This window comes from Caloenas nicobarica, chromosome 25, assembly GCF_036013445.1.
Source record: "Caloenas nicobarica isolate bCalNic1 chromosome 25, bCalNic1.hap1, whole genome shotgun sequence".
In the NCBI taxonomy this organism is placed as follows: Eukaryota; Metazoa; Chordata; class Aves; order Columbiformes; family Columbidae; genus Caloenas; species Caloenas nicobarica.
Genome location: NC_088269.1, coordinates 2,012,246 through 2,124,770, shown reverse-complemented (window position 1 = coordinate 2,124,770; position 112,525 = coordinate 2,012,246). Strand labels below are relative to the sequence as shown.

At 47.5% G+C, this 112,525-nt stretch overlaps 2 protein-coding genes across 11 annotated transcripts; both read right to left on the bottom strand.

Annotated features, from left to right (window-relative positions):
- Window positions 1-5,583: 5,583 nt before the first annotated feature.
- On the bottom strand, window positions 5,584-18,086 carry NFU1 (NFU1 iron-sulfur cluster scaffold). Its single transcript, XM_065651839.1, has 8 exons — window positions 17,956-18,086; window positions 15,956-16,062; window positions 13,396-13,531; window positions 10,593-10,659; window positions 9,714-9,828; window positions 8,854-8,917; window positions 6,548-6,722; window positions 5,584-5,814 (listed from the first exon to the last, which is right to left on the bottom strand). The coding sequence occupies exons 1-8, from the start codon at window positions 18,000-18,002 to the stop codon at window positions 5,770-5,772; spliced, it is 756 nt and encodes a 251-aa protein (XP_065507911.1). The 5' UTR covers window positions 18,003-18,086; the 3' UTR covers window positions 5,584-5,769.
- Window positions 18,087-20,006: 1,920 nt separating this feature from the next.
- Window positions 20,007-106,462, bottom strand: AAK1 (AP2 associated kinase 1). 10 transcript variants are annotated; one of them, XM_065651862.1, is made up of 22 exons: window positions 106,172-106,462; window positions 105,744-106,072; window positions 80,325-80,443; window positions 78,244-78,352; window positions 75,355-75,497; window positions 68,977-69,098; window positions 67,495-67,576; window positions 65,514-65,646; window positions 64,212-64,315; window positions 63,174-63,253; window positions 61,588-61,742; window positions 61,201-61,472; window positions 60,163-60,360; window positions 56,325-56,554; window positions 55,045-55,202; window positions 54,552-54,668; window positions 52,732-52,827; window positions 42,452-42,553; window positions 40,693-40,794; window positions 39,838-39,948; window positions 36,481-36,585; window positions 20,007-26,818 (listed from the first exon to the last, which is right to left on the bottom strand). In XM_065651862.1, the coding sequence occupies exons 2-22, from the start codon at window positions 105,904-105,906 to the stop codon at window positions 25,671-25,673; spliced, it is 3,849 nt and encodes a 1,282-aa protein (XP_065507934.1). In that variant the 5' UTR covers window positions 105,907-106,072; window positions 106,172-106,462; the 3' UTR covers window positions 20,007-25,670. The 10 variants fall into 10 exon arrangements, with proteins under 10 accessions (XP_065507934.1, XP_065507924.1, XP_065507926.1 ...); XM_065651855.1 differs by lacking the exons at window positions 36,481-36,585; window positions 39,838-39,948; window positions 40,693-40,794; window positions 42,452-42,553 and adding an exon at window positions 47,929-48,004 and having other exon boundaries at window positions 26,726-26,818; window positions 106,172-106,457; XM_065651859.1 differs by lacking the exons at window positions 20,007-26,818; window positions 36,481-36,585; window positions 39,838-39,948; window positions 40,693-40,794; window positions 42,452-42,553 and adding exons at window positions 32,895-33,137; window positions 47,929-48,004 and having other exon boundaries at window positions 106,172-106,457.
- Window positions 106,463-112,525: the final 6,063 nt, after the last annotated feature.

The following is a 112,525-nucleotide window of genomic DNA, read 5'->3' as shown; positions in this document are numbered from 1 at the left end:
ACAGAGTGTCAGGGGTTGGAAGGGAGCTCGAAAGCTCATCCAGCCCAATCCCCCGCCGGAGCAGGAACACCCAGATGAGGTTACACAGGAAGGTGTCCAGGCGGGTTGGAATGTCTGCAGAGAAGGAGACTCCAAAACCTCCCTGGGCAGCCTGGGCCAGGCTCTGGCTCCCTCACCATGAAGAAGTTTCTTCTCATATTTAAGTGCAACCTCCCGTGTTCCGGTTTGTACCCATTGCCCCTTGTCCTGTCACTGGTTGTCACCCAGAAGAGCCTGGCTCCATCCTCCTGACACTCCCCCTTTCCATATTGATCCCCATGAATGAGTCACCCCTCAGTCTCCTCTTCTCCAGCTCAGAGCCCCAGCTCCTCAGCCTTTCCTCACACGGGAGATGCTCCACTCCCTCCAGCATCTTTGTGGCTGCGCTGGACTCTCTCCAGCAGTTCCCTGTCCTGCTGGAACTGAGGGGACTTGAACGGAGGAGATTTCCACCAGCAGGCAGCATTCGGGAGGTCTGAGTTACGGATCCCAAACACCAAAGGGCTTTTCCAGACTCAGGCACCGTCAGCCTCCTGTACCCACCAGAGCCATGAAATCCCCCTCCCCAATCTTCTCATTTTTTACCTCAATGCCTCCATATCAGCACCTATTCAGAAGAAAGATAAAGAAACCAGTAAGATGAACCTGCAAAGCAAACAGGGATGGGCATGACTGACAAAGGAGTGACATGCTTGTTCAAACAGCCCGACAGCTCAGTGTCTGCATGGAACTGCCACCATCAAATACTGCTCAAAAAACTTTTCAAAAGCCTAAGGGTACAAAAAGATAGCAATCTCTTGAGAAAAGTGCTGTTCACTTAACTTTATAAGTCAATACGGAAAGACTTCCTTAAAAAGCCCAGAAAACAACCAACAATACCAAGACAGGGGTAGACTTTGGTTCTAGAAGAACCTTGGCTGAACACAACCTGAAGCAGGAAACATTAAAAGTTTGCAGCCAGCACACCTGGCTGCCTCTGTGCTGCTGTTCACAGCGAGGACATCTCAGGGGCACCCCAGGGGCACCCCAGTGACAGCCCAGGGACAGCCCAGGGCAGCTGGTTGCAGTCCCCAAGACCAGCTTGTGAAGAGCAGCAACCTGGAACCAACCTGCTCAGTGCTTGGGTTCCCCTTTCTCAGCCATGAAGGGAGGAGAGGGCTGACTTCAAATTCTGGTTTTTTTCTGACTTCCACATCTTTAATTACGAAGCTGAATGCCTTGTGGCAGTGGAAGCTGATTTCTCAGATGAGAAGGGAACTGCTAACACATCAAAGGTGATCACCAGAACAATACACAGTATACACTGCCACAGAAATATTCCTCTCATCAGCTTTGGCCACTGTTCAAACTCTGTTACTGATCTACTAGACACACCGGGTTCACCTGCAGGTTTATTTCCATACTGTGGGTTTCTTTGCTGCCCTGTAGTAGCTCCCAGTTTATGACTTCTTAGCCACTTGTGCAATTTCTTAAGGTATTCATTGAATTATTTTGGTTGGAAAAGCCACTCAAGATCATGGAGTCCACCCATAACCCACCCTGGCACTGCCCCCTGTCCCTGAGAACCTCATGTCCGTCTGTCCAACCCCTCCAGGGATGGTGACTCCAGCACTGCCCTGGGCAGCCTGTTCCAACGCCCCACAGCCCTTTGGGGAAGAAATTGTTCCCCAGATCCAACCTCAACCTCCCCTGGCGCAACTTGAGGCCGTTTCCTCTGGTCCTGGCGCTTGTTCCTGGGGAGCAGAGCCCGACCCCCCCTGGCTCCAAGCTCCTTTCAGGCAGTTCAGAGATCAGAAGGTCTCCCCTCAGCTCCTGCTCTCCAGCTGAACCCCCAGCTCCCTCAGCCGCTCCCATCACACTTGTGCTCCAGCCCCTTCCCCAGCTCCGTTCCCTTCTCTCAACTCACTCCAGCACGTCAAGGGCTTTCATGAGGTGATCCCGCCACCCCTCTGGCCGCTGTTTTGTGTTTTGAGGTGATTTTGGTGCCCCTGGTGCCGCCATTTTGAGTCCTGAGGTGATTTTGGTGCCGCCGTTTTGAGCCCTGAGCTGAGGGGCCCAAAACCGAGCCCAGGATTCGAGGTGCGGCTTCACACCTAAAACAATCTAAAGCATTATCTGAAGACAAATTGAAAGGATGTGACCCAGCTTATACCAAGGGATGCCCCAGACCTGAAGGAGCACAGACGGGCTTTAGAAACACTCCCAAAATATATTATTCACATCAGCAGCACAACAAACAGCAAACTTTACGAATTAAAACCTATACCAGACTTGATGTTATAAAAATGCAATCCTCAAACTGAGGCTAACACATCCATGCTTATGTACTAAAATTCCTCAGAATTTTACATATACAGAAATTTAGCTCCTTGTGTTTAGTCTTGAAGTGGCCATTTGAGTTTTTTTTCCTCATAAAAGCCAATATTTATCACCTATGGAATTTGTTACTTTGAGGTTTGCTGTACATACCGCACATGGTTTTACTACCATGTACCGTTCATGTGGATGTAGATCTGCAAAATACTGCCAGAGAAATGTGAAAACAGTTTCCCAAACCGCCTATTAGATATGAGCCTTTTAAAATTAACAGAAAGGCGTTGCGCTTGGGAAAAAAACCAAAAAACCAAACACCTATTTTTTTCTCCTCTAAGCTCAACATACTTCACTTGAAATAAAAGTTCTGGCTCGAGCCTTGAATTTTAGGCAGACTGCAAACTTACCTCCTGGAAAAGAGTATGTTTTGTGATCCCCAACATAATGCATTTTGAATATTAACACAGGTAGCATGAGCTGTTTCCTCCTGCTACCGTGCTGAAAGTACCTGCTGTAAAAACGCTGTCGGTGCCAGCTGCGGCCGTGACGGCTTCGCTCTGACCGTTTTCAGCACACTGCCTGACAGACAGACAGACTTCTCCCAGAAGCACAGAATGAGTCATGTCCTGACGAAACACACGTGTCCCCCTGTGAACAGTTTCAAGATGACAGAGTTTAGTCTGCTGTAATCAACATTTCCCCTGCAAGAGTCCTAGAACACCGCTCGGGAAACATGAATGGATTTTGTGTGTTTTCTCTATCTGACATGAGTGAAAACAAAAATGGTTGAATGGCAGACTGTAATTTTGACCTATCTATGGCACAGCAAAAATACCAAAGTACTTATTTAAAAAATAGCAGAATTATTTCAAGCAGTCATTACTATTTTAAATGTAACTATTAACTGCAATTTATAGAATTTCACAGGCAAAAAACCCCTTGTGGATCTGAGCATCATGGTACAGCACAGCTTCCCAGCGCCTGAACCAAAGGGCGCTCTTTAAAAAAAGAACCGTGAGAACATCAGCTCACACACCACACTGCCAGAGGACACTGGCCACCTCACCAACTCCTAAGCAAAATGTTGAACAGTCATCAGTGTATATTCCCGTTTGCTTCATTGCCCACAAACGCGCAAGGATTTTGGGTGAGTGGAGGAGCCAGGATGCCACTCACTCCCAGGGCTTTCCAGGGACCGAGCAGTTCAGACAGCTTGGAAAGTTCACACAGACACTCCGAGTGATTTGGGATGATGATTTTACCACACTGGGCTACCATAATATTAGAGTTTATGGTTATTGTTGTGAATACAGTTAGGTTTTGTTCTCCAATTGGCGCTTAACCCCCTCCCTGCCGCTTTCCCTTATGGAGAGCTGGAGACCCCCCCTGCTTTCAGCTGTAGAAATGCAACCGCTGCCCTAATAATCTTCTTATGCTTCGTAGTGGGACAGGACAGCTAAGGGAGAATGGGATGCGAGCATTACGTGCTTCTCTCTGCACGACGGGGCTTGAGGAACTTGAGGACACACAAGATACAGGCGGGACAGGGAACCTCTTCAGTCTCAAGACCACAAGATGCTTAATGTTCCGCTTCAGGGCACACAGGCTTCATTTGGTCCTATTTGTACAAATCAAAACGCCACTAGAACCAAGACTGGAAATACAATGACAGTGGCAGAACCAGATCCTTACTGTGCCTGGAAGAGATCAGTACTGCTTAACTGAAGAACAAAGACCACATCTTTAAGAGAGACATTTTATTTAAAACATTAAACAGCTACTTTTCTGCCTAAGTTTTGGCTTATAGAGTGCATTGACACATTAGGCCTCAAAAAGCTCTATTTTTGAGAAACCAGAAACACTACTTGCCATTCTATGGTTTGCTGATTCTTCTTGAACATGGCAATAATGTTTGCACAAGTGCTTTTGCATAGTCTGACAAAATTCCCCCTGAGGTAGGCTCATCGATACACTTCTAAGATGCTTCATAACAATGTAAAGAAAATATGGTAATTTCAAATGGATTTCCAAATCTTGAGAGGGTAATTCAAATGACTGTAGGTTATTACTCTCCATGAAAGCCGAAGAAATATTTTGCTAAAATATTTATTTTCAAATTTCTAGCAAGTAATACGAAGTTTAAGGCTACCACATGCTGATCTGCACGCTATATAGAGGATTCTCCACTGACTTAACTGATCCTGTTCAGGGACCTGGTGGAATTGCACTGGCAAGGAGTGAAGGAGGGAACACACCGCAGGCTGTCAAATCCTCGCACACAGGGAACACGAACAGAACCAAAGCCAAATAACGACCACAAACTCAGCTCGACTGTGGCAGCACAAAGAAACAGTATTTCCATCAGCAAAGCCATCTGCTAAAGCCGGCCACCACGAAGAAATTCAATCCCACGCGCTCAAGTAAACAGAAGTACTTGCAAAGCGTGATTTACGTATCTCGGTTTCGGAACAATAAATATTTTTCTTCCCGTCATCTCTAGAACTGGAATGTGTTCTGCTCCGCCAGCCAAGTTCCACGCGCGCTGCGGAAGGAACAGGATGCGGCCCAGGTAAACATGTCTGTTTGCTTTGCTGTCCTACCAGTGTAATTTGTGCCCATGAGCACCGCACGTTCATCCGGATGTTGGGAGCATTATGTTGAGAAATCATCTTTTCCAAGTTTAAGCAGACCGCTAATGAATGGTAGCTGAACAATTTTACTTCTAAGCAAGTTAATTAGTCTCTCTACTTACTAAGGCTGATACGGATCATCTTCTTCTAACAGTCATTTTAAAAGATTTGATTTTTATACAGAAACAACTCACTTTTTTTGTTTCTGTTGCTATTATTTTGCACAGTGGTAGCGAACAAGTAGATCACTTTCCACAAGTGATGGCAATACTACATCCTCTAAGACAAACAGCTGACGTTACAGGTTATTCTTCACACAAAAAACTGACATGAACCAAAAGCTTTTTAACAAGACTTGATAAAGTTAACAATCTGAACCTCCCAGTTGTAAAGGCAGATAGTCCTGCAAGTCCCATGAGGAGGTTTGGGGGTATAAAATTTAATATATTTATTGCACAAAAAACAGTCAGGAAACTTCACTTTTGCGGTCTCTTTTTTTCAGTCTTGAATTTTTTGTATGAGAGAACAATGGAGAGATGCATCACCATTTTAAAGCCCACCATTTCTTTCTTAAGACTTAGCACAAAGCAGAGCAAAAGGATTCATTTTTGAAGGCAGGGCATTTAATAAATTAGTGGACAAACTGCTTAAATTGATGATACATTTTCACAGACATTAAGTGCAACTATTTTTCTGAAAAGAAAGGCAAATTTGATTGTTCCTCAGCACAAAGGTTCTTTACATACACCATGAGGTAAATACTTATTTGGCCGTAGATGATGCCAGCTCAAGTAGAATTTGCTTCTTTCTCCACATCATCATCATCAATAACCTGAAATCAAATCCAGAAGTAACTTCAGTAAACAGTTTGAACTCTCAGCCCCATAGCATTGCATAGAGAATTTACGACATTAATCCCTGCTGCACCCAACCAGAGCAGCAGTTATTCTACAGCGCTGAATGACAGTGATCACATCAAGAAGAAAAACTTGCAATCAAAAACGCCAGGAAGAAGTGTGGCTGAAATAACAGAAACTCATGAAGTTATTACAAAGGCCGACAGAAAAAAATCACTACAGCATATTGGATTTTTCATGAGGAAGCAAAACGATCTGCATTTTAGGGGACAAAAGCTTGTCCTGTATCACACAAAGTCACCAAAGCACAGAGGTAACAATCACTGGCGAACACAGTGTCCAGGTCTGGGCTCCTCAGTGCAAGAGGGACATGGGCACACTGGAGAGTCCCAGGAGCGACCACCTGGCTGGGCCATCGCCAGCCACCTTTGCCACAAAGTCACAGCCGGCGCAGGCTCTGCGTGGCACCCAGCAGGAGCCTTTTCTGCAAAGCCGCTTTCCACCGGGCAGCCCCCAGCATATTGTGGTGCATGGATTTGTACGGGACTTCGCAGAGTTCTGCACCTTTTGCTAAGATACAGCTTCTAACTTGGAAAAATTGCAGCTACGTATCTTGTGCTTTCACTTAAATTGCCAACCCGTCCACGCTGGAAAGGGACAAAGACGCCATTTTCCACGCAAAACAGCTGTTATTGCTCACCAACCCACCTGTTCCACACCTTCTACTTCAGGGATGTAGAACTGGAGCATGTTCTGTATCCCGTTCTTCAGGGTGATGATGGAGCTGGGACAGCTGGTGCACGCCCCCTGCAACTTCAGCTGCACAATCCCATCCTCGAAGCCTTTATAAATAACATCCCCACCATCCTCTTGCACCGTCGGCCTGAGGGAACATGACACTCAATTTAAAGCAAGTATAGCTGAAACACATTCCTTTCTAGGAATCTTTAGTAAAGCTCAATTTAATACACAGACAGAACTGGCAAGAAATAGTAACTAAAGCCCTCTTTCTCTACAACCACTTGGTTCAAATTTCCAACAATTCACACTTTGCTGGACTCTCTCACATTGACAGTTGCTGTTTTTTTCCATAGGACATTAAACAACACAGACTTGTGATGAATGCAACAGCACACAAGGAATCATCGAAATTCTAGGGCAAAAAACAAGAAACGCTGGCTTGTCTTGAGAGCCTCCCCACATGGAATGATGATTGCCTCAGTTATGGGGCAAATATAATAGGTGTGAGTCCTACCGTGTGATGTGTGTACATCTGTTACTTGACCAGGGACACTAGTAACAAGTCCTTAAGTGCTTCCATAAATACGTAGTTCACCATAATTTACACAGGGCAGAAAAAGCTCCAACTGTAGAAAAGCTTAATCCTGGTAAGGGGTGAAGAAAGGAGCATCTGATAAGATCAGACCCCGGCACCATGAGCGTTTCTGCAGCCTGGTCTCTTTTTGCAAGCAACAAATGCCCAGCATTGTAACTGGGTCCCCATAGCAACATTTTTCCAGACCAAGCTAAAACCATCAAGTTACCCTAACAGAAGCTCTTTATACTGATTTCCAAAATAACTCTTTTGAGAACTAGGCTCCTAAGAGAATCTGACACATTTATTAACTACTCCCCATAGCAAACTACCTCCATTCCAGAAAGCCAAAGAACATTACTAAAAATTCAGTTTCTCTCATTTGAAATTAACTTTTTTAACACACTACAGGACATTTCAGATCTACATTCCCTCCATCCCACATCTTCTGACAACTTCTTTGCACATATTTCTGATTGACTAAACAATAAATTCTCTGTACATACCACTGGTTTATATACAGTTTCTGTGAACTATCCTGCTATAAATTGAAGCATGATACATCACTGCTAATATTCTCATCAGTAGCTTCTTGGTCCACTGCAGGGTATAGGGGGGAAGAGGGGAAGAGGGGAAGAGGGGAAGAGGGGAAGAGGGGAAGAGGGGAAGAGGGGAAGAGGGGAAGAGGGGAAGAGGGGAAGAGGGGAAGAGGGGAAGAGGGGAAGAGGGGAAGAGGGGAAGAGGGGAAGAGGGGAAGAGGGGAAGAGGGGAAGAGGGGAAGAGGGGAAGAGGGGAAGAGGGGAAGAGGGGAAGAGGGGAAGAGGGGAAGAGGGGAAGAGGGGAAGAGGAGGGGAAGAGGAGGGGAAGAGGAGGGGAAGAGGAGGGGAAGAGGAGGGGAAGAGGAGGGGAAGAGGAGGGGAAGAGGAGGGGAAGAGGAGGGGAAGAGGGGAAGAGGTTTTTGGTTCCTGCAATTTGTGAGCTGGGGAAGATGTTGCCGTCAGATACTATAGCTTCAGAAACCCAGCAGACGTTTTCCCTGCATCTGAAATGTCAAGTTGCTTATTCCTTTCGGTTCACCTTGGAAGACAATGAACGAGCATAAAAATATCCTTCAGGTAAACAACATGATCCATAAGCCACTCTTGAGACTTTATTAGTTACCACCAGTTTCTAAAGCAGTGTCAAAATACCAACAAAATTGCAGCAGAATGCAAGGACAAAATCCACTGAAGCCCAGACAGTGAGGGAAACCACTAGTGAATTTTCCTTTAGAGTATGATACAAGAGTATAAACTACTTTGGAATACTTGGAAAGGAAGGACAAGTATAATTAAGACAAAGATTAACACAACAGAGGAAAAAAAAGTTACCGTAAAAGCAAAGATTGTGTTGTTTTCACTAAAAATAGCCAGGTTAAACCCAACAGACCTGCTTAAATGCATCATGGAGGGTAAGACTATGAACTGTTCTAAAATCACTCAGCACAAAGGACTCTGTTCAGCAAACCATTTGCTTAAACAGGACAACTAGACAGAAAGTTTGCAATTGGAGGAAACAGCATTCTCAAGTCTGGCACTTCAAACCCCCACAGTCGACACTGAACCACGAATTCACACATATCCAGAGAAAAACGCACTGCTCCCTAAAGAAATCCAAACCCCAGGACTAACTCCATCCAGCAGTAATGCTCCCAGTTTACCTTATCCTTGTATCCAGCAGTTCTTTAATCATTAGCACGACCTCATCATCATCTTCTGATGCAGCTTGGGAAGGGAAAAACGTGCAAATCAGAAACTGGAGAGAATTCCGATAGGATTATTAACACACTGTCTCCATAATGGCAGAAGGGAACAGCATTAAAACGCTGCTGAGATGACTGAAACCAGAAGGCCGAAGTCTTAATTCGGAGTAAGCATCTTTTTCTGCCTTATCCTTATTTACATCCCAGGCTTTCACCAGCAAAAGCCAGCACTGGTACCATGTTCTTCTCAACAGGCAGAGACCTTAACAGACAACAGCCTCTAAAGGAAGCAACGAGTAACGTTCAACAATGATTCATGGGTTAAGGAAGGGTCCTCGGAAGGAATGTTTTAGCAACCTAAAAACATTCAGCAAGAGAAGAATGACGAGCATGTCTGGGTTTAGCAGCTCTGGATGCAGTTTCAAGCTCATTGCTGCTCTCATGGAAGCATTTTTAAACATAACTTTTTCAAAGAAAATAAAGTCTGTATTAATATTGAAATTAAATCCAGACAGAGCAGAGAGGAATTCAATGGTCGTAACCTCCCTTAAAAGGCAAGAAAAATTATTTTAAGTTGGTAAGTTGCCAATGAGAAAATAAAAGGCAAAATACTGCCCTTGAGTTAAATTGTAAGTTATTCTCACTTTCTATTACAGTTTGGAAAAGACTTCTTACTATTTCTCATTCATTTAAGACCATAAACCTACCATTAAGACACAGACATTAAGCCTGGGCATTCTTTTTTGACTTAAGGAGGGAAATAACAAAAACTAAACTCCATGGCAGTCACTGGCCTCTTCCTGAAGAGTCTGATTTACCTGTGTCTGTCTGAGGTGCCTCGTCAGTAACTACAGGTAAGCCAGAGGCAAAGAAATCCATTATAGTTGCATAAATATCTGGTTTCAATAAGTTCCAGTCCAGATCTTCACTCTCCTATGAGAATCAGAAGGAAAAAAAAAAAGAATAAAAACAGAGTATGTGCCTCCTAATAAGAAGTTATGCAGAGATTCTTCTTATGTTCAAAAAATAAAATAGGCTTTCATGTTTGATGCATGGACTTGATTTCATTGTTTTGTCAAGTCCAACTTTGCCAAAAAAGTTCATTAAGCCTCTATTTAGAATAGCCAACAGAAAGTTTTGTTTGCAAGCCAAGCACTATTAAAATATTACCTAAAAAGAGGTGAAAAAGAAGTCTCCTAAACACATTATTTGACACATAGTTTTCCCAAACTTTCAGATCCTCAAGATCGTTTGGTTCCATTTCATTTCGAGCCAAATGCTCGTTCACGGAATTTCCCTGCGCTCTTCCCACAGTAAGAGCAGACAGGTTATCTTATCTCTGCTGCCACGAGCTCCACACCTTGTGCAAGCACAACCACACCTGCAATAAGCTCCATCCCGCTCGCACACTCGTCCATCCGTCCGCCCTTGCGGAACCACCCCAGAACCTGCAGCTTCTCTGTGCTACCTACCCCAGTGCTTACCCACACATTAGGATTATTTTTTCTCCTTTCTATTAAAGGCAATTCCCTTTATGCCGCTTGTGAACGTCACCTCTGGTACTTTCACTACGCGTGTCCAAGAGTCTGACTGGATCTTCCCTATGGGCGCCTACCAGGCAGCTCGATCTCAGCTCATCTTTCGGTATATTTGAAACTCTTCATCTTTCGGTACATTTGAAACTCCATCCTGCTTACCTTGGTGATGGTGATGAAGTCTGGTCCAAAGAAAACACTTTTCACTCCTTCAATTCTGAATAACTGTCTGTCAGGAAAACAAACAAAAAAACCCAAATGCATATAAAACTTTAGGAGTTTGCCTAAAATGTATTTAATCTGTCACTGAAAAAAAGTTATAAACCACATTTCTAGACAAAAATAAGCACTAAAAACAGAACCATGATGAGAAACTCTGAGTTACAGCTTAGTAAGAGCCAGGAGATCCTGCTGTGGACGCAGTAAAACCAAACACACCTTACAGGGCTTCTCCACAGGGTGTGGGGAAGAGTTACTCGCTCTCCAGTTTTTCTTTGGAGGCAAAATTAAATTTTGTATATAACAATGTACTGGATCAGCATCAAAACCAGTAGGTAGCTGTTGTTTCAGGTAGGACTAGTGCAAACACAAGGAATGCTCTTTAGATTAAAGCAAGTTATTTAAAGTAACTGAGCTCAACAAAAACCTGCCTTCGATTCTGTTGCCATTAAATAAAAGGATTAGTGCTGAGCAGGCCCCAAGGCTTTAACACCCCAACTCGCTTTGTGAGCAACCTGCAATATTTTGAGTTATTTGTATGGCACAGGAAAAATTTGAGAATTTGGTAAAGGCTTAAGATTCAGAGTAAACTGCTTGAAATGGCCCCATCCAGCACCCAAGAGCCAGGCAGTAAATCGGCACCCAGCCAAAGGAACTCACCAACTTAGCCGATGGGGAAGAGCTCGCTTTGGACAATATTTCAAGCAGAAAATGCAGAATGAGAATTTAAAGACCAATTTCCACAAATGGTTAAATAAACCCCAAGAAATTAATCTAAAGAATAAATAAATGAAGGTATTCCTGAAGAGTTTAAAAAAAAAAAAAAGGATAAGAAACATTAAAAGCAGGAAACACCTGGAGTTAAACAGCAAGAGGCTGTAAGAGTGTTTTTATAATTGATGGCAAGGAGGGGGAAGAGATATATTCTCTTGAAAGACTGGAAAACATGAAAAATGCAATGAATAAAGGAATTGGAAATTTTACCACAAAGATAGGTGTGATTAAAAATAACAGAAGAGTTTTCATAATACCCATTTGAAAGAATTTCCACATGTGAAACAGCTGTTGGAGTTTTATATCACTAAACCAAACAGGATTTTAAAGTTCCATAAACAATGAAATGATGCAAGTGCACCAAACCACCCCAGATCAATTAAGTAATTCTCCCCTCTCCCTTCCCTTCAGAAAACTTTTAGTACTTTGGAAAACGAACATTCAGTTTTAAAATAAATGAGTATTTCACTTACAAACCCCATAATCTGGGGTTTAATAATATATAGTAGTCATTTTTTTCCCCATTAACCTGCACAATACGCACGATCAAGCTGGTTTGCCACAGTACACATTCCAGCACACACATCTGCTTTGATGAAAATGTCTATTTGCAGACATACGACAACAAAAAGCCACTTTCTGACAGCAAACTGCATTCCGTAACCTCATCCTACAGCTCAGCGTTCTGCTAACACCTTCTGACGTCCTCAAAACCATTTCACGTTGTATTTATTACATGGAACTTCGCATGTAAAGATTCTGTTTGCTGCCAAGCAACTCTGTGAGAGTTGGAAGCGTCAGAGCTGCACATTTGATCACCCAGCAGTTCCTGAAGAGACTGGCACATGAAGCAGCTTCTACCCTGTTTCCTCAAAAATAAGACAGGGTCTTATACAATTTTTGCTCCAAAAGATGCTTACTTTTTTACATGTATAGCTGCCTGGACACTATTTAAATTGACTTTTTTAATGAACTGTAACTAGGGCTTATTTTTAGAGTGGGGCGTATATTTCGAGCATCCTCAAAAATCCTGGAAAATCATGCTGGGGCTTATTTTTGGGGTAGGTCCTATTTTCAGGGAAACATGGTACTTTTGCATATAATTCTTCCGACTGACACCAGATGACTCAAACAGGGATCTCTGGAGGTACCAACTGCAGCATTTCTGGATCTCACCCTCAAATCGAAGCCCTTCCACCCACGTAACAAATTTTCTTTTCAGAGGCTGGTGTGAAAGCAACGACAAACACACAAAACATGCGTTTCCCAATATTCCCAGAGGCTTGTGATGGCGCTCCAAGCCCCTTCTGCACCAAGATGCTATAAATCCATTATCTGCTCAGTGACTCCTACTCCAGTTTATGCATTTTGGTATTGAAAGCTGCAACTCCGGAGGCTCGTTATAAATCCTGAAAGAGTGGGCGAGCGCTGCTTTTCCTTCCACCCAGACATCATAAACCTTTCCTGAAGGAAAAAAATCCATCGGCTTTGAAGTTCAGGTGAGCACCAACATCTGCCCAAGCAAGTAAGCTACTACATTTAAATTGTAGTATTTGGGGACTATTTACTTCCTTATGCCATCTATTTCCCAATTGCGAAAAGTTGCATGAACTCCGAGTAACTACTTGAATTAAAAATGATTTTGCAAGATCAGGGCTAGAGGTCTCACTGGCGACGCAGCAACTGTTCAAGAATGCTGATTTATAACACTGTTCAATCCAGTTGCATAAACTAGATGCATTCTGGTGCAACACAGCCGGGGAGCATACAGACACACAGAAAAACGACTTGGTAACGATCTTCCCAGCTTTAATTTTATGCACAAGTAAAGCAGCATTAAAAACTTAAATGCACCAAACTGCTTCAGAGTATAAGGAGGAGCAGAGTGATCAGAAGATGTGCTTAAAAAAATCAGTTGTAGACACACAGCCCATACTGGTCCCCCAACAAATTACGATGTGTTTAATGATACCTTGCTAACGGTGAGCAAAATGCCGCAGCTGGCGTGGAAAACTCCATAGTCCTCGATTCCAGCACTTGCTTCCCTGGAATAAACTTCAAACTATTTGGATTCGGCGTGTCCTGAGTTTGAATAAACATGCCTCTTACTGGAAAATAAAATTAAATTTAAAAAAGGTAATCAAACCTAATCAGCTTAAATAAAAGTCAAGGATCCTGATTTCTTCGCAAGTTGGATGTGGGGCGATCCCTGTGCAGAACGCTGCTTTGCAAACAGCGCGAGGGGTCCCACGAAGCCCCCAGCTTGACGGACACTGTGTTATCCCAGAGCCACCACGCTAACAGAACCTCGGCTGTGCTGCTTCTGCTCAATAAATACTAATAAATACTAAAAAGCACCGTGCTGCGACAGCACTGGCTGCACGAGGCCAGCACCACCTCACTTGCTGCTGAACGCCCAGAGATCCAAACTTCATTTCTCTTTAATTTTTAATTTTATAACCCTCACACACTCTTCAGTCCCTCTCCCACCACTATCACTTCCTGTTCAGAGCATAATCAGTTTTATTAACCCTCCTGATGATACACATAATTTATGAGATTTGCTTTTTATTTCATTTTTTAGCACTATAGAAAAATGAGCACAACGACAGTTACATTGAACCACACCCTGCTTAGAATACTTTCCACAGAGTAAAAAATTACTGTAAGCTGTCACTTATCCTCCAGAAACTGCATAATTCAAAATAAAATTATTTACAGTTCACTGGTAAAGATCTTTAAGAGATACACTTTCACTGAAGTTCCTTTTGCGGCGTGGGTCTTTCCTTCACCAGAAGAGTGTAAAAAACCCCCGATCTCGACAAAAATTTAAGACTGTACATTTAATAGTGTGTTTTCCTGCAGATACATCCATGCAGCACACGCCTGCTGTCCCACTGAAGCTGAATATCAGTCAGGGACAGTTTCCCATGTTCCAATTCTCTTTCTAGTTCCTCTTCCTTCTAACTCTCCCTGCATGTCAAGTAACACATGATATACAAACATTCAGGAAAGAAAAAATTCATTTTAAAAACAAAAAAATCTCTAGGAACTAATATTTATAAATCATACTTGAGAAACGACCTCACATAACTTCAAAAAATATGCAGAGGGATTTAAAGCAGCAAAAAGAGCTGACATTTTCACCTCCGTAAACTGCCACTTTGCCCGTGACTCCCTCGTATTAGATGACAAATCACGCTATTTATAAATTGCCAAATTGTGACTGTATTTGTCTGTCATGGTAACAACCCATTTGAGTTGAACATACACAATGGCACAGTACGCACACGCTACATTTTTACCTTTTCTCTTTTTAAAAAAAAGCAAAAAAAGAAAAACATGGCAAGAAAATACTTTAACACAAAAAGAATAATCCCAAGAGAGCAAGAAATAGTCAGCTTGTCTTTGGGGGTGGAAGAACGACTCATCTCCCAGACCCGTCTTTTCAAAGCGTCACCTGCAGCTCTGCCGTCCTAAGGGCAGGTTTTTCCATCACTAATCAACCCGGAGAACTCTTTGCACAGCTGTGAGTAATCTGTTTGGAATTTATTATTCAGCACCTGATAGCAGGCTGTAATTACATCAAACACCTATATAATTTCTTTTCACGAGTGCTGCGGATGCCGCTCGTGACTGTTCTGGCACCTGCTTGAGGAAAGGACCAGGTAACACACGAGCCCCTCGCCAGAGCCTGCCTGGGGATCAGAACTGAAACACAAAAAAGGTGCTGAACACAGAGGACTGGGCTTGTCTGAAATCAAAATTAAAAGGGAACTTCTGCCTGAACAGACTCTTTTAAAAAAGATTTCCATTTGTGACTAATTCTGTGCAACAGCACCTGCAGAATTTTTTTTGTCTTAGTTTCTTTCTGCTACAGCCCTGGGGAGCAGCTGCTAAATCCCTCGGACAGGTGCACGAGAACAATGTTTTTCTGTGGTGCAAGTTTCATAGATTTTTTTTTTAAATGTTATTTTTCTTTTCTGAGCACTGCAGCCTAGAAAAAGCCATGGCAGGGACTACAAAATCTTAAACATTGTGTTTGCAGGGTAATACCACGTTGCAGATAATATTAATGGAGAATGCTATTAATGCACTATACACAGCTGCATGTTCAAGAGGAACATGGCAGCTCTAAGAATGAAAGGTTTTTTGCTTTCATCCCTGCTGGGTTCTGTCTGAACCGGCAGTGATTTTATCAGGCAGAGCTCAGCAGCTGAAGCAGGACAGAAGGGAACGCGAGTCCTTCACGAGGGACACATCTACACTAAGAAATGTGGCAAATCCCAAATAGTATTTTGCACCAACAAAGCCCCTTCTAAGTCTCGGCAGCTAAATGACGTAGAAAAAACACGTATAATCATGCCCAGGGAGCCATCCACATCTTCTCCACAAGCTCCAAATGCACTAGTGCTTCATTAAAAACCACCCAGGAAATGTTATCGTGCTCAGAAAGAAAAGTAGATTTTCATTATTACCACAAGACATACAAACTCACAATGCTCATCTTTTCATTTTTAACCAGTATTTACCTGTGTTATGCCATATTGCAGACAGAAGAAATGGTTTCTTTGGTGCAAGTTGGTGCAAAGACCGTTGCGTTGTCAAGTTATGATCTTTTAACATTGTACGACAGAGCCTAGAGAAAGATCATTTTACTCACAACTTGCAAATTACAACTTTGCGCTCCCCCACAGAAAATAATATTCCACATGCTTTTAGCCACCCCAGAATTCAGCAAGACGCTCACCTGTCTTAAACCTCTCGGGTAATGCTGCAAGCTCGCAGGCTAGATTACAAAATATCCCTCATTTCTTCCCCTTTTCAGAGCTCCCTGTCTCTCATTTCATGACAAAATAGACATAAGTCTCCAATTTTAGCCACCTAAAAATTAATCTAGGCTCTTTCACCGTTACTAAAGGCAAGCAAAGCACCTTACTTACCTGTAACAGAATAAAATCACCCTAAGGGAGCCTTTATTTTCCTTTGGACAGCACCTGGAAATCTAGCTTGGACTAAATGCCTAATTTTCAGAAGATTACAGAGAGCTGAGATGGATCCAGCCTCAAGCACCTGAGGCTAAACCAGGGCCAGCATTTCCTCCCCTGCTCGGTGGGTTTAGCTGGTCAAACATCAGGTTCTCATTTGTAATGCAACTGCTGCTCTTACACATCCACATCTTATGAGAAAAAAATACCGGGACAATATTGGGATAAAAGATAAAAACTCTATTAGCTACATGTACCTCACCCTGGTTCACCTCTGTGTATTTCTTCCCTTTGGGGACTAAAAAAATTCAGTATATTCCAGTACAAGTACTGTTCCAGAATGAAACCGGACCAGTTAAAAAGAGGCTCCATACTGGCCACATAATTCGCATTAGCAGTGAAAATAGAGGTGTCCCCTGCTCAGATGGAGTTGAGATGGGGGGAAGAGCAGGGACGGGGAGGAAAAAAAAACAACATTAAGCTAAAACACAAGGCAGAGTGATGGAGTGACAGGCATGGCTTTCAGCGCTGTAAATACTTGTTTGCACCTCTGATTCCAGTAACCGTGCACAGCAAACAGCGTCCAGCTATTTCAGAGCAAACTGAAAAATCAGTGTCACAGACAGCACAGACACATACTACATACAGAGGAGTAATTGTCTCATTTCTCCTGTCCTTATCACATATAGAGGGGGAAAAGCTGGTCAACTAAATCAATGGAGTCTGCAGGGGCTGCTGCTGAGGAGGCTGATCGTCTGGGAGGGTCACAAAGCTGAACAGCAGCACCTGGGGCAGAAACAGCAGAAAAACTCCATCTCCGCGCTGCGAGCGAGGGAGCCACCAGCACAGAAACCTCTCAATCTTGTTATTTATACACTTTTGTCATCTCGGTAACAGGTTCAGAGACCACAAGGGGACCTGTGGGGGAGGTCCCCAAGAGCAAAGCTCTCCTTTCTCCCTTTAGCTTTGGGGAACAGAGATTATAGTCCATTTATAGTCCATTTTACAGCCCACGGAGTGGGGCAGGTTCACCCATCACCACTCGGCCCCTTAAATTTCCCCTTATCGTGCCGTCTTTCCCCACCCGAGGGGGGGATTTCCCCTCGTTGCTGGGCCCCAAGCACAGCAGTGTGGCGGGGCAGCTCACGGCCCCTCACGACACGGTCCCACACACGCGTGGGGGAGTTTCCTCCCCGCCGCCCCCCCCGAGCGCAGGGCGGGGAATTTCCCTCAGGGAACGGTCCCTCAGCAGCCGTGTCGGCGCAATTAACGCTGTTGTAATGGGGCTCGGGCAAGAAACGGCCTCTCGCTGCACGTTAGGAGGAGGAGAAGTAACTTCCCGCTCGCCCGCGCTGCTGAGGCGGGGAAGGAGCGGGGGGGAGAGAGGAGAGGCCGGCACGGCCCGGTCGCTGCGACACGGCCGCTGCCCCGCCCCGGCAAGCCGCGGGGGGAAAGGGGCGAGAGGAGATCCCGCCGGGAAAGAGCCGGGCTCCCTCCTCCGGGCCGGGGCAGCGAGGAGCGGAGCGAGCCCCGCGGTCACCTACCGGCCGCCCAGCCCCGCCGCCGCGCACACCCACCGCGCCGCCGCCATCTTGGCGCTGCCCGCCCCGGCAGGCCGGCGGCCGCGCCCCCTGGCGGCGGCCCTTGCGCAGCGCCAAGATGGCGGCGGCGCCGCCTCCGCTCCCGCCCGCCCAGGGAGCGCGTCACAGAATCGCAGAGTGTCAGGGGTTGGAAGGGACCTCCAAAGCTCATCCAGCCCAATCCCCCCGCCGGAGCAGGAACACCCAGATGAGGTTACACAGGAAGGTGTCCAGGCGGGTTGGAATGTCTGCAGAGAAGGAGACTCCACAACCTCCCTGGGCAGCCTGGGCCAGGCTCTGGCTCCCTCACCATGAAGAAGTTTCTTCTCATATTCAAGTGGAACCTCCTGTGTTCCAGTTTGCACCCATTGCCCCTTGTCTTGTCACTGGTTGTCACCCAGAAGAGCCTGGCTCCATCCTCCTGACACTCCCCCTTTCCATATTGATCCCCATGAATGAGTCACCCCTCAGTCTCCTCTTCTCCAGCTCAGAGCCCCAGCTCCTCAGCCTTTCCTCACACGGGAGATGCTCCACTCCCTGCAGCATCTTCGTGGCTGCGCTGGACTCTCTGCGGCAGTTCCCTGTCCTGCTGGAACTGAGGGGACTTGAACTGAGGAGATTTCCACCAGCAGGCAGCATTCGGGAGGTCTGAGTTACGGATCCCAAACACCAAAGGGCTTTTCCAGACTCAGGCACCGTCAGCCTCCTGTACCCACCAGAGCCATGAAATCCCCCTCCCCAATCTTCTTCCGTATTGATCCCCATTATAAGTCGCCCCTCAGCCTCCTCCAGCTCAAGAGCCCCAGCTCCTCAGCCTTTCCTCCAGCCAGTGTGTTCGCTGAACATATAAATCCAGAAATACTTCACCTCTCTCCAGAAACACTTTACCTCTCCCCCAAAACCAAAGCACCACCCCCAAACGTAACACTTTTTCTTTAAAAGCGGGTCCTTTCTTGAGGCCATCGCAGCACATCCCGGCGTCCCTGTCCCGGCCGCCGGCGTCGCTTCCCCGCCCGCTGTAAGAACCGCGGGCGTTACCACATAGAAACGGCGGGTTTCACCACAGGGCCCACTAAAACACAAAAAAACCTTCACCTCCCCACCCCCAGGTCTCACAAGCCATCGAGAAATGGCAAATTTAGCCCATTCCCGAGTAACCTTCCATCGACGTGGGCTGTAGAATAAGTTGGAGGTAATGGGTTTTAATCACAATGGATTTGAGGTGGAAACTTTTTTTTTTTTCAGACGGCAGGGCTGTTGCACAAGGAACAAGAGGAGGAAGAGTCTCCCTGGGGAGGGAGGAGACACATTTGCCATTTCAGCAAGATGAAATTGCAGCTTGTGCAAAGGCTCCAGTTTGTGTCTGTGCTGTGGCTGCCTCTTCCTCCCTCAGCCTGGTCATAGCCCTGCTGATTTTGGACCAGAAAATCACTTACATTAGGCTGATCATGGCTGCTTTTTCTCTTACGATTAACTAATACGACCTAAAAATCCAACAAAGCTCTTCAAGCAGACTTTCAGCCCTTCATTTCAGTCATTCCTGGCCGCGTCCGCTGTACCTTGGCGCTCACAGAGAGCACGTTTTCCCTGGGCTCTGCCAAAACCTATTCCTGGACACCCCGTGCTCCCCACAGCTGGACACAGCTGGGCACAGCTGGGCAGGGGTCTGCAGTGGGTGGTCACGGACCGTTCGCTCTCGTACGGCGGATCCTCTTTGGTTTGTTCTGCGCTCCCGCTCTGCGGCAGCTCTGACACGAAGGTTTCTCCCCGGTAAATTGGAATATCCACTGCTCAAAGCCTCTGCTTAAAGCCATAATACAAAAATACGACTGCCAGATAAAACAGTAGGGACAGACCGAGTTCAGTATCTCGGCAGGGAGAACTCATTAAAACCCAGAATCTTTGTATCCAGCAAAAATATTTTGCATGGGGAGGGGAGAAGGAATGCACAGCAGAGACAACGTATTGTAATCAGATACAGTTTTAATAAAATGTACATAAGTTTACAACTTGAACTTTTCTTCATAATGATTACCAGCAACACAGATGATCACAGCCGGAGTGCAATATTGACTCCAATCAAATCTGCAAGTCAGAGGTACTTCCAACACCGCTACGGATCACCTTAGTAACAGTGCGGTGCAAATGAAACGCTGCTCTTGGGACACACGTCGCAGATTGCCACAGTTCACGGAGACCACGGATGCTCCAGCTCCAGCCGCCCACCCTGCGCAGGAATCAGGGAGTTTCATTCTCTGCCAGACTCGCCGTGAAGCGATGCTCAACCACTGCATCCCGCATCAGCTGCATCCCGCATCAGCTGCATCTCACACCAGCTGCATGTCGCATCAGCTGCATCCCGCGCCAGCTGCATCCCGCGCCAGCGCCCCGAGCAAGCCCCTGCCCTCCTCACCCCACCAGCAACTGCTGCTCCCTTTGTGGGGATCAGGAACAGGGGATCCAGCATCATCCGTCTAACTTCACAGGGGAGTATTTCTAGGTGCGTGTGACAGTATTCACCCTACCTACAATGGAAACGACAGGCTGTGGCTTATTTTTAGAAACACCAACACAGCTGATCAGGTTTCAGGAATGTGTTTCAGAACCGGAACAAGATTTCACTATCAAGATATTACTGTAAAAATGCTTTGGAGTCTTTCGGTGCACTGAAAGGCCTTGATTTAACACCATGAGGAAACAAACAAAAAAAACCCAAACACCACAAAAATTCAACTCCCCAACACAAGAGTCTTTGGTGGAAGCTGAGTTAAAGTAACCGATTACCACTTTGGAGTGATTAAGAGTTCAGCAATTACGCAGATCTTGCTCAGTCTTGCTTAAGCGCCCCTGAAGACACGCTCCAGGTGCTGTGTGCCATGATTGCTCACGTGGGTTTGTTACGAGCTCACTATCACCTACGTGCTCCGTGCACAGCGTGCGGTACAGATTGAGTGTGCGCTGCCTTCGAGACCCCGGCTGTGAACTCCACACGGCAGGACCAGCCCCAGACTGCGAACTCCACACGGCAGGACCAGCGCCGAGCTGGTGGGAGGGAGAACAGACGCGGGGAAGGTCTCAGCAATCCTGCAGCAGGCGGAAAGCGCCGGTTCCACCGCGGCGGCCGGTCCCGTTCCGTGCGCTGGACAAACGTCACGGCAGCGAGGCACAGAGAGCCAAGCCGACCGCTTTTATTTCTGTGTGCGGAAACCCTGACCGATCACTTGGAAGAGACTTAAGTGCATTCAAGCTGAAGCTGGCAATGGGGAGGAACCAGTCCCTTTCCCAGCACGAATGTAAGATTGTCGCAGGACTGCAGCGAAAACCCTCTGGTGGGGCACGAGGACCGAGGGCAGGTTACAGAATTTACTACAGCTTGAGAAAAAGATGAAACCAGTGGTTCTCTTCAGAAAACCAACTTTGAAAGGTTGCATTGAGGCCATACCGGTCTTATTTCATTGCGATAACCGGTTGCGTGGCAAAGAAAACAATTAGCATGATTCTTCCACATTCACTAAAAACATAAGCTTCAGAGACTATGGAAATGCCATTTCCACTTAAAATTCATCGCGCTGAAGCTGCAGTACTGGCAGTGCAGGATTAGGAGGAATGCGGGCTGGAAATGAGGAGGAGATCGGACTAACTGGCATTGAAATTCCATTTTCTGTCCATAACCACAAGTCCCATTAATTCATAGGTCACATGAAGAAGATACAAACAAGCTGCCTCCACCCCCAAAAAGAGATTTAAAACCATTTAAGCACTGGATGTTGGCTGGCAGGATCATTAGCTTCTGGGGCATGGTTAGCTTGCTCTGTGTGTAAAGTGCTTGAAGAAAATAAAAGCTGCCAAAATACCAGCTGGAAATTCAGCCTGATCTGACCTGAATCAGGGCTGCAAACCAGCCCGCACACCTCGCTGTGCCCGGCGCGGCTTCCCTCCCTCCCTCAGCCAGCGGGACGGGACTGCGAGGGCTGAACGTGCCGGACAACGAGGGCTGGAACCCCGGTACAGAGAGGGCTGGAACCCCGGTAGAGTGAGGGCTGGAACCCCAGTAGAGTGAGGGCTGGAACCCCGGTACAGCGAGGGCTGGAACCCCGGTAGAGTGAGGGCTGGAACCCCGGTACAGAGAGGGCTGGAACCCCGGTAGAGTGAGGGCTGGAACCCCAGTAGAGTGAGGGCTGGAACCCCGGTACAGAGAGGGCTGGAACCCCGGTAGAGTGAGGGCTGGAACCCCGGTAGAGTGAGGGCTGGAACCCCGGTACAGCGAGGGCTGGAACCCCTGGGACAGCGAGGGCTGGAACTACCCAGGACAGCAAGGGCTGGAGCCCCTGACAGTGAGGGCTGAACCCCCCCGGGACAGTGAAGGCTGAAACCCTGGACAGCAAGGGCTGGACCCCCTGGGACAGCAAGGGCTGGACCCCCAGACAGCGAGGGCTGGAGCCCCCAGACAGCGAGGGCTGGAGCCCCCAACAGCGAGGGCTGGACCCTCAGACAGCGAGGGCTGGAGCCCGCAACAGCGAGGGCCGGAACCCCCCAACAGCGAGAGCTGGAGCCCCAGAAAGTGAGGGGTGGAGCCCCCAACAGCGAGGGCTGGAGCCCACAGCTCCACTCTGCCAGGACGGACACGGGCGACAGGAGCCGGTCCGGGTGCGAGGGGGAATGGGCTGATACTTCTCCAGCATCAGCGACGTGAGACATGGACATAGCGCTGAAAGAAGTTTCACAGAATTATCCAAAAGCCATTTTTCAAGTAAAAATTAAGAGAAGGAAGGAGAACCTGAATCCAGTTAGCAAAGGCAATACCTTGAACCTCCATCCTTTTTAACCGCAGTATCTGCTCGCTCCGGTGAAGCATCTTCCCTGCCCCACAGACTCAGGCAAGGCCTGACCTCCCTCCCAGCAGCTTCCTGAGTGAATTTAACAGCTCGAGGCCGAATCAGCCCCCTGGCGGGGACACGGGTCTCGTGCTCAAACAAGTCTGGGCCCTCACACTTGGTCTCCTTGGTACCCCTTGAGTTCACAGTTTGCTATCACAGCCATTCTCGGCATCTCTCACTGACCCAATCCAGCCACAAATGACGTGGGGGGTTATATATTTAAAACAAAACCGACCACCGCCTTTTGGGTATATATTTAAACAGAAAACCCAATGACAACAAAACACAATGAACAACGGCCTCAGCTTTGTTGAAGAAACATCTCAAGGGAAAGCCAGAAATCTCTTTACGACACTTCTGTTTTCAAGAGGTGCTGATGGAGGACAGAAAAACCCCTGAACCACCGGTCTGCACCAAGACGACTCAACTGGGAGCGCAGCAGAGCCGGGCAGAGGGTTCCAGGCTCCACACACACGACCTGACCTGGGCCGGCTGTGCAAACCAACGCGGCCGCTTTGCTGCCACGTACTCGCCCTCCCCAGCCCAGGGCTCTAAGGCTTCAGCCCGAGCTTCTCCCTCGCCCTTCCAGCGACCCTCATGGCCAGCAGAACGCTTGGATCGTCTCCTGTAACTGGAGATACGCTGGAGGAGAAGTGAATCTGGGGACGGGAAAGGAAACACGGAGCAATCGGTAACATAGACGCTTCGCTGGGCAGCTCTTGCTGTCGGGGTTTTTCCATCCGTCTTCCCTCACGCTGCTGCACTTCGAAGCCAGAAGCGCCTCAGCCCCCGACCGTGCAGTGCGCTGCTTTGTTTCAGCAGCCTTCATGTGCACCTTTAATAACCTTGTTGCATTCCTTTAATGCTTATTATTTGGACACCGGACAGAGCTATGTACTGGAGGCGGTGTCAGGTTTTTTCCCCTGTTTTCGGCTGCAGCTCTTCGAGCTGTGACTCCAGCGGGTTCGGAGGAGCCACGGCCGATCCTCCCCTCTCTTGCAGTGCCGATGCTCACAGGGCTTTCTCTGCGAGCGCAAACACGGCACAAAGAGGCTGCGGCTGCTCCTGACCCACTCAACAGCTCCCTGCAAACACCCAAACAACTCAAAGCCACCGGTGGGAGACCCCAAAGGCAAAATGTGTCCTCTACCCGCAGCGCAAGGCTCCAGCTCACGTGATAATGAACAAACTCTCTTGGGAAATGGTCATCACGAGGCTTTTAAGAGACTTGGCTGGATGCTATTGGAGTCAATGGGGACTTTTTTCCATAGATGTCAAGTCGTCGAAAAGAAAACCACCACTAATTTTTCTTGGGAGACATTCTGCAGCACCGACACGTGTCAGGAGGAAGGGTTACTGCACAGCAAAGACTCACCAGCGACTGGGAGCCCAAAGATTCTCTATAACTGGGGATTTTGAAAGCAAATCCACACTTACAAGTAGCCTTTGTGGGCCAAAAATTGCAGATCCAAGACAACTTATGCAAGCAGGCAGTTTGTAAGATAAAGATGGGAGGTTTCACTCTTCTCTCTGTCTTACCTCACTGAAAAGCGAAGGGAGCAACATCTGCTTTATTTCTGCTCAGCGGCCAGCCCTGACCTCCCAGGGGATTGTTCCTCCAAACACTGTTTTGGGATTCACTTTGTCAATAACTGAACAAAACATAAGAAGTTGTCTTTCCCTTTGGGAATACGGTAGAAAGCACGGTATTTTGGAAGTAGAACAAACGTTACCAAAGGAGTGTGAATGGATTTTGTTTAGGCTCATCCTTAATCAACAGGAAAACAAAAGGCAGAATTTACAAATATAGAGTCAAGTTTTCTGCTCATATAAATCAGTCTAACCAGATCGCAGCCAACGCTGAATTACACCAAATGAGGTATGTAGGTCAGGACATCTATCGAGTTGTTTGCATAATAACTTTTTCTATAAGGCATATCTTTAATACTGTAAAAATGCACGGCTCTCTCCTTCACAACACCGTCAGCAAATTTCTGGGTCCTACACTTTGGCATAAACCAGAAAGGGAACACGCATGTAAAACCGAAAGCGTTGCCTGATCATTCGATTTTCTCAACACCAGCAACAGCCGGACAGATGCTGTGCTCGAGTTCATGCACCCCAGAGTTTGCAAGACAAGCAACCGAAGGCACCAGGAGTCCTTTCACCAACCCCTCGGGGCTCCGGCACCCGGGCAGCAGCACCTCCCGGTGTCACAGCCACGGTGACACCGCACACGGTGACACCGCACGCGGCTCCACTCGGCCCAGCGCGGCACAGACCCGGCACGGCCATCGCCCGCTCGGCTCCAGGCGTGTGCAGAACCCACACACGCGGCAGCATCCGAGCAGCAGCAACGTCCAACCTTGCTCCTCCACTAGTCCCCACTGATAGGAAAGAAGTCACAATAACCCTTTAACCTGTGAAATCGCTTCCTTTCCAGAGCACTAGCAAGTCCCGCTTGACTTGCTCTGTAATTAATAAACCTTTTAATTCATCTTATAATGCATTTCCCCAGCCAGGACCAGAAGGTACGGAACATTACTGGTTTGGAAAAGCATCTAAAAAATAAAGACAGTGAGAGGAAGAAGAAGCAACTGAAAAGGATATGAAGGTCCTGAGAGCCAGACGTTCAGACTAACTAACATAACTTAAAATGGTTCAACTATATATCACTGCAAATAGAGTTCTGACCAAAAAATAATAATTATTTTATATATTTATATATTGCTATATCATCCATTTCAACTAAGAGGTTCAAGGTCCTGTGAGAGGTGGTCACACCTCCCAGCTCACAGCAGATTAAGGCTTTTGCTTTCCCGCTTTGGAAGGAAAGGGCGCGGACGCAAAGGGATCCGCACCGGGCAGCTCCGTAGTCCTGGAAGACAGAGGGGCAACAGAGACAGATCCTGCTATCACCTGCCTGTTGGTCTGAGAAACCACTTTGTAAGCAGCTATGGGCTTCACTTCGAGACCCTGCCCATCTTCTGGACCGTAGTGACGGGAATATTTTGACAAGGATTGTGGACGGAAAGGCTTGTTCACCGCGGGGCCCAGCGCGGCCTCCTGGGGCAGCGCCTGCCCGTGGCTCCGCTCGGCGGACACGCCAGCCGGCTCCGGCTGCACGGCCTTGGGAGGGATGTTCTCCAGGGGCTCCACGGCCCTTACGGAAGAGGGATGAAGATTGCCTGGCTGAGGAAACCCGGCAGAGGGGTACGGAGATCTCGCCGAGGCCGAGGAGCCGCGCGTTGCTGAGTCCAGGCTTGGGAACGTCAGGTTAGCTCGGTGTTGGACATCAGCTCCTTGACTTAGGAAAATGGGTGGTGTGAACGTCTCCTTCGGCAGACTGTGGGAAGTCAACTCTTCCGTGCTTTTCTTTTTAGTGAAAGGGGCTCTCAGAAATACATCTGCTTCTTCTGGATGTCTAAGAGCCACGTTGCCCTTGGAGATAAAAGGAGCTTTGGTAAAGACATCCACCTCATCAGGCACTTTTCTCGAGCTTCGGAAAGGAGCCGTGGCAAAAACATCTGGTTCATTAAAAACCTCCCCGGTGTGCGACTGGAAGGCGGGGAACAGCGTCGCCCCTGCTCTGGCCTGCGAGCGGGGATCTTCTCTGGAGGCCTCGTGTCGCTCCCTGGGCGCGGACTCGAGGAACCCTGGGCACAACTTGCAGGTTTCGTCGTCTTCTTCTGAGTCCATCAGTAAAGGCCTGGACCCGCTGCAGCCCAGAATATCTCCCTCATGGTCTGTCCCCTCGCCTTCGCTGCTGTAGAAGGAGCTGTTGCTCGAAGGACCATCTTTCACCAAGTAGTCGGGCTCTGAGTTGTGCTGTGTTTTCACGTCCGGTACCTCAGACTGGCCCTTGTACAAAGCGAGTCCGTCGCCGCCAGAAGGTCCTTTGCAGAGTTCAAGAGCTACAACCGGGAACAGGGCCGGATCCCTCTGCAGACCTGCAAGTGCAAGAGAAGAGCGTTACTCAACAAGCTCCATCTCCGTAGTCATAAATAAGAATGAAAGACATTTATTACATAAAAAAATGTCATGTCAGATTTAAACCACCACGCATGGAAAACGGAAAGGAGAGGGAGGGCGAATGAAAGAAAATAACAATGCCAGGGAAGGTATTTACGGCACACAAAGTGACACATGACTCGACACGGCCTCACAGCTTGGGGACACCACGAGTACCAGTTTTCAGAAAGAGATGGAAGGTGTTTGGCACAGGGATGGGCACAGCCAGCGCTCTCTCGGCACCATTCCACGAGGTTTTCTCTGCCCCCCACCATGACGAGCACCCTCAGAGAGGTTTCCACTCCCTAACGCTGCTGCCTGGAGTGAAGCTCCAGCAAACAGACAATTTTTATCATTTCATTCTGCACTGTTGCTTATTGACTGCCCTGCAAGCAGGTATAAGCTGGTCGTAGCCTCTGTTTCTGTGAGCCATCCCACAGGTACGTGGAATTACACTCGAGCACGTAAAATACCCAGGGATGCCCTATGATGTGCTACAGTAATATCCACATTTTAAGGAATGAAGGTCAGCCTATAGCTTTTAATGAATCCCGGTGAATATGGCAGCATTATTTTAAACGACTGCAAGACAAATTATTTTAAATGATCCATCCCAGGACTTCAAATCAAGTATCTAACAGAGTTCTAACGATCAGGGTTAATGCAACAAGACAGTGCGGGGAGAGCCTTGCTGGTTTGCTCCTCTCCAGTGACAAGAGCCCAGGCTGGGTTGGGTTTGCCTTACAAGTCACACAGACAGAACAGAAGATTTCTTACCTTCTGAGAGCTACTGGCAGGTTAGGAGAATGTCATTGGACTCATGTTAGCAAGAGGACAGGAAAAAGGCAGGTGAAAACTAAGCAGTGTGAATTGCAGGAGGAAGGAGGAGGGAGTTTGGTACCCGCTGAGCGATGGACGAGGAGGCCCTGACCAACAACCTGCTGTCAAAACAGCGTCAGCGCCTCCAAATCCTGCCCGGGCTCATCGGCCACGTCTGCGCACTCACCGGACCATTTCCCCATCAACTCCGGACACGGATGTGCTTAACCCATGTGCTCAGTCGCTTCTCACAATTAAAGACACAGCAGTCGCTCGTTAGGCATCAAAATCGGTATTTATTGGGAAACTATTCACTTAGATACATTACACTGCTAAATAAAGACAGTGTAGATATGTGAACATTTTATAAGTTACTCTACAAAAATAATATCTAGCTTTCCTGAAGCCTGTGCCGTCAGCAATGGTCCAACCTTAGATGCTAATCTGAACGGTACGTCTGCGGTGCTGTTTTCTTCCAGGAGGCTGGTTATATATTTACCACGTATTATTGTGAGGTTTTTGAGAATACAGGCTGAAGCAGAGCAAGACCGGTTCCCAAATCACACAAATGCCCCGGAATTACCCAGTCCTCATTGAAATACAGCGCGCAGGAAAACACAGAGAGGAAAAAGGCATTTATCACGGTGAACAATACACCAAAGCCACCCAACGGCCCCGCTCTTCACGAGAACAGCACAAACAAGTCATTTGATCAGAATTTCCTTTGTACGGCGTGACTTGCGTTAGCAGGCGTCTGCGTAAGGTAAGCGATGACATTTAGGACAGAGTGAGAGACGGGCTGACGGGACCTAAACCCGTTTGCTTAGGACGGGAGCAGCACGTGTCTCTGAACTTGGAGACACCATGCGATAGGCAGACGCTCTGTTTTCGGAAAAATTACTTTTTCCAACACTTTCCTGCTCTCTTTGCAAGTGAGATGCTTCCCAAATGCTGGGAAGCAGCCTTCTCCCTTGCTAAGGCGAGTACAGGAGGTGTGAATTACTCTGGGAGGGAAAAGTGAAGCGATGCGTGGGCAGGAGCTCCTTCTGGCCTTTAGTCTTGAGCTGGTTTCACTCAAAGCTGCCAAACAACACAGCCCTGGCAATTTGAGAACAACAAAACTGGGCACAGAGATATTAAAATGCAGTGGGTTACCTGAGAAATCAGGGATTTACTGCCAAGAGCACTACCTACGCTCCCATGTCGTGTGTTTCTGATGCTGGAGGAAGCCCCGGCTTCCAGAGACCATCCCAGTACTTGACCTCAGGCACCTTTTCTTTCCCATGTTCTCAGGTTCCCTCCCTCAGTTTGTTTCTTTTGGCAGAAATCGGAGCCAGTCCCAAAGGAGCTCCGGCAGCATCACTACAAGGAAGACACCATCACGCCAGCATTTTTGGCTAACATCTGGGTGCATGTCTAACTAGACAGTGGCTTAGACACCCCTCAACAGTTGTTAATCTTTTATATTAAACAAGGTCTGAGCTACACTTGGACACTGCAACGTGCAATCAAACCAAAAAAACCCCAACCCTCTTTGTGTAAAGGTCAGGTTAGAGCTGATGAGACAAGGTTGGTGGGTTCCCAAAAGCAGCCACAGCTCCAGGCTTTGCAGACGAACGCCGCAGAAGCTTTGGGGGGACAGAGAATTGAAGTTGGTCGGCGCTGGGGCCAGTCTGAGAGCAGGGACCAGCCCAAATGAAGCCGTTTCAAGGCACGGCAGTTCTGTGCTGCAGTAAAGGAGAGAAAGGGTGACCCCACAGGCTGGTAACAGCATGAGGGTAAAGGACAAATCATAGAATGTCCTGAGTCGGAAGGGACCCACAAGGCTCATCAAGTCCAACTCGTTTCCCTGCACAGGACAACCCCATGGTTCACACCGTGTGTCTGAGGACGTTGTCCAGTTGTCCAGTCTCTTCTTGGAGCCGTGACACCCCACTGGGGAGCCTGTTCCAGTGTCCAGCACCCTCTGGGTGAAGAACCTTTTCCTCATGTCCAACTGACCCTCCCTGGCACATCTTCCTGCCGTTCCTTGGGGTTCTAGATTCTAAAAGCCTCACGAAACTATGCCGGTGCCTGTTTGTTTGAAGCCCTGTCCCTGCTGTGCTGACCTGGCTCCCAGTCACACCAAGGGCCCCCTGCGCAAGAAGCCTGAAAAGATCCAGGCCGTTTGCTTGAGTAAACACCCACAGCACCCACAGCCTCCCGTGCAAAAAGAGATGCCCCTTTTGCAGAGGCAGCATTTCCAACATCTGCCCCTGCCAAGATGGACACGGTCACCAGCAGCTGCCTCTTCTGTCCCCTCCGGACTCCGCAAATCTGCGTGTTCCTTCACGGCAGAGCATCCCTTACGCTTTCCGTTACTGCTCGGGGTTTAACACCAGCACACTCCTGACAGCTTAAGCCTTACAGCATAAAATCTTTGCAGAAGCTGGAGTTTAGAGGTAAGGTTTCTCTCTACCCCTGTACAACATTGGTGTATTTTTAATTCCAGGGTCAGTCATACATACTAAAGAAACAATTCCTAATTATACTCAGGCTCCCTCTCTGCCGGGAGAGCCTCGGTAACAAAACCACTTATCGCCTGGGACCCCAGGAACACAGCCTGCGTGTATCCAGACAGCAACCTGGACAAAATACCATTTACACCAGAGTTAAAGCACTGACGCATGGAGTTCCCCCATCCTTGTAGGAAAACGAGGCACTGAAGTGGCAAAATACTGAAATAGCTGACAGGAAAACTATAAAAGCTTTCCTCTATCAGAGGGGCTGCGGGGAGGCAGAGCGGTCACCGAGACGACGATCTCCTGTCGGGAGCAGAGCTCAAAATGAGAAAGGGGAGACAGAGGCATCCCTGGAGATAAAAGCTGCTCATCCCCGGAGCCTAAAAATGCTCATTCCCAGAGCACAAAGCTGCTCTTCCACCCAATAATTCCCAATTGCATCAAGCCAAAGCCAGCAAGGTCTCGACACATGGTAACAGGTGGCTAAAAAGCAGCACCATTAGTAGTAGGCAAGATTATTAGTTTGGCACTTAAAAAGGGTCAAAAGACTCCTCATGGCTTTGTTCTTGAAACAGGGGAGTTTTTCCTTGTATTCTGATTCCTCGAAGCAGGATCATTGCACACCACCACAGAACGACCCCGACAGTGTTTCCAGGGAGGTACCAAAGCAGAACCCAAAGGTCAGCGTCACCAGCACCGTGTCACAGCCACCCGCAGAGCGCAACGAAGCGTTTCTGCCCAAAGTCACTGCATGGGGCAGATCTGGGAGCAGAGCCGGGGTTCTTGGGGTGCAGAAGGAACTCAGCATTCTAGTTTTGGCACACTCGTGCAGCTATTTGCCGTGTGCAAAGTGAGACAGGGCGGGTGTTAAACGCGCTCACCCCACACGCCGCGTTCCAGCAGTTCGCGAACAAGACTGACCAACTGGAGACCAACAGCGGCGTTTCGGTTTCCCTTCGTGTGCCCTGCGCACAAGCCAACTGCTCCACGTGCTGCCAGTTTTAAGATGCAGTCTGACCGTCTGAGAAAGAACATTTTGGTGCTTTCCAGGGGTTAAACTCCCGCTGCGGAGGGCAGGAGCACAAGTGTCCTGCCGAGGAACCGCGACAGGGACGTGCGGAGTCTGCACAGCTGCTCTCAGCTACCCAAATACACTACACAGGAACAAAAAATAAATACAAAAAAACCCTTTTTTTTTTTCCCCCCCCAAGCCTACGTTCACTGCTGGAGTGATGCAGTTTTGATGCGCAGCCCAGTACAGATGGGACCGGACTTGGTCTGAACCAAAAGCCTCGTTCATCAAGCTCCCCCCAGGGGACACTCACATCTCCCCCACATCCACATCAGCTTCTCCCCAATCCCGACTGATTCCTGACTGATTTCTAGCTCTTGAGCTAGAAAACGCACCGGCCAACCCAAGCAGAACCTGCTCCGGGCTGACACGCACACGCTGCGGGCCTGATGATGTTTGCTGGAGCCAGAGGCCCAACATGCGCCACGTTTTGTGTTTGTTGGGATGCCCCAAAACTTGCTGAACTCTTTGAATTGCATTTGAAATTTCATTGTAATAACTTTTTTTTTTTTTTTAAATGAAGTGGTTTTGGAAAGTCACAGGAGGCAATACCCTGTGATGTTTCAGCTGACGAACACCATCATCACTCTTTTACAGGAAGCTCCGTCTAACAATAATTTCGCTCTGCGCAGAGGTTCCCTCAAGCTGTCACCTGCTTGCGGCAAAGGGGCTGCTGGAGGATGCAGGAGCTCCCAGAGCCAGCAGCACGTTCTCCCATCTCTCGGCCTTTTCCATCCCACAGAAACCCCACAAAGACCCACGCAGCCAGAACCCCGAAAGCTGCAGCACCTTCTGGTTTCGGGACAGACACTGCCAACACAGTGGATATTGTCAGAAACAACACAAAGTTGCTGATCGCTGAATCGCGGGTGTGACACTTACGCTATTCTAGTGAATTGGCGATTTCCAAAGGCCAAGGCAGATGAAAACCCAAACCCCCTCAGAGCAAGAACCAACATCTAAGTTCCAACTGTTCCTTTGAACATCTCACCCCCCCAAAACCAGAGTTTATTCTTGCAGCCAAACCACAACCTTGACTTGAAAGGACATTGCTGCGTGTACGGGGCTGTGTTTGTAGGATCCCGTCAGGGGATTCACCAAGAACATGAGAAGCCCAGGCCGGCGGGGTAGGGAGGCTCCTCCACCACCCCGACGGAATAAAACGCTCTGCTGGGATTCAGGTTTGTGTTCTCTTAACAACACCTGACCCTACGAACCTTAAAAGGGGGCAGAAACATCTCCCACGGCTCCAGACAAGGCTCCAGCCAGAGCATCACCCTCCCCGTGCCAAACACTCCCAAGCAGACACTGGATCCGAGTTCAGTCTGTCCCTTCACAGCAGCAGCTTTCACACAAACTCCTCGGCTTTTGTGCGGCGACCGACACCAACCTAACGCCTGTACGACAGTCACATTTTTTGGAGAGCTCAACGTTAATCCCAAATATCCGCTCGTTTCACCTCTCTCGCGTTTTCCATTCATTCTGCAAATAAGTGGCAAGTCTTTTCCGATGAAGGAGGTCTAGATGATAGACACCTCTACCTCCATTGTTTTGTATTTCCCACCCAGATTCAAGAATAGCTACTTGAAAAAGCAATAAAATAAACATTCACATCTGCTTATTTAATAGCATTATTAACAACCCAGTGCATTTATAATTTTTTCCAGAACCCTTGAACAAGCGCCATCAGATTTAAAATCTTAAACATTCTTTAAAAGTACTTTAATTCACAGAAATCTTTGTTTCTAATATACAGTAGATGGTTACTTTTTAAAATCCATATCTTTTCATATAATCTCAGTATCTGACTATACAATAACTTTCTATCTATAGCGTCTTCATGTTTTCCAGTCCAGCTTGCCTGTGCTTTAGGAATATAAAACAAAAAAATAATAAAGTTCTATCCACAATTTTACTAAGGTCATTTCCATAGTTCTCATGTAAAGCTTCTCTTGGAAAGTGCAGTATACACATGTAATGATACAACACACTTAAGCAATACTTTTATTATTAAGTGTAGGTTTTAAAAGAAGAGTAATGGAGAGCAGACACAATCCATGGTAGTTCTATTTACAGAATTTGTTAAACTAAGTGTTGGGGTGAGGGAATAGCAGAGAGACTGGGAAGGAGAAGTCACCAACTTGGATTTCTTTCCTTCTTAGAGAGAGGTCGATACATACACAGTTCAGTCGTCCAAACTTTCACACGTGGGGAACTGCACTTTTACTAATACAGCTACATACACATACACAAGGTCAGCAGTAAGCTAGTAATTATTCCACTAGAGAGGAAGAGTCCTTCTGTTCAGAAAGAGCTTTCAAACACAAGATAGAAACTCCGGACTCCATGACCATAAGCCAATGAAAACAAGTTGAGCGGATGCAGCTAGTTGACAAACTAAGCGTGTGAAGGGAAAAAGAAAAGGTCAAACCCATCGAGTTGTAGCAGCACTTATTTCAAACCATCTGAACCAAGTGCATGCGTGCTCCACAGAGATCAAGGAGTGGAATAAAGTCCACGGGAATCTTTGTCTACTGAAACAAACGGTTCCATACTTAACTGCTTTGCACTATATGCAGGTACAAGAGAAAATGGGGAACCCAGAACAGATACCAGCTGCTTGACTAAAACCAGGATTAAAAATAGACAAACAACCGGAGGACAATTTGTTTCATACACAATTTACAGTAGGTTGGGGAATTTTCTTTTTTGTTTTCCACTCAAACACAGTAAGAAGTCACAGAAAATACATCTGCTGCTGCCACAATGCCCTTTTCATCCAAAGAAGGTGAACAAAACGCCAGGCACAGCCATACTCACATGTATTTGGTTCAAAACCTTGTTATATTTCACTTAGGGTCATTTTTGCAGCTTTAACATATCTGGTTTTTTTTCTCTTTTTCTTTTTTGCCCTGCCCAAGGAAGCACAGTTCATTCACAAGCAGGATTGTTAAACCATGAGCTGGGGGCAGTCCAGAAAACTCTCTTCACGTGCAGCATGGCCAGAGGTACCAGGCCAGGCTGCTCCAGAGGAACTCGCTGCTTCCTCCTCCTCTGAAGCACATCCTGGCAATTTAGAAACATCAGCTCTCCTAACCCGGATCCTGCGGGAGAGGGACATCCCTCCCGACGTCCCCTGTCCCTCCTGCCCATCCATCAGAAAACAGAAACAGAAACCAAACCCAAGAACACAAATGCAAAGATTGAAACACAGTTGTTCACGCGCTACTCTAAGGAGAAAGGAGTCTGTTGTAGGCAGGGATCAAACATCAGCTATGATTATCTAATTGATTTAGGGTCAGGCTTTCTGTGGTGCTACGTGTACAGCTCAGCGGGGCGGCTACGGACGGTGCTGCCTTTTGACACGGGCGAGCAAAGACGGTGCAGGAGGAACCACAACGGTGTTACCAGCTTTAGAGAGGACTACCTGGAGAACTGACACAGGATCTTTCCCAGGGCAGGGGAGGCCGGGGAGAGAGGTGGGTGATTGCCTCCTCTGGGCAGATTGGATTTGCTTTTAATTAAGGAAGGAAAAAAAAAAAGCAGCCCAAAAGAACCACAACTGAAGGTAACTCTTCTGGAAATGAAAACGGAGGATTAGGTACGTTACAGAAACTGCGTCTGCTACTGTGTCACTGCTACAGGTCTATGAGCTGATCCACCAGCAGCAAAGACCTGGCTATGTTGGGAAGACTGGACTCAGAGCTTCCACTGTTGTTTCTAGAATGCCCACCTGAAAGTGTGAGAGATAGGAATTCAGTATTGAACAGGACACACACACACGACAGTTTCAGATGTTCAAGAGCAAACAAGCAAGAAAAAAAAGTCACAGCAAAACAGAAAATTTGCTCAAGCTCTTCTCGTTACTTGCATCACGATAGCAACAACATCCCCCTGCGTGCTCTTCCACCCGCTGCCCACCCCAAACCAGCCTCGCTGGACTCGCGTGGGTAAAACATCACCGCAGCCAACAAGACTTACAAACCACTGCTTCTCCCCAGGGTTTACATCCAGGCTGCAGATTCTGTCCTTACTAAAGAGTCTATAAAGCAATTATAAGAACACAACCTATAGAAAGGACTGTTCAAAGTTTTAAACCTTGAAAACCAGTTGCTGGTTTAGGAGCATCTCTGAGTTGCCAGCTGCTTCAAGGACAGCCGGGCTACCACGTGGCTTTCTACGGCTTTTGATACCGAGGGAAAGATGCTCCTCTCTATTCAAGGCAGCCTGTCCTGGGCCAGCTTGGGTAGAAATCTGCTCTGACTTTCAGCAGGAGCAGAGTTTGGAACAGCTGAGAACCGTTTCTATTGAGCGTCAGGCTGCACTGGGTGCAGAGCAGGTGGACAGCACATTCCTGCCCTACACAAAAATGGAAGTTTGGGAAGTCAAAAAAGTTGTACCAAACTAAAAACAAAACAAAAAAACCCCACAAAACAAAAAAAAGGAGAGCATTGGAGTGTTTTTTTAAACCTATGCTAGCAGATCAAAAACTGTAATCAGAACTTTTCAATGGCCTGACTGCAGAGAGACGTGTTTGATGGAGCAGACGGCAGAACGCTGCCTACGGCTGTCCCCAGCAGAGCTCAAACACAGCACTGTTCTTTCTTTTAAGCAAACAGTGCTGCTGCTTAGACTCAACCGTACAGACTGAACCTGTTTGCAAAGATCCCATTAATCTAGGTGCCAGGAAGGCTCTGAAAGGAGAAACTTTCCAGTCTCTGTCCTAAGGACTCTGACTGCTCAAAGCTCTTCAAAAAAGACATTGGTCAGCAGTAGGAAAAAAATTCACTTGCAGCAGGAGTATCAGAGTTACGAAGGACTATCATCATCTCCCGTTCTTGCAGCTCATGCCAGGTTCACTCGAAAGTCCCAGGATCTCCTTCCGTTGGCTCGAGCAGTAAATAAGAAGGGCAGAGAACACAGTTTTCCATCGCACTTCAGCCACAGGTGGTTTTGTGCCCTGCCTGGCAGGCTGGTACAAACTACTTCAGGGGACCTAAACACATTGACACGTCCCTTATCTGTTCGGACATTCCCACAAAGAGAAGCTACAGAAATTTCAAGGCCAATGTAAGACTAAGCTCACTAACTACTACAACGACAGTATCTGACAGTTTAGGACTTGAATTATTGCACATGTGCTGCAGCACCACTGCCCCAGAACTCCTCCTTTTTTCCTTCCCTTCTTTGCCCCCAAATCCTGGCTTACCTTGTGAATTTTTGGATATCAACACTGGAATTGGGTCAAACTCATCTTCTGTCACTTTTTCAGAGCCCTCAGGAGCATCAAAGCCTGATATCAGGTTAGTATCTTCTGCAGCACAAAGGAGAAACAGAGGTAAAGAAGCAAAGACAGCAGAGAAAGCTGGTTAGAATTGCTAAAAAGTGTTAGAATATCTTTACTTTTTCAGAGACAGGGTTTAGAAGCAGGAATTTCATTGGAAAGGTGAAGTTAAGTTGGTCAGTCTTTGGTAAAGAAGGTAAGAAGAGAGCTGATTAAATACAGAAGCGGAGGGGAAAACAAACCAACCAACCAACACAAAAAGCAAGTCCAGTCATGAGAACCAAAATAAAATGTGGCCAATTTGAAGGTTTAACCGTTGGCATAGTTCAAAGCTGTGGTAAAAACCTTGGGCTTAAGCTGCCAGGGTTATTGAAGGGATTCTTTCAGATATTAGTTCTGTTTGAGGGCATAGTCTGGCTCTCCAGTTAACAGCTCTCGTGCACAGGGAGAAATAAAGGGCTGGGGGGAAGAAAAAAAAAAAGAAAAAAAAAGAAGAAATTCTAGTCATCTATGAGAGACAAAACCCCTGAGCTTTCCACCAAGAGAGACTTTTCTAAAGGCCCCAGAGCAGTTCTGGCCCATCATTCCATTGCTCTCAAGTCACATCAAGTGCAGTTCAACACTTGGGAGGCACTTTGAACAATCTGCACAGCAGATGAGACATTTCTCGGCCTTATCAGGCAATCACAGCCCTTTGGGGACTTTCACGCTCCTGCTATGGGTCACAACTTGTTACTTTAGATACCTAAAATACCTTCCTAAATCTGGTTCTCTGTTACTACCTGAAGTATTTCTGAAAGCTTCGGAAGGATGTGTACAAGTCAATGGTTTCCAAGGAACAGGAACATTCCTGTTTGACTCAGATGAAGAATAAAAGCTTTTTACTTAAAGCCAACAAATATGCTAACAGGTTTGGGGTGAGACGATGCAAGAAACCACTTGTGGAAATGCACTGTCCTCTGGAGGATTAGAGCCAGAAAAAAACCCACAGATTTTATAGGAGACCAGCCTGTAAAGTGTCAAAAACCAGAAACACTTCATCTTAACAGAAAGTCTCATCTTGTCACCACTCTGTCTCTGGAGCTATTTATTTGTGGCTCTTCTCAACCTGCTGGTTGTCCCTGTTTGGGCAGAGCTCCTTCAAAAGCGTTTGAGCTCGCCTTCGTGACTACAGAGCACCATCAGGAGAGAAATCCTCCCGTCTCACTCACATGCAGCGTGGTGCTGTGCTCAGCACGTGCAAATTAAGGAATCCTGAAGGCTGAGCAAAAATTCAGAGGCCAGAGAACTGCATGGTAAAGCACAAAGGATGCTGTGGTGTGGCCGGAGCGTTAACCCACCCCCAGACCATGGCCAGAGCGTTAGAGAGACCATGGATGGAGCGCTAACCCACGCTCAGACCATGGACGGAGCACTAACCCACACCCAGACCATGGATGGGGCGCTAACCAGACCATGGCTGGAGTGTTAACCCAGGCCCAGACCATGGCCGGAGTGTTAACCCACACCCAGACCACGGATGGAGCGCTAACCAGACCATGGATGGAGCGCTAACCCACACCCAGACCATGGATGGAGCGCTAACCCACGTCCAAACCACGGCCAGAGCGCTAACCAGACCATGGATGGAGCACTAACCAGACCATGGCCGGAGTGTTAACCCACGCCCAGACCACGGCCGTGTTTTCAAAGCCTCCTGGCCCCACTGACAACCTGCAGCGTTGCAGTTCCTCGGGCCGATTTTACCCCCGGAGCAGCACCTGCCCCATGGCTGCTTTACATCACCAAAGCCAGGACTGGCTAAACAAAGCAAACAAAAGACTGAGACAGATGTGCAGTCAACGACCGCACCCACAGCTGTAAAAGCAGGGTTTGAACACCATAAAAATGAGCTTTGAAAGATTTTAATATTTCGCACCCCTGCCCGTGCTCCTGCTAACAGAAGCTCCACTTTCCTCATCAAACCTGAGCCTTCCTCATTCCAGAGGGAACAGCAGCGCAGACTCTGTTAATTCATTTTCTCATTCAGTCATGCCAGCAATGTTTTGGCTTTGCTGTGTTCCAGACGTGGAGTAATAACTGCTTGACATACATTTCAAGCCATTTACTCAAAATAAAGTGGCACGGAAGTGCATTATAGCAATGAGCAATTAGAACAACTGCTTGTTTAAACCCAAAATCTCTATGAAAAACACAAACTCATTTTGAAGTGCCATCAAGTGTAAAAATTGATTCCAGACTGATTTTACAGCAATTCCTCTAAGGACAGATCATTTTCCGTTGCTATAGGGATACTTCCCAAAAGAGCTACGCAAAACCCATCAGCAAGGGGGACCCGGCAGGACCATTGGTGCTCTGGGCCTCTTTTCAAGGCAATAAATAGCACAGGAGTCCTGGTCTCGCCTCCCACTCGGCTGATGTGGATTCACAACAAGCTTGGCTTCTGCAAGAGTCATCTACTAACATTTGGCGTTGTCCCCAAGGGACACGCGCTGCTCCAGCTTCTCAGGGTCCTCTGCTCTTACTTGTTAGTGGGAAGAGAACAGAACTCTGATCGCTGCACAACATTTCCATGATTCCACTGAGATACTGCAAGGGCTGAGCTGCAGCTCCTACGAATGACCACACTTCTCTTCTGCAGCTGGTTTTTGTGGTATTATGAAACTCCTTCGTTTTTCAATTGGATATTGCACTCAGCCTTTCATTCATATTTCCTGCGACACTGCAGTTTGACTCAAGAATCTCCCCTGATAACCTCTGAAAAGGAAAACATCCTCCAGATCTCAAAGAGCTCAGTCACACACTATGGACGCGAACTCCGACAAACCAAGAAAGAGGCCTTTTGTTTCAGAAACCTGTGACACCAGGGTTGATGATTATCAGGCTCCCTTCCAGAATTAATAATGCAGCATAAAAGCATGTCTTAAATCCCAAGTGCAAAAAGCAAAACCAGAGAGCATCCACTGACAAACCCAAGGAGGGGTTGACACTTTCAGCCTGCCGTATCCCTTCTGCCGTATCCCTGTTTCACTGAAGATGCCACCTGACTTGAAAAGCCTCTTTATAGTCAAGCTGAATACTTTTATCTAGATTTTTCCCTTAGTACTTTAATGTGCATTCCAAGTTTCACCAGCTTGGGAAGAAAACAAAACAACAGCTTGAGGGAAAACAAAGAACACGGGTCAGAGCATCCTTCATGTAAACCGGTACCAGCTTTACTTCACAACAGCTGAAGATCGAGTCCCAGGACTGGGTGGGTATTAGAGCAAAGAGACACTTTACCTTTGTGAGGTTGAGCTGCAAAAGCTACAGGAGCAAACTCATCCAGGAGGTCAGCAGCAGGGTTAGAAAGCAGAGAACAGTCAAGCAGAGAGTCTTCCCCAGTGAGCGAGTCTGAATCCAGGTGAACATCCAGGGCCGCGAGGCAGCATTAAACAGGACACAAACACCGTTAAGCTCATGTTCTCACACCGCTGTTCCCGTCTGCTTAGTGTACAAACAGAGCTTTGATGCAAAGACAGCACAAGAGCTACCGTTTACTGGGGTGGAAAACATTTCAGTGTGGGCAGAGGGGTTTCCAACACCTCTAGCAGTGTGTAACGCGTTCTCTGGGGCCAACCGGCCTCTAAAGCTGAGGATACAACAACGAAATCCCACACAGGTGACAGGTTAAAGCAGAGGCAGTGAAGGGGAGTGTGGGGACAGAAAGAGAGTTGCAGGGACTCTCTGGCAAAACTAAGTGCCCTGGTTATTTCACACGAGACCTCTGAAAAGACGTTGAGTCAGCCTCCTAAAAAAGGTGGCCAGATCAAGGCCTCCACAGTAAAAAAGGGACACGAATTGCTTATGATCACACCCCAATGAACAGACAAAAATCAGTGACTGCTCGATTTCAGAAGCCCTTCATCAGAGCAACATTCTGGCACCTACAGATCTGTACCAGTGGGTGGAAGGAATACTGTACCATCCTTCACAAGGAGACAAGTAACACTGATCTTCAAGGAACCACACAGCACCCGCACAGAGACGAGCCCAGCGGGCAAAGCATCGAGCGCAGAGAGGCTGATGTTCCAGCGGACGGTGCTTTGGGATGGACACAGCCCCCAGCAGCCCCCCCGCAGCCCCCGCCTCACCAACCTGTCCTGGTGGAGGCCACCGACTCGCTCTGGGACACCAGCCGCTGGGGCAGCGGAGCCTCCAGGCCCGGAATGAGACTCTCAACAGCTATGTCAGGTTTTCCTTTCCAGATGTGCAGAACAGCAGAGCAGAGGAGAAGCCAGAGGTTAGTTTGCAAGGCACAGCAGCAGTAGGAACTAAAGCGGCAGTTGTCTGAATACTTTAGAGACCCTTTGACACGCGTCAGCAACAAGAGGCTGAAGTTCGATGCCAATTTAATCACAGTAACACACTCGTGCTTGTTAGGTCAGTGTTTTTACTGTGGGTTTATTTATTTTTATTTGTGCAAGCCCAAATTGAGAGGGCCAGAGAGTGGAATGGGAGGCTAATAACAGGAGGCGAAGCAGCAGGCCTGGGGCTGGGCAAATAACTACGAGCTTCTGTAAGATCCTTTTCCAGCAAAAGGCAAACACCAACCTGTAAGGAGTCCCCTCGCATTACAAGTATCAGACCACGAACATTCCTACTGTGGAACCCTCGGCCTATTCCCAGTTACACTTGTAAAAAGCCAACACTGGAACAAGCTGCCCAGGGCAGTGGTGAAGTCACCATCCCTGGAGAGATTTAAAAGATGTATAGATGGGGTTCTCAGGGACATGGGGCAGTGCTAGAGTTAGGTTATGGTTGGACTTGATGATCTTGAGGGTCTGTTCCAACCAAAATGATTCTATGATTTTTTTTCATGTTGAGTGCCCAGTGCAGACTGCAGACCCTACAGGAAGTGATAAAGCTTTAGAACTTAACATCTTATTGAAAACACCAATCACCAGCATTGCTAATGTTGATGTCCATTCTGTGGATAAAAAAATGTTTACAAAGGCTGGATAGAAAGAGTTGTTTTTATAGAAACCATGAAGAGGTGCGGGAGAGCCCTGTGACTGTCACACCAGCCAGGTATGACGCTTGTCTGCGTCTCTTCCTCAAGGACCAACATCAAGGTAACGACCAAGAAGTTAAAGAACAAGGATTCACTCAAATGCCAGGACCAGAAATGGTAAGAGACATTAATGAATTTTATTTTTGCACAGCAACACGTGTGTCTGCGATTTGCAGAATAAGAGTATTCAGACAACTGCCAAAAATTGCAAAAGGGAGAAAAGGTCTGACTGTGAAGGTGACTCATTTCCTACCTTCCCATTCAAAGCTACAAGGTTATAACCAACTTGCCAGGGGACCTTGGCTGGGACCCAAACCCACAAAAGCAGCTGATGGCAACAAACTGCAGCCTGCAATTATTAGTTTTTAGTACATTTGGCAAGTAGATCAAAATACGATTCTGCAACACTCTGAAACCTTCATACTGCCTGGAGCAGTTGCCTCTGGGCTCATGGCAGACGAGCACGTTTATTGTCAGCACATGTCCCAGGCCAAAGGCCGAGGTGGATGGACAGACAAACCCTTTCGCAGAAACTGAGGGATTTTTTGCACCTTCTCCTTCAGTCAACAATTAACTTTCTTCTACCACGACCAGAAGAACACACCAGGCACAACCATGCTGTGTTAACTGTGCCGAATCAGTAAGCGAATGCAAATACCAAGTGTTTGCTGTTGAGGTGTTAATCTCGCGTGGAAAAGGCAGATCTGTCTCAGCGGAACCTGTAACCTCCTACCAACATCAGCAGCTGTTCTGAGAACCCGCAGGGGAAACACGCAGGGCTCATGCAGGACAAGACATGCCGTGTAAGACTGAGGACAGGAGGGGCTCTGGGTTTACTTTTACCATTCACAGCGTCTGACGTGCTACCGAAGGGGTCAGCGAGAGGCAGGATATCAGGGAGCAGAAGCGCAGTCTCAGGAGATTTGAGTCCCTCAATCAGTTTTTCTGGGGAAAGCGGGAAAAGGAGGAAGGCAGGCAACAGAGAAAAAGGCAAAAACAAAAAATACAAGAAAAGACAACGTTAATCAGGTGCTCAGTTCAGCGGCTCGCAGTTCAGCCTCAGAACACCTGCATGATTTTGTGTGCAAATAACGCTATTTCTTAGAGGTATTAGAGGGCAGCTGTTCACGGTCACCTAAGACATCGGAGAACATCCTCACCCACCAAGTGCTGCTCTCCCTAAGACGCCACCGTAAACCAGCATGCACTTCGTTATTCGTTCACTCCTACCTAAAGCACAAAAGCTTAACATGACCCACTTAAAAATCACATTTTTTTAAAAAAAAGAAAAAAAACTTAAAAAATTAAACTTGCAATTTTTCCCCTCTCACCTTCCTACACTGGGGAGGTCTTTGTACAATGAGAAGAAACAGAAGAGCTGATCAGAAGGCCGAGATGCCAGAGCTAGGTGTACAACACGAGTGATTTGCTCAAGAATGCGATACTTACAGCCCTGAAAAGCTTCAGCAAAACCAGAAAACACCGAGACAACACAGTGCCAGACATCAGAATGTCCCCTCAGGTTAAACAGCTGTCTAGTTACCCATTAATTATTTCAGCTATCAGGTTTCAAATCAGACACATCACTCTCAGCAGCACAACTCCTGTGGTTCCCGTCATCCCTCACACAAAGAAATTTAGATAGCCTGGGCAAAAAGTTCATCTCAATTATTAATCTGATGGATGAGCAATTTCACAATCATATGAATCAGGTTTATCAATGATGACCTTAATTATTTAGCTTTCACAAGAGTTTTTTCACAGAGCAAGAAGATAAAGAACATTTCAGTAGAACAGCACCGATAGAATTTGCTCCACATGGACAAATGCGGCCGTTTCAGCTTGCTGGAACAACTGCATTTATAATCGAACATTAGAAACCTTCACAAAATTTTTACACCTCTATTTTATGTTTTGAGTTCAAAGCTGGTGTTATTATTTATTACCCAAAGAAAACATGCCATAAACTGCACAAAAGCGCAGGCTCTGGAATAACTGCTGTATAAAAGACTTACCGCGCTGAGAGAGGCAAAGAAAAGCTTCAGTTGCACTACTACGTATGTGGTAATATCATCCATCTTTTAAATAATAAAATAGCCTAGCAGCTTTGGAACTACTTAATCAAAGCAGGACAAATTCTGCTCCTCATGAAAAGCTTCACAAGCCAACACACCAAAGCAACCAGGAGGGGAAGGAAACTGAAAAAGCAATCCCAGAGGCAGCTGTTCCAGCATGAAAGGCCCAAAGGAGGCAACGGAACAGAAAAACCTGATGGGAACAGCAGCCTTGAATGGACTTGAAACCTCCCCGCCTCTATGAGGAATTTTAAAGGTCAGATTTGCCAAAGCAAATGCCCCCCGGCTGCAGAGGTGTCACCCTCGGCAACACAAAGAGCTTTTCTTTGGATGAACGGAGCGGCCGGGAGCAGGGACTTGGCACCGGGGAGGTGCCGATGCTGCTGAAAGGGGCTAAGAAAGATGGAACCAATTATGGTGTGATGGGAAAATGTAACAACACGGGAGAGACCTGGGGAGCAGACACCAGGGAACATGCTTAACTTGAAGGGCAGCAGTGAGATAACAGGTACCACCGGAGCACGGCCGACTCCAACTGCTTTAAATCCATTAATCAAGATAGCAAGGCACAGGACACAACAGCTGGAGAAGTTACGGATTGTCTCAGTCAGGCAGTTTCAGATCAGCTTTGGCTCCTGCTTTGAGGTGAAGTACAAACTCTGAAGTGACACGTACGTACATTGTGACCGTATTGTCATTTGGGAGCTTTAGGCCTGAGTCACTCCTTCCAAAGCAACTCTTAGACCAGCCTGCGAGCCAAGGCCCAGCTCTTCAAGGCACTCACACCAACCTGTATCTTCAAACCCATATAAACAGTAATCGTTCCTTTCATGACCCATTTCCAAGTGTTTTGCCCCCTGAAGTCTCCCTCCTTCAGCCTCACCTTTCCAAACACTTTCCTCCTTTTTCATTACTGCAGATTTTCCATTTGACACAGTGGAACTGCCTCTTGGTCAGGTATTAGAATGCTCCCTATTGAGCTCAGCCACACCTTTAAATATGCAGAACTTATACAAATAAACATGGTGATCTTCCCCCTACATGTCTGTTTTCCCTCCTGCCCCCTGGACTTAACTGTTTTTATGCAAAGCTCTGGACTGTCAGTGGTTTTCTGTCATATTTTGTCACTTGTCTCACGAGATCTCCTTTCTTGTTTCCTTCAGTGTCAGTGCTGATCTGCCAACGCTCTTACAGGGCATGATTAAAAGGAACTTTATCCCTTTTAGAGTGAGGCTGAGAGGTTCAAAAACAAGAAGGTGTCAGGATGAATGGGAAAGGAGATCCCAAAAGTAGCAAAAAAAAAAAAAAATCAGATGTTCAAGGCCTCGCAGTTCACTTCCCTGGGTTCTGTTTTGTGTTACATCTTGTACTAGAATGGAGGAAGAAGAGATAAAATAAAGGAACAGGGATTGCTGTAAGTGGTGGGAAATTCCTGTTAAAATAGGAGCAAAGGAAATGTTAGTGAAGGCCCAGCACGATCCACAGCTCCGTATTAGTTCACAGCAACACCTTCCCTGCAAGAGTGTGGTTTGTTCTCATTAGCACAACACATTTATTAAAAACACACGTGTGCTAAAGGAAGGTTTTTCTGAATCCACGTCAGGCATTCGAGTCCAGGAACATGACGAGCCTCTGCAGTCAGAAATCAACCCGGCTCTGCAGCCTCTGTCTCACCATCGCTCCACCACAGCAACTCACCGAGGGTTTTCCTCCTGCACACAGGACTGTTTCCCTCTGCATGAACAAGAGGCAGCTGTGGTTAAACTATCTGCAGATCTAGAAAGAAAAGACAGGCTCTCTCACGGTACTGAAAAGCATTTTGGGTCCTGCTACCAAGGGAGTTCTCTAGCAGAAGTTTAATTTTAATTTCCAAGAGAAAAGCTGCTTCGCCTGCAAGTGAAGCCATGGTTGGGATGGTGAGAAGCCAGAAACACTAAGGAATTTGAGTAAGAAATCCAGCAGTGCAAGAAGAAGAAAAACAGGTAATGAGTCTCGTTTCTGTTACCTGTGCAAACACAACAGTTCCAAGTCACACATCTCCAAAGGGACCATCAACTGCAGAACAGGCTCCACCAAAGCAAAGAGTGTGCAGAACATATCTACTATTTGCAGAGAGTAAAGAGAAGCTGCTAAATTAATGTACACTGTGATCAAGTTACAAAGGACGTACCCATCATTAACAAATTGACAGAAGTGCTTTCTTACCACCTGCAAACCAGGGGATATTTTTCAAGTTTTAGATCCTTCTACTTGACAAGAGGGAGACAGAAGATTGAGTAACATATTGTTTAGAAGCAGAGTGCTAAGCTTATATTTGACTAGTAATTAATAGATGTATTGTAAGAAAGAAACTAATCAATTATAACTAACTTCATACTAACCTTACGATTGGGCAATTATTTCTTTGTATAGATGTATTGTATGTTAAGGATTTCCAAAAATTGTAATCAATATGCAATAATTGTGAGAATATAAGCAACGCGAGAGCGCCCAGTCGTGGGAGCACTTGTGGAGGATGATCCCCAGTGTTCCCCAGCACTGAGAAAATAAAGAATGCTGCTGAACGGTACCATTGATTCTGCTGTTAGGTTTATTTGTTGTATCTTTGTTTCAAGAGGAAGGGTACGGCCTCGGGCACGGGTTTCTCTGAGCACCCTCTCCCGTCTGCTGTCCCCTCAAAGAGCTTCTACTGGAGGAAAACTAAACATTTTGTCCCCACAGCACTAGTTTCCTGCCACTCTCCAGGCTGCGTTTCAGAAGTGGTCACAATGGCAAAGAACATCAGTTACGCAGCAAACAGCAATGGAATGAGAAATAATAGAAACGTGTTGCAGTTTCGGGGCTCGTTGCAACTAATTTTGCACATGTATAGAGCTCAGACTGGTGCGTGACAGAACAGGACACATTCTGTATCAATCACCGTGCAGTTAAATTAGGATTTTGTAGTATCAGAGGTCCTTCTGCCTCAGATTCAATAGACACATCCAGATTATTCATATATGTAGAGATACCAACAAGTGCGAGGATAAACACGGTTAAGAAAATGTGACCCAATACCAACATATAAGATATCTTACAGCTCCTGAAGTGCTCTGGGGAAGGGCTTTTATCAAACTCCACTGGGAAGCGTGTGCTTTCATCGCTAACTGCTCCCACACGGGGCTGCCTCTTGGAGGCACCTCCTCCCCCAGACAGCTACCAAAAACCTGCCCGATGCTTCCCAGCTCAGTTCAGCTTCATTCAGGTTCGGGATTGATCTGACCATCGGTATTTCATTTGCTGTTGAGGTCTCTGCTTTGCCCGCTTTCAGTCCCGACAGGATGGCAGCAAGTTTGCTGTGGCTTCACACCAGCTGGGAAGGATGCAGGCTGAGCACACCAGATTTAGCACATCTGAAGAACGGTGGATTTAAAAAGTGCCCTGTCAACCCTTCCCAGAGCTAAAGCCCAGCCACACACTGCCACCTTTAGACAAACGTTTCACTTTCTTCCTAAGCTCCCAGGTCCTCACAGTAACAAACTACAGGTTGTTTCCTATCAGAGTAAGAGAAACACGTTGCAGAGAAGGGGAAGCAAGAGCCGACAGCTCCTGGCTCTCAGAGCTTCCCCAATGGCAGATGTTGGCAGTGTCAGACTGGAAAACCAAATTGCTTCCTTGGGAACGACAGCAAGAGCCCTTCTCTGATTTGCATCAACACAAGGAGGACATAATGCCACTTAGCACCACAGAATTAACTACAGGTTTCTATCATGGGACAAGAAAGCAAGTTCACACCCCATGCACAGGTTGAGAAGCACAGATTTGGACAACCCGGAGATAACATTTTGACCTTTTCTTCAAATCCCTTCTTTTCCAACACATGCACAAATCTGATTTTTGAGACTTACAATTAGTCAATTTGCACAGACTTTGCATCTGCCACATCACTGCCAGAGACTATAAGTTGGCATGCTGCATTTATACCTGGGGATATACCCATTAAGCGACCAAGTATGCGCAGAAAGCATTTTAACAAGGACTAGAGTTACGAAAAAAAAAAAAAAAAATAAAGAGATGAGGCAAACGGGATTTTAGTTAGAGCAGGCTATTAGAAAAAAGAAATATTCCTGAGAAACTTGCAAGTTAAGAAAGGAACGGAGGGCAAAAATCTGTCATAGCTGGTAACACACGGAGCGATCAAGATGCAACATCTCAAAGCTGACGAAGTCCACCAGCCAGGCACCCCACACAAAGAACGTTACTCACTCGGGTACTGCGGAGGAATAGCAAAAAGACAGAATTCAACAGAGCACACAGCAGAGTTCTTTTCTTCGGATGTCAACTGAGAAAGAAAGACAAGGTTGTAAAAATCCTGCTGGTGAACTGTGCTGCGAGTGGGAGGGCAAATCAGCACAGCAGGAAGATTTCTGCCTATGGATTCATCAAGTGGACAGACTAAAGGAATCCCTGCACATTATTTAGCAAAGGAGGACTTGGATAGTCAAGGGAAGGCACTGGACTTGAATTTTCCTAACAGAGTTTCTGTGAAATTGATTTTTTTCTTATGTAGCACAAACAGAAAGAGAAGGGAAAAAAAAAGTAGCAATTGGCATACTTGAAACACACATATGACATTGTAAACAGAGAGCAGGATGACATTTAACAGTGTCTTAAGAGATCAGAATCAAACAATTGTAGTTGAATTTTCAAAATCTCAACTAATATCCCTTCAGACGAAACTCAAACCCAGACAGAAACAACACTAGATACTATTTCCATTAATTTAGTTGGGACTGCAGTGGTCCATTTGCTTTCTTGCTCCAAATCATCAAAACACCATATTGTACTCTCACAGTTAATAACACAGCAATTATTGCATCAAGTTACTGGACGCGTAATTCCCCTTGTGCATTTTCCCAGCTCAAGATGTAAACTCAAATCGTTAGTACATATCAATAAGTGTTTGTGCATGTCTGCAATTACTTCATCCCAATGTGGCACCTGCCAAGCAGGTGTAAAACCCCAGACTTGGGACTCGTCACAGAGTGAAGCATCAGCGACCCGTTTTGAAGTTTCATAACTCGGTTATTTTTAGGTGTCCAGAATATCCTGTGCAAAATTTAGCCTCCCATGCTCATAGGAGCTAAACTGCTACCAACAGACATTAAGTAGCCACACATAGCAGAAAAATTACCATTCTGATCAAATACTCCATTATGATTAATCAGCAGTGAAGCCTGCAATAAGCTTATTAAGAAAAACTTGGCTTACTTTCCTACACATGCACAAGGATGAATGCATGAATATTTAATTCTCCCTTATTTTAACAGATGTTTTGCTGTATTTCTACGTATCTCTTGCCAGCTCCTCTTACTAGTTGCAATTCCATCAAGAACTGCAGCCATTATGCATTGGAGAAGAAGGACTATACTGAAAACCATTCTACTTCCACTTGATTACTGCCCAAAGCTGATATTTCTGCCTTCTGCAGGGTGCTATGTTTCCTCTTTGTGGCGGATACACTCGAAGTAGCGCTGAAGTAAATGCACACTGGATATAATGAGTCATCTAGAAGTAAAGTTGTGTGATTTTTAATATACTCTCTGCTTCATGTTACTTGGTAAGCTGGATTTGCTGAAATCTTAAGCTGTAAAGTTCTGCTCATATTTACCAAAAGCAACTACAAACTGCACTGAATACTTGCAAGATAAGGCCAGTTTTGCACTTTTCTGAGAAGGAAAGGATTTATTCAGACAAAACAGCACCTACAAGGCCATGGACTATAAACAGTGTCTACAGCTGAACAAAACAAAGGCACACGTGAGATCAGTGAAAAGGATCCAAAGAGAAGCAAGACGACCCCAAAGTGAAATGTTGCTATTGGACTGAATCCTGGTGTGAATGGTCCGTAGAGATATAAAAAACCTGTAGTTTTCTAGGCTCAGGTTGGACCTCTGCGCAGGTACCCAGCTCAAGCCAGCCCTCCTGCTATTCTCTACTCCATTAACATTTTTTTTCCTGAGAATTTTGTCTCCTGACAGTCTGCTCTGCATACGGTTATCAGGCCTCGCCTGAAAGTTTGCCTTTGGAGCTCTAAAGACAGACTCCGGAGCGAACAGTTATCAGGGAGAGAAGAATCCTGAAAGCTTGCACCGCGACAGATACAGGCCTCGCCTGAAAGTTCATCTCTGGAGCTCCAAGATAGAGACTCTGGAGCAAAGATGCCTGAAAGTTTGCTCCGTGAACGGGTCCAGGCTGCTGGAGAGAAGGTCACAGCATTCGGCTTGGCGTATTTCCCCCATGCAGTAAGTAACAGAGTGAACCCGCCACCGAACTCTCAAGTCATACTTCTCTTTGCGAAATCCCAACACTGTTCTGCAGCGAGCAGAACCCTAAACTACTCCCTTGCGACTCTCTTCTCTAGAAGCATTTACTGAGAAGCTTCTTACCCGCAAGAAATGCAAACCAACCTCCTCTAAGATCCTGCGCATCTCCAGCTGCTCCACGCACACCGGACGGTGCCGAACCTCTGCCCAAGCTTTGTCTCTGCTGGACACATTTAATCAACCCCACACAACTCAAGGGTGACCTCGCTAAATGCAGGAGTGAGTCGTGCCTAAAGCCACATGTGTTGGTTGTAGCCTCACGGCAGCACAAACCTTCACCTGACCATATTCTGGCTGCCTGGGGATGCACCCCATGGCCATTTGTCACGTGTTAAACATAATTGATTTGTTTCTCAGGAATCAGTGATAGAAAAGCTCATCTGGCCCCCTGAGCACCCCAAGGACGTCCCTGGCCAACACTCAGCGATGTCACCTGCACCCTCAGGTGCCAGCACAGGGAGGGAGTTTGTGGCTTAAGCGGAAAAAAGCAGCCGAGCTTTGAGCCGGAGCCTCAGCTGCTGCAGGGCAAGCGCAGGGAGCCCACAAAACCGGCTCTGTATGACAAACAGGGGAAATCCCAGATAAAAGCCTCCCTGACACTGAAAGCCTTCCTGAACAACACTGTGCTTGTAACCAACGGGGAAAGGCTGATGCTTTTATGTCTGAATGGGCTATGCACGCTCCTGGTCTATACGAAGACAGAAAACGGTTTCAAAGCCAGGAGATTTGCTATCAAGGCCTTCTCAGAAATAAAAATATTCCAGAAAGCAAACATTTAGTAAGCACTCAAAGAAATTCAGCTGTTTCTGCTCGAAACTAAGGCAGCTTGGAGATGGTGCAGCTGGGGATGCTGATCTATGAAGAGACTGGATCAATCCCAGCTCTGCTGACCAAGAGCCACACCTGAAATCACGTCAGCACATCCCAGCCCTCCCTGCTTGCTGTGGGATGGTCCTGCACCGGTAATGCAGACACAGAACAACAAAGACAACCCTGTTCTGCGTGAGAGACACACAGATTGAAAACTTCAGTCCAAATCCAGGATTTTTACCTTTTCTGTTGAATTTACAAGCACAAACAACCCCTCTGTTTTCAAAGCTAAGGATACATCTGTAGCTCTGGCCCTTGAAAACATCCATGAGCTTCTGGCCTCAAATTTTAAGTTATCAAAAAATAAAATAAAATAAGAGATGTCTTTGCCTGTCGGAAGCCACCAAAGCCAGATCTCCTGTATGCCAGATCTCGCCCCACAGCAGGAGATCCACTGAACCCACCAGGAGCAGGATCAGCCAAAGGAGCTTTAGCACCCGCCCGCAAAGATCCACAACCGACAGGGACAGACTGGGGAGATGAACGACCTGGCACCACAAAACCCGCAGACAACTGCTGCTCTGGTTGTTTGTACCCAAGGGCAGAGTTGAAAGGCAATTTCTCTGCAGTGGTTTCTGCGCTATAGAGAATTTTGGATCTCCCACAGCTCAGGATGCGACTGCTGCTTCTGACGGTCGTGCTGTATCAAAACGCAGTAGGCAAGGAGGAAAACAACCATCTTGGTGTGCAACTGTACGTTCTGAGCGCGCTGGCAGAGAACCAAACAGTCATCAGGGCTGACAGACTTCATGTCAGGACAACCAACACTTCCAGCCATCTGCCTGCTGTGGGTTGTTCTCCCGTTATCGCTGGGCAGGTCGGCTCCTGGCAAGCGCTCACATGGGGGATGCAGCCTGTACCTTCAGCTTCTTTTCCCAAACTACAGCATTTATGAGTAAAATCCCTTTTGAATCAAAACACATTTCTCATGCTCTTTTAAGCATCAACCAGAAGGAAGTAAGTTCCACGCAGTTACGGAAAAAATATGGGTTTTTTTTCCCCCCTGAATTGCTTAACTTTCCATGGAGAGATGCCATCTTTAAAAGCACAACATTCTGAAGGTTGGGTCCTCCACTGTCAAACCACCAGCAATGCAGAGCTGGAGCTGAGGACAAGGATCAGAGCTGAAACAAGCACTTGTCCTCTGGGACCAGCTGACAAAAAGAGAACTGTCACATTCAGAGAGCTTAGAGAAACTCCAATATTAAAAAATTCCCATATTCCAAATCCCACCGATTCGCAAATAAGCTCCTAAGCACTTACATAATCTTGTGCTAAAAAGTGTTGGCTGCTACAGTCAGAAATGTGCACACAGAAAAGACTTCAGTAATATTGCAAAGTAAATGGAAATAGCTACCAACTGCTCGAGAAAATTTTGCCAAATCAGGAAAGGTTACGTGTCCGCTTGTGCTTCACACACACACATTTGCAACAAAGCTTGGAAGCCAAAGAAACGCCGACTGCTACAGGAAAGAAAGACTAACAATAATAAAAACTACAAAGTTGGGGACCAATTTGAAAATGGCTCAGGTCAGAACAGATAATTACTCAGTGACTATTTCTGGCTTTGAATACTGAACCATTAAAGACACCAACACTGCTGGCATTAGAAACAATCCGCTAACCCTGGGGTCTGCCATGAAAACTGAGGGCTCTTGCGCTCGGCACCGCTCCCACCACCACGCAGATCTTCCCCAGCGAAAATGCAACTGCACTGCCCAGGATTTCACCTGTGCCTAGAAACAGAACTGCAAGGCACAGAGTACAAAGCAAATGACAAATCTTCCCCCTCCGCAAACTCAGTTGGAGTTACCTGGTGTGTCGGATAACGGGAGAGGAATGAAAGGGTCAGGCACAGTCAGAAGAGGAGGGCTAGCGTCCAAACTCAGAATGTCTTTCGTTTTTTCAGCTGGTAAGCAGGAAAAGAAAAGGCAGAGTGAAACAGAGAAAAGCAGAAAGCGTTGAGCAAAATCTCAGCACAGGCACAGCTCAGTATTAGAGCCCAAGCTGGGGCCTGACAAGAACAAATGTGCACACTCAAAGAGTTTCTGTAAAAAAAACCAAAAAAAGACGACAAAACCCCAACTATTACCACACAGCTCTCCAACACAATTTAACCCACAGATCTCAAAACATTCCTTGAAAGGGAAGTACTATTTTCTCACTTTACAGCGGCACAAAAGGTGAAAGGCCTTAACAAAGGACACACAAAAGGTTGGCACTTTGTCGCAAAGAAAAGATTCAGCATCGTGCATCAGACAGGCTCCCATCTATGAGGAAAGACAAAAAAAAGGACTACCAGGGCCAGCCCCGTGCCAGCTCTGAGAAAACTTCCAAGACACCTTCTTCTGCCAAAGCGCAGGACAGGAGAGGCAAGAGGCATGTTTTACAGACAAATGCTGAAAGAACCGAACACGCCTCAGCGTCCAGAGAGCCCAGAACACACAGATGCTTCTCAGGCTTTGTAGAAGGTACGTTGCAGCTGAACCTGGAGCTGCTGCTGCTCCACATCACTGCACAAAGGCTGATGGAACATCATCAACTGCTCATGGCACTGAATAGGTGGACAAGCTCAGCAGCAGCTCCCTAGAGCAGTTCAGCGCTTCGGGCTTCAACTCCTGAGTTGTCAGGTGAGAGCCAACAATACCACACTCAGTAATCTGCTCCTCTAAATCTTTTTTAATAAATAGAAATAAGCATAAATGGATTGGCCACTTCTTGCCTCACAAAGGGTTCTGCAATCTCTTCCCAGGACTCCTCTCACCAGCAGCTGGGGCACTTCCACAAGGAAGTGTCACCGTTGCATTTGTCACCAGAACGACAGCCGTACAAGACAGGGGAGCGGATCACTTGCAATAGGGCTCCTGGAAGCAGTTTTCCAACACCACGCTTGGAATACTGTGCTTTCCAACATTACTTTGCTGCATTCAGTGAGAACTGATGCTGAAGAACTAGAAACAAGCAGCAGCACCCAGAGAATTTTTTCAGCATAGCAGGGGCTGCTCGAGGCAAAACCTTGGTACCCAGAGAAGGTCACACACATAGAGGCCTCTGCAGAAAAGCTCCTTAGATCAGGCTCTGGAGCCAGACAGCACAGCCAAGGGCAAAGCTTCTCGCCTTCACCATTTAATGTGTCAGTTAGGAGACTGTGCTCTCCTCTGCAGATTTGCCCTGTTCTCTCCTGTTCTCCTCACTCTGCAGCAGAGACATTCTGCTCCTCTCCTTCTCCATGCAGCCCAAAAACTGCAGGCAAGGAACATCCACTGGCATTCCGACCAGCGTCTCCAAGTCCAATTCACTCACTGAACACTACATATTTTACTTCTAATTATGACCTGCACAGAACTTCAACATGTTAAGAAGCTTTCTTGTGAACTTAAAGGGTTCACTTAGTTTCTTCCCTCACCTATATGCAGCGTCCCCATCTCTGCTGCCCAAAAGTGCCGTCCATGTGCTGTTCCTGCCTTCCCTTCTTTACTGAAGTGCCAGCTCTATCCTACAGCTCTCAGTGCCAAGGGCCAGCTTAATTTACATCAGTTTTACCTTCCTTTTAAAGAGGCTATGACAAAGAGCTGCCCTTTTTCTGCAGTGCTGTGCAGGGCGCTGCCCTGTAGGACATATTCACAAACTCACCTGATCCAGCAGTGAAGGAAGAACCACCAAATGCATCTGCCTGGGTTGCGGATGGAGCCGGCTGGAAACCTGGGATCAAGTTCTCTGTGGAACTGCCCATCTTTTCTGGAGCCTTCCCTGAAACACCAGACACAGATTTAGGGGGAAAACTCCCATTCTGAAGGCTGCTTGCTTAGCTAGATTTTTAGGACACTATTTCAGTACATGACTTAAGCCCCTTCCTGCAAGTCATCACTTGTAGATGAAGCAGAGTTTCAACTGTAGCTTCTACAACCAACTGATCAAGCAGTTAGTACCTCTCCCTTTGAGGATCATGCTCCTTCAATTGCAATCACCCAAAGAGGCCAGGGACAGAAGGGAGACGGGACAGATTTAGCTCTGACAGGCACATAGGATCCTCAAACAACAAGAGCATCTGACCGAAAGCATCATAATTCCACGCCACCTTCCATTTCGAGAGCAGGCTGGTATTAAACCACCTCCATGAACCTACCGTCACCCAGCTTTGCAAAGTCCTTGTTCAGCAGCTCCTCAGCTGTGAGTTTGGAGAAGTTATCATCATCAAACGGATTCCACGTGGAGACATCGGGCGGGTTATAGACATTCTGCTGTGAGGTCCTTGGGGAACCCGAGGGTGTGGTGGAAGCAGATCTGGATGTGATCATCCCAACCAAACAACAGTTGTTAACAACCCATCCGACATCCCCTGGCCAGCACTATGAGCTGGTCCAAGCCACTTCATTAGAATTATCTCCTATTTAAAAACATTCAGCAGAAATTGTACTGACGTGCCCAGAAAGCTGGGACCAGTCAGCCTCATCTACTCATAATCTGGTTGAGCACCCCAGTGTCAGGGATTGAAACAAGCATCACAAGCATAGCGCTATTTGTATATACTTTTGCTTTCTCCGAGAGACTGCAAATAATAAGCCGTAGACATTAACACCTCCTGAATACATTCAACTTTCCATTTAGCTATAGCTTTATTCAGCATGACTGTAGATAAGGGTAGCAGCAAACAATCACTGAAGCTTAAAGAACATTTTTAAAATAACTACCAAGGCCTCATATTTGTTCTGAAACTGTTTGTTTTATTTTCAGGGAATACTGTTTCATTTAATTCTCTTGATTTTTGAAACGATTTTCTGCAATGCCCACATGGAGGCTTCCCGCCTGCAGACACTGTCAGAGCGACCCAGCGTGACGGGTGCGCCCGGGCTGCTGGTGGAACAGCCGAAAGGACAAAGGCTTGGCTTTTGGGGAGTGCAGAAGCTTTCAGGAGCACTTCTGCCCTTCGCGAAGTTTTTCAGGAACTTTCTGCCAAGCCCTAAACTGTGGTTTTGGGGAAGGCAAAGACCCGTTTAGACCTCAGAGTTTGCTGCCTACCTTCAGCACAGCGCTTCACCATGAGATCACAGAATCCCAGAATGTCAGGGATTGGAAGGGACCTCGAAAGCTCATCCAGTCCAATCCCCCCGCCGGAGCAGGAACACCCAGATGAGGTTACACAAGAAGGTGTCCAGGCGGGTTGGAATGTCTGCAGAGAAGGAGACTCCACAACCCCCCTGGGCAGCCTGGTCCAGGCTCTGGCACCCTCGTCGTGAAGTTTCTTCTCAAATTTAAATGGAACCTCCTGTGTTCCAGTTTATAACCTTTACTCCTTGTCTTTTCATTGGTTGTCACCCAGAAGAGCCTGGCTCCATCCTAGATCTCTGCGAGCCTCATCTACTCCCTCCCTCCATCCCCTTTGACACCAAGCGAGCTGCCACCTACTTGGACTTGTTGAGACTGGCTTCAGCAGCAGCTGCCTGCAGGAGCTGCGTGGACTTGCTGGCTGGAACCCCGAAAACCGCACTGTGGGTCACGTCGCTCAGAATCCTCCTGTGTCCAGCACGCTGCGTCTTGGGGGAGGACGGGGGGGTGAGAGAGCCCAGCTTCTGCCCTGGCACGGCTGCCGGGGGAGTGGTTTGAGGTTGTTGCTGTTGTCTCATTTGCGTCTGCATCTAGGAGAGAAAGTACAATGGTTTGTAAGCATTTGCTCGTGACGAGAAAATGGCTATATGCTGGAGGATCTGCCCTTCAAGTCATGAACTGGGGATAGTACAAGGGGGAAACAACAACCAAATGGTGAAATTTGCTGATCTATAGTACTTCAGGATTAGTACAAACGCACAAGCAGAGATCTTCTCCCCTTTCTATAGTGCAGCTCTGGAGACAAACCCTCTGTTAGTGCTTGTCATTAAAGGCTAGCTGGTGTCAAAAACCTGCTCACGGGCAAAGAGGCTGAGATCCAGGGCAGAGGTAAAAAAAGAATCAGATCACAGTGTGCAGAGCCTTGTCGTACAGACACATGGAGTCAGGGTAAGGCGAAGAGCAGCGCTGCTTCCAGCGGATAATGTGCGGTTGGGGTCAAATCCCTAACAGGGCACAGGTCTTCTGCAGAAACCTTGTGCAAGAAGCTTTCTTAGGTTTCTCTCAGGCAAATAAAGTAGAAGTAACATATGTCATTAAAATCTGGAAGAGAAAACCAGGCATGTTTGGTTTAGGTGAAAGCCAAGATAGACCAGCTACACACCCTTTGGAAACTTCAAAAGGTCTCCTCAAATTGATCATATTTTTCCATTACCCTAGTCTTGTGTTAACCTTACAAGCCCATAACTACTTGAAATACTGTTTTGTAGTGATAAACAACAACATTGCTTCTGATTATGGGATTTTTCAAAATCTGTCAGTGAAATATCCCGGTTGTACCTAAAGCAGGAAAACCAGGACGCAAAGAGCAGAAAGCTGCTCACATCACCTTCACCGCCCAGGCACCAGCTCCCTGTTCCCCACCCCAACCAAGGGAGACAGAGAAAAGACTTGGAAAGACCTAGGAGGGTGTGGAATAATTACAGAGAGGGCAAATTATTGAAAATAAATATCAAGGATATACTCATTGAGGATAAAGCCATATCCACATCTTCAGCATATAAGGCAGCCATGCAGAGGGGGAGAAATCTGCTCTCTGTGATTTCACCCCACACTGGCCTGCATCCTTAATTGGTGGTGCCTGAGGAAACTCAATATCAATTAAAAGATACGAGGGGCAGAGTGATATGAAGGTATCATGGCCGGGCCTGTTGTAACAAGGCACAGGTGCTATAACCAGATAGTAGAGCTGCTGTCAGTTTTGAAGGTAAGGTATAGCTGCTGTCAGTTAGAAAGGATAACTGTTCATTTCCATCCAAAATGCTAGTTACTGAGCCAGAAATTTGTCTGATGGATGAACTTTCCTCATTGTAATACCAAATCACACCTCCATCTCAAAGGATACCCACCTCAAGCACGCGTAGCGAGGTTTTCACCTTAAAAATGGAAGCAAGGATTTCTAAACCAATCCATAACAAAGGTACGTATGACTAGAGCTGCTCAGGTTCCACCTAAACCTAGAAAACCGTATAAAATACCCTAATGATAGAGGAAGGGCCGGGAAAGACACCATCACTGAGGAGTCAAGGGAACAGCATAACAGGACTTGTGGGACCAGTCGACAGGCTGAGCCTGGGATCACATAGGCTGAGCTTATCTTCCCCACCCTCAGGAGGACGCTCTTGGGTAAGATTTGTGCACTTAGTTATACCAAGCTTAGACTTGTATTTTGGAATCACATTAACAGCACTATGTACTCATCTTAGAATTTACGTATACATATGGTACCAACACTTATCTCTTCCAACTAACATCTTATTTCAACTAAGGTGTATATTTGCAACTCAAGTGTGTTTTTGCAAGACAGTGTATTTATCAACAGCATCTCAAAGAACCTGCAGCTGTTGCTTTAATAAACCTCATTATTTGTGGATCTGGTCATGAGAATTTCTCATTGATTGCGCCCAGACCTACAGTATATATTGTGCTATTCGTGAATCTGTGCAGCATGAGGGTTCAGTGATCCTGACTGGCCTGCATTATTCATTAATCTAATTGTGCAAATTTCAGGTTAATGCACCCAGACCTACAGTATATATTGTGCTATTCGTGAGTCTGTGCACCAGACTGGCCATTGAGCACGATCAGACTTCTAGTGTTGACCTGAGGTTATTTGACCCAGCCGCCTTGCATGGGGCTTAACTTCTGCTAAATTAATCATCTTAACGCAACAGGGGGCAATGAGAAAAGAGTTATAACCCCAGTGTGGCAAGACAAACGGACGGTTAGCTGGCTTGTTCTCATCTGGCATTTTCAGGCAGGCTCGTTCCCCAAGCCGAGAAGCCGGCTGACCCGACCGCTTCTGATGCACCCACCTCACATCTCGCTATGTAGGTCACTGCAGAACGGTACATGTGGTGCTGAGAAACAAAAGGGCAGTGCTGAAATCTCCACAGAAATGAACGCAGAGCTTATTAAGCTGAAATCTTGCAACGTGAAAAGGTTTTGATGGGTCCTGGCTTGAGTGTCTTCTGCTCAGAGACTCTGCAGAGACCGTATCTCACTACCGTTTTTTAAATGAGCCAGCCACTGCTTTTCCCCGACTGCTGCAGCACAGGAAAAGTGTCCAGATGTGTCCACTCTGATCAGCCTTCTGGGGTGATAAGGCTAATTTTCAAACGAGCTGATTTAATAAAATTAGGACTGGTTTTGTGGCAGCGAATCACAGCAAAGCTTTTTAGAAATACGCTTCAATACCACATTTCAGGCATTTCTCCTTTAAAAGGAACAGGGTAATAATGGGCCTCACCCAAAACCTGTCTGCACGTACTGAAAAATCTCCCACCAGTTTCAATAAACTGACTTGCTCTAGGTCATTTGGCAAAATGAAAACAAGACCAGGAACACAACAGCTCCAAGCTTGTCACCTATGCTAACAACCAGCTTAGTGCTGAAAATCAATATGAAAGTGTTACAACGGGACAGGGGGTGACGGTTTTAAACTAAAGGAGGGGAGATTCAGGCTGGACATGAGGAAGAAATTGTTGCCCTCGAGGGCGGTGAGAGCCTGGCCCAGGGTGCCCAGAGAGGTGGTGGATGAACCATCCCTGGAGACATCCCAGGCCAGGCTGGACGGGGCTCTGAGCAACCTGAGCTGGTGCAGATGTCCCTGCTCATGGCAGGGGGGGCACTGGGGGAGCTGGGAAGGTAGCAAGACGTAGCAAAAGTGAGACCCTTCCAGCCCAAACCATTCTGTGATTCTTTTGACACATGACTGAAGTTTTCCAAACAAGCACCAACATAAAGTAGTTCTGTTGCCTGCTGCCCATCCTGATGTGTTAATTACAAAGAATTTTTAGAAGAGTTTATCACATGTCTCTAAGGCAATGTGACAGGGTAGGGCTAGAGAGAAGCTCCATTAAGCAGCTACTTATACCTTCGCATCTGCTTTCTACTCCTCATGTACTCTTCTTCTTCCTGTGGGCTCAGAGCACAACCCCAGAGTCCGGCATCCCGTTGGAGAGAACAGCCCAAATAATCACACGTGTCTGAGGCAGCCAGGTTAGCGCTGACACTTGCGACGCACCAGGGCCAGCAGGCCCTAGAGCAGCGATTCCTTGGGCTCTGGGGGCCCGCAAAGCCAGCTGCCCTGGCCAGCACCCCAAATCGCGCTGCCCCACTCCTCCCGAAAGCCTCTCACCGCTTGCTCCTGCGGCAGTGCCACCTGGGCCGTGCTCGGCTGGGCCTGGGGCTGCGGCGCTTGTTGCTTTTGCTGAACCGTTGCCGCCTTCTGCTGCATCGCTGCCTGCTGGGCCATCATCTGCTGCTGCTGCTGTTGCTGGTAATAGTTCTGCATCAGCTGCTGCTGTGCTGGCACTCCTTGCTGCATCACTGGGAACTGGGAAACAACCAGTTGTTGAGTCGCTCATTGCGCAGCTGGGAAGTGGGGTAGAACCACCAGCAGAGCTCAAGGCAAGCCCTGGGAACGGTGACAGCCACTGCAGGTGGCAACGCAGCAACAGGCTGCGATGGCCTGGAGACCATCTGCAAAGGAGCCGTGGAAAACAGCCCCCTGGTCTAACGTGAGATCCTCCCATGTTACACCTGTCCGCACGGGGCTCCCATGGCACAGACTGTCCCACGGTCCCAAACTCCCTTCTCCATTTTTATCAACTCTAAACCTTTCCCCAGCAAAGGAAGATTTACTGTCCCTTCGCTTTCACCGTTAAATACGCTGTAGCAGAGATCTGTGCTGCTATAAACACCCCAGTTCAGCACACAAGTCTGTCACCGAGACACATCCCGTCTCACACATCCCATGTTCACAGGCCTCCCTGTCACCGCAGTCACCACAAAACCAGACCCAACTCTTCCCGTTGAGCATGTGCCAGGCTGCTTGTACCACAGCAAGGGCAGATGAGAAACAGCAGCGACCTGCTCATCAGCTGAGCATTGATGTCAAGACTCTGTGACACTCGGAGCTGTAAGTTCTGAACCAGCACTGTTTATTTTATATTTGTAAACGACAAAAGCATCTCGAGGCCTTCCAGATAGGCATCTAAAAATGCCAGCTTTGCACAGCAAAAAAACTTGCTAGAGAACTGGAGATGCATTGGAAAATGCCTAAAAACTGTACCTGTTCCCCCCAAAACTAGGGGGCTTGCCATAAATGCAAAGAAACGGCCTTGTAGGCCTCTGGCACAGCGAGCACGCGACAAATGTGGCTACACACACCTACCTGCTGAGCTTGCATCATCTGCTGCTGCTGGTAATAGGCAGCCTGCTGCTGCTGCTGCAGGAGCTGCTGCTTCAAGAAGAGCTGCTGCTGATGCTGAGGGGTGGCTTGTGGCTGAGTAGAAGGGACCTGGGGCTGCGCCTGCGGGGTCTGCGGCGGAGCTGCCGCCTGCTTGGCTTGCGGCTGCGCTGGACTCTGCTGAGGTGCTGCTTTCTGCTGGGGGACGCTCGCAGGGAGCGCAGGCTGACTGCCGCCCAGGGCCGCAGGCCCTGCAACTGGGAGGAGGAAATAACAGAAATACAAAAATCCGTTAGCTCAGGGTGCACCGCAGCCCTGCGGCGCACAGTGCCCAGCCAGCGGGAGGGCACCGCACAGGGAACGTGGTTTCACCTTGCGGCTGAATGGCTGCTGGAGCCGTGGGTCTCTTGCGAGGCGTCAGCGCTGGCTGGATGGGTAAAATCCCCGGGTTGGGTTGTGTCTGTCCTGCTTTAGGTCTCTGGCGGGGTGCTATGGAAGTTTCTGTCGTAGGGATGGGATCTGTCAGCCTACAAAGTAAGGTAAGGAATAAAAGGAAGAGCAGTAAGAGCAGAGTCTTTGTTAGTCTGAGAGCTGGTGCACGTGACATATATCACAGGTTTAAAAACTCAGCCATACTGTAGCAGTACGTGACTGGTAAAGGTGGAACACTTGTGGGCATCCAGACACACACGCTCCTTCCAGAAAACTGCAAACATAGTAAAACTTCACAGATGCATTCACAACAATTAATCCAACACTATCATTTTGACTTCTTTACCAACTGTGGCATCCTGTCCTGTTGGACAGCTGGAACTTGTCAGAATCACTCCACTCAAATATTTGCTACAAAATATTGTTTAAATCCGCTTAGAGCTCTGGATGAGCAGATGAGGGACATAAATTAGCTTAAGAGCAGCTGGTAGCTTTGGGCAAAGTTGTCCAAATTGCCATCTGCAGATGTATCTCAACTTTAGCACATCTACCCCAGGATCAGGCCACTGGACCTCTTCTGATCTCTGTCCAGCATTTATTGAGCTCCCAAAACACACAGCAGAGCCGAGCAGCCCCACACCACCCTGCCCTTCTGTGCACACACTTGCTTGTTAGATACTGAGTTGTTCTACTGATGTGAGAGTAACTGCACACAATTATAAAAAGAAACCAAACAGACCCTGGGACTGACAGACAGGAGGAGGGCTGGGCTATTTCAGAGCCTGAAGAAAACTGCTGGGTTTGGGCTGCCCACTGCTGTGCTGCTCACTTGGCAGGAAAATAACGTATAAGTTTTGTCCAAATTAATGCACAAATCTCAATAACAGCATCATAAGCAGAGCAAGTAGCAGCAAGAGAGGAGAAAAACCACAGCAGTAGAGTGGTTTCCCCACTAATTGGGTTCTTCAGACACAGACTGCTCAGGCGTTCACGTGTCCCTCCAGAAGAAATTACAGGACTTTTGCAGAAATCACAGCGATTTCATCCAGTAATTACTGGGTCAGGTTATCATCTGCCGAGGGTCAAGCTCGACCGGCAACAGTCCCCAGTGCGATTTCTGGGCAGACTCGTGTTCTTTGGGGCAGTTCCAGGCCTGAGTCTGCTCAGGTGCTGCCGCCGGATGGATGACACAGTAAATTCATCTCAGCGCACCAACTTCCAGTGCTGCTGTCAAGCGATGTCTCCAGCAGCAAACGCCGAGCTGTTGAGTCATGCCGAGCGTCAGCCCAGTCCCCACCTCCTTCCTCCCGCACAAACACGTCCCCTAATATCTGCATTTTCTGCCTTTTGGATCAATGGGGTTTTTATGTTGTTGGAACAGGAGCCTCAGGACCACAGTGTTTGTCTCCAGGTGTAAACATGAGCCCACAAGGAAGCAGCTAAATATACCAAACATCCTTCCTAAAACCAGCAGAAAGACAGACAATAAAAAGAGAAAGGGCTGCACATAATGCAGATGTGGTTACCTGGCCTTTGGTTGACTCTTCTTTGCAGCAGCTTCACTTGCTTTAACCGGGTCTGGGAGTTTTGCAGGGATTGGAGAATTCTGCAGATCCCAAAACACCACAGTTTGGATTTGGAGGGCAGAGAACAGAGTCAGAAATAACTTGCAAAAGCATCCCAATGAAACAGGGAGATTGGGGGATCCCCAAAGCAATTATTCCTCATATGCTGGACATGGGATAAATCCCTCAATGTCAATGGCACGAGGAGAAAGTACTTTGGGAGAGTCTTTAGAAAGGAAAAATAGGGTTCGGCTTTTTGACCTTTTACTACATGTGGAATCTGAACACAGAGTTTCATAGCACAATCTGGGTATTTTTAAGACAATCTTATCAGTACTGCTATAAAAAATACCAAAGCCATGCCTTATTCATAAAGATCACAAATAACCACCTGAACATGGAGGAAAAAAAAAGAAAAAGCTAAACAAACAGGTTTCTTCTTACCTGGAAACAACAAAATAAAGTGTCATGTCACAGATGTCCACAACATCATAAGAAAATACTTGTCAACTGTTTTTCAGTTGAAGTCTACAAAGACATGCTAAGAAGGAGCAGATTGTTGTGTAAGGTCTGATGCAGTTCAAATGCGAGTCGGCCAGTCCCAGCCAGCCACAAAACTGCAACGTTTCAAACCAACTGCAGCACTAATTACATACGCTATGATGAATGTGCCTGGAAATCAAATCTGTTTCACAAGCATGGCCTAATTTTCCATGTTCGCATGCACAAGATCTCTGGGTTGGCCTCACCCTGGTAACTGGGTGAGGAGGTAAATCAGGGACAAATAGAAATAAATAATGCATGAAACAAAACCCTAATTCCTGCCCCCCAAGAAAAAACACAAGCGGTGCTGCTAATTGCAAAAAATAAAACCCAAAAAACTAAAAAAAAAACCCCACACCACCAAAACACAACCCTCCTAATTACAGAACTGGGGAATGCAGAATGCTCAATATTCAGCAACTGCCACCCCCCATGAGCCCCCTCTCCACTCCTCACCTGCACGTTCTGCACTGGACACTCCTTCTTCGCCAGTTTGAACGCAAAGTAGGAGACCTGATAAATATCAGGTCTCTTATCGGGGTCTGGCTCAAGCATATACCCTTGAAAAGACACAGATGCAAATGTCAGAGCAATAGAACAGGCAGATGCACGTGAGCCGTTCGTGGCAGCATTACAAGGAAGAAATTGTTGCCCCTGCAGTTGGTGGGACCCTGGCCCAGGCTGGCCAGAGAGGTGGTGGATGAACCATCCCTGGAGACATCCCAGGCCAGGCTGGACGGGGCTCTGAGCAACCCGAGCTGGTACAGATGTCCCTGCTCATGGCAGGGGGGCACTGGGGGAGCTGGAAAGGTCCCTCCCACCCAAACTATTCTATAATTCTACGTTTGGTACAAGCAGATGCTGACAGGGCACCCTGCCCCTTTCAGAGCACCCGCTCGGTGCTCAGTGGGGCTGAGCCAATTGTCAGGGGCACGACAGTCAGGATGGGTTAAGAGATATTTTCCAATACAGCTATGAGCAATTTGCAGCTGCTGCCCAAGTCAAGAAGGGGAAATGCAGCCTGCTCAGGGAGTAGCAACGGTTTGGACTTCTGCATTTCCAAGGGAACCCACAGGAAAAGAGCGTGACCCAGCCTGGTGTGGCAGTAGGGCAGAAAGACAGACCAGCCGCATTTGCCATCATCTTCGCATAAGCAAAGAAAATACCAGGCTGCTCTGCAAACACATCCAACTCTGTGTTAGTCAAGACTGTGGCTAGGGGGAAAAAAAAAAAAAAAAAAAAAAATCAAATGCTGTGCTGAAAACAAGAGAGCGGCCACAGCTTTGCCAAGAGTAGTGCATTGTAGCCTTAATTGCACATTCACTCTAGTCAGTGGGTTATTTATAAATCATTTCAGTTCTGTTTCTCAGTTCACAGAAGATGAATTCTTATCGCTAGTCTAAGTCATTGTGGTTCTTTTCAGTTCTTTATCCAAACAGATTACTGGAGAAATACGTTTCTGCATAAATAGGCTTATTGTGCAAGTTTCTGTAGGACTCTTAAACCGAATGGTCGTCTGTTTTGCTGCCTTTCCACAGAGCTCCCTACAGCCCAGCCAAATAGAAACCTCTTTGTCATAACTGTCTTACCAAGAGTGATCTCCTAAACTACCAAAAGATACTTTAACCACCCCTGTGTGCACGTCTCTTAAAAGATGAGAAACACCAACAGTTTTCCTGTAGGAGCAGGGAACATAAGAACAAAACCCTGCTGCTATTTGTTGAGTTCCGCTGATGACGCCGCTGCAGAGACACTCACGGATGAGGCAGTGCATGTCCTGCGAGTGCCGTGAATTGTCCGGAATGGTGAAGTTGCCGTCGCAGATCGCCACCTGACTCTCCCCGAACGGCAGGGTGAAGTAACACAGCTTGTACAGCAAACAGCCGAGGGCCTGGGAGAGAACAGACAAACCTGAGCAGAGCAGGGAATGGTACAATTCGAATACTCCAAGATGATGGGGAAAATGCTCTGGCTTGTTCTACTCTATGGGTCCCGCATGGCATCAGGCCTATGTTTTACCATCCCGGTGATTGATGTGAAAACAAGCACGGTTACAGGGGAAAATAAAATAAATACATGAAGAGCTCTCCCTTGCTTGGCTGAGACACTGTAACCTGGGGGACTGTATCGTCACATACTCCACAGCTCCACACACTCCTGCACGGCATGAAACAGGCAAAGCCTGTGGTTGCCACATACTGGGAGGAAAAAGCAAAGTAACAGCAAAAATAAATGGTAACCATCATCCTTAGTACATTTATTCTGACAAAGAAAAATCCAAATTGTTTCCAAGCTTAAGTTCAAACAACCTTTCAACCATTATAAATATGCACCAGGGAGAGATACCCAGATAAGTCTGCAGGCTGCTGGCTCTATCACCCTTTCAGCTATTTCCGTGCTGCTTTTGACAGCAAGAGCCACCTATTTCAAAAGAAAATACAAGTTTTGCACAAAGGGCTAATTATGAAACACTCCCACCAGCTCAGAGGGGAGAGGGGGAAACATTTCCTAATCCTAAGCAACTCATCATCAGCTTCTATCTTTTGTCACAGGATTTCACAATTCAATTGCACTCTAGTTTAAAATAACCCCGGTAAGATTTAAGGAAAGAGAGTTTTCCAGCAGGACAAGGCCTTGAAACTGAGGCCCCACTGTGCCCATCACCACTGATGGCTGGAAACGCTTGGTGGGTCCCTGGAAATCCATTCCTTCCACGCCAGGAGGAGCAGAGCCCTTGGGTCTCCACTTTTTCCACATCATCGCAGGAAGGAGCGTAAACCCCAGGTTCTCCCCTGGCTGCTTGAGGCCCTGACAACGTTTTCGCGGTGTCACAGCTGTGACATTCCCTCTCCAGGTCCCCAGCACCAGGGCGAGTGACTCAATGCTGGTTCCACAAACCTGCCCAACCCTACAGAGCAGGAGCCCCATGGGAGCCGCTCCTTCCCTGAGCTCCCGGGGAGGACAGAGACTCTTCCAGCAGATATCACACCAGCAATTACCCCTCTTGCATATGCAGAGCTGTTGGGGGTATATTAAAACTCTCCTTATGCTGCTTCCGCCTTGTTCCTTCCCGTCTCAGGGCTTCAGAAACCACAGCAACACGCTCTGAATTAGCGTTCTAAAGACACCGCGTTTGCTGAATTGCTGCTATGCTACAAATGGCACCCAGTGACGGGTTACACCACAGCTGCATTTTGCTCTCAGCATGAAAAGCGTTGCCAGATCGCACCGATCGCCAGCACCGCAGCGCCAACCCCGCTCTGATCGCCAGCACCACAGTGCCAACCCCGCTCTGCGGCCACGTCTGACAGCTCCGGCCGGGGTTACGCTGCCCCGGATACGCAGAATTTTGCTCCTGGGGGAACATCTGTTTTCTACTAAATTTGACCAGTAACTTTGCTTTCGCTTGCTTGCCACCCAACCCAGTCACAAGGAGTCGCAATGCTCAGAATTTTCTGGTTTAACTCTTAAGATACAAAATCAGGTTTGCACTGCTCAACAGGGGAATTTAATCCATTTCTAAATTAAAACCACGTGGCAGGTGGCACACAAAGAAGCATGCACATTTTATCCACAAGCTCAGCAGTAACTCATCAGAAACGTCGGGCAGAGGAACTCTTTACTCAGAAATCGTCGAGTCTCTTACGGAAACCAGATTAGCCCCAGCCAGGCGGTTACCGTGTCATTATGGCAATGAAAACAAGCTGCAGGCTGGACTGAAAGCAGTTTTTATACGTACCCATATGTCTGCTTTTGTAGTTATAAGCTTGCCACTATACAAGTTGACCATTTCTGGTGCTCTGTAGGATAACGTAGTGTACCTGCAGGAGAAAGATCCATCAGCGAGTTCGAAACTGACGTCAGATGCATTGTCACGCCACATCTCCAAATAATTCAAAATTCACTCTTTCCCTAATCATTTTAGGGAAAGGGATACTAAAAGATCATAATTGGAAATATCTTTTAACAGCAGCATCTGCTATTGATCTCTAACAACAAAATGCTAACCGCTGCAAACTGCCCTGTGAAACCAAAGCAGTAACCAAGACCCTTTCTGAAGCAAGCAAGTCACTCACCAAACAGTACAGTCATTTTAAGAACCAGACCAGAAATATTCAAGGATTCAGAGTATTAACAAGGTCAGTAGTCAAATGTCCTCTGCAATGTCCTCACTGCTGGGGCTTTGGCCAACTGTATGACAGATTCTAACTGGACACGTGGCTCCTAATAAATGGGCTCCCATAGCCGGTCTCCTGCTCAGAGTCATTGTAAACTAGGGGAAGTTTATTTTATATCTCAAACTATAGCTGGAATCTGCCTCATTTTAACAAATCACTACAACCAGAAAAGCTGGAAACCACACCACAGTTTAAGAGATAAGGTTTCCTATCAGTAGGTCCATAATCTCTGCTGCGGCACCTTGCACGCCACCTTTACCTCGATCACAAGAAAGCATTGCTGAAGGCAAAGTCTTTGTGGATTTGTTAATAAGCGTACAAATAGGGCATTCCAAAGGGACCACAAAGCCAGAGGAGAAGCGCTCTAAAAACTTCAGTCAAACAAGTCTAGGAAACCTAATTGAAACCTAACAAAAAGGAGGCATTTGCACACATTTCTAACATGCCATTTTCTAGCCAGAATATTGCGTTAACCAAACTGGAAAGTTCGCAGCAGTGATGCTGTTAAAACTAAAGCAAGACCAAGGACCTGGAGCCCGCTCCATTCCTGCTCTAGGTCCTGCTGAACTGCTGCTGAAGTTCTTTGTTACAGCTGCTTGTGCCCGGGGGCAAACAAGACATGAGACACCCCGAGGCCGCGGCGATTTCTGCGAAGGGCTGCGGAGTCAGGCCACACGTTCCCTTAGTCACTGCAAGGATTTACGACAAGTGGCTGGCGGAGGACAGGGATTTTGTCATCTGCTGTACTGCGGTTCAGACAAGCCAAGAGAGATGAGGGACAGACTGACCCCAATGTCACCACATCGTCTAGGTCGGCAGCTTCTCCGCATTAGCACACACAGTCTTTCAAGTCTAAAGCAATTACATCAAGCTCAATTTATTGTTTCGCCTTCCCCCAGGTGCTTATTTACCTGCAGCAGACACTTCTATGCAGCAGCATCCAATCTGCTGCAACAGGCCGAGTAAAATTTAGTCCCAGGACAAGAAAAAATTACCCGGCAAATACAAACTATGGCTGAGTCGAAAAGGAAAAGCACACTTACTTTTTTATCTCCTCCTCTACCGCATTCACCCCTTCTGTCTGAGGGTTCTGGAATTTGTTAGTAGCACTGCCGAAGTCACACAGGACATAGTGGCCACGATCGTGCAGCAGGATGTTTTCAACCTGTGAGCATCACAGACAAATACAGAATCGCTCAGACAAAAAAACCCCACATTTATTTTCTTTAGATGAGACAGGGTTTCTAGCGCCTGAAGACATATCAGACACAACTGAAATAAAAGCATAACATGACAGCAAAGAAAATATGCATCAAAACTCTGTCACCTCTCCTAAAACAGAAGTCAAATCATTGAAGCATAATTGCAACGCGGCCTTCCATCCTGTCACCTCTCCTTTCTCCCTTTGCAAACGCATCACCCTCCTCTACTCAGACCTATGTGCTTCAGAACAAGAACCATGTCCTGGTGTCCTTAGTGCCCAACTTCCCTGAGCTGCTATGACCTGATCTGGATGAGAGGATCGAGTGCACCCTCAGTAATGTTGCAGATGACACCAAGCTGGGTGGAGGGTTGATGTGCGGCAGGGTGGGAAGGTTCTGCAGAGGGATCTGGCCCGGCTGGATCGATGGGCTGAGGCCACTGTCTGAGGTTCAACAAGGCCAAGTGCCGGGTCCTGCACTTGGGCCACAACAACCCCACAAACGCTGCAGGCTGGGGAAGAGCGGCTGGAAAAGGAGCTGGGGGTGTTGGTGACAGCGGCTGAACACGAGCCAGCGTGTGCCCAGGTGGCCAAGAGGCCACCAGCATCTGGCTGGTACCAGCACTGGTGTGGCCAGCAGGCCCAGGGCAGTGACCGTCCTGTGCTGGGCTCTGGGGAGGAAAAACCTCGAATCCTGGGGGCAGTTCTGGGCCCCTCAGCTCAGGGCTCTAAATGACAGCACCAAAATCACCTCAAAACACAAAACGGTGGCCAGAGGGGTGGCAGGATCACCTCATGAAAGCCCTTGAGGGGCTGGAGCGAGTTGAGAGAAGGGAACGGAGCTGGGGAAGGGGCTGGAGCACAAGTGTGATGGGAGCGGCTGAGGGAGCTGGGGGTTCAGCTGGAGAACAGGAGCTGAGGGGAGACCTTCTGATCTCTGACCTGCCTGAAAGGAGCTTGGAGCCAGGGGGGGTCGGGCTCTGCTCCCCAGGAACAAGCGCCAGGACCAGAGGAAACGGCCTCAAGTTGCGCCAGGGGAGGCTGAGGTTGGATCTGGGGAACAATTTCTTCCCCAAAGGGCTGTGGGGCATTGGAACAGGCTGCCCAGGGCAGTGGTGGAGTCACCATCCCTGGAGGGGTTGGACAGACGGACATGAGGTTCTCAGAGACAGGGGGCAGTGCCGGGGGTGGGTTATGGGTGGACTTGATCTTGAGGGTCTCTTCCAACCGGAATGATTCCATGACCCACAGTCTGGCAGCAGATTTTGGGACCGTTCACACAAGCTGTGCGCAGCTTTTTAAAGCCCTCACTGCCTAGTGGGGCAGAGCAGGCAAATGGATGACAGTGGCATTCATGGCATGTTCTCTCGAGGGAACGCACACAATTTTCCAGGTATTTATCTTCAATGTCAAAGATTCAGATACAGTGATGAGCTAAAACATATCTCTCATATACTTAAAAAAAAAATCCACCACAAGTCTTCTCTAACAAAACCTTTTGGAAGCTGACACCCCATCAAGGATGATCTTTACAAGAAGGAAAGAGGAGGAGTCGGTGTTTTAAATATCAGAAAATGCAGCCAAATTAGAGCAGCTGAGGGGGAAACACTGGATTGAAACCAAGGGTCAAACACCACCCCTTCCCCCGCTGTCTGCTCTGAATAAAGCATCACACAGATGTTCTCCCCAGCAGATCAACACGGGCAGCATTATTCCCCACTCCCTGCAAACACACAAACGTTCCCACAAGAGTCCTTCCACCTTATCTGCTGAGGTGACTTCTCACTGAAACATCTGCAAGTTTTGTTAAGCACCAGCACTGGACTAGCCATCAACCAGGTTGGTAACTTCAGAAAAGGGAAAAGAAAAAAAAAAAAATACAGCAAACAACCTGAATTACTGCTACAGACTGCCAGGCCAGAGAAAAGTGTCTTTTCAGAAGGGCACGGAGGTGCCTCTTTCCAGTAGAACATCCAGAAAGCTGCAGCCCAGTTTCCAGCACTGCTGAGGACTCACAACCGTGGCTACAGCCTTCAACATTCAATGCTTCCAAAGTCATATTTAGACCCCAAAGAAAAATGTCTAAGGGAAAGGAATTGCCTGAAGTTTTGCTAGTTACAGAGCGTAGCCAGCTTCTGTCCCTGCCCTCCGAAACAAACACCTTTCTTTGCTAAAGCCAGAAGTCATAAAGCCACTGCACAGACACAGCCTGGCAAGGGATAAGGAGTGAGGATTTCTTTAACTAGCAAATTCAACACACATGATCCTCTTGTGAGAGCAACATCTTCTCAGGCTGGTATTTCTAAGCTCAGGTAGTGATCCGGGAGGGATGCATGACCAAGGTACACTTTCCAACTGCCTTCCAGAACCTTCAGGTCTCTTTAGAGATGTTTCAACTTCCCTCTGTCCCCTGGCACCATTTACTGTTTACTTCTGAAAGCTCATTTAGTACATCATAGCAAAGAAAAGAACGTAGTGTGACATCTAAGAGCACTACCTGATTTTGGCACAGGCACATTCTGAACATGGCCGATCCAAGGGTTTACCCTGAGAGGACCGAACAATTTACACATCGCACACTGAACACAGATCCGTCCGAACCAACTGCAGGCAATGGCTTGCTGGTGGCATCAGGGCAAACTTGGCATTACAAAGAAGGATGATGGAAGAAGGAACTGAGATAACAGCAGTGCAGCGTGACTGTCTTGTCACACCAGAGAAATGCAGTGCTGGGAGGACTCCTGCTAAAATGAAAACAGAAGAAACTAAATCCTTAACATGAGAGCACAACCTTCCGGTTGTTTCAGAAAGTAGGGAAAGGCAAAGGGAAAGATGCTTGATCTGAAGAGCAGCTGCCAAATTCATGTAACCAATTGACATGAGATAAATGCTTTCTGACCACCTGCAAAACAAGGGGATATTTTTCAAGTTTTAGATCCTTCTACATGACAAGAGAGAGACAGAAGATTAAGTGATAGATAGTTGAGAAGCAGTGTGCTTAGTTTATATTTAATAACTAATAAATGTATTGTAAGAAAGAAATTAAACAATTATACCTAACATCAATTATTTCTTAGTATAGATGTATGTCAAAATTTTCAAAAATTGTAACGCATGTGTAATAACTATGTGACACAAGAATGATGCAACGCAAGAGCATGCAGTCACTGGAGCATTTATGGAGGATGATACCCACTGTTCCCCAGCGCTGAAAAAATAAAGAATGCCGCTTAACAGTATAATTGACTCTGCTGTTAAGTTTATTTCTTCGTTTCAGATCAACAGCATCCTCTGGGTCGGCTGACAGAGTATTTTGCTGTATCTGTTACTGTGTGTCTACTACAAGCAAACTCGGCCAGTCACCTACTCCTGGAACCAGGGTTGGAGCAGCAGCAGCATGAGAGGTAGAAGTGGGAGACCTCGCACTGCAGAAAGCTCCGAGCTGCAGAAATCGAAGTTGGCTCTAAGCTGGTGCTTTAAACAACACGTTATGGGATGTGAGACTGGAAAGACGAGGTTAAATATAAAACAAGTTACACAAACAACTGCCATTAGGTATAGAGTAGTTGTGTTAATCGTTATCACCAGTACCAGATTTTCCCCTCCGTCAGCCTCACTGAACTCTGCTCCTTTGGGGTCTCACAGTTACAGTTTCTCTGCATAGATTCTGAATTAGAAGCAGAAACATCACAGCCAGGGCAACATAACAGATAGTTGGAGGAAGGTCTAGCTGTCTGTTCTTCACCGTTAAAAGACCTAAAGACACACCCTGTATCCCCGAAAATAAAACCTAGCCCGAAAATAAGCCCTAGCATGATTTTTCAGGATTTTTGAGGATGCTCGAAATATAAGCCCTACTCCAAAAATAAGCCCTAGTTACAGTTCATTAAAAAGTCAATTTAAATAGTGTCCAGGCAGCTATACATGTAAAAAAGTAAGCATCTTTTGCAGCAAAAATTAATACCAATGCTGTCTTATTTTCGACAAAACAGGGTAGGAAGTGTTCTTACTCCAGAGAGAGAACAAAAATAAACTTTTTAGGCAATGCCCAGCAACAGCAATTGCCTACGAACCCTGGGGGTGATGAAAATATCTGCAAGAACAAGCAAAGGTAACAGCGCAAGGCAAGTGCACTGTCCATCCGGGGTCTTAACCGGGGCAGAGGCAGCACATGAGGGGCTTCATCACGTTTAGGAGAAAGCAGCATCGATATACACCTGGTTTTGTGGCAGTCAATCCAAGCACGTGAAACTAAACATCACACCTTGCACAGCACATGGTGCAGCTGCGAGCACAGGGACAGATGGTCACAGCAGCAGAGAGTTAACCGCCAGATCAGGAAGGAAAACCTTCATAAACACAGGAATTATTTACTATCTTTTCCATGGCCTTTATTTGCAGTGAGCCGTCCGCTTGTGCCTACAGGAACACTGCTTAAAGGTGCTGTTGGTCACTTCCCAACAGCTGGGGACTGGGCCAACAGGAGCTGGTTACGCTTCAGGATTAACTCAAAATCTTCAGCCACAGGCCACTGAAACTCATCCAGCTGCAAGGGCTCAAAGACCATTCACAGGATCCTTCTGCTGGCAGAGCCCTCGGGGCAGGAACCGCCAGTGTCACAGCAACAGCAAAGAGCTGGAAGGCAAAAAAAAATAATCCTCCCATCTCCACACAGCCACCTGCAAAGTCAACATCTGCCCACTCGCTCCTCAGCCCAACACAACATCCACCCAGTGGATGCCTTTCCTTATGCTCAGAACTTGTACAAAACTTTTCTTGCCCTTAATCTCTCTTGGCATTGCAGCCCCCCCTTGGCACTACTAAATTTGAACTCCATGTCAAAACACATCTAAATCATTTCTTTTGTGTTGGGACTTGGATTCCAAATTGTGACTGGAGCTCCAGAGGTCATCACAACAGAAATAATCCAATATTCAACTGGGAAACACGTCTTGAAGCAGAGAAAAGCTAACTCTGACCTTGGGCAGAGCTTACCAAGAGCCAGGCCTTGCAAAAACCTCACTGACCTGAGCCGGCAGCAGTGGGCTGAACATCAGCCTGGAACAGGGCATTTCAATTGCAAGTCAGTGCAAAAGAAACGCTCAAGAGTTGTCACTAATCCATCACAGATGGCCCAGAATTTATTCACAAGCCACACAGTGAGTTTGTTCTTTATTAAAAAACGCCAGGGATCCCAAAGAGGTAACAGCAGGGCTTAATATCAACTGCAGAGGTTCCTGAGCCTCCTCCCCTCACACCAGTCTTCCTTGCCTACACAAACACCTGCAAGATGCCCACAGACTTTAACAGACAAGTTAAACAGATCTATTAAGGCTCAAAAACCCCAGATGTCAGACTTGTTTCATATGTTCAAACTGCCCGAGCACTGGGATCACAACCATTTGAAACTGGCTCAAGCACACCAAACCCTGGGGATTTTTCCCCTGTGCTCCCTGGCTCTTGTTGGCACACGTGGCACCGTTCGCTCCTGCAAAGCAACGGCCAGCGGCACAAAAACATCTGCTGAGGGCTCTGAAAGCAGCACCTGACCCACAAAGCGCATCTGAATTTCAAATGTACACAGGAGCCTCCTTCTTGGCTGAATATATTAGTCGGGCATTTTACGAGCTAGTTGAGAGGAAAGGGAAGGGCTTTTTGTTTGTTTGTCTGATTACAGGCACAGGGTTTTTCAGCAGCTCTGCCCGCTGGCCTCGCTCTGCTCCCAGTCAAGCACACTGAGGTTGACAACGCACTTGAATGGTCAACAAAGAGTTAGAGGCCAGTTTCAAAAGCTTCACACGACTCCTGCCCCAAGGCCAACACCTCTGGCAGGATCCTTTTAATGTGGGTCTAGGAAACACGTTTACAGCAAGTTTTTTGTGCACTACCTTGTAACGTCAGTAATGTTTCAGGTGGTGGAAAGTCGCTCTGAATAATTCATCAGATACATTCTGGCACACCTCCTGTGCAAAACAGAGTTATTCACAAACATTTGTGTTTTTTCAGTAGATCTATGGATGGTAAACATATGGTAAGCAGCAATGAGAGGCTCATTTCTTTTTTTAGCTTCCATAGAGAGGTATTTATGCCCACTTTTCCTCATCGCTAACAACAGACACCCAGCGCCAGCATTCAGATCCCGTCTGCCGCGGCGTGGGCAGCAAACACACACGTTAAGGACGTCACACGCTCCCTGATGCATCAGGAGGCCACAACTCACCTTCAAATCCCGGTGGATTATCGGCGTTTTACACTGATGCAACCTGGCGACGGCTTCGCAGGTGTCGCAGAAGATCTGCAGGACCTCGCTCTCCGTGAAGCCCGTCTGCAGGCGCTGGTTCATCAGGTTCACCACTTGGCCTCCTGAGGAGAAACAACCACCGAGAGTCAGGGCAGGCGCATGAAACGAGGTCCAGCCTAAGCCCAGTCCTACCAGCCGGGCCCGGGCTCAGTCTGCCGCCCCAACTGCAACCGCACAGCCAGCGCGCAACAAGTTCACGAGTTCCAACTCAAAATTCGCACCAAGAGGCTTTTTGCAACCTGCTTACTCAGCTTGTTTCGTTCTCATTTCCTCGTCTAAGTCCCAGCGGGTTTCGCGGATCTGCCGGCATTTGATTTTGTCTTTGAACAACACATGTTGGCTTCTAAGGCCCACACTCACCGGCTGTGTTGACGCATGAAATTCTGACTAAGCCAAGTATTTTTCTTTCTTTGTCAAAATAAGACATTTTTGTCACACTACAGGAACAAAGGGCTGAATTTGGGGCACCCACAGTCCACAAAACAGTTTGCCACGTGTAAGCAAGAGGAGGGAGAAACAAAGATACTCTAAACCCACATACACAACTAAACGGCTTGGCTGAAATCACAGACTGGCAAAAAAAGCTTTAAAACCATCTGTCTGGAATTTCCGTTCTTACAAACAAAAGCAAGTTTTCACGAATGAGTCCTGAATTTGCCTCAACTTTGAGCTTTCATTGCTGTCAAGAGGTTCCTCCCCGCCTCCAAACACCCTAAAAACTCCTTTCTGACCTTCTGGCAACACAAAACTGTCTCATTTCACATCACGAGTGTCAGAAAACTTCATTGTCATGGTACAAAAGAAAAGCTCAGCTGAATAAATAGTACGGCTGTGAACATTTTGCACTCAAGACGAGTGCAGTTCTGCACACAAAGACCCACTGATTTGCTCTGGAAGCTGTTTGACACAAAAGCAGAGTAACAAGGAAAAATCGTACGTGTAACAGCAGTTCCTGAAGCTGGAACCAGAGGCAGGTCTGTGCCGAGCAGAGCACGGGGCAAGAGCAAGTCGTGAGAAACACCACCTTGCAGCTCTCCTCCTTTCGGGTGGAAGGGAACACCTCACACAGACACATTTCACTCCATCGGAGAGCAGTATAGGGGAAAGGGACCTGGGGGTCCTGGGGACAGCAGGGTGACCATGAGCCAGCACTGGGCCCTCGTGGCCAGGAAGGCCAATGGGACCTGGGCGGGATTAGAAGCGGGGTGGTCAGTAGGTCAGAGAGGTTCTCCTGCCCCTCTACTCTGCCCTGGTGAGACCTCATCTGGAATATTGTGTCCAGTTCTGGGCCCCTCAGTTCCAGAAGGACAGGGAACTGCTGCAGAGAGTCCAGCGCAGCCACGGAGATGCTGAAGGGAGTGGAGCATCTCCCGTGTGAGGAAAGGCTGAGGAGCTGGGGCTCTTGAGCTGGAGGAGACTGAGGGGTGACTCATTCATGGGGATCAATATGGAAAGGGGGAGTGTCAGGAGGATGGAGCCAGGCTCTTCCGGGTGACAACCAGTGATAGGACAAGGGGCAACGGGTGCAAACTGGAACACAGGAGGTTCCACTTAAATATGAGAAGAAACTTCTTCATGGTGAGGGAGCCAGAGCCTGGCCCAGGCTGCCCAGGGAGGTTGTGGAGTCTCCTTCTCTGCAGACATTCCAACCCGCCTGGACACCTTCCTGTGTAACCTCATCTGGGTGTTCCCGCTCCGGCGGGGGGATTGGACTGAATGAGTTTTCGAGGTCCCTTCCAGTCCCTGTGATTCTGTGAAAACATGGCCCAGCAGGGAGGCGACCGCAGCGGGAGGGAGCGCGTTGGGGATGGCCATGGCTCGCACTGCTCTCTGCAGCGGGGCCCATGACGCAGAGCCGGGTGCGGATCTACCAGCACTAGCAGGCCTGTTTCTTACAGCACTGCTCGTGATGTTCAGGTTTAAGCTTACAGAGAACTCGCATAACGATTCCTTCAGTAAAACCACACATAAGGTTCTTGCTTTTACCAGCAAACAAACACAAACGCAAGTCAAGATCCACGGCAGAACAGAAAGCTGTGCCACACACGTTGAAAGGCATTTTAGCATTGAGTTGTTCTTGCTACACTGCACCTGGTTTCGGTTAAAAGCCAAATGGTCCCCAAAATACCTTTTTCCCCATCAGCTGCCACCATCCAAAACAGCCATGGGCTTCTGGAGTCACCTGGCCAAACACTATTTGTGCTTAACACTATTCCTGCAAGAATAGAAGAATCTGAGCACAGCACATGCGTCATTTTCCAAACACCACATCCCAGCCACGAGAGATCAAAACTTTGGGACAGCTGGAAAAGACTGGAAAAGCTTGTCTGGCTAGAGCAAAATGGTCAGAGGTAAAAGGAATAATTTTTGGCTTCCCGTTGTCCATTTTAAGCTTCCTCCAGAACAATCCTAAGTCAGGCTAAAGTGGAAAAAACTTGCAATATGACAAAGTGAAGAAGAATGTCATTCCACAGCCTGGCAGCTTTAAAAGAGCCACTTATTGTGTGGACCAGCCTACAGAAAACAGCAATAAATATTTTAGGGTGCTGCTTCACAACAGAAAAGATCTGGGACCACCCTGGGCAGGGGCAAAGGCGGCACCAGGCCCATTAACAGGGTCAGGAATCATTCACTTTTCTACAGATGGTTCTGGCTTTGCCTTGTCCAGAACTGTTCCTTGGTACCCAAGGAAGGGCCAGACCTAGAAACAGGTTTGGTTTTTTTGAAAGGAAGATGTTGTACAAGTTTCCTGTAAGTGCCCAAACGGGACAAATCTACCAACGACCAACAGCTGGAGCCCACACTCACCTCGACAGAAATCCATCAGGATCAGCACTTCCCACACGTCCCCGCTGCTCACCGAGTTGATGCTGGAATCAATGTATCCCACAATGTTCTTGTGGCCAGAAAGATCCCGCTGGAGAGAAATAAATTCAAAACATAAGCCAGCCATGTAGAGCAAGTAACATTTGCATCTGGTTCCTCTACACTGAACGGCTTTCCTAGCTCTTCTCCTACACAGGCGAAAGCTTCTGTCACTTTGGATTACTTATCACGCAAAACCTGAACGAACCTGAGGTCTGTCTCTACCTGTTTTCCTTCCAGAAGGATTTGAGACAAACAGCAGAGAAGGCCCATGATGATGAACTGACTGGGTCAGGGATGGGTCCCGATTTCTGTGCATTCCTTTAGGTGGCCCAGGCCAAGCCCCCTGGAGCTGCTCTGCCGTTCGTAGGGGACAACATGGCAGAGTTGTGGTGGCACGAAGAGCACATGTTGAGTTTCTTTTTCTCATCTCTTTCTGCTGGCAAAGAGTATCTCAAATCTTCACATGCTCAAAAAAACTCACTAAGGTAATAAAATAGATGCTGACCTTGGTTTTAGAAGTACCTTATTTTAAGTAACTCAATGGATTAAAGCACAAGTTCTCATCTCAATGACTTATCCATGACACATGCTAAAGTTGCAGGGAAAAGTAATTTCTTTGGGACTGGCAGTTTCACACAGTGCCAGGTGTGCCAGCCAGTCCAGTTCCACGTTCAGCTTCCCCAGAAAAAGAAAACAGAACTCTGCTGGCCACATTCTGCTTGAATGCTGTAGGGTTGCCAAAGTGCAGTTAAGTTTAAAATACATTTTTATTGCACAAAAGCTGAGAAAGAAGAAAATATTTCCTTTTAGTGACACGAAGGTTCTTCAGGACAGGGATTCCGATAAGATTCAGGCAGGAGCAGAGGATGCTCCTCATTCTCACTTTCCAAGTCAGCCACACATTTCAAAGAGTCACCAAAGACATGGAGACAGCAGAATGCACCAGCAAGTGAAATCCAAGTCAACAAGCTTTGCGAGCACAGCTAAAACCTTTGATGTAAGATCTAATCTCAACTTGTCCCACGTAGCGTTAGCTACGGTGATGACAAAGCACACCCAAAAGCGTCACTGCACTGTGGTACAAACTCCAGAAGGTAACTTTAAAGGCATTAACATCATTAAAAGCTACTTCAAACAACACATGCAGAATTGCTGCAGTTAAGAGCTTCTGACACCAGGATCATCCATCCCAAACCTGTACCTCATGTTGTAAATTAGCAGAATAAGGATTTTATATTTCCTTCCCCACCTCACAGTTGCTCTAAATGTTCATCAATATCTTTGAAAGCAACTTCCAAAGTGGCACTTTCCCTGTTTACCAGGCTCCAAACAAGACTAAACAAACCTATTCGCATCATCTCCATTTCTTCTTTGTTTAGAGATGCTAAGTTTAAAACAGCTATCCTATCCTATAGCTCCTTGTATCCAATCATCTAAAGAAACATCCCAGTGCGTATTATAACCACTGCCCTGTTTCAAAAGCCCCAGCAGTAACTACCCCACACATACTGCTTTAATCTATTACGCTCACCAATACAGAGACAGCCTCATCCCAATCCCAAAGATTAGAAGCTCTGGATGAGATTCTGCCTTCCATTCACACACTGACTTCAGAGACAGTCACATCAGAACCATCAGCCTTTGCTGGTCAGGTCTAAGAGGCTGAAGACTTTACCCCTGAAGACTGTGAGACTTTGAAGTCTGACACCCCAACTGTGCTCACCCGTTCAGCTCTTCCCTTCCCCATTAAGGCTGACATATGAGTTTTTCCTCCCTTCATTTTCCCAAGATTCCCTCTGCTTTTTGAGCTCCCGTTTTTCTCTTGTCTACTGAAACTATTTAAATTTTAAATCATACGAGCTTTTCACATAGCCGCATAACTCCAGGAGTTAGGTCTTTCCAAAAGAAAGAAGTTTTGCTAAGAAATCCCCTGTTTGGAGGCCCAATGCTGCTCAGCTCACAGGCCAAAGGTGACTGTACTGGAGCTTGGACTGGTGTGAGAGCCCAAAGTGATGACTTACCATGATCTGGATTTCTCTTTTGCAGACTTGCAAATCATACTCGTTATTGACGTACATCCGCTTCAGGGCACATTTCATCCCATTGTTAGTCCTCACAAGAAACACTATCGCGAATCCACCTGCGGAAGACACAAAATCATCCTGTTCATTAAGAACAGAACCTCTCGGTCCTTCCCACCCGGTCCCTGACTCAATCTGCCCTCAGAGCACAGAAACGGGAACTAAAAGGAATCCAAGGGGCAAATCTTCAGTTAATGGAAGCAAAGTTAACATTTAACATCTCTGTAAAAACAAGCAATTGCACTGGTTACTTGTCCTGCCAGACAGTCCTTCGTTGCGCCATTAATTTCCATTATGAAGAAGAAAGCTGAAGTATAAACAGCAATGTCACCTTGGACAGAAATCAGAGCTACAGACCATCCACTGAATTACTAAAGGCCTAAACTTAAAAGGCTTCCCAGCTTCTGAAGTATCTAAGTTACATTACAAAGCTGATTTGTGGGAAAAGCAGAAAAAACCCGTCTCCCACACATTTTGATGTTAGTGCGTTTAAAAATGGGATAGAACAAAAAGAGGAAAAAATAAATAAAAAACACAATTCATTTTGTGATCATCGCTATTAGTAAAGTCAGGACTCCCAGGACATGATTCACTTGTTTGGGATGAAAGCCTCTCATTTCTGTTAGCAACGCATCCAAATATATGGAGTTAAATTTGTAGTCCTGATTGAAATCAGAAACTGAGGATGGAGATACAGAGACAGAGTTTCATTCCTGGCTCCCAGAGATCAGAATGAACCACAAAGAGTTGCTCAGATCCAAGTAGCCAAGACGTGTCACACAACGGTGACAAGGGAAGCGCAGTGACACTGTCCATGCACAACCTAACAGCACTTCATTTGCTCGCTGTTACCTTACAGCATGGATTTGTTTCATGCTTAAGGATTTCTACAGAATCAGCTGAATAATAAGTTACGATTCAGTGCTGCCACAGCCTTCAGAAGTCCCACGACACCGAGAGCTGCAGTTACACACCATAAAAAGCCAGTCACATCCCAAAGAACTCTCATTTTACAAGTTTGAGCCCTTTGGTGAATCCCATTCTTTACAAGCTGCCAGAAACCACCAGATCAACAATTCGTATGTAGTTACATTTGACATGTTTGCACATAATTATTACTACTGGTTATTTGGCATTTAAATGAGTCCTTTCCCATCAGGTAAAGACGGACAAGCCAGAAAGCCACATTTGGGTAAAATTTAGTAGGTGGCACTTGCCAACGCCAGTCTTGCAACAACCGGTGCTTACAAACTGTTCAGAGATCAAACACCACAGCCAAAGGGCCCACTGAAACTTTTACTAAAACTGAGTTTGATTTATTTTTACTAAGAAAATATCAAAAAGGAGCAAATGATCAGAGAACGCCGCTGTGTTCGAGGTATAACCCCCCCCAGCTTGTTATCAAACAGCTTTTACAGACCCATCACAGCCCATCTTCCAAAACAAGCCCAGAAGTTATATATGCAAATAAAATGCCTGGTTTTGTTTAATGGCTCTGGCACTGACAATCTCCCTTAGCATGCAAAAATCTTAGTTTTATCATATTCTGCCATAGGAACTAGCCCAAGTTTTCCAAGGAAGCCCCATAGACTTTTAGGAGCAGAACTAACGCACAGCAGCCCAAGAGAAGCTGGAAAAGATGCAACAAAAGGAAAAAAAAATTTAAGAAGTAAAGTGTCAATACTTCAATTAAAGGTCTTAAAAACTACAACCAGGCTGCAAAATGAATATTCAAATTTGGGAAAACAGGCCATGGCCCTGGGATCCAGCAAGTCATGGAGACGCTGCTCACTCCTGCCAGGATGGGCTGTAAAACCCTTGCAGCTCTGGAGAGTTGCTCCATAGTGCTCATGTTCAGCCACAAAAATGACCCCGACTCTCTCCCTTACGTTGCTTCAAGTCAAGGATCTCAAATGACAAGTCATTTTTGAGGGCTCCCAAACCAGCAGTGGTAGCATCATTGTTCTGGCCCAGCCACATGTGTCATTTCTGGAGAACAAACCTGCGCATCCCGCTGTGCCACCTTCAGCCCAAGGACATCTGTGATGGAAAAAAGCAAGATGGAGCTTTTCACCAATCTTATCACCCACGCTGGAGCCAGCAAGAGATAAGGGACCTATAACCAACCTATTAGGTTTTTTTTTTAAACCATATCTGCTAAATTCAAGGACCTTCTAGAGCTTTGCTTCAGCTGCAGTGGGACTGGTACCTCTTCAGCCCAACTGCTGATGTCTCATTAGCAAAGCCTTGGGCGAGGTACCTCCAGTCTGGATCCTGTGCTAATTAACAAAGTCACTCCTAGAACACCCTCACTGGAATATTGACATCTTGCTGGTTTGCTGAGAAGCGCCCAGGGCCAATGGGCAAAGAAAATTACAGTCTATACAACAAAGAACATAGCTAAGCCATCCAGAGAGCTCAAAGGAAAGAGAAAATTTAGAATCTAAGAAAAAAAATAAAGTTAATGCTTTCTGATACAGGACTGCAACATCAACAGAGAGGGACCTGGCAGAGACGCAGTCCAGAGCAAATTCTAAACGGAGCAGCGAGAGATGAACACGTCAGGCGAAGCCGCATCCAAGGAAGAGGGAGCCTGCAAGAGGAAAAAATCACATCTCTGTGTCCTTCTCTCCTTTAACTCCTGCAAACTTCGGCTGACAATGGCACACATGGAAGCTGTGCAAAACCATTTAACGTATTTGTCTGCAAATACACCTACCAATTTGGTTACTTTATTATTAAACTCCCACTGACTGCAGATTAAAGCATGACAATTTTGCTGCTGGTAAAAGCAGCATGCTTCTCTCCAGAGAAAACAAGTATTGATTTAATCAGGGTACATACAGCAGTTTTTTACACAGCAATCTACAGTAAGTGACTTTGCCACCAGAGAAACAAAATTTGATGATCCACATCAGTTTGAGACACGTTGCAAAGCTTTACTTTCTGATCCATCATCTGGTCTGATTGCCTCAGTTAAAGCCGAGCACGGTTTACTGAGCCCAGGTTTTACTGTACCCAGGATTCACTCCGGAAAGGCACAACAGAACCAAGAATGTCTAACTTCCCTCAGGTAGCCATCCCACACTTAAATCAGAAACAGTGTGGAAAATGCCACCCTCCTTTGAATTTCTCTGCATTTATTACACCTTCCACTGCTAATTGGCTTCAGGACTCCCAGTTTTGCACGCTGAGAATGGGACTATAAAACACTTGGTAAAACAGCAGCAGGATGAGGGAAGCAGAAAGGCACAGACAGAGCATGAAACAGCAGCTTTTACCACACTCCCCGTACACAAACGGCTCTCGAAATCCCAAAGTCTGTCAGCAGGACATAAGGGCCAATGTTTAGGAATACAGAGAACCTACAGTTGCGAACTGGCGTCCAAAGGAAGCAGCGGGTGCCCAGGCAGGGGAGGGACATCGGCCGCTGGCTCGAGGCATCGCACACGTGTTCACGGCCCCCGATCGCACCCGTGCGCCAGAGCAAACCGGAGCCGCCCCAGGAGTCCTGCTCCTTCCAGGAGTGTTTCCTCTGCCCTGGCCAAGCTCACAGTTACAGGTGTATGTGCTCAAAGGCTTCTCACACAACAACCGCTGTATATCCGAATGTCTACAAACAGCAGGGAGTCCTGTAGCAGTCCATACCTACACCTGGAGAGAATCCCGTTTAGGTTTCTTGTGCACAAGAGATGATTTCGGAGCTCGGGTCTATCCTTCCCCTCCCGAGTCCCTCGCACGTCTGTTCCTGATGGCTCACGAGCTGCATCCTGCTGAAAACGGCATTCGCACAAAATTGTTGCATTGCAAAGAAGGTTAACAATAACACCGCAGCATGGTTTTACGGCTAGGGCTTCAGGTGTTAAAGTAGGTTACCAGTCAATACACTTGAAGCGTTCTGAAGCACTTGAAACCTTCTTATTGGCAACTGTGGCCAATACTTCTGATTTATGCTAGAAGAGCAATCCCACAAGGGTCTGTGCTCCTAGAGCTACCTCAAAAGCAGCAACTTCGTTGGTAAGCAGCAGACAGAAAACCCAGTTTACATTTTTTGGGTTTTCACAGCATCATGCTGAAATTAATCCACCTACTTTTGCTTCTAACTCTCTTGCTAACAGCTGCTCCCCACTGGTTAACCCTGTCACCTTGTGCACTACATATCTACAAAATTACCACCTCGTCACCCTCAAGGACAACGTTCTGCTGCCAGAGCCTTGGAACACAACCAACTTCTCCCTTGTTATTCCAGTCCAACCCCCAACTTTGCTAAATCTGGGCAAAGTTGAAAGGAAATAGATCAGAGACAAACTGACAAGCAATGATTGTGAAGCGCTGCCAGATGCACATTATGGGACCATTTACTTCTATTCTCAGCGCACGGCAAGCAAGACAACCCTTCCAACGGGCAGAACTGCCAGCTCTAATGCAGGACGCCAGCCCCAGCACAACAGAGCTGCCAGGATTTGTGCAGCTCCAAGCCAGCCAAGGTCAGCTCAAGAACCTGCTCTGCTCAAGTGGAATCGGGTACCTGTGCACACGTGGCGGGGAAAACAGGTCACACACCAGGCACAGCTCAGGAGTTATCCAGGCACCAGGAACATCCTCATGGCTTGGCCGGTAGAGATTTTTTTCCAGAACACATTTGGAAAGCAAAAGGCAAGAGACCAGTCCAGGCTCCAGATGCAACAGAGCAAATAAACCCAGTGGCTGCACAAGCAGCAGAAGGGACAGAAGCAGGAGCTCAGCCTGAGTCCGATCAGAGCACAGGTCCCCTCTGCGCTCATCAACAAGTGCCTGTGATTTAAAGGTCTGAAGGAAATTCAACTCTTCTCCCATACAAGCCAGCAGAAGCTAAAATACCATTCTCCTGCTAAGACACAATAAGTTATTTATATGCTCATCCTTAAGATATATTAACATTGTTGAACAGGCAGTGCTCAGTATTGCAATCACAGCCACAGGTCTACTGGGAAACTGTCTCTTGCACCCATGCCTGCATCTACCTCTACAACAGCACGGGAACATGGTTATCTTGCTACACACTTCTGGCCTGACTGTTTTTCTTGCTAATTGGTTTTAGAAAGGGTGGGGGGGGGGGGCGAGAAAGGAAGTTCCAATTATCTCCAGTCAATACAGATGCCAGAGCAATTTTCCACGCAGGTTCGTGTCAGTGTACTGGCCAGTTTCCAGCACTGGGAGTTATCTTTTCCGCCCTTCTGTAATTTCAGCAGGATGCAGAACTCTCCACAGCTGGGCAAGCGCTTCTAAAGCGGGTAAAACCAGCCGCACTAAGCTGCACGTGATCCCCCCGCAGCTCCTCGCAAGGTAAGAAGATCACGCTGTGCTGCATTTCAGTCACGCACGTGTATTGTGAGCTCGGAATCCTCTTGCAGCTGGTAGTCACAGGCAGCCAGCACTGCCGACCTGCAAACACGCACAACGTGCTGCTTCCAAGCCAGCTGCACTAATTCATGTGGTGAGGAAGTTCACAGAGCAACGAGTCGCTCCTTCCATCACCTTTTGTGACAAGCTCATCCAGAGCTGCCTTTCACTGAATAGAATGGAATCATTTCAGTTGGAAGAGACCCTCAGGATCATCGAGTCCAACCATAACCCACCCCTGGCACTGCCCCCTGTCCCTGAGAACCTCATCTCCGTCTGTCCAACCCCTCCAGGGATGGTGACTCCAGCACTGCCCTGGGCAGCCTGTTCCAATGCCCCACAGCCCTTTGGGGAAGAAATTGTTCCCCAGATCCAACCTCAACCTCCCCTGGCACAACTTGAGGCCGCTTCCTCTTGTCTGATCACTTGCTACTTGAGAGAAGAGACCAACACCCTCTGGCTGCGAGCTCCTTTCAGGCAGTTGAGACATCAGGTCTCCCCTCAGCTCCTGTTCTCCAGGCTGAACCCCCCAGGTCCCTCATCGCGCTTGTGCTCCAGTCTCTCACCAGCTTCATCGCCTCCTCTGCGCTCTTCCCAGTGCCTCAATGTCCTTCTTATGATGAGGGGCCCAAAACTGAACACAGGATTCAAGGTTTGGCCTCACCAGTGCCAAGTACAGTGGCACAATCACTTCCCTAGTCCTGCTGGCCACACCAGTGCTGGTACCAGCCAGGATGCTGGTGGCCTCTTGGCCACCTGGCCACACGCTGGCTCGTGTTCAGCCACTGTCACCAACACCCCCAGCTCCTTTTCCAGCCGCTCTTCCCCAGCCTGCAGCGTTCATGGGGTTGTTGTGGCCCAAGTGCAGGAACCAGCACCTGGCCTTGTTGAACCTCAGGCAACTGGCCTCAGCCCATCGATCCAGCTGGGCCAGATCCCTCTGCAGAGCCTCCTGCCCTCCAGCAGATCAACACTCCACCCAACTTGGTGTCATCTGCAACATTACTGAGGGTGCACTCGATCCCCTCGTCCAGATCACTGATAAGGAGATTAAACAGAACTGGCCCCAATACTGAACAAGTAAATCAGCCAAGCTCAGTAAGTGCCTGGGGAGATGATGGAACAGATCCTCTAGAAGCTGTGCTAAGGCACATGAGGGACAGGGAGGTGATTCGAGACAGCCAGCGCAGCTTCACCAAGGGCAAGTCCTGCCTGCCCAACCTCATGGCCTTCTACAATTGAGTAATGACACCAGTGGACAAAGGAAGGGCTACAGATGGCATCTATCTGGACTTCTGTAAAGCCTTTGACATGGTCCCCCCCAACACCCTTCTCTCTACATTGGAGAGGCACAATGTCTGGATGGACACCAGTGACAAGTGGTGTCCCCCCAGGGGTCCATACTGGGACCAGTATTGTTAAATATCTTCATCAATGACAAAGACAGTGGGATTGAGTGCACCCTCAGCAGGTTTGCAGATGACACAAAGCTGAGTGGTGCAGGTGACACGCCTGAGGGACGGGATCCATCCAGAGGGACCAGGACAAGCTGGAGAAGTGGGCTCATGCGAACCTCATGAGGTTCAACAAGGCCAAGTGCAAGGTCCTGCACCTCGGTCGGGGCAACCCTGGTCCAGGCTGGGGATGGAGGGATGAAGCAGCCCTGCGGAGGACTCGGGAGTGCTAGGGGATGAAAGATGGGACAGAGCCGGCAACGTGTGCCTGCAGCCCAGAGACCAACGGTACCCTGGGCTGCATCCCCAGCAGTGTGAGCAGCAGGTTTGGGGGATCCTGCCCCTCTGCCCCGCTCTGGTGAGACCCTCCTGCAGTGCTGGTCCAGCTCTGGGGTCCTCAGCACAGGACACACATGGACCTGCCAGAGAGGGCCCAAAGGAGCCCCAGAAATGATCCGAGGCTGGAACAGCTCTGCTGGGAGGACAGGCTGAGAGAGTTGGGGTGCTCAGCTGGAGAAGAGAAGCTCTGGGGAGACCTTATTGCAGCCTTTCTGGACTTAAAGGCAGCTTATAGGAAAGATGGGGACAGACTTTTGAGCAGGGCCTGTTGCAATAGGACAAGGTGTGGTGGTTTTAAACGAAAGGAAGGGAGATTCAGGCTGGATATATCAAATAAACTGTTGCCCCTGAGGGTGGTGAGACCCTGGCCCAGGTTGCCCAGAGAGGTGGTGGATGCTCCATGCCTGGAGACATCCCAGGCCAGGCTGGACGGGGTTCTGAGCAACCTGAGCTGGTGCAGATGTCCCTGCTCATGGCAGGGGGGGCACTGGGGGAGCTGGGAAGGCCCCTCCAACCCAAACCATTCTGTGATTCTATTCTATGGTTCTACGTGCTGTTACAGCAAACTGTACCTGAGCACTGCACCCCTCACCCTCGATGGACGCGACCGCCCTCTGGCACAGCCCAGGGCTTCTGGAGCAACGGACCCACCTGGTCCTTCTGGGCCAGCACCGTGGTGGTTCTGGGAACCAGCAGACACAGCTTGTCCTGAGAACCCTCTTCCTACCAGCACCATGACTGTATCTTCTCACAGCATCACTTACTCAACTGTTTGAGCTGCATTAAGTTCTGCTCTAGCTCCTCAAATACACCCTATCAGATAACAATTTAAACAGCAGAGAAGAAAACAAGGTTATTACTGCAGGCAGGTTTTATGCCTGCCAGACAACAGGTCCCCACAACAAGCCTGGGTTTTTTTCATGCTGAGCCAAAATAAAGCAAGTTGAACCGTAGCCAGGCAGTGTTTGAACCACTTCACCAAATTAATCACAGTCCAGCCCAGCACTGGCTGGACTCTGCCCTGTGCACACCAAGTGAAGCAGCTCAGCTTTCACACGATCTGCAGGACCAAAGGCCTTTCACAAGCTGTTCGTGTTCCCAAAACATGCTGCATTTTCTGTCACCCTGTTATGCTGATCCAGCACCCTCGGCAAGAGCCAGAAGGTTCGCCAACCAACCAGCAATAGCTTCATCCAAACACAACTTTGCAGAACACCTTTAAAACCCACGCTGGACGTACCTCCCGGAGACACCAACTGCTGTTTGCGCAGAAGCAAACGGGACACACACATTTCGAGCTCTGCAATAACAACATCATCTCGACTGCATGGATGGGTCTTCCCTCTGCAAACGTTTTCTCATTTTGTCTTTGATCACATCCCTCATTTTTTTTTTTCCAAGGCCATGTGGGATAACCCCAAAGCAGCTGTGCTTCAGGAAGAGGAATTGCTCCCCTTTTTAGTTATGTTAGTCAAAAAAAGACTTGGAAAGGCTTGAAGGAACCAACTATCAAATCACCAATTCCCACTTTAAAAAAAAAAAAAAAAAAATCACTCCATTTTGGATTTTCTCCATCACCCTTCTACAAACAGATTAACAATATCTGGAATTACCACAGCTCCTGATAAACATTCTGGATGCCACTAAAAACTTTATTCTTCAGGGATTAAATTCTCTTCTGAACTGGACAAACAATGGATGTGGTTTTCCACTGAATTGTTTCCAACTTTCTGTGGTTTTGCTCTATGTTATCCCCCTCCAAGCTCTACATCAAGACAGCCCACGGTGCTCTAGTCCTGCAGCTGAGGGGACACCCAAGAGCTTTTCCGACATCCCCAGGAACATTCAGCCTCCAGGGACACCCAGCGCAGCATTTTAAGCTCCGGTTGTGCTAGCAGGCACTTAATTTTAAGTGCTTTGCTGCACCAGGCACAAAGTCACTCCTCATTTGCACAATTCAAATACTTATCGATTCTTATCCATCAAGAATTACGTCATATGTTGCCTTATCTCACAAGCCAGAAGAACTTCCTTAGCACTTACTTTCCTAAGTACAAGGGGCAGGCTCACTTGATTTTTTTTTTGTTATTTTTTGCCCTCTAAGTCAGGATGCTCTGACCCAGTTGGAGGAAAACCACACCAGCTCCTTTGCACAGGGTGTTTGCAGCTCACCATTCCCCAAACTTTACTAAAACACACAGTTCCTGGCACTTAATTTTCTTGTGGTCGTAGCCCCAACCAGCTGACACACACACCCCGCACGTTTCCCATCACTGGACATCATCACTTGGCAACACCAGAGCCATTTTCTCGGTGCCGCTGTACTGAGAAAGCCATCCTGCACCTCGGACACCTCTCTAGCTGCCATAACCTGCAGTCCTTTAACAAAAAAAAAAAAATAAAGTTTTTCCCTAGTTGTGTATATACAACAGTCATTCTTGATCATAAAGCACCGAAATATTGAGGCATCTTTTCTAGCGACGGAGATGGCTTAACAAACCTCAACTTTGGAATCACCCTTCACCATAAAGACAAAAGGCCAAGGAAAACACTTTGGGCAGTGTTAAGCAATAAAATCATCTGGAATTATTTTAGATAACAGCTGAGTTCAGCTAACATTAGCATCAAGCTCTGCAAGCACATCAGGGAAAAGCACCCGGATCTGCCAGCGCTTCTCTCCTACAGCTCTTTGTTTTCAACAACAGTGGAAGAACAACACAGGCTCGGTTCTCCCCACCTACAAACCAAGCATGAAGATGGACAAGTGGTTCACCTCTAGAAGGGGAAAAAACACCAAGGTGCCCTGGGATTATCTCCTCAGACCACACCAGGCTGCTGAGACCATCAGAAAAACCTCCCGCTCCTGCCCAACAATGTTCCTGCGGATCACAGCTGTCCTGGTTTTGTTAAAAACAGGTTTCTCTTTTAGTGAATTTTCCTGTCAGCTAAAGTCTTCTTACTAACTGCAGTTTTCCTGAAAGTTAGGTACATGTTTTGGTAGACATAGCAATGGAATGCAAGGTCATTGATAATGATGCATCCCGTGAGATGTGCAAGCACGAGGTGAACTGAAAATTAACCAAATAAATATTCCATCCCATTCACGTGATACTTCATATAAAAATGGGAGATCACGAGGATCTCGTGCCTTTTCCTTATGGCCAACATTGGGAGAGGACCTTGCGAGTCATCCCTGCGAACTGAGGCCTAGTGACAGACTGAATCCAGCTCCGGTTGGCTGCAGAGTCCAGGCCAGGGCTTCGGGTGCCGGCCCTACATCTGCCCAAGCAGTTGCCGGGACTTTCAAGATTGGTTTTGTATATTTTGTATTATTTTCTCTATTTTTATGGGTAGCATTAGTAAAACATTTTTAAATTTTTTCCAACTCTCTTCTCTCTGTCCTTCTTTCCCTCCCAATCGCCTGTCCTTAGTGGGAAGGGGGCACAGGGAGGGGCTGAAGGGGAAAGCGGGGAGAGAGGGTTAACAATACATCTGCCACGGTTTTATTGTCACCCCGCAATCAAACCACGACAACAGCCTAGTCCGGCTGTCGAGAGGAGACTCATCCGGCAGCTCCTGCAAAAAGCTCCGCACGGGTCCCAAGAACACGGCGATAATGGGAAGGAGCAAAGGGCAACAGTCCCTTCCTGACAACATCTCATGTGTGATGTTCTTGTGTCACTCTCCACTCAGATAAATATTTGCTGGTTAATTTTTATGTGGGCTTTTTATTTTAATGATAGTTCCACTACTTGGCTATGATGGGCATTAGGATTATTGTGCTATTTTTGTCAGTATTAATCTGCACTAACATATTCTTTCTGCTGTCTTTTATTCCACTCTTCCGTTGCTCAGCAAAAGGGTATTACTGCAGCAGACCTGCTAAAAAACTTAATTTGCAATCCCATTTTCCCCCTTTTGATGCAACTTCTCCATCACTTCTGAGCTCTTTGCGTGCAGGGCAGGATACTTCACCCCAAAGTAAGTTTTCTATTCCAAGATTACCCCTTTTTATTACCAAATGCGCCCACAAACCAGGTTAGATACTGGCTTTTCCAGGTTACCTGGCACAAAAAGACTGCTTGTATTAGTCGTCGTCTTCGTGTTTGTATTTTTCTGTTTTATTGATACATGTCAGAGTGTCATTCATCCTGACACCTGGGGCTTGGGATTTAATTAATGCCTATGACTCACTCTCCCATCCAATTCCATAATCCCTTGGTTACATTCGGGTATTTACATGTTATTTTATATCCATATAAGTAAAGATTATTCACCCTCAAGTTGCACACACAGAAAACACAGAGCCTGTGCTAGAGGTACAGCCTTGCATCGTGTCTCAGGAGTACGTGGACATCATCGGTGTTCGTTTCCCACAATCCAGGCTACAAAATTAGGATTTTTTAAAAATTTCTTTACACATAGGCTGTGTCAACAGCCTGCAAGCTCAAGCACAAAGCAGTCACAGGGTGTGCTCAGCCACCAGCTGCAACAGAACAGGCTCACACACAGAAACCACAGCTCTAAGTGCCACCTGAACGACTTTCTGACAGCAGCAACAAGAACAGTGGTGAAACACAGGACACGCTGCACAAACACAACAACCTCTGTGGAACCAGGGACAGCTGAACGTGGATCTTCTGTCTTACAACACCCGAGTTCCTCTAACTCCAAGCAGTGCGTGTGTGTTATAAACCAGAGAGTCCCGTTCTGAACAAGAACAAAACAAACCCCCTTATCCCCTGCCAACAGACTCTCCAGCTGAGAAAAGCAGATAATAATGCTAAACTAAACAGGTCTACTCTCAGCTGAGGTTTTCTACCTCAAAGGAAATAACAAGCTTCACTTAGCTGGGTTTTGGTTTATTTTTTTAAGTCACTTGACTTATGTTAAAGCAGAACAGTGCCAAGTTCAGGGAACTACTTCACTCTGAAAGGCCGGCCTGCCCCCGCATCTCCGAGCAGTTTGGAACGAACTATTAAGATGAACTCTACATTTCAGGAATCCAAAGCACTGGTCTGTGCAGGGCAGAAAGCCGGGTCTGCGCAGGGGTTCTCCTCCAGCTCAAGGGCTCTAAAACACAAAGATAGAAGTGCTTATAGGCCATGGAGCCCTAGAGCTGTGGAGCACATGAGAGCGCAGCAAACAACGCCCCGCGGTTCCTTCCACGCAGGAGCAGCCCCTGGGAAGGTCCCCACGCTCCTTTCCGAGAGGAAAGATCCAGCTCAGTGTCTCACCTCACCACGCTTACCCGAACAGTTTAACACCATGAAAACAAGACAAAAATCAGTGCAGATTCTGGTTGGGTTACTAAGCTTTCAGCTGTGGGTTGGTCTGTCTCTTTGAGCTGCTTCCACTGCCCTTAAATAGCACTTCAAAAGGTTTAATACTGGAGCAGAGATAGAACTGCTCTGAGAAACTGATCAGATCACATCCTGAAATATCAACTGCCAGTTAAATAGTCTGAATATTTACGAGTTATCTTCAGGGCAAGAAAAAAAAGCCACTAACTCCTGCTGAAAGAGCTTTGTCTGTGTAAGCGGCAATGGTCACAACCACTCAAATTTCATCCACATTCTGACCGATTTAAGTGGCTGTAGGAGTGAATCAGAGCTTCAGAACTGCAGGGAAAGTAGATAGTGCCTAGATAAAGCATAAAGGACACCAAGGATTTCAAGCCAGGAAACCTGAAACAGGCACAAATATCAGGAGAATCAGCCAAAACCTGCATCTCCCCAGATGAGGTAATAAGCAGACGGAAAATCAGCTAAGCAGATACGTTTGCAACAAGGTCAGGAATTTAATAGTGACCATATTCAAAAGAAGATTGTAACAGTGACACAACTGTAAAAAGTCAAGAGCACTCCAGTTTAAACTGACTGACGGGAAACGCAGCTTCTCATTTTATAAATACTTCCAGAGTTACGTTAACTAAAGAAACTACAAAAGGAGCATGGACACAGGTCATGTGTGTGTCAGGTTATCCAAGGATAGAGTCCTCCTCGCATAGGACAAACCCTTGAAGGATATTCAAACTTTGCCAGGACCAGGGACAACTCGCTGCCTCCTACACAGGCTGGTCCTGCTGCCAGAGGAAACAGCACTGGGACATCCATGAATCTTCTGAGTTCACCTGGTTCACGTTCATACCAAGCCCAGCACAGAGCAGCTCACAAACTCCCATTCAATCCTGTTTCACAGCCTGTGGCAGAGAGGATTCTACATGCAGGCAGGAGGCTCCGCTGTCTTCCACCAGCAATAACCTTTGTAAGCAGCAAAAAATTCTCCACGGAGCTCACATTCAAGCTAGAAAGAATTCGGCCTCCACAGCGTAAATTTGCACATATGAGCAACACAGTTTGCATGTTCTATTGCCTTAAAATAAGAGGAGCCTCCATTGCTGGCCAGCAACAATCTGTTCGGCAGCTTTGCGCTGAGCAACTTTGCCGGGCACGGAAAGCCCGGCATCTGTGTCAGCTTTGTGCAGATACCAAATGCAACTGCTGCACAACTGATTTAGTGGTACAGCGAAAGAAGAAAAACCAGACACACACAAAAACCCCACAACGGCTACAAAGATGTCTCCAGAGTTACGTGCATCCATTAGACAACACACACCATCACAGCAAAGATCTGCACCCAATACTGTAAAAAAGGCCCAACCGTGCAGGCAGAGCCCAGCTATTTAGTAACTCCTCTCACTACTGACTCAAGAAAACAGCAGCTCTCAGAGCCCCGGCTGCAGCGCTGCTTAATCTCATCTTTAAATATCACCAGACAAACTTCAGCAGAGCGTCCGGCAAATCTAACAGAGCAAAGGGCTCCTCCCCAGGTAACACACGGGCTCAGGTCAGGCCCAGCTTGTGGGTCAGATTCGCGGCAGGAGCAAAGCAGGGACACAGTGAGCCATACAGATTTACCATAGCCGAGAATCCTAATGTGATTATCCAATATTACCAACATAATTATAGGGCCCTTGCTTAGTGTCATTGCTGCAATATCTAGGCCATGACAAGACAGATTTAGATCTACAGGCTCCACCTTCTTCTGGGCACTTTTTAAACGGGCAGGGTATCATAGTTAATGTTTGAGCGGCAATCATGGCCACAAGTGCCTAAATTGGGCAAAATAATACAGCCAGAAACATCACTCACCACAGAACAGAAGCACAGTCTTTACCTCTCCTGATTTTAGGAGAACAAGACTGGTTGGCTAGGGGCTGTCGGGGTTTTTTTGGGTGAACATTCAGTTTATTGGCTATGACACTCACAACTGCAATCAGCCACAAAATATTTATATAGTCACAGGCGTTTTCACTGCACTGATGACAGGGAAAAAGCTTAACTGCCTCTTCCTCACTTCTCTGGGTTTTAATTTGATAGGTCTGTTTGAAAGCTGTTTAACTTCTTTTCTTTGCATTTTTAAGGGCCCTGTCTCATTACAGGTCTGTAAGAGCCACTCCTCTCTAGGCCATACCCTCCTGGTTCGTGGAAAAAGTCAAAAAAGGAAGCTGTAAATCACAAGACTGCAGAGAAAGGAGGGGAGACAAACAAGCAGGGCAGGGGGGAAGGGAAATTAATCTCTGCCATGCAACAGCATATTAGAGGCCTAAAATGATCAGTGGGCAGAATTCATCCTGTGCGTTAACTCTGTGTTCCCTTTCCAAAAGCTCCAGTCCAAGGGCAGCAACAGCTCATCACACGACCTGTCCTCCAAGAACACAGAACACAGACTGGATACCTTAACTGAGGGGTATTAGAGTCTCACAGTGTTTGTGACAGCAATTTCGTAACAAATAACTCACTAAAGGCTATGGAACTGTACTGGCCTTTACAGAAGGCAGCACATTTAGACGTTCACGTGGGCAGATTTTCCAGGCATGTGCTCCATGCTCTACAGGCTTGTGCATCCACTTGGTTCCTTCCTGACAGGCAGGTTTGGAAACCCAAAGCTGATGGAGCAGCGTGTTATTACTATGCAGCAAGATACACTGCCTCCAAGCAGATTACTTGGCAAAGCAGACTCAGTCCCTCTCTATTGTGATAATTTTAGTCCTTGAACTTCCACTGTAAGACTGAAAAAAAAAAAAATTAATGGGTCACAAATAACTCACAGCTTAAAAAAAAAAATCATTTGTTTAGTTATCAGTCAGCCCTCTAAAAAGCACATTTCAGCTGCTATTATTCCAAGCAGCTGCTAATAGCATCTGAAACCTTGTTCATCTCCAAGTGAAATGAGCACTGGCACAAACATGCTGCGGAGCATGACGGGGTTTGAGCGAACGCCACTGAAACCGTCAAGCCAGCAAGAAGCTGCAGCAGACGCATGCGGCTGAAAAGCTTCACTGGAAAGGCACAGAAGCAGTGAATCGCAGACAGGAGAGAAAAAACACTAGTTGAGTAGAGAGCACATCGGAGCTGGAGGTGGGGAGGAAGGAGAAGGACTAAGCAGGGCAGGGCTGGGACTGGTTTTTACCTGGACTTGCAGGGCCAACCGGAGCTTACGGGAGCTGTAGGAACAGCAAACTGCACCGGGGAAGTGACTCTGCCGGGATCCAAAGGGAGCTCATGGCAACAAGTCAGGCCTTTAGGAATTTTGATTGCTATGGCAGCATCCAGACATCCCCACTGAGCAAAGCAGCATGAAAAACAAGAGATACCCCAATACATATTATACATTCTGGGAAAAGCTCAAGCTTACAGCGAACATGAACTGTAAGAGCTTCACAACAGTGGATGGTGGTTTGTGTCAAACAAATCTCTTCTTAAACCCAGGAATTTCAACCTTTTCAGGTCTTCCATATAACTACAAGAACACTCATGAGCCATGGAAGTGCCATCTCACTGAGTAATAGGAAAACACAACTTAAAGGCTCCATAATATTCCCCTCGCAGAGGATATGCTAATCGGACCCTGAAGACAGCAATGAACTTTTCAACTCCACAGTAACATGCCAAGCATGGAGAGAGGCAGCTCCTGTCCCACCAGGCAACGCTCAGGGAATTCAAACAACTACGTACAGTCAGGAGCACATGGGATCCGGCATTCAGCATAAAGAAAAATTAAAATTAAAAAAAAAAAAAAATCAGCCCTAGATGATGCAGGGCTTTGAGCTTTTCCACATGTCCACAAGTGAGAAAGGAGAGAGATGAATAGGCACATGTGTCCGGACATCTGACAGATGGACAGACAGGAAGGGGCTGCAGGGGTCCAGAACCTGCAGCCTTGTGACTGTTGCTCACAAGCTCCATCGTTATTAGAGATTTAATTCAGCAGCCCAAAAGAACTTACATAACTGCTTGAGAATCCCAGCTTACATCTAATATACCAATATATGCATTTCTAGCCTGCTCAGTAGCACAAAAAGCTTCAAAAGTACAATGTAAGTACTTCTTCTGTTGTTAAGTTTAAAATAAAAGCAAAAGGTAGAAAACCACCCTGACCCACTTCAAAAATAGCATGATTTCAACTAAAAAAAAATCCAATACCTGTTTAGTCCTGTCACATGTTCCGTTGAGTGCTGCGTGCACCAAGTTTGTGTGTTTCCTGTGATCTCTGAATAACATCAGATCATTAGCAGATACCATATGTTAATTATCACGTCATGATCAGCTGTAAGATTACAGCCGCTTGCATCCAGCGAAGCCTCTTTCTGAATATGTGTCCGGAGGTGGCAGCACACGAGCGTATTTTGTACTGAACCCAAACACTGAGCCTGAGCAGGGCCAGGCGAGGGCGGCCCTGGACCTCCGAGCACGGCCAGACTTTGTCCTGGGTTTGCACTGGGTGACACAGCGCCCAAGTCCACGATAGAAGTTCCTCGATACTATGGTGACATGAATATTAATGACAGTGTGGTTAAAACACCAGACAAGGAGTTACATTTGCATTTAAGACAAGGCTTTGTCACTGCTTTCTTACATAGCCCTCATCAAATCGTAACATCTTCATGGGCTTCAGTTTCTCATTTGTAAAATAATTTGATAAGCCTTCCACCATCTATTTATTTTGCAGAGAGGGGAAGGGGAACAATCATGCACAGAGCCACAGGTTGTCCAACACCTCGTACACAGGGGTCTGCATGTTCGCTGAAGAGCAGAGACAGCACAACAGTTCCAACTGCAACTGGTAATCGGGTATAGAAACAGGAGAGTGAACTCATATTCATGTATCTGTAAGCATATCTTCTAACTCAAAAGCAACAGGTAAAGGCCAAAAGAAAGGCTCTGACTTCCAGTAGAATTTTTTTTGCCTGAAATATGGACTCAAAGCAGCCCAGTACAGTTTGGCCACAGCCCCTTCCCTTCCTCTCTGCCACGCTGTCCCTCCTTCACCCTTTGCCATCCCCCGATCCACACGGCAGTGCGCTGCAATGCATTCTTTGAGTTCCTTACAAAACATAACCAATAATTAAAAAAAAGAACCAGCAGGATCTTACCAGTTGACAAATGGCTTCTTGTGTCATCTTACACTCACCGACTTCTAGAAGGGCTGTAATGAACACGCAGCCTCAGAGCTTCAGTTAGAACACTCTCAGCTCCACATGCAGCTCTTGCAATATTCCAGGGAATATCCAGCGCACACCAGCTGGTGTCCACATCACCTGCTCCCCAGCACAGTCACGGGCATCCTGCTGATGCTGCCTGCCCTGCAACAGGGAACTACAGCACAGAGACATCGTACGACTTCAGCAGGTACCTCCCAAGTGTGTAAGTTGCCTAATGGGACATCTGCAGAACTCCAGTCAAAGCACCAGGGATCCTGCGACAAGAGAACCCTTCCAGCCTAGCCATGGAGCCATCCTGGCTTCTCTCTGCACAGAGACATGGCGCTGCCTCTTCCCCCAGCCAGCGGCTCCTGGTGGTACCGAATCCTTCCTGGCTGCTGGTTCCTTGGTCCTCATCAGCTCTGCACACCACACATACACCTGCCTGATGAGAGGTGCTACAATATCCAGCTAAAATAGAAAGGCAGGTGTGTCGGTGCACAAGGACATGCACACATGTGCTTTCACAGATCCTCCTCGAAACTTCAAACGATACTTTCTTTAAGAATTTCAGCATATCTTTCACGCCACCAACCATTTGTGTATCTTCTTGCCAAAGGCCATGAAGAAAGTTATTGGACCAGAGTCCAAGGGTCAACGGCAGCCACAAATATCTTCATGTGCACACAAGCAATCCTAAGGCAGGGATTTGCTATCGATCCAGCTCACTCCTCCCAAGCACCAGCTAAATGCTGGAAAGGTCTTTATTTCTGAAGCACTTCAAGTCAGAAGCAATTAATCCTTCAGAGGCTCACGACAGGTAACTAAAGCATCACTGATGCAGGCAGGTCGCTCAGAGAAGGCACACAAAGCAACAGGTCTGCACTTCTGTGCTCCTCTCACATCAGCACTGGTTATTTGGGTTCATTTTCAGTATTTTAAAACACTTGGAAAAGTCCAAGTTTTATATCACTCTCACTCCCGCAACATCTGAAGAGCTTCCATGCACAATCCAGGATAGCAGGAAAGTCACAAAAACAGGTATCCCATATCAAACCAAGGGTTCATCTCGCTTGCGATGGTGCTTTGAACAGAAACTGCTGTTCAGGGAAAGCCCACATCATGCTTCTCACTTGTTTAAGAGACAAGCTCTGAGTTTATTTTACTGCTGTCGGTTGTGCAGCAAAAGCACGTATCGACCTTGCAAGCACCATTTAGCTAACAGAAGTAAAGGAGACACAAGCTAAGATTTCATCTGAATAACAGATGTGCATTTGGATAGCTTCAGAAGAGCACGTTACTTCACCATCACACCCTCGAGAGCAGCGTGCCAGACTGCTTTTTTAAGTTCACACAGGCACATTTTGGGGTCACCTCCCTATTACAGCCTCACAAACACTAAATAGGAAGTAAACCCAGCACGTTCCTAACAGGGAATGACTGCGGATCAGATATACCTGCGCTCATCGCAGCACCAGCTCAGCTGCGGAGCAACACACACGCAAAGTCTCTGCTTGGGGAACTCAGCTGCTGATGGCTTTTTTTTATTTTTAATCTATGAGATCACCCATCACCGGTACGTAATTTGTTTCTGTAAAATCATGAAGCAAACCAGATGCTATAAGCATCTTGTTCCAAAAAAGTCTTTAATCCAATCCTGTGACACATGGCCCAGGGTCCTGATGTTAGCATGGGTTCTGCCACAGAGCAAACATAAATCTATGCCCAAATCACATGTGTGCCAAGAGCACGCTCATTTAAAACACACACAGAGGCCACGTTTGAGAGAAAACACAGACTGCAATTAAAGCACTCAATCTGGAAGGCCAGAGATCAATTCCTGACTTGGCCACACACACTCTGTACTGCTTCACCTTCATATCTCAGTCTATTATTTCCCAGCAGCCCCAAAAGGAACGGAAGGACATTTTTATAGATGGTGCCAGGGCTCAGATACTCTGGCAACAGGGCATCCTCACATGAGGAGCTGCGGCCACTCTCCTGTGCTTTCATTCTGCTGCATCCTACTGTGAGCAGATAACAATAACCTGCGTTTAGTTTTGTGCCAAATCCTGGACCTCCCACAAAAGGAGAAAAGGAAAGTTTCCCTAATGATAAAAAGCTGCAAATGAGAGAGAATTACCTTGCAATTGTGTTTCACTTGAGCCTTTCCAAATGTTTTCCTTGTGCTTGTAAGTCACTGTCAGTATTGTTCCCACATTGAAAGCAGCACAGCAGCCAGGATCTGATTGAAGGAGGTATGTTTTCAAAACAAATGATACCAACACAAGGACATCCTGCATGTCTCTCCATCCAAGAAAGAAGACAACCCTCCCTGGGAAACTTATTTATTCAGTTACCTCTCATTATCAAAAGAGAACTCCTCTGCAAACCCAGTTTGCTTATGGCATGTCTCTCCTCAGAGACTTCCCATCTCCTTCCACATGTGAAACACAAGTAAACACTTACTACAAACGAAGGCAAACTGGTTATGACTCTCCAGAAGAGCAGCAGCAAGTCCTGCAGCTGGCAAGCTCCTGCTCCAACAGGCACAGCCTCAGTCTGTCCAAATCACCATTTTCACTGAAAAAAGTCACCTTCAAAGGCAGCAAGCCGCTGCCAGTCCCAATGCGAGTGTGCTGCACCAGTCAGTTCTGACCCCTCATTAGCCATGATTAATGCAGGTGGGTGAGCTTGGAAGGCAGCAAGTGCTAAACCCAAAGTGGATTCCAGCTTGTCTTCAGCACATTTATAACTTCCCACCTGCTCCCTTCAACCGCTGACCAGCTCCCATACAAAGGGGAGAAGGCCCACGACACAATAGGAACATTATAGTGGCCCATGTTCTCCTTAAATACAAAAATGTCACTGCTGGTGTCACAACCACAGGTAACAGCTACTAGAGCACTCTGCAAAGCCCCAGTTGGATAGTTAAACCCCCTATTTTCCCTGGCCAGAATCCCAAAACTAAGCTTTCTCATACTAAGTAAACAACAATTTCATAAGGGTGTTGCAGGACTGCTTGTATTAGAAACTATTTTATCCTAACAGAGGAGGCTCTTTCTGGGAAGATGACTGCAGAGAATAGCCCAGTGTGGTCACGGGGGGACAACTGTGCTGTTAAACACGCTTTTAGCCACTATAGCTGTTATGTAAGAAACAAGCCACCCCCTGTACGATCCAGGCCCCTTTCTCTGATACATTGCATAAACCTTCCAAGCGTGGCTCGACGATGCAAGTCTCTGGGCCACACAACTTCTTACACAGTTAAATCCACTAACACCTTTTGCCTCCTGATGACATGTAGGGACACGGCGCACACTCTGCCCCAGCAAAACCTGCGCTGCTAAAAGCACCAAAGCACTTGGGATCCCTCGACATTTACCCAAGAACTCACCTGGGATTCTCCACCAGTTTGCCTGGCTTGTACACTCTAAAAAAAAGACTACTAAAACACAGAGGAGCCAATATCCCCCCTAGCACTGCAGAGCGCATGTACATGTCCTGCTTCACAAGGTACACAGGAAAAGCAACAGAGAAAAAAAAATTAAAATCACATGTCCCATTCCAAGAGGAGAAATAGTTTAATTCCTAATCCAAATGTCACTGGTCAGCTGATTAGCAGCTGGCACTTGGCAGAAGCTGGAAGGCAAGAGCTGGCAAAATACACTTCAAAGTGATGTCTTGAATGCAGCCACACTGGAATTGGGTTGAGGGTCATGGAAATCTGCAAAATTTATCTAAGATGGGGTTTGGTTTAAAGTGAAGTTATTTCAGAAGAAGTTCCTGTGTAATTTTAGTGACTTCAGGCTATGGTGCTGTGGGGAAAGGGAGCGCTGGGTGTAAGCCAGGTGGGGTCAGCAGGAATCCTCTGCAATGGGGTCAACCACACGTTTCAGCAGCTCCGGGGCCTCCGTCCCCACTGGGCACAAGTTGGGCACTCGCAGCCTTACCCAGCTCCTCAAACACGCGCTGGTCTGCTGGTCTGCCCTAAATCCACAATGAAGCTGGCAAATTTAAGCTAATCTTGCGTTGGTTTATAATGTCTACCGTTAATGCTTCAAAATATACATTAGCTAGCAGCACACATCTGAAAAAAGCGTCAGGGAAATGCCTGACAATTACTGAAGCTGAATCCCCTAATTTACACATTTTTAAGGGGAAAAGACAAGTAGCACCTTCAGAAAAATCCTACTAATTCAAAGAGAGACTTTTCACAGGCCTGAAGAAATGCAGGCTGTATCTTTTGCTAGGAGACCAAGACAAAATCCTAACTCAAACACACACCCCATCAGTGTTTACAGGCCTTGAATCAACTCAACACTCTCACGATGTGGCAGATACGCAGAGTAACAAAAAACAGAGCCCCTGAAAACTGGACCCTGGGGCAATCCCCACCTTGGCTGCTTGAGCTCAGAGAAGTACACACGGCTTGTGGTGCCAGATCTGCCACACACGCAGATCCCACAAACTCCTCAGCAGATTTCTGACTGTTGGTAACATCCTTCTAAATGTTTCTGCTGTTCTGGTCCTCATCACACAGACACCACCCGCCTTATAGCTCCAGGTGTGTTTTGGGGATGGGGTTTTTGATTTTTTGTTTGTTTTCCCCTACACACAGGCATAGACAAAAAGCAGCATCCAATTTGATCACACAGTTTCATAAACAAACCAGTAAGATAGTAGCCTGACTCACCCTCACGCTCAAATGCCTCCTGGGCACCCACCTCAGCTACTCAAACACCTTCAAGTCTGCAAACCCCCCCCAGCCCACACCACAGAACTCAGCTGATGCCCTCGACTCAGCCCCGGCCTTGCAGAACTCCCTGGCTAATCCTCATGCAAACTTTGAGGGGAATTTTCATACTATCACATGGATTAGAGCAAAACTACTACAGACTCAACCAAGAATCACCTATTGCAATATACTGTTTGTAAAAAAATTACTGATTCACTGGTATTACACCACCATTGATAAACAACCAGTCAAGTTCCTTCTATATTACTCCCGTCTACTTCCTTCCAAAAGGAAGGAATGTTCCTCCCCACCCAGGAAAGCGAGCATCCAGACAACTGTTTTTAAGGGGGTGGGGAGCGTACCTAAGCACAGCGGATATTTTGGGGGATCTATGCAAGAGGCTGCAAGCCCGTGGAGCCGTCTGCCATCTGGCACCCGTCACAGTGCCTGCGCCACGGGCTCCCGGCACCCACAGCAGCTGCTCAGCAGAACCAAGGTGCCCAGTCACAGCTGTGACAGACACAGGTAAATCCCAACACTTTTCATTCCAAAAAGTTCTGCTCCAAGCAGTTCCTCGGGCTTGCAATTCAGGTCTCCCCCGCACCATCCATCACCATTTCAGAGGCTCACTCTTTTAAATCGCTTTTACATCTCGTTTATTTTGTAGGCTTCACGTGCTGCAACCAAAACACGGGCCTCTCCTCTCCCTTCCAAAGCAACAGCGGTGAGATCTGTTCCTTTCCCACACAGGATACTCCTCCTCCTCCTAAGTGCTTCCCAGGGGACTTTTCCTTTTAGCAGAAATAGCCAAGACTTCACAAGTTGCCTTTTCAATGCTGCTGAAGCACCAAAATTCACTGCAGGTACAAAAAACTTTTCCGGATGAGGATTCAGACGTCAGTCGTGCAGGGACCAGGTTGCCAGCGAGCTCCCCAGGTCTCCAGCTGAGTCAGTGAAAAAACGCTGTTTACCAGCACTTGGGGAACACACAAGACTGCACCAAAAGGCCAGAATTACATAAAACAGCAGCACCTCTGACCCATGCTGACTCCCAGACCTACCTTTCCTATAAAGGAAACAGCATTTTCGTCCCTCTGTTCCCATCAAAAGGTGACAACCTGCAAACCTACAAGCCACCTTGCTCTGTTCCCTTGCAGACTTTGCTCACCACGTGGAAGGATTTCGGATTGCCCGCACCAGAAGTCAAACTGTGGGGAAAACGGTTGACCAAAAGAACTTCCATCGCCTTACGGTGTGGGCAAGAGAACACAGCACCTATTTCACAGGCCCGCTGCAGCTCGCTTGGCCTGTGCGCGCACATCTAAGGGCTGCAGTCAACACCAGGCCGTGCTCCATCCAGCCAAGACAGCACATGTCAGAGGGAAAAGCCGCCCCAAGCAGCAGCTCCTCCAGGACAGCAAGGTACAGAGGGGAGGCACTTCCGTGCAACCTGTGCTCCCACCTTTGGTGGCTGGAGCTTCAGCCGCTGAGCAGGACAGAGCCCGGTGACACACCGGCTCACTTCCCACTGCCGTCAGCGCCAGGGCAGAACCTGCCAACAGATTATTCATCAGCAAAAAAAAGCCTCTGTTTTCCCATGTTAGCAGGATGAGGCCAGTCTGCATTAACAAAAAAAAAAAAAAAAAAAAAAAAAGACTGTGATGGCTTCTCAGGCTTAGTTCTTGTAGTTCCTAAGCTCCTAGGGCCAAAAGGGCCTTGGAAATTTCAGCCAAGGCAAACCTATATTGCAAATGTCAAGTCAAGGAAAAAAAAAAAAAAAAAAAAAATCACTATAGTTACTGGCTGAAGGACTGTTTTCAGAGCTGCTCTCAGCCCAGCATGCAGCACATCAGAAACCATGTCTGAAACATGGTCACGGGTCTATTTTCTTATACACTCTTCACAAACCTGAACGCACGCAACACGCACAGAGTCTCTTTTCCATTTTAGGGTTCCTTCTGTAAAAGCCAACACAGGTCCTCCCACTCAGCTCTCAGCCAGCAGCTCCCCTCTCCTTCGCAATTACAAGAGCAAAACAAAACACTGTTTTGACTGAAACTGCAAAGGATGCTGCACAGGAGAAAGACCAGGAGCAGTTCTGAGGAGGCCAATATCTCTCTGAAGGTCGAGGGTAAGATTACCAGCCAGAGCCACTCAGAAGGTTCCTTAGAGCCCAAACAAATGAAATGTAAAATGATAGTTAAAGTAGCAGTGCTGGTTACAGTTCAAAAAAAATACCACCAGCTGCTTGCTGCACTGCAAGCACTGCTCACCTAAAGAGTTTTATAATCCCTTCTGTTCATTTTCAGTTCTTTAACTGTTTTATTCTGAAAAAAAAAAAGTGATTTGGGTTACCACTTCCCCTGCAAAAACAGCACACAAACAGAAATGCCTCATCCCAGCTCACAGATAGCTCTGCTATGGGTATGACATTCCTACAAGGAATTTATCCAGCGTTTTATTCCTCTCTGCTTAAGGTAGGAAAGGAGACAACTGGCTGAAGAAAGTTAGAGTGAAGACTACTGCTCACTTTATTTACAGCACCTTGTCCTGCACCAAAACATCTGATAATTTTGGGTTGGCTTGGGTTTTTTGGGTTTTTTGTTTTGTTTTGTTGTTGTTGTTTTAAAAAACATCCCCGTTTAGGGAAGGTGGGAAACAATTAGCTTCAGAAACTCCCTCAATTTCTAAAGCATTAAAAAAAAAAAAAACAACACAAAACCCAAACAAAACCAAACCAAATCCAGCAAACTCACACCAGGTTTACACCCGAGAAGACCAGAAATGTCAGCTTGCAGATGCCACTGGATGGCAAGCCTGTCAAGGACAATGAAATATTCGGGGAACTAGGGGTAGAGGGGGAGGCAGAACGCAAGGGCAAGGCCAGAGCCTCCGTTCCCAGCTTCGTGAGGGAAAGGGGGAGGGAACTGAGGCCAAGGCCAAAGGCACCGGGGTCTTACCTTCCGCCAGCACCTCATCCACCGTCACCTGGTAGCGGCCGACGCTGAACACCCGCCCGATGTACCCGCTGCCGGGGCCGCCGGAGCCGCCGCCGCCGCCGCTGGTGCCCGACCCGGGGCCAGAGCCGCCCTGCTCCCGGCGAGAGTCAAAAAACTTCTTCATTTCTCAGGAGGCAGCAGCCGCCTGGTGACGGGGCCGACGCCGTTTGAAGGTCCCAAGCCCCTCCTGGCTCCTCCCGCGGCCCGGCCGAGGCCGCTGAGGGGGACCCGGGGCCCCTCGCCTGGCGGGGCCGAGCGGAGCAGGCGCGCGGTCCTCCGGGGATTCACACCTGCAAAACCACAGCGGGTCACGGGGAGGGAAAGGCGCTGATCCCCACAGCGCGGCCCGCTCGGGGCCGCCCCGGCTGACAGGGCCCCCCGGCTGGTACCTCTCTGCGGGCGGGAGGTGCCTCCATGCACCCCGCAGCGGCGCCCAGGGCCGGCCGGCCGCAGCCCCAGTGGCTGCCCTCGGCAGGTCACGGCGGGGGCCGTCTGCCGGCAGGGCCCGGGGCCCGCATCGCTGCCTGGCGGAGCTCCCGGCGGTCACCGAGCCCGTCAGGGACCGACCCCGCCGCCGCCGCCAGCCCCCGCCGGCCCCATCCGACCAGGAAATGGGCTGTCACAGGAAGTCCCGGCTGCCGGCGGGAGCACCGCCCCCGCCAGCCCGGATAGCTCGGCCCGGCCCCGGCCCCGCCGCCCCAGGATGCCGCCCCCAGCGGCGGAGCCCCCGGGAGCGCGGCCGCCACCCGCCGCCCCACAGCGCGGAGGGGCGAGCGCGCCGCGGAGTGGGGGGGTGGGTGAATGGCGGCCCCGGCCCTGCCGCGCGGCACGCTGGGAGCGGTAGTTCCCGCCCACCGAGCGGCAGTTGCCGCGGGGGTCGCGTGGCCGCGGTTGGACTACAACTCCCGGCATGCAGCGCGGCTCCGCCAGGGCGGGCGGCTGAGGGGGCGCGGGCGGGGGGCGCCGTTTTGGCGGGGCCGTGAGGGGGCTGTGGAGAGAGACCCCGGTGCGCGGTGCCCCTCCGCCCGGGCTGCGGGCATGGGGAGAACGGAGTGTGCCCGGGTACCATTTCTTCCCTTCGACGGGAGAGGTGGGCACAAAAATCCTGTCAGCGAGGAGCCGCGGCCCACGCTGGCGCCTCACCACACCTATTTACATTTATCTTTGAAGTAGTGCCCTTAAAGTTGACATTTTCCTGTCATAAAAATAGAAGCCCCCTGCTGTGCCATCTTGGGTTTGACCTGAAGCACAAGGCTTGTCTTCACAGAGGCCCTGCTAGTGCTTGGCCCAAGAGCCTCGAATAAAACTAAAAATAAACTGGAGGTATCCCCAGCCCTCAAAATCACTGTGTGTTTTAAACCTGGCAGTTGGTTTTGTAAAGCCTGCACATTAGATTAACCATTAAATGACATCTTTCTCCTCCCCAGTCCCGCACCTCACACAGCTTGAGATGTTCATACACAGCAATGCAGCTCGTCCAAGAGTCCAAAGCCCTTGGGTCTGCCTTCAGCAGAGTTTAGTTTAGCTTGAATCTTGTGAAATTTCTTTTAAATGCATTTTGGGTTCTTTTCAGCCTTTTTTTTCCTCAGAAATCAGGAGATTTTTCCAGCCTACAGCATCCACGGCAGCTGGCTCCTTTCCTTTCCACATGCATTAACAGGGAAGGCCAGAGCTGGGATTTCAAACAGCAGAAAGAAATGTTAAAATGGCAAAAAGTGCTTTCCCCAGCCTGCAACCCAGAACACAAAGCCCTGAGGAGCGTGCGGCTGCCAGAGGAACGCCTCCATGACAGCACTGCTTGCCTTCCTCCCCTCGGACTGAGGCAGAAGAGGAAACCAGAGCATTCTCACATTTTCCCCATGACTATTATTTCCTGTATTATGGTAATAACTACAGCCGTCCTGCTGACAAGCTCCTGTCCCAAGCGGATAGGCTAGGCCGGCCCTGGTTACTGTGGGATGGCAAAAATATTTAACTTCTGCACAGCCCTTTTTCCTGCATTGCTTTTGGGCACGGGCTTCCGGGAATGCCAACAAGACTGGATGGGCATGTCGTAAACAGACCTAATTGATTTTTCCCCAATGTCTGAAGACTTTTAAGATGCATCTAGCTCTCCAAATAAGCAAGTAAAATTGCTGGTGATAATATTTAGCATGTTGGATACACAGATCTAAAAGCACGTCACTGTATAGTTGCTTTTGTGCTGAGGCACAGTTAATTACAGTTAATGCTACAGGTCTCCCATCCTTGTTCTCAGCAGTACTTGTAGGTAAGGGTCTACAAGCCCACCCTGCACCTCAAAATCCTCTATGCCCTGCCTCATTCACCCATAGTTTGTAGGGGCTCCCGTCTGCACCTCATTTCCAAGTGTCACGTAGCAGACACCCTGAGTCCACGCGGCTGGAACTGCAATCACGTCGGCAAACACAAGTGCGAGAGTTGTCCTTTCTCATTTCACAGGTTTTAATCCTCATTAAACCTTGCTGGGCTGTGTTTTGGGACTGTGTGATGAGTTGCCAGTGGTCCATACAGAAGGTTCACTTGCCCTTCACGTTAAATATGAACTGGGTAAAGTCCCAGTTGCTTCTATCCTTTTTTTTTTTTTTTTTAAATTACTCTAACCTGCAAAACATGCCTTGGTATCCAGTAAGAAACACCCAGTACAAAAAAAAAAGAGCCTTATAATCAGTGATTTCTGGGGACTCTGCAGAACTGAACAATTTCCAAGGAAATTGGGCATCTCTGTACAGTACAGGGAAATGACTCATTTCCAACTCGAGAAGATAAAACCTGCTGCCGTGCAGGGAGCCTGCAGATGCACTGCTGAACACCCTCACCAGGCACCGAGAAGTACTTTTGTTAAATGTACCTGGAAGTGGTGAGGTATAACACAGACGAGCGTCAGAACCATGTACAATGGCAGGGCCCTGATGTTCTGGCCACAGGCACCAAACTGTCGGTGACCGGTTTGGGAAGCAAAAGCTCAGGAGGAGCCGATCCTCGGTTGCAGATGCTGGTGTTCTTTATTCAAAAAGGCACAAGGCTCCACTGCTCTGCTGCAATCCCAGTGGCCTTCATGGGGATCAGAGGGAACTGAGCCCGAAAGCTTTAAGTGAAAAAGCTGATCAGCGATTGCCAGCAGAGACATGGTCTTAGTATTAACACTTCTCCTGTGTTAGCCCGGAGCAACTGCAGGGTGCTTGTAGATTTGCTCCACTGCAGAAAGAAACCTCAGCCTGACGAAGACTGTCAATCCCAAACACTGAAATTTTGCTGTTAAATCTCATGACGCTGCTTTTAAAATATTTGCATCCCAGTGCTGTGGTCAGCAGAGCTGTTTGCCTGCGTATTGTCTCCCTGAGCCCTGGTTCCCCTGTGCAGCTAAGAAAAGGCATTCAAATCCCCAGGAAGAAGCACATTAATACAGCTGCATCCCTCTTGATCAAACTTTCCAGACAGCTCAGCATTTTCTAAATAAAAACAGACGTTTGGAAAGGTTTCATGCGATTAACCCACAGGCGAAGGCACACTGTCCTCTCCTGGACATTTCAAGAGTGGCAACAAGGTGGAAAAGCCTGTGTAGCTTTCTGTGCGTGGTTATTCCTAACTATCCAGGGGCAACCAAGTAATAGTCTTATTTTCCTGTATTCAGTGCATAGTAATTAAGTCTTCTCATGTCGTTATTTTTATCTTGATAAGGATGTTGTCCTAAACACACACATTTACTGCAAAAATTTCTATTGAGATTCTTACCAGCTAGAGGGTACTAGAGCCACTATTGTATCCATCTCTCTTTCTGCCTGTGTTTTCTGGAATCCAAGGGTTAATTTTAAGCACAAATACTCCTAGTACGACCAGAAAAACCATCACTTTACCACCCCGAAGAAAAGGTCAGCTCTCAAGCACACGAGCATCTAGTTTGTAATTTGGTTAGGTTCAGGGCTCTGCAGAACAACAAAAAGAAGACTGGAAAATTCATGTCTGTATTTTACCTGTTTAAAAATTAAAACTTTCCACTTCTTACGTGCTCCTGTTTGCCCTTGGAAGACATATCCACCAGCTCCAGCAATGGCTACACTTCCCACAGCTAGAAGCCAACCTCTTCCATTAGTGGTAATGGCACTCATGGCCTATATATATATATAAAAGTAGACACACATGGAAATAATTGAGCTGATTGAGATCTGTGGGCTCATGCATATTTGATACAATACTATACATAGCCTGGATTGATACTGTGTACCTCAAAAGAATTGACCACCAAGTCAAAAAGAGCCATGTTTCTCAAGGTGCCTGACTATGCACTACCAATATATGCCATCTTTTAAAGCAGCTATCATTATATTAAGAGAATTTGCAGACTGGTCTCACTGAGAAGGCATTTCTCAGCTGTGTTTCCAGTGTCAGGGTCCTGAGGGTATCCTCAGGCTTTCCTTGCCCCAAGCAGTCCCCCCTGGGCCTCTACCCAGCACCCTGTGCTCACTGTGACCTTCACTTAGGTGCAGTTGTAGGACAGGCCTGGCTGTGGTTCTGTCTTTGGAGCTTGCTGGGTGAGCTCCAGACTTGAGTTGTAAGCAGAGCAGTTTCATAGTTCTATTTAATCTCTTTATCAGTGATCTGGATGAGAGGATCAAGTGCACCCTCAGTAATGTTGCAGATGACACCAAGCTGGGTGGAGGGTTGATGTGCGGCAGGGTGGGAAGGTTCTGCAGAGGGATCTGGCCCGGCTGGATCGATGGGCTGAGGCCACTGTCTGAGGTTCAACAAGGCCCAGTGCCGGGTCCTGCACTTGGGCCACAACAACCCCACAAACGCTGCAGGCTGGGGAAGAGCGGCTGGAAAAGGAGCTGGGGGTGTTGGTGACAGCGGCTGAACACGAGCCAGCGTGTGCCCAGGTGGCCAAGAGGCCACCAGCATCTGGCTGGTACCAGCACTGGTGTGGCCAGCAGGCCCAGGGCAGTGACCGTCCTGTGCTGGGCTCTGGGGAGGAAAAACCTCGAATCCTGGGGGCAGTTCTGGGCCCCTCAGCTCAGGGCTCAAGATGGCAGCACCAAAATCACCTCAGGGCTCAAAATGGCAGCACCAAAATCACCTCAGGGCTCAAAATGGTGGCACCAAAATCACCTCAGGGCTCAAAATGGCGGCACCAGGGGCACCAAAATCACCTCAAAACACAAAATACCAGGCCTTGGGCCACCGGGATCACCTCAGGGCTTGAAATGGTGGCACCAGGGGCACCAGAAGCACCTCAGGGCTCAAAATGGTGGCCAGAGGGGTGGCGGGATCACCTCATGAAAGCCCTTGAGGTGCTGGAGCAAGTTGAGAGAAGGGAACGGAGCTGGGGAAGGGGCTGGAGCACAAGTGTGATGGGAGCGGCTGAGGGAGCTGGGGGTTCAGCTGGAGAACAGGAGCTGAGGGGAGACCTTCTGATCTCTGAACTGCCTGAAAGGAGCTTGGAGCCAGGGGGGGTCGGGCTCTGCTCCCCAGGAACAAGCGCCAGGACCAGAGGAAACGGCCTCAAGTTGCGCCAGGGGAGGCTGAGGTTGGATGTGGGGAACAATTTCTTCCCCAAAGGGCTGTGGGGCATTGGAACAGGCTGCCCAGGGCAGTGCTGGAGTCACCATCCCTGGAGGGGTTGGACAGACGGACATGAGGTTCTCAGGGACACGGGGCAGGGCCAGGGTGGGTTATGGGTGGACTCCATGAGTTTAAGGGTATCTTCCAACCCAGATAATTCTATTGTCATGTTAAGATATTTAATGTGTTTTCCCCACTCCAAGCACTGCATCAGCCAGTGAGTTTTTGTCGTATTTCCATGAAGTAATGAATACGTGTGTGCCTTCGAAGTCCCCCTTCACTGGGCAGTCAGAGCTCTGTTTCTATCCCCCAGAGCTGGGCTGTAGCCAAATTACAGAGCAGCTAAGAAAGATAAAGCTACATAGAGGCAGATATTAATTAAGAAGAAAAAAATGAAAGCCATTCATTTCCTCTTCAGAACTCTATGTATGCTAATTGAAGAAAACATTCATTAAGCCTATTAAATGAAATTTAGGTTTGATAATACATTTAAGGCTGCTGGCAGCAATGGTGTAGCAGTTCATAGCCTGCAGCTTTGGGGAGAGGGTTTGGGTTGTCCCACAAATGATATTTAGCTTCCACGGGGGCAGGAGGAGTTTCCCTCACTGACTGTGTCTCCATGGAGCTGCCAAACACCCTAAGGCCTGGGGCTTAAATGGGATCAATTAGTCTTGACAGCGGTTTGGGGTTTTTTTGAGGCAAAATTGTTATATTTGTACAAACTGTAATGTGAATGCAATTATAGTGGTCTAGCTCAGATTTTGCAAGGAAGGAGACTCTGCAAAGGAAAAGGAGACTGCTTGTGGCTTGAACGCTCTCTTGTCCCTAATGTAAACAGGCTATATCACGACAAGGAGTGTAATTCTGATTGCACTGTATCCACAACAGGAGAGGTCTTCCCAGCAAGTAACGAGAATGGCTTCTCAGGGCCGGGCAACCCAGACCACGTGAAGCCTCCTGGGCATCTTCTGCCCCAGCCTGTGCCCCAAGCTCTGCCGGGATGTCAATGCCAACCTGTTTGCCCCCGTTCAGTTTGAGCCACGGAAGGTGAGACGACACAACTAGGATCCAGAGCAAGCCACAACTTGTGTGACTGCAAAGGCCTCTTTGGAAGGTAAAAGTGTCATCCCACAAGTGCCTTAAGTGTCTTCGCAACCCCACTGTGG

Coding starts and splice junctions, on each gene's coding strand:
- NFU1 (XM_065651839.1), bottom strand. CDS start 18,002: ATGGCGGCGGCGCGGTGGGTGTGCGCGGCGGCGGGGCTGGGCGGCCG. Junction 10,660..13,395: donor TTTTGCTCACCGTTAGCAAG/GTATCATTAAAC, acceptor TTTTCCTGACAG/ACAGTTATTCAGAATTGAAG. Junction 5,815..6,547: donor AAGTAGAAGGTGTGGAACAG/GTGGGTTGGTGA, acceptor ATTTGATTTCAG/GTTATTGATGATGATGATGT.
- AAK1 (XM_065651862.1), bottom strand. CDS start 105,906: ATGAAGAAGTTTTTTGACTCTCGCCGGGAGCAGGGCGGCTCTGGCCCC. Junction 40,795..42,451: donor CACGTCAGACGCTGTGAATG/GTAAAAGTAAAC, acceptor ACATCTGGAAAG/GAAAACCTGACATAGCTGTT. Junction 26,819..36,480: donor GATATCCAAAAATTCACAAG/GTAAGCCAGGAT, acceptor TTGCACTTGCAG/GTCTGCAGAGGGATCCGGCC.